Raw genomic sequence first — 144,179 nt, forward strand, 5'->3', positions numbered from 1 at the left:
ATTTTTTTTTCTAAGGCAACTAACATTCTCTCTGCTTTTGTAAGCAATATAAATTCCTTGGGATTCCCCTTGCAATCCTCACTAACCTTGAAAGTATGTAAATGATTTTTAAAAATTCAGCTTGCAAAGTTGAAAGGGCAAATACATTGATACAGTGTGTGCTCTTAAAGCATGTCTGTAGAGTTCTTCATGTCCATAGCTCCTCTCTCTTGTCAGAGCATCACTTATAACTGATGCTAATGAAGTGAAGCTAGATATTAATGGAGCACTTTTATATGAAGTCACCATAGTAGACACTGTGGGTTATAAAAAGAGATAAAAGACATATATCACCTATCCTTAAGGAATTTATGACTAACTGGAAAGACAGGTCATGTACCTATAAAACATACATAGAGATGAAGGTCAGGGGCCTGACCACCCTTTGCACCTCTGTGCTCTTCTGTACCAAAACTCCTCTGTACGTAACCATTTTGGATTTGAGATGAGGGGCCAGTGTTGTGTTCCCTAAAGCTCAGTGATATCATTGAAATCCTGGCCTCCCAAAGAAAGAGATTAAGGAGGAATTTGGTATTTTTTAATTATAAAACACATGGGTTTCAGATAGAGAAAAGACCCTTCCTTTAATGAAGCCCCCAGCGAAGAAAGGGCTGCTTTATAGAATATCTGTGGAGAAAGCATATCACAAATGCATTTAATGTACTCAGCTTCAGCTCTACACATTTGGTACCATGGGGTACCAAAACAAAACAAAAAAAAAGAGAGAGAGAGAGAGAGAAAGACAAAATCAGAGAGGGAGACAAACTCTAAGAGACTCTGAATCATAGGAAACAAACAGTGTTTCTGGAGGGTTGCTGGGGGTAAGAGGCTGGGGTAACTGGGTGATGGGCATTAAGGAGGGCACGTGATGTAATGAGCACTGGGTGTTATATAAGCCTGATGAATCATTGACCTCTACCTCTGAAACCAATAATACATTATGTTAATTAATTTAATTTAAATAAAGATTTTTAAAAATTTTAAAAATCAATGTGAAAAAAAAAACACCTTATATAGAAAAGAACCATTAAATACTCTGGGCAATTCTACCTGTCATCCCATTGGAAGAGCAAAGAGCCTGAGAGTGGAGATATGACTCAGGTGTACCAGTGACTGGGCTTCCCGGCCTCACAGCTGGACCCTCTAAGGTCCCTGCAGTGTTGTGCCCATGGCTAAAGACACCATTGATCTCTCCTGTCCGTGGCTCCTAGTTACAAACCAGGTTCTCCCTTCTGGTGCTCAACCAAAGAAACAAAGATCTGCTCCAACACTGAATGAAGAGCCGCAGTGTTGGATTTACTGAGAGCTGGCCCCCAAAGTGACCCCCTCCTGAGGGATTTTTTCTTTCTTTTTTTTTTTTAAGATTTTATTTATTTATTCATGACACACACACACACACACACACACACAGAGGCAGAGACACAGGCACAGGGAGAAGCAGGCTCCATGCAGGGAGCCTGATGTGGGACTCGATCCCGGGATCAGGCCCTGGGCTGAAGGCAGTCGCTAAACCGCTAAGCCACCCAGGGATCCCCTGAGTGATTTTTCAAAGGAAATTGTATTCATGCTATGTTTGTGTTACATGCTGATTTTTGCACCTAACTCATGTGTGACAGGCTTCCCCTATTTATCCCAAACAGTTTTCTAGTTTATACCTGATAGCCAGCTTCTTGATAGCAGAATCCATTTTCTGAGCTCTGGCTCTAGACACAGGGCTGCCTGGTAAAACTTTCTATACTTTCTATTGTGTTGGAGAGATTCTTTTTTTTTTTTTTAAGATTTTATTTATTTATTCATGAAAGACACAGAGAGAGAGAGAGGCAGAGACACAGGCAGAGGGAGAAGCAGGCTCCATGCAGGGACACTGACACGGAACTTGATCCTGGGACTCCAGGATCACGCCCTGAGCCAAAGGCAGATCCTCAACCCCTGAGCCACCCAGGCGTCCCCATGTTGGAGAGATCCTATAATGGGCACTGTCCAATATGGTAGCCACTAGCCCTACGGGACCGTGAAGCACTTGGAATGTGGCTATTGCCACTAAGGACACTCAGGAACTGAATTATAAATTTTCTTTAATTTTAATTAAATAGCCACCAATGTGCCTTGTGGCTACCATATTGGACTGTGCAGGGCTAGAACATCAGACCCTGCTGGGCTTATGTTTGGTCTAGATCCTCAGGAAATGTTTTAGGTAGAAGAATTTCCTGTTTGGACCTCAGACATATTCATCCTCAAATTCAGGAAAGTCTAGGCACTTTCTGAAGGCGTATTCATCTAAGAGCCCAAGGTGCCCCTGGGAAAAAACATACCCCAGAGGTGGAAAGAGTCCACAAGGCAGTTTGCTCTGGGAAGGCAGGCAAGCTTCCATTCGTTCTGTGATGTCACGCACACTGTCCCAGGCCCAGTTCAGCGGGGCCACACCTGAATCCTAGGACAAGGGCCTGCAATAAACACCTGCTTCCCTGAGCCCCGGTCCCTGGAGCGCTGAAGAGTAGGCAGCAGCAGCATGGGTGGCATGCAGTGGCGCGGCCGCGGGCATTAACCCCAGCCGGCAGCAGTGTTGGTGGCCTGCCTGGACCTTAGTCTTCGGTGACCTCTGCCCAGCTGTCAGCAGTACGCCGATGCCACCGATGAGCACCAGGAGCTTAACTGTCCATTTCAGAACCGCAGTGATGAGCAGAAGCCTTTATTCATTCTTAGGACCAACACTTGTATTCATGTGTTCGTCTACCCTGGAAGTGGCTGGTCTGTCAACAGTCTTGGGTTCACCTGGAGCCAACCTTGGAGGAGGACGCAGTGCTTTTTCATGGCCTCAAAAAGCCAACCTACTCCAGAGAGCGTTAGGCAGCAGGAGATTTTATTGGCCATTTTGGGGGAAGAACAGCATTTTATCACCCACCACTCGAGGAACAGAGGGATGAAAATCCCTACCAGACATTGTCTTCTCCCCAAGTCCCTCTTTGACTTCCAGCCCTCTCCAACCCACTCCTAGGCAGCTTCTGCATCTCTCCGACCCCCTCTCTGATGCAGAGCTATTTAGCCTCTCCAAAGGGGGCTTTAAAAGGCCATTTTCTCCAGAGGGGAGATTCAGGCCCAAAGAAAACTAAGAGTTCTCTGTCGTTTCATTTGCTAGTATCTTTAACAAATTGCCTCATTTCCAAAACAACTCAAGGCAGCAAAAGATTGAGGATATAAACACAGGTGGGGGGGCGGCGGAGGAGAGGAATGCAAGAACCTCCTGGTTCTTTCTATCCTCAAGGTTCAGGTTTGATGTCTCCTCTTGAATTTTCCCAACAACTTAATTTTAAAGAAGATCCCTCCTTCTCAATGTTCTCTTATCTGTTGACTTGTTTAATATCCCTCTCTCCTGCTAGCCGATCAGCATCCCCCATCAGGGCAGGGACCGTACTAATCTTGTTCACGCCTGCCTTCCAAGCATTTAGCAGGGTGCTTGTCACAATTAATAATAAATAAATGTTTGTTGGATGAATCCATGGTAGCCAAGGTGCTGTATGTTATCTATTGCTTTGCAACAAATTATCCCAAAATTTAGAGGCTTAAAACAACATTTATTGTCTCCCACAGTTCAGGTTCAGGCATTTAGGAACAGCTTCCCTGGGTGGTTCTGACTCAGGGTCTTGCATGATATTACAATTAAGCTGTCAACCAGGGCTACAGTCATCTGAAGGCTTGCCTAGGGCTCTGTGATTGAGGTGCCTTCTTTGTATTTCACAAGATCTTGGAGAAGAAGATCTCCACTCAGATCTCCTTTCTCTCCACTCAGAAATACTGTGCGAAGGACAGAAATCAATGGACTAGTACAGAAAGCCCAGAAATAGCACTTGTTACATGGTCAAATAATCTTTGACAAAGGAGGAAGGAACGTGCAATGGGGAAAATAAAAGTCTCTTCAACAAATGGTGTTGGGAAAACTGGACAGCTACATGCAGAAGAATGAAAGTGGACCACCTTCTTACACCACACACAAAAATAAACTCAAAATGGATTAAGGACTTGAATGTGAGACCTGAAACTATAAAAATGCTAGAAGAGAGCACGGACCGTAATTTCTCAGACGTTGGCTGTAGCAACTTGTTTCTAAATATGTCTCCTGTGGCAAGGGAAAAGCAAAAATGGGGACGACATCAAAGTAAAAAGCTTCTGCACAGCAAAGGAAACAATCAACAAAACTAAACGATGACTTACTGAATGGGAGAAGATATTTGCAAATGACATCGCCAATAAAGGATTAGTACCCAAAATATATAAAGAACTTGCACAACTCAACACCCAAAAAACAAATAATCCAATTTAGAAATGGGCAGAAGACATAAGCCAACATTTCTCCAAAGAAGAAATACAGATGGACACATGAAAAGATGCTGGACATCACTTATCACCAGGGAAAGGCAAATCAAAACTGCAGTGAGATCTCACCTCACGCCTGTCAGAATGGCTCAAATCAACAACACAAGAGGATATGGAGTAATGGGAATCCTCATGCACTGTTAGTGGGAACGCAAACTGGTGCAGCCGCTGTGGAAAACGGTGTAGAGGTTCCTCAAAAGTTAAAAATGGGACTATACCCTATGATCCAGTAATCATATCACTGGGTATTTAGCTCAAAAATACAAAAACACTAATTCAAAGGGATACATGCACCCCTGTGTTTATCGCTGCATTATTTACAATAAGTCAAATTATGGAAGCAACCCCAAGTGCCCATATTACACACACACACACACACACACACACACACGATGACGTTATTCATGAATGAAATCCTGCCACTTGCAACAACCTGGAAGGATCTAGAAAGTACAATGCTAAGTGAAATAAGCCAGTCGGAGAAAGGCAAATACCGTATGATTTTAATCATATGTAGAATTTAAGGAACAAAACAAAAGGGCAAAGGATGAAAGTGGGAGAGAGGCAAACCAAGCAACAGGCTCTTAACTCTAGAGAACACACTGATGGTTATCAGAAGGGAGGCGGGTGGGGGAGGGGTGAACCAGGTGAGAGGGACGAAGTGCACACTCAACATGATGAGCACCGAGTAGTGGGTGGAATTGCTGAATCACTGTATTTTACACCTGACACCGAGATAACACTGGGTAGTAACTATACTGGAATTTTTTAAGTTAATTTTAAAAAACCCGGACAGATTGGAGTTCAAGTCTTGCTGCCTGCAGCTCTGTGATCTCCCTGCACAAGTTTTGACCAGTCTGAGCCTCATTTTTTTCTCTTCTGTAATATGGGGGCTGCAAAAATCTTCTTCGAAAGATTGCTGCAAGGGGGAAGCGAAAGAAGGTCCGTAGGGCCCTTAGCACAGTGGCTGGCGTGTAATGAGAGCTCAGCCAACGGTTGCCTTAGAACTACCTCAGGATGACGACTCCTTCACCTGACACTTTATCTTCTGGTTCTCGGCTTAGCAGTTCTGAGGGCACCTGGAGAGCAGAGCTTGCTGGGCTCTCACATGGCAGAGCAGAAAAGCAAGTCCAGAGAGCTTAAGGGACTTGTCCACGTTGTGTCTTAGCTCCTCACTGCTCTTTGGGATCCTGGGCAGGGCTTTCTGTGGAGACACAGTGAGAACCAGCTGAGGAAAGGGGATGAGTGGCCCGAGACAGCCATGTCCCTGGGGCCATTCTGGGGTGAGTTGGGGCTCTGGTTACTGTCTTGGTTGATTTTTCAGGGGAGGCTTATGTGCCTGACCCACCTCCCAGTGATGATTTGAAGGGACTAATTAGTGCCTGTAAAACAGCAGTGACAGGGCATCCTTATTCCAATAAGCCACCCGAGTGCAGCCGGCAGCGACAGCCAGATGGAAAACAACCACTTAGGCCGTAAGGAGCTTGCTGGGCTGTAATTCTGGGGAGTCCTGAGAGCTTTAGTAATTACCCCATCTTGTTGCTGGTGTTGTTTGGGGGGTTTTGGTCTTGTTTTGCTTTTTGTTTGTTATGGGATTTGGGGGAGTCTTTTTTGTTTTTGTTTTAAGTTCCCTCACTGGGAAGGCCCTGCTTTGATTAGTCATCCACACTTCCCTGGCAAATTTTAAGTCGTTTGCAAATATGAGCTTATGAGCCTGTGTTTGCACCTGCCTGGTCTCAGGCTCTCTTCCAGTCACCTGAGTGTCTTCCATCTTCATTCCAAAGAGCACACACTTCTTTTATTAATCCATACTAGAGGGGGATCCCTGGGTGGCTCAGTGGTTTAGTGCCTGCCTTTGGCCCAGGGCATGATCCTGGAGTCCTGGGATCAAGTCCTGCATCAGGCTCCCTGCATGGAGCCTGCTTCTCCCTCTGCCTGTGTCTCTGCCTCTCTCTCTCTCTCTCTCTCTCTCTCTCTCTGTCTCTGTCTCTCAGGAATAAATAAATAAAATCTTAAAAAAAAATCCATACTAGAAAGCTGGCACAACCTACCCAGGGATCTAGAGGAGAAAAGGACCAGATTTTCTCTTTTCCACAAGAAGTAACTCCCTGGTTAAGCAATGAACAAAGCGCCCAACCCTTCATAGGTCCGGAGGACGGGATGTCATGCGCTGCACAGGCTTTGATGAAAAGCTCAGTATATGAAGCATCACCATGGACGTTAAACAGGACGTCGATCCGTGTTCTCACCCTATGGTCAGATAAACCTCCCCTCCTTTTTCTATCCCATGGACAACTCCCAAAGCACAATGACCCGTGTAGTTTGTCTGGAGATGTCTCCACAACCACCAACCCACCTGCTATGTCTCTTTGGGCTTATGGTGAAGCAAAGGCGGCCATGGAAACACATCATCTTGCGTTGCTTTCCCTCCTCCTTCTCTCTCTCCCTTCTCTCCCTCTCCCTCAGGTTAAAAGGGACACCCTCCCCACCCACAGCCTATGAGAGAGAAAACTCCTGCTTATGCACAAAGTTTGCTGCAAGTGAAGCCCTCTGTCTGGGCACAGGACAAAGTAACCCTTAGACAGCAGGTTCTGGGTGGCGGATTGTTTGCCCCACGAAATGCTCCGGAACTCCACTCCCCCACCTGATGCAGGCTGTGGCATTCCCACCGGCAGAGTCACACTCTACTCTGGAGGCGAGGCCTGCCTCTAGAAGTCACCTGGGAGGAATTCAGAGAAAAGATCTGGAAGGACAGGTATTGGCAAAGACTTATTTTCCCAGGATTATCCCAGCTTACAGAGTAATGAGGGTGGCCCTCCAAGAAATTGAACTGTGCTTCAAGGGTAAGGAAAACAGATACAGAAAGAGAGAAGGGCCTGGCCCGTTTCATCAGATGCCCTACAAAAGAGAAGGGCTGAGATGAAGCGCTGTCGGGTGACCTTGGGAAGCCGTGTGCAAACCCCGCAGCCGGCTGCAAGCATCGTAGACAGCTCAGATCTACAGGGATGCCTCCCTCACAAAGTCTGTTGAGAGAGAGCAGGGATAAATTTGTCATCTGGGGTACCCAAGAATGACATCGGTATCCAAAGACAGGTGCCCGGGGTCCCCTTGGCCAGGCAGGCCCACTGCCCACACCTACCCAGGCAGCGCTTCCCCGGATGCTCACTCCTGGGCCCTCTGCTTCGTGGACACCTGTTCACCTCTATGCAATGGGGAGGGCGAGAGCTCCTGAGAGGCCTTCCGCCCTGGCTCGGAAACTGGGGACAGGGACCTGAGAGGACAGGAGGCGGGGACGTGAGAAGTTTCCCTAAGTGTATCAGGGCCCCCTCATACACTGGAGCAGAGGAGCCCATGTGGGTGCGGAACAGAGCAGGGACGGGGCTCCCTGGGGGGCAGGAGGCCCAGCCATCTGTGGCACCTGCCACCTGAGTGTGTCCCTGAGGCTGGGAGCGGGGAAGGTGCCCGATTCTGCGCTTCCACGGGCCTTCCGCAGGGGTGTCCGTGGTTCCCAGAAGTAGACAGCTGAGTCCTCACAGCCAGGCCTCCAGTCTCTGGGCTTCTCCTCACCACCCACACACACACCCCCAAAAGAGGAGATTTTCACTTCTCCTTCCAGTAACTGACACAGGAGTTGTTTTTTTTGTTTTGTTTTGTTTTTGGTTTGGTTTGGTTTGGTTTGGTTTTTTGGGGTTTTTTTTAAAGATTTTATTTATTTATTCATGAGAGAGGCAGAGACACAGGCAGAGACACAGCCCGATGCAGGACTCGATCCCAGGACCCTGGGGTCACGCCCTGAGCCAAAGGCAGACGCTCAACCCCGGAGCCCCCCAGGTGCCCCGACCCAGTTCTCCTTAATGTGGGAATTGCAAGTGATAGTAGACACCACGGCCACGTGCAAGCTGGGCCTTGAGAGACAGGGTGCTAAGAAGGGCTGGCTCGGGGCTGCATAGCTTTCTCTCCCTCCCCTCCCCTCCTCCTCTCCGCAGGCCCCCCCCCCCCCCGCATCTCCTCTCACGGTAGGTAGTGGGCCGCAGTCATAACCAGTCCGTGAATCTCCACGACTCAAGACAGCAAAGGCTCATGGCCTGCTTGTTGCTACAGGTCTACCCCAGGTTGGTGGACGGCGCTGGGATCATCCCCACTCAAAGGTCCAGGCTGATGGAGCCCCAGTCATCCTGGCAGGAAACACTTAATATTTAGGCTTAGTGTTTTCATTCTAGAATCTGAATCTGCTCCCATCACGCCTCCCCTCTCCCCCGCAGTACGATTCTGTGGAAGATGATGGAACCCAGCATGGACGGGAGATGAATATTCATCACAGGGACTGAAAAGGCCAAACCATAAAGGTTCAGGAAACTTATTCTCAATAAAGTTCTCAATATTTATTCTCAATAAAACTGCCAGTTACTAGCTGTGTGACCTAGGGCAATTCGTATATATTAGGAACAGTTTCTGTGGCCTTGGGTTTGGTCATCATGGTGATTAAATTATCCTCATGTGAATACACTTTAAGATGTTGCTTTCATCATCACGTGTGGTACATTATTTTGGTTCTGAGGTCATTGATAATGAACCTGGTCATCTAGGGCTTTGGCCCAAGCAAGACTCAGGCCCATGTCCATTCACACTGTGCTACCTGTGGCCACCTTGTCCTGTGGCCCCTGCTCTCAAAAGGGCTCAGTTTGTGGGCAAAGCATTATAAAAAGAAGTCTCTTTGCCTGTCATACTTTATGAGCTTCAGGGTATGTGAACACTGAAACTTTCTTTTTTCTTGTTTGAACTGTAAAGGCAGCTTATGGGTCAAGAGGCTGTTCCAGATCAACACCAAGCCCCCGACACCCCACCCCCCATGCTGACAGTTTCCCAGGTACGCCTGAAGCACTAAAATGCCTTGGCCAATTTTTCCAAGTCTGTCAGGGGTCTCACCTGGACAGGAAAAATCAACAGGTCTTCTAAAAGCATTTGATAAAGCAGAAGAATACTTGTTAAAAATCAGACCTTTGCACTAGTAGAAGCACACATTGGAGCAGCCTTGTTGGCAGGCCATCTAGCAAAAAGCATCCAAAGTGCACCTGCCATTTGAGCCACAAATTCCACTTCCAGGACCTTACCTCGAAGGAGCAGCCTAAGATGCACCTAAAGATTGAGATGTCAGGGGATTCATTACAGCCTGTTTAGTGTAGGGCAAAATCTGGAAATGACCTAAAAGGGAGAGCACCCTCAATAAGTCAATGGGATCATGGGATGAAATCCTAGACTGTCACTACAAATGATGTCCCAAAATATTATAGAGTGAGAGGAAAAACAAGGAAAGGAAGGGAGGGAGGAAGAAGATAAAACAGTATGTAGTGTAAAATCCTATTTTTATAAAAATGTGTGAAGGACACATCTCAAGAGGTAGTGGAGGGATTGTGTGTGAATCTTATTTCTTCCTTATGCTGCTCAGTGCTTCCCAATTGTTCTGCAGGAAACAAGTGCTTTTGGTCTTTCAACAAATATTTATTGAGCGACACCTAGGTATCAGGGGCAGTGCTAGGCTCGTACTGAGAGACAAGGTTCTTCGCCACCAGAACTATTTGTACAAATTTTAAAATAATTTTTTAATCAGACCGTTCAGGGATCCCTGGGTGGCTCAGTGGTTTAATGCTTGCCTTTGGCCCAGGGCATGATCCTGGAGTCCTGGGACCGAGTCCCACGTCGGGCTCCCTGCATGGAGCCTGCTTCTCCCTCTGCCTGTGTCTCTGGCTCTCACTCTCTCTCATGAATAAATAAATAAAATCTTAAAAAAAAAATCAGACTATTCAGTACTCTGGTTCTAATGGTAGTAATCATACCAGTTAGTTGTTTTTTAGGCTGAAGTCCAGGAGGTGAGTGACATCAGAGTTCTAGTCTTCAGAGTGTTCTAGTCTTCACACCAGCTCACGGCGCTCAAAACCCATGGTTCTCCTGGCTCCTTCTTTCACACCCTAGCCCTGCCTGCCATGGCAAAATCAAGCAAAGTCTTTGGAAGGGCAGTAGGGAAAACCAAACCTGTTCTTAGAGAAGGCCATCCTTTTGATAAATATCAACAATCACCAATTTGTGTGGGAAACAGAGGAGGATACCTGGGGTAAGAAATAGAACAGTCAGAGGAAGAGCAAGGTTGGCTGTGGTTCAAGCCCCGCGGAGAGTCGAGGTGACTTTCAGAAATATTAACCTCTCTGTGTCACACTTGCCTGTGGGAAAAATGGGAACAATGATGTCTGCCCTGCCTATGTCACCACCTGTATGAAATGAGGGAAAGAACACCTGCCCTGCCTGCCTGCGTGGGGAGTGAGTTCGGTTCATTGGTTCACACCGACCCTCTGAGGAGCCAGCCTCACCCCAGGGTGGGCCTCGGCAGAGTGCGTGAAGCCTGTGGCCACGGCTGACGGGCCCAGGAGTGGACACCGGTCCCAGGCAGCGAGCGCCCATCAGACTGTCCCTCCTGCGATCATAGAGTGGGCACCGGGGGACTCAGGGTCAGTCGAGGCCGAGAGATAAAAACCTCCGTTTCTGAGCTTGGCCATCCGTGACAGAGGAGGCAGGGTTAGAGAAGAACAAGCAGCTTGCTGAGAGGCATTGCTGACAATCGGGATGGGTTTCCAGTTCTGGAACCCTGACCCGAGCTGAGGCTGGCCTAGCTCCAAATCTGCGGAAACGCCCCGATGGTTTTATCATAAATTCCCCAATTTGTCTTAAACGCACTTAGATGGTCTCTGCTTCTTGTAAGTAATGGGGTCTAACAGTGCGTCTATTAGAATCTAATAGGCTCATTTTATATGAAAGATTTGAAACCTCCTTTAGGAAGTCTGTCTGCTGACTTTAGAGAGTTAAGGTGAGATCTCAGGGTCTGTTTGTCTAATCTGAAAATTCAAACAATCCTGCTAATTCCAATCCCGCCCTTACCCCACATTCAAAAGTGTACGTTGTGGGGTGCCTGGGGGCCTCAGTAGCTTAAGCGTCCAACTTGTGGTTTCGGCTCAAGTCATGATCTCAAGGTCGTGGGACCCAGCCCTGAGGTGATTCTACACTCACCACACTCAACACGGAGTCTGCTTGAGATTCTCTCTCTCACCCTCTGCCCCTCTACCTGGCTTGTGCCCTCTCGTGCTTGCTCTCTCTCTTTCTCCAAAATAAATACATAAAATCTTTAAAAAACAAAAAAAGTATATGCTGATGCAATTCCTGGGCTTTCTGGGGGTCTGTGGCACCAAGTAACATGATCCTTGGGTTCGGCATTGGTTAAGTAGCCCTGTCTGCTGTAACACGCAACCCCCCAATTCTCAGCCAGTCAGCAAAATAAGAAGTTAATGGCTACCTCGCATCAAAGTCTGACAGTGTTGGCAGGGAAGCTCTGCTCAACCCCATTATCAGGGAACCCAAGTTCCTCGAACCACGTGACTGCAACTTCTGGGGCTCCTGCTGTACCAGCCAGCAGATAAAGAAAGAGCAAGTGAGAACACAAAGGCCAGGCCTGAAAGTGGCGTGCCTTATTTCTGCCCATATTTGGCTATTCAGAACTCAGTCACATGGCCCCACCTAACACTGAAGAAGGCTGGAAAAACACAAGCTAATACGTGCCTGTACAAAAATGGGGTTTGGTGAACACACAGCTGCCCTGGAGTCCATTTCCAAGCCCCATCTCCCCCACTTCTGTTTGTAGCTGTCTCTGGTCTGCTGTTGTTTAATCAAGAATACAAGGGTGGCCAACAATGAATGGCCTCTGGGCCATATCCAACCCATGGCTGTTTTTATAAATAAAGTTTTATTGGCACGCAGCCATGCCTAGTTGTTTTTTTTTTTTTTAACCTACTGTCTATGGCTATTTTCACACTATCATGACAGAGTTAAATAGCTTTGACACAGACCTCGTAGCCCACAAAACCTAAACTATTTGCTACCTGGACTTGTACAGAAAAAGTTGACAACTTGTACAAAATCACATCAGCTTTCCAAATTCCAAGAATGTGTTGACCTCTCTGTTGACTGAGTCTTTTCTTCTTTTTCTTTCCCCCTCGTGGGTCAGCACGGTACGCTGGGCAAACCAGAGGATGAGACAGCCTCTAGAGAAGAGTCCCAGTGTGCTGGGGAAGAGCTTGGATGCATTTTGGTCATGCTGTAACATAGATGAGGTTTTCTGTGTGTTTTAGACTTAAGGGAATTTCTTCCTGAATTTAATTCCTTTCTCTTACGCACCCTCTAAAAGAAGTCCCCATCCCACCTGGAAGGTTTATGTATATTTTCAACTAATGGAACAGGAAGTAAACAATCTGAGTATGATCAACTCAAGAACCAAAGAATGGATTATATCGGAAGAGCAAAAATTGGGAAGAGATGAGAGATGTTATGACAAGTCTCCCAGACTGCGACGCCAACTCTGCTCCTCTAGTATCTTCTTATTGCTGTTACAGAAAAAGACCAACTGCAGATTATGAGCTATTGCGTAAGTTGTGCTATCTTTGTAAATTCAGAGCCTATATTCACTTCGATCGTTTTTAGTTGAAAACGATCACGCGTTGCTCCATGTCCTTTATCACGTACAGTGTTATTAAGCTCTGCTGTATGATCGAGGCTTCCCGGATCTTTTCTTTAATAATGATTTGGGCGCTTGCAAAGAAGCTGCATTGTGCCCAGATGGCCTCTTCTAGCCCGGGGTTCCCGTGATTCACAGCAGCACCATCCCAGTCCCAAGGCTCTGCCAAGTCCTTCCACGGTGTTTCTAAGGACAGAGGTTGGATTTCAAAAAGCACCGACACCTCCCTGCCTCTCCCAGAGCTCAGAAAAGAAGTTTCCAACCTCCTGCTTTGCCGGCTTTGGCCAGAGCCCACACCCTGTTCCCCTGTTTGCAGGACGCCAGAAGCGAGCCTGGGCCCTGTGGCGGGGGCACTGTCCTCTCACCCTGGGGAGCCAGTGGTGGGGAGCCGGTGTGGGTGCTGCCCTCCCGAGCTGCGGGGAGACTCTGGGTGCGGTTGGGGCTGGAAGGTTTGAAGGCTCTCTCTCTGGCCCCACCTGAAAGAGCTGTTGTAGTCTCCAAAGCATCAAAGGAACTTTGGCTTTCTGCTTTCTGGGCCTTTTTCACTAATCTCCCACCCTTCTGTGGATCGTTGAGGCCATCTCTGTGGCCTGCAATCTGTTCCCCTCCTGCTGAAATGTCCCCTTCCTTCACCCCCTCAAGGGGCCTGCTGGGATGTAAGCTCCATGAACGCAGGGCTCTTTGTCTCTTCACAGATGGATCCCCAAACAGCCCAGGACATATTAGTTGCTCAATAAATATTTGTTGACTGAATGACTCTTAGATGATTTACCTAGAGGACACTTGGGAATGACTGTGTGTCTACCTACTAGTGCTCCTTGAGAACTGTGCCTTGTTTATTTCTTAGACAAAAGAGTTTTTATTTAAAGTTTATACACAGAGAAATGTCAGGTCTTCAATACACGTGAGATTTCAAAGATATATTCCCCATGCAACCAAAACTCCCATCAAGATTTATAATATTTCGGGATCCCTGGGTGGCGCAGTGGTTTAGCGCCTGCCTTTGGCCCAGGGCGCGATCCTGGAGACCCAGGATCGAATCCCACGTCGGGCTCCCGGTGCATGGAGCCTGCTTCTCCCTCTGCCTATGTCTCTGCCTCTCTATCTCTGTGTGTGACTATCATAAATAAATAAAAATTTTAAAAAAAAAGATTTATAATATTTCCATCACCCCCGGAGAAGAAATAATGCCCTTTATTAATCAATTTGGGGTCCTACCTCACTTTACATATTCCCCTTTAGGGTTCTCATTTCATTTTATACTTTAGAGGGACTCATGCCTGCCTTCACCTTCCAAAGTATCAGTTCAGTGAGGTTGGGGATAGCATGACCTGTTGGGCCCTCTCCAGAGCCAGGCAAGCGAATAAAGGTCGAAGCGCACTCCTGGATACGCAGACAATAAAACGTCCGTTGAAGATACACTGATGCCCATATGACCTATTTCTGAGAGCAGTGCTGGGTGCAGAAGCACAGAGAGAAGATGCTGGAGAAGCTTCTGAAGTTGAAGAAAGAACAGAACAGGGTTCACGAAGTGCCACACGATGGGACCCAGAAACCTGACAGTTTTGCCTCAGTTCAGATCTACTATTCTGATTTTTTTTAAAGATTTTATTTATTCATTCATGAGAGACACAGAGAGAGAAGCAGAGACATAGGTGGGACTCGATCCCAGGACCCCGGGATCATGCCCTGAGCCGAAGGCAGTCAACCAACCACTGAGCCACCCAGGTGTCCCCAGATCTACTATTCTTAAAGCAGAGGGACTCTCTTTCCAATCATTCAATGAAAAATTAGGAGGGTTCATCTCCACCCCAGAACCTACACCCCAGGCTTACAAGTTAGTAGCGATTTGCACCCAACCAATACTCGGCACATGATCCTTGAACAGAGTTTATTGAACACCTGTCTTATCTCATGATACAGCCTGCAAATCACTAGGGGCTAACGGACCCTGCAGGAGATGGGCTAAGATCTGGAGCCGGCCAATTACAGCAGCCTGGGGAAGAGCGTGGCTCTGGAGCCCCCCCCCCCCCCCCCCCGGCCCAGCGCAAATCCCAGGGCCACTGCTAGACCAGGGGCTCCGTGGGTGGCACGTGGCCTCTCCGGTCACCAGTGTCCTCACTTACAAAGCAGGCTGACAAGAAGAGCAAGCCTCTTGTGAGGGTTCAGGGAACAACACACACACACAGAGCTGGGCACAAGCCTTGCACACACCAAGGGGGTCGTTACTACCAAACCTCAGAGAAGGGCCAGCCTGGCAAGACCAGCCCCAGCTGCAGGAACTAGGGAAAAGCAGCCCCTGGGTTCCAGGGCAGCCTCAACAGGTGGGAGCCCCCCCAGAGGGGCCCTGGGGAGCCGGCTGGGGGGCCAGGAGAACAGCCCAAGGGGCGGGGAGGGAAAGCTCGGAATCCACGGCAGCGGGGATTGAAGACAAGGAGGGAGAAATCCTGATCGTGACGATGGAAACTGAAAACGAGTGATTTGTCCCAGAAATGGGAAGGAGTCAGCTCAGCCTCCGAACCTCCAAGCCTCAACAGGTCCTGCCCCCAGTTTTTCAAATTAGGCCACAAGCACACACCAGGCGTGGGCTTCCAACTGGACACAGCGCGGCCTTGCCCCGAAGAAACAATTAGGCCAATTAATAGAGGATTTTGAAAACACACCTGGGGGGTGGGGGGAAGAGCCCGTGGCACCTCGGCTCTGGGGGAGCTCACGCTGCCATGCCAGGTCGTGCCCTGCAAAGCAGAGCCCCAGGAGCTGGTCCCCACCCCCAGACCCCAGCAAGGCGGGGAGGTGGGGGGCGCATCAGATGCCAGGAACTTCTTTTCCTCTTCCGAGCTCCTCTCCCAGCATCGCGATGATTAATTCCCCATCTCTGCAGTCCCTATTAGAGGCACCTCCTCCAGGGAAAAAGCAGTTGACCTTTTGAAAATGTAGTCCTTTAAAGGTTTAGACCTATGCCTGTCCCCTCTGTGATGTTCTAAAAATGCTTCCCTGGGCGGCTCAGCGGTGACTCATACAGCATGGAATAGCATTTCAGGGAAATTCTTTTTCTCTGTCTCTGAAGCCAGGCTTGTGGTCTAGTGGCCACAGTCGCCTTCCCTGGCATGGCTGGTGGGACTCTGTGGGGCTTCCCTGCTGATGGTCTCAGAGCTCCAGCTGCAGAGACAGCCTGTCCGCCCCATGGCTCCTGTCCCCCTTGGGTGCTGCAGGAGAAGCGTCGGCTGTGGAGGCCTGGGATGCCCCCTCTGGGCCCTGAGACTCCTGGTTCACCCTTCCTGCCAGGGGGGCAGCTGTCCTCAATAAACAAGAGCTGTCGGAGCAGGTGGCGCCGCGTCCTCCCTGGCCTGCTCAGTCTTTGATTTAACACAGAAACAATTTGACTTGGAGAGTGAAGAAGGGATTCCTTCCCAGGGGATTTGTTCACCTGGCAGCAGGTCTGGCTAGAAATCTACCTGTTGGCACAGAGCAAAAAAGAACAGAGTGATTCTATGAAAGCTGTACAATCAAGCCGGTCAGCCCTCCCCGCGTGAAGGCCTCATGTTGGACTCAGCCCCGGGCCCCATCTGCAGGCACAAGTGGGTCTTGTGGAGTGGACACGCTTTGCTTGTGTCCCAGCACTGTCACTTCCCTGATAAGTGGTCCTGAGCAAGTCACATCAACTCTCCAGGCTTCCATTTTCTTACCTGTAGAATAGAACTAACCAAAAAAAAAAAAAAAAAAAAAAAAATTGGGCTTGGGTGAATAGTCATGACTAAATTAGATCAATCACGGGAAGTGGCCTGCAAAGCGCTTTGACATATAGTAGGCCATCGTTATTGCTCATTTCTTAACATGTTTCTCTTCCCTGTCCCTTCCCCTTTCCTGCTGGCTCTTATAAAAACATGGATAATGGGAAAACCAGTAAATAAAAGGCCTGGAGAAAGAAAGGATAATCCAGGCAGGGAGGAAGACAGACCTGGAAGGAGGAAGTCTCAGAAGGAAAGTTTAGGACATTCAGAAACAACAACAATGACAGTATTTTGTGTCCTAGGATGTTCTGTGGGGCCATCTCTCTGTTTTTCCTATCTGCTCAAATGTCATTCCCTCTTGTGTTGGTTTTCTAATGCTGTGTAACAAATTACCCCTGAACTTAGCAGCCTAAAGCAATGCACACTCCTTATCTCTCTCAGTTTCTGTGGGTTGGGAATGTGAGTGTGGCTCAGCTGGATCATCCAGCTCAAACCCTCTCACAGCTGCGATCAACCAGTAGGCCTGGGCTGCCCTCACTCAAGTCTCAGGTGGGGAAGCATCCCACTCCCAAATCCACTCAGTGGTTGCTGGCAGGGCTTCATCCTTTGTTGGCCCTTGGCCAGAGGCAACCCTCAGTTCCTTCCCACAGGAATCTTTCCACAGAGCAACTTACAACATGGAAGCTGTCTTCACCGGAGTGAGTAAGGGAAAAGGAAGGGGTGGGGGTCACAGATTTTGGTTGGGCAATGTTAGAAGGCCTATCCCATCACTTTTGCCATATTCTGTTCATTAGAAATGAGTCAGTAGGTCAGGCTTACACTCAAGGGGAGGGAATTACAGAAGGCCTGGATATAGGAGGTGGTGGGGATCATCTGGGACCATCTTAGAAGGCTTGTTACCTCACTGCCCTTCTAATAAGAGCAACCCTCCTCCTCTTCAAAGGCACATATAATTCTGGTGGGGCTGCTCTCCATAATAACTGCCATCTCCACCCCATCCCCACGTTGGAATTGCATGAGTCATAATGCAACCAGGTATGGCCAATCATCATAATGCAACCAGTTGACCACAGTGCCTGGTCCAAGAAGTATCCATGTGACCCAAGCTTGGCCAATCAGTCTTTCCCTGGGATTTATATACACTGGAAACAAGGAGACAAAAGTTCTCTCTTTCATCTAAAATCACTAGCATGAAATGATAGAGCCTGCAGTTTCCTATGGCCACAACAATTGAAGCCATGACCTTTTCAAGGAGAGACAAAAGATTTGAGGTTAAAGAGAGAGGACAAATAAACTAGGGACATTTTTTTTTTTAATTCCCTGAAGCTAGCTCCACCCCTGAAAGCTAATGTATCTCTCTTTTTCACTTGAGATAGTTGAAATTATGCTGTTTCTTGAAGCAAAAAAGAATTTTGGTTAGCTCAGCCTCAGTTTTTTCATCTGGAAAATCAAGAAGCTAAACTAAATGATCTCCATGTTTTCCCCCATATTTTGACTTCTAAAATTCAAACTTAAGAGGACTGATCTTTTACTAATAGATTGTTTAGGGATGCCTGAGTGGCCCAGTCACTGAGCATCTGCCTTCAGCTCAGGGCGTGATCCCAGGGTCCTGGGATTGGGTCCCACATCAGGCTCTCCACAGGGAGCCTGCTTCTCCCTCTGCCTGTGTCTCTGCCTCTCTTTCTGTGGGTCTCTCATGAATAAATAAATAAAATCTTAAAAAAAAAAAAAAAGAAAAGAAAGAAAGAAACAGATTGTTTAAAAGTGGAGAAGGAGCAAGAGGAGCACCCTGAGGGAAGCAAATGCATAAGAAGGAAATAGCACTTCTGTGACCATGAGAGCCATAGACCAAGTCTGCCTTCTTCATAATGTAGGCAAGGCTCCAAGTTCTAACTCAGAGCTTTATTCACGTCACCCAAAAGGACTCATACCTCTACTGATCCAGGGTAAGACCCAGACATATGCTTCTTTCGCATGCTTTTGGAGCCATGATAACACGATATAAGGGGCATGGGCCTTATTAGCTAATTTTACTGACTGCTTATTATGTAACTGGTAGTGTCTCACATCCCAGCTCCTTGATTTACTAGGTATGTAACCTTAGGTCACTGACTTGACCTTCCCTAAGCCTCTGCTTCCTCTGTAAAATGGGCATAATAACAATTTCTTTCTCGCAGGGCTGTTGTGAGCATTGCATATCAGTCAGTGCCAGTAGAGCACCGAGCACAGCATTTGGCATGGCTGTTCTTAAAACTTCTTCCTTGCCTTTTATACCCCGCTCAAATGTCAGCTCTTCCACAAACCTGCCCCAATTGCCCTCCACTTCCTCTGAACTCCCACAGCACTTTGCTCTTGCCTCCTTTTCTAACCCTATGACCCCGCATTACTCTTCCCTGCTCACATATTTACCACTCCTGGTAGACCATACCTTGGTTATCTTTGGGTTCCTGAAGGCTAGATCAATGCCAAACACACAGGGGGAGCTCAATAGATTCAAGTGGATGGACTGATAGGCACAATGAGTCTCTCAAGAAGAGGAAACAGATAGGCTGATGAATGCATGGCCACACCTTTTGGTTTCACCGCCTCATTGGGCATGGAGGATTTTTGTCAGGCGAAACTCTGATGTGTGTTTGTAAAAGTGCTTCTCAAATGAAACCACCAATTGCTCAAGTTAAAGGTAACAATTCCTTACAACTAAAAGGCCAGCCCATCAGTAACTGGTGTGGAGCCCAGTGTTAACGGGTGCGGTGCTGCTGGTTTGGAAGCTGACCAAAGAGACAGTGAATAAACACGACGGTTGCCCGGGTGCATAAACACAAAACCAGTGTCTCATCGCCTCATCCCCGAGACACTCCAGTCACCACACCGGTGACACCCATAAGTGGTTACTTGTCAGCTCCTGTCAAGCACAGCAGCAAGGCTCAACCACCCCCAAAATGCAGATATTAAGGGCAAAAACAGAGTCACAGCAATTTTTATCAGAAGCGGAACACTGTGTGTGTTTGTGTGTGAGTGTTCAGAAAAAGATATTTTTTTCTAAGGAGAGTACAGGACAACGGTCTGTGTTAAAAGAGGAAACATTTTTCAACTTTTGAGACCGTATTCTTTTCTCCAGCTAGAGGCTGGGTAGGACTAGAAGGGAAATTCTGTTGGAAGCACCCACCCAACTGTGTCCAGAGAGGCCCTCTGAAGAACAGTCAGCTATGCCACCTGGGTCTGACCATGCAGCACCCTCTTTCTCGTTAGTGCGAATCCCAGGGAAGCAGTACAAAGTGCTTTCTGAATCTATAAGGAGAGTAGAGGAGGAAAGGAGAAGCATGCCTGGCTGGGGTGGCAGAAATAATGGAATAAAAGATTTTAAAGCATTTTTTTTAAATTTCATTTATTTATTCATGAGAGACACACAGAGAGAGAGGCAGAGACACAGGCAGAGGGAGAAGCAGGCTCCATGCAGGGAGCCGACGTGGGACTCGATCCCGGGTCTCCAAGACCACGACCTGGGCCGAAGGCGGCGCTAGACCGCTGAGCCACCCGGGCTGCCCATAAAAGATTTTAAATACAATTTTTGTTTCCCTGTGTTGATTGGAATTCAACTGTAGGGCTTGCAGGACTGCAGTGGGTGGTCTCCTATCACATGACAGGAGTACAGTAAAACTCACTCACTCCCAATTCCTCTTCCCCATTGGTTTTTTTCTATTCCTTCACTCATTCATTTCTTCATACCCTGCCTGGGTCCTCTACAGGCACTGGGGAGCTACCCGTGGTTTTTAAACAGGGGAACCCCACAATCAAATATGACTTTTAGATCATGGGGAATCAGTGTCTAGAACAGCATCAGAGAGGACAAGACAGGGGCTAGTAGCCACCCACGGGAGTCGTCATTTGTGACTATGGGGGTGGGGAGGAGGACAGAGATTATTTAAAAGATCGAATCATCAGGATTCTTTGTTGGCTCCATGTGGATGGTGGGGGGGGGGAGGCGGGGGGGTAAAATCTAACTAGAAGGTTTCTGGTTTAGATGACTTTGTGAATGATGACAGTACTAAAAGCAGGTTGATGATACCGGAAGAGGCCCAGCTTGGAGAAGCAGAGATAAAAAGCTCAAGGAACTGCTTTAGTGAAAAGTGCCACAAAGTGACGTGTCCATTCACAGCATAGGGGACAGATAATGTTGTTAATGAGGGTCAGGCATCGCTCCAGTGGTCTGTCGGGGGTTGATCCCCAGCTGCCTCACTTGATGTTGCTCTGTCTTCCATCCACAGCTTGTCTGTGTCCCATGGTATGATCACTACGGTCACCAGAGGAACTCTGAGAGAGTTGGCAGCACAACAGTGGCCCAAGCCTAGAGCCGCCCTCAGACACCCTTCTCCTACTGACACGGGCCCCAGGGGGTGCCGCTTTCACATAGAGATATCTGGACACTGGACGGAAATTAACACATAATGGAAAAGTGAGTACAGGAGGGTAGATAATGGGACTGCTCTGATTTTCTCAGGTCCCCCCCCCCCCCTTAGGTCTCCACCCAAGTCTCACCTGCTAGCCTAAGAGACGAGTCCTTTCAAATTAGCCTAGTTTCCTCTCTTGCGCTGGGACCCCCTTCTTCCCAGCTCAGAGCCTCTGCTGCCCCTTGCACGCCCCCCGGAATGCCTTCCTTTTCCACACTGGACCAATCCACCAGCATCCCCGGTGGGAGGAGCAGCAGCTGCCTCTGCATCTGGTAGGCTGCTGGCCCTACAGGTGCAACTCCGTCGTTAGGCCTGCGAATCCTCCGCGTATTGCTTATTTATTCTCATCTTGTTTTAAATAAACGTTTGAGGCATTTGCAGTATAATATTTTTTTTTTTTCCAAATAAGAACAGAAGGAAGGGGAGGGGGATGCCTTGCAGGGGCTGAGGCCCTACAGAGCAAATGTAGAGGCTCCCCCTGCCGGCTGGTGTTGCTCCTGCAGCCCCCCCCCCCCCCCCCATCGCGTTGGCCCCCAGGCCTCGGCTCCCCGCGGGGCTGCACCCCGCTGCACCGGACACTCCTGTTCTCACAACCAGTGGTTGTGAGAAAATCCTGTCTAGGATTTTCGGGAAATAGCAATGTTTTACCAGCAGTTGACTTGGAGGTTATTGGGGGTGGGGGGTTGGGGGGGGTCCCTCCTCTAGGTTGAGACAGCACCAAGCTGCCCCCTACAGGTGGGAGGGAAAGGCAGGCATCCTGAAGACTGCAAACCCCCACCTCCCCCACCCCAGGAGGGAGGGGACAGGAGCAGAGGGGGGGTGCTGTGCTTACCCCAGGTCATCTTCATCTCTGGGAGCCCCCCCTCCCCCCGCCCCCGGGAGGCCTAGAGCAGCAGTTCTCAACCCCTGATTCCCAGGCTAGTCACAGCAGCAGCAGCTGGGGACTTGTTAGAAATGTAAATTCTCAGGCCCCAGCCGGGTCCCACTGAAAGGCAGCTCTGGAGAATGGGCCCAGCAGTCTCATCCAGGGGATTCTGATGAACCCTCAAGTTTGGGAACCCTGGTATGGCCACCTGCAGCAGCCCTTGCTTGATAGCTTGGCCTGCTGAGATGGGGCCCGTCCCACCTATTTGGAGGCACCTCCTGCAAACCCTTCCCTTAACAAATGAGGACACTGAGGTGCAAGGATGTGTGGCCTGCCTGAGACCACCCTCTCAAGGAATCTTCCCCCAAGCCTCTCAGATCATAGGAGAGGGAAAAGGAAGCCAATAAGCAACTATCTGGGGTTCCCCAGTCCTAACCGCTCCTGGAGGTCTGCCTTGCCCAGGCCTTGCTGGATACGTCAAGCCCTGGGCCCAGGCACAGGCCGTGTGGCACCCTGCCTTGTCCTCCTCTCCTCTGAGGTGATGTCGCGCCAGCTTTCTCCTCTCAGATCCCACTGTCCTGCCTGCCACTCACGCGGAGATGAACACAAAGGGCCCAGCTGTGAAGAAGATCACAACAGGATTTGGTTTTGTTTTTATCCATCTCCAGCAGCTAAAACTACTTGTCAATCAGAGAGAGATGGGAAGTCACTAGAAAGACAGGAAACGTTTGAGGATGGAAACGCATCCCCCTTGGCCCGGTCATATGGCACGGATGTCTTTCCAGAGAAGTGCCAGGCTCTGTTTGGCAGGCGGGCATTAGGAGGGTGCTCCGCCCTCCTCACCCCACAATATTCACAGGTGTTGATTTTCTAGAAGGCAGGTGGGGGACGGGGGGGAGAAAAGGAGAGAAGAATAGCATCTTTATTTTTTTTTAAGATTTTATTTATTTATTCATGAGAGACACAGATGGGGGGTGGGGGGCAGAAACAGACAGAGGGAGACGCAGGCTCCACACAGGGAGCCCGGTATGGGATTTGATCCCAGTACTCCAGGATCATGCCCTGGGCCAAAGGCAGGCACCAAACTGCTGAGCCATCCAGGGAGCCCCAAATAGCATCTTTATTAATATTAGTATCTTTATTAGTATCATCAGAAGTATTGGGTCACAATACTTTTAAGCCCGTCTCACACTTGCATTGGGGGCTCCACTTCTCCCCACCCCAGCCCTCTTGGGAGGTGGGCTTTGCAGAAAACTCGGTTGCATTCAGAGGGGTTTCAGCAGGTATTGGTAGCATGGCTGGACGTTAGGACGAGAATTAAAAGAAAAGGAGAGGAAGTTGCAGCTGCTGTGGTCAGGGGTGCTCAGGGTATAGAAGTCTTGCCCATCTCACACACACACACACACACACACACACACACACAGAACTGATTCTGTTTTATTTTCCGACTATCCCACTTCATTCCAAGAAAGAGGCCAATTCATCTATTTCTTAACCTCAGGAGCACTTGCTAGGTGGAAAGCTGATGTTTCTAGAAGATGAACTCGTTCCCGAGGCTCAAATGAATACTGTATCGAGGAGTCTATACTACTGAGGATACTATATTATTCTGCAAGGGGGCAGCATCTGGGGGAGGGGGTGGGGTTGGGCTGGAGGAGGTGGAAGATTCTTGGCTTCCTTGGAGGATTGGGACCCCTCTCTGTGCTCTGTTTGTGCCCCAGGAATAGAGCAGGGCTTCCAGGAGGAATGAGGCTAGATCTAGGTCTGGGGAATACCCAGGTCATGCAGAGATAGTGTCGTGGTTAAAAGAAGTCAGGTGGCCGGGGTTTGAACCCAAGCTCTGCCACTTTCTGGGTATGTGCCATGGGATAGCCACTTCCCTTTGTGTGTCTCCGTTTTCTCACCCGTAAAATGAAAAATATTTATGTATCCCACAAACATTTCTTGAACTGTAAGCCCGGTGGGTGCTGTCCTAGGGGCTTGAGAGACAGAAATAAACAAAATAAAGATCCTGCCCTCTTGGAGCTTACCAGTAGGGGAGGCAGACCGAAAACCCTATTGGTATGTAAATCCTAGAGCAGAGTGTGTCAGAAGAAAGTGCTATGGAAACAAAAATAGCCCAAGGGAAGGAGAGGGGTGGCTGTGTGTGTTTGGGGTGGGGGGTGGGGTGAGGCAGAGATGTGGGCAGTTAGCGTGGGCCTCACTGGGAAGGTCATAGTTAGGCAAAGACTTGGAGATGGGGGAGAACCATGAGTTACCTGGGGAGAGTATGTTCTAGACCAAAGAGTAGTTGCCTCATATGAAATTATTTATGTGAAGCACTACAGAGTCCCTGGTGCTTTAGCAACTTTCCAAAAACGTTAGTTGATATTTTCATCTTCCTGCCCAGGTGTGGCCCAGCGGCCAGCAGCCAGCAGCCAGCAGGGTACACTGCGGGCATGGGCCATGGGCCCCAGCGCGGTTAGCAGCACACCCCGAACCAGGCAAGCAGGAGCAGGGGTACAGAACGTGCCGGCAAGGACCCCTGGGGAAGGACCCATGGGTGGAGATGCTGGAGGCGGCGCCCAAGGGCTCTGCGGCGGGGACAGGTAGACAGGCCTGGTCGGAGGGGCTGGTGGCCCAGGTGGGGGCAAAGCCAACGGACATGTGAGTAAAGTTACATTTCCTTCTGACCTGCAGCCCATCGGCAACTACTGGAGGCTACAGGGGACAGTCTTCCGGGACACCCCAACTATCTTAAGGTTAATGCTTTGCTAGAGGGAGAAACGACCTTACTTGACAACAGCTGGGCCTCCAGGGTCCTGTGAGGCTTTACCATCTGAAAGTCCTTTTGGAAACTTCCCTTGCCTTTACCTCCCCCAACTCCAGAGCAGACAGACGGTTGCTCCTCACTGTCAGGGGGCAGCCCTTTCTGCCCACAGGGCCTGTCCCCTGCTTTAATACAGCCACTTTTTTTGCACCAAAGAAGTCTCAAGAATTCTTTCCTGGGCTCCAAACCCCAACATTTCCGACATCAGTGATGGGACAGGGTGGCACGTGGCTCTGGGGAAGCAAGTTCACCCACAGCCCAAAATGTTGGGGCTCCATAGATCTGAGGGCCTTAATTGTGTTTGAATTCTAAAGTGTTGAAATCCTGGAAAAGGCTTTAATGCTTTTCTAATGTGACCTGTTCCTTTTTATTATTATTTTAAGATTTTATTTATTTATTTGACAGAGAGAGAGAGAGAGAGAGAGAGAGAGAGTAGAAGCAGGGGGAGCAGCAGGCAGAGGGAGAGAGACTGACGTGGGGCTCGATCCCAGGACCCCAGGCTCAAGACCTGAGCCCAAGGCAGACGCTGCACACTGAGCCACCCCTGACCCATTCCTTTTTATAAGCAAAGGAACTGAAACTCAGAAACATGAAACAATTTGCACAACTTGTCAGGGCTCTTTCATTCACGGGGACAGAGACCCAACTCAAACCAAATGAATAAACGAAGGGAATGTACTGGCTGCTCTAACTGTGAGGACGGGGACTGGTCCACACGCCAGCATCTAGACAGAAATTTAGGTGTGAAATCCAAGATTTATGGCAGAGATGAAGAGTAGACTGCTGTCACACTATTCGGGGAAGACAAAGGCAGGCGGAGGCTCCCTGGACTGTACAAGACTTTTCTCAAAACGCATGTGGTCTATTTCCCAGAACAAAATAAATCAAATGTCTGCTCTGTGGGAGGCAGAGGACTGCTCGCAATCCTAAATGGCACTTTCCTCCAAAGACTTCTAAAATGGAAGTCGTAAACCAATGGGCCTTGAACCGAATGAAATCTCCAGGTGTGCTGTTCTGATTCACACAGTGGGATGTTTTTGTGGTTTTTTTTTTACAAAATCATTCACTTAAATAAATGTTGAGCACAACGTGTCAGGTACTAGTCTAGGCACTTGGCATGCAAGAGCTAACAAGACAAGGCGAACAATTCCTGCCCCCCTATATTTTGATTATAATGATAGGAAATGGGCAGAACAATCAATGTGTTTTTTGAATTATTATTTATTTAGAAGGTGATAAATAGTATGGAGGAGGGGAAAAAAACAGAGAAAGGGTTGAGAGTACAGGAGGGAGGGAGAAGGTGTTGCAATTTTAAGGAAGGTGGTCAGGAAAGGCTTTACTGAGAAGGTGAAGTTTAGACAGAAAGATCTGAAGAGAAGAAGGACCAGGTCTTGCAGGTGTCTAAGAGGAAGAGCATTCCAGAAGGACCAGCAGGTGCGGAGACCGTGAGGCAGAGGCATTCCTATGACATTTAGGAAACAGCAGGGGTGTCTGGTCTGGGTTTTGACTTCATTTTGTTTAGAATTCGTATGCGCTGCCAACATTTAAATGTTGACGGAGTTCACATTGACATCCAGATTTCCAGCTTCTCTTGAAAAAAAAAATATATATATATATTATTATTTTTTTGGTTAAGACCCAGCAATGCTGGCCCCAAAATATTTCATAAGAAAACAAGCTAGATCTATCTGAGCCCCGCTCTTCTATAATGGGAGGAGCTCCTCCAATTCAACACGGTTCCCCTCCCACTCCTAGTTCCCTGATAGCCACTTTATTCATTTTAATTGCCTGCTAGTCAAGCCCCTGCAAGCATTTAAGCCCGCGTGGTCTGCCTACTAGGCCAGGCTAGGCTATGGTCATAAGTAAACCCTGACAGCTCAGTGGCTTAATTTCACAGATTTATTTCTCATTCACACAAAATCCAGTAGGGGTGGGGTAATTCTTCTAGGCATCTGTCCTTCGTGCAGTAGCTCCAGGATCCAGATTATTTCCATTTTGTGGCCCTACCATTGCAACTCATCGGCTTCACGGTCACCACAGACAGGAGAGAGAGAGCATGGAGGAGACACACTTGCCCTTAGGTACTCCCCTTGGAAATGACACACATCACTCCTGCTCACATCGAATTGGCTAGAACTAGTCAATGGCCTTGCCAACCTGCAGAGAAGCTGAGAAGTGTTGTCTTCAGGGTCCAGGGAAGGAGAAAGAACTGGATAGAGGTAAGAAGTAGTAGTCTCTTCCCTACCTCTGTTTATAATTGTTTTTTTTTTAAAGGGGACCTGGGTGGCTCAGTTGGTTAAGCCTCGGACTTTTGATTTCGTTCAGGTGGTGGTCTCGGGGTCATGGCATCCAGAACTGCATCAGAGTCCCCGCGGGGCAGGGAGTCTGCTTGAGATTCTCTCCCACTGCCCCTCTTACTCACCCATGAGCATGCATGCACTCATGCTCCCTCTCTAAAATAAATTTAAACATCTTAAAAAAAAAAAAAAGAAAGAAAAAGAAAACTGTGCTTAAAAACTGTGCATGTAGTCCCAGCCAGAGCCACCTGGTTATATCTACACGATGTGATGTCACTGAGAATTTCCCAGAGAGCTGAGCCAGCCAGCCAGATGGCTGATTTATCTAAGCAGTCTTTGGTAAATTATACATGACACAGAGGTGAAGCGCAGGAGCTCTGGAATCAAGCAGCTTCTCTAAATTATGGCTCCATCATTTCTATTCTAACAGTGTGACTTTGGCCAAGTCTTTTAACCTCTCCAAGCCTGTGTTCTCATCTTTAACTTGCAGATTATAAGGGTGCCTGCATATATGGTTAATGTGAAGAGTAAAAGGTGTTATACATACAAGTGCTTTGAAGAATATTTACTAAGTACCCATCAAGTCTTTTTTTTTTTTAAGATTTTATTTATTTATTCATAGAGATGCAGAGAGAGAGAGAGAGAGAGAGAGAGAGAGGCAGAGACACAGGCAGAGGGAGAAGCAGGCTCCTTGCAGAGAGCCTGACATGGGACTCGATCCTGGGTCTCCAGGATCACGCCCTGGGCTGCAGGCGGCGCTAAACCTAAACCGCTGCGCCACTGGGGCTGCCCCCCATCAAGTCTTAAATAAATGTTAGCTTTATTATCCTGAGATGTTTTTAAACGTTATGCTGTGAAGTAATTCAAGATGGATATGTTGCAAAAGGAGTACAAAGAATTTCCATATACTTTTCTCAAATTCCCCAAATGTTACTATATTATCACACTTTATTATTGTCAGCCTCTCTCTACACATGTGCAACTTTTCTTCTGAAATGTTTGAGAGTAAATTACAAACATGATACCTCTTTACCTCTAAATATCTCGCTATGCATTTTCTATTTTATTTTATTTTATTATTTTATTTCTGTGCGTTTTCTAAAAGCAAGGACATTTTCTTACATAACCATAGTATAATTGCCAAAATCAAGAAATTGGCATTGAAACAATAGTATGAAGTCTACAAAACTTATTCAGATTTTGCCAATTGCCCCACTAATGTCCCTTTTCTGGTCCAGGATCAGATTCTGAACCATATACGGTGTTTAGTTGCCACATTTCTTTAATCTGTTTTAATTTGAAACAGTTCTTTCACGACCTTGACATGTTTTAAGAAACCAGGCTAGTTCTTTTGCAGAATATTCCTCAGTTTGGGTTCGTCTGATGTTTCTTCATGATTAGATCAAGGTTATGCATTTTTGTCAGAAATATTCCAAAAGCTGTTTGTAGCCTCCTCATCGCTTCATGTCAAGGGGCACATGATGCCTTTTTGTGCCATTAGTGATGGTGTTCCCTTTGATCACTTGCTTGAAGTGGCATCTGCCAGATTTCTCCATTGTACTTGAGTAATTTTACCTTCGTAGTAAGTAGTTTCTGGGGAGATACTCTGAAACTGTCTGAATGTCCTGTTTTTCATCCTACTTTTGCCCATTAATTTTAGCTTTTCTTGGGGTGCCTGGCTGGCCCAATCAGAAAGAGCATTTGACTCTTTTTTTTTTTAATTAATTTTTATTGGTGTTCAATTTACCAACATACAGAAAAACACCCAGTGCTCATCCCGTCAAGTGTCCGCCTCAGTGCCCGTCACCCATTCCCCCCCACTCCCCGCCCTCCTCCCCTTCGACCACCCCTAGTTCGTTTCCCAGAGTTAGGAGTCTTTATGTTCTGTCTCCCTTCCTGATATTTCCCACACATTTCTTCTCCCTTCCTTTATATTCCCTTTCACTATTATTTATATTCCCCAAATGAATGAGAACATACACTGTTTGTCCTTCTCCGATTGACTTACTTCACTCAGCATAATACCCTCCAGTTCCATCCACGTTGAAGCAAATGGTGGGTATTTGTCGTTTCTAATGGCTGAGGAATATTCCATCGTATACATAGACCACAGCTTCTTTATCCATTCATCTTTCGATGGACACGGAGGCTCCTTCCACAGTTTGGCTATTGTGGACATTGCTGCTAGAAACATCGGGGTGCAGGTGTCCCGACGTTTCACTGCATCTGTATCTTTGGGGTAAATCCCCAACAGTGCAATTGCCGGGTCGTAGGGCAGGTCTATTTTTAACTCTTTGAGGAACCTCCACACATTTTTCCAGAGTGGCTGCACCAGTTCACATTCCCACCAACAGTGTAAGAGGGTTCCCCTTCCTCCACATCCTCTCCAACATTTGTTGTTTCCTGCCTTGTTAATTTTCCCCATTCTCACTGGTGTGAGGTGGTATCTCATTGTGGTTTTGATTTGTATTTCCCTGATGGCAAGTGATGCAGAGCATTTTCTCATGTGCATGTTGGCCATGTCCATGTCTTCCTCTGTGAGATTTCTCTTCATGTCTTTTGCCCATTTCATGATTGGATTGTTTGTTTCTTTGGTGTTGAGTTTAATAAGTTCTTTATAGATTTTGGAAACTAGCCCTTTATCTGATATGTCATTTGCAAATATCTTCTCCCATTCTGTAGGTTGTCTTTTAGTTTTGTTGATTGTAACGTTTGCTGTGCAAAAGCTTCTTATCTTGATGAAGTCCCAATAGTTCATTTTTGCTTTTGTTTCTTTTGCCTTTGTGGATGTATCTTGCAAGAAGTTACTGTGGCCAAGTTCAAAAAGGGTGTTGCCTGTGTTGTCCTCTATGATTTTGATGGAATCTTGTCTCACATTTAGATCTCTCATCCATTTTGAGTTTATCTTTGTGTATGGTGTAAGGGAGTGGTCCAGTTTCATTCTTCTGCATGTGGATGTCCAATTTTCCCAACACCATTTATTAAAGAGACTGTCTTTCTTCCAATGGATAGTCTTTCCTGTTTTGTCGAATATTAGTTGACCATAAAGTTCAGGGTCCACTTCTGGGTTCTCTATTCTGTTCCATTGATCTATGTGTCTGTTTTTGTGCCAGTACCACACTGTCTTGATGACAACAGCTTTGTAGTACAACCTGAAATCTGGCATTGTGATGCCCCCAGCTATGGTTTTCTTTTTTAAAATTCCCCTGGCTGGGATCCCTGGGTGGCGCAGTGGTTTGGCACCTGCCTTTGGCCCAGGGCGTGATCCTGGAGACCCTGGATCGAATCCCACGTCAGGCTCCTGGTACATGGAGCCTGCTTCTCCCTCTGCCTCTCTGCCTCTCTCTGCCTCTCTCTCTCTCTCTCTCTCTCTCTCTCTGTGTGTGTGACTATCATAAATAAATAAAAAAATTTTAAAAAATTTAAAAAAAATTCCCCTGGCTATTCGGGGTCTTTTCTGATTCCACAAAAATCTTAAAATAATTTGTTCTAACTCTCTGAAGAAAGTCCATGGTATTTTGATAGGGATTGCATTAAACGTGTAAATTGCCCTGGGTAGCATTGACATTTTTACAATATTAATTCTGCCAATCCATGAGCATGGAATATTTTTCCATCTCTTTGTGTCTTCCTCAATTTCTTTCAGAAGTGTTCTATAGTTTTTAGGGTATAGATCCTTTACCTCTTTGGTTAGGTTTATTCCTAGGTATCTTATGATTTTGGGTGCAATTGTAAATGGGATTGACTCCTTAATTTCTCTTTCTTCAGTCTCATTGTTAGTGTATAGAAATGCCATTGATTTCTGGGCATTGATTTTGTATCCTGCCACGCTACCAAATTGCTGTATGAGTTCTAGCAATCTTGGGGTGGAGGCTTTTGGGTTTTCTATGTAGAGTATCATGTCATCGGCGAAGAGGGAGAGTTTGACTTCTTATTTGCCAATTTGAATGCCTTTAATGTCTTTTTGTTGTCTGATTGCTGAGGCGAGGACTTCCAGAACTATGTTGAACAGCAGTGGTGAGAGTGGACATCCCTGTCTTGTTCCTGATCTTAGGGGAAAGGCTCCCAGTGCTTCCCCATTGAGAATGATATTTGCTGTGGGCTTTTCGTAGATGGCTTTTAAGATGTCGAGGAAAGTTCCCTCTATCCCAACACTCTGAAGGGTTTTGATCAGGAATGGATGCTGTATTTTGTCAAATGCTTTCTCTGCATCTAATGAGAGGATCATATGGTTCTTGGTTTTTCTCTTGCTGATATGATGAATCACATTGATGGTTTTACGAGTGTTGAACCAGCCTTGTGTCCCGGGGATAAATCCTACTTGGTCATGGTGAATAATTTTCTTAATGTGTTGTTGGATCCTATTGGCTAGTATCTTGTTGAGAATTTTTGCATCCGTGTTCATCAGGGATATTGGTCTGTAATTCTCCTTTTTGGTGGGGTCTTTGTCTGGTTTCAGAATTAAGGTGATGCTGGCCTCATAGAACGAATTTGGAAGTACTCCATCTCTTTCTATCCTTCCAAACAGCTTTAGTAGAATAGGTATGATTTCTTCTTTAAACGTTTGATAGAATTCCCCTGGGAAGCCATCTGGCCCTGGACTCTTGTGTCTTGGGAGGTTTTTGATGACTGCTTCAATTTCCTCTCTGGTTATTGGCCTGTTCAGGTTTTCTATTTCTTCCTGCTCCAGTTTTGGTAGTTTGTGGCCTTCCAGGAATGCGTCCATTTCTTCTAGATTGCCTGATTTATTGGCGTATTGCTGTTCATAATATGTTTTTAAAATCGTTTGTATTTCCTTGGTGTTGGTAGTGATCTCTCCTTAGCATTTGACTCTTGATCTCAGGGTTGTGAGTTTGAGCCCCACGCTGGGTGTAGAGATTACTAAAAGAAATAAATAAAATTAAAAAAATTTTTTTTAGCTTTCCTTGATGAATCTGAAGCAATTATTACTGTGGTGGTGGCTAAACAGCAAATTTATTTTTTTTAAGATTTTATTTCTTTATTTATGAGAGACACAGAGGCAGAGACACAGGCAGAGGGAGAAGCAGGCTTACTGTGGGGAGCATGATGTGGGACTCAATCCCAGGACCCTGGGATCACACCCTGAGCCAAAGGCAGATGCTCAACTGCTGAGCCACCCATGTGCCCCTAAATAACAAATTTCTAATGCTGGCATTCCTTCTACATTCCTCATTAGTTATCATTACACATCAGTGCATCTTGAGCCTCTCAAAGGAATGGGCCCTCGGTGTGAGGCTAGGAGATGTGTCATTAAATTAAAGATAGTGAACAATGAAAGAATGTGGCAACATCAAGGGATTCATGGAATGAGCACAGTTGTTTTTGGTTTTTTTGGTTTTTTTTTGGCTGTGTACAGTATACTTTATTGATGGTACATGACAAGGTAGGGCTCCCCGAGCCCCTCCCCTTCCTCGGGGTCTAGGATGTAAATTGGAGGTCAGGAGATTCTCAGTGTGTTGGGGGATTAAGTTGGGGCAGGGACTCCCCAGCAGCTGAGGGCCTCTCTCTTCCTCTTGTTCTTGCTGGGGCTGGTGGTCCAGGAAGCTCTTACTCCTTGGAGGCCATGTGGACCATGAGGTCCACCACCAGGTTGCTGTAGCCAAATTCATTGTCATACCAGGAAATGAGCTTGACGAAGTGGTCATTGAGGGCAATGCCAGCCCTGGCGTCAAAGGTGGAAGAGTGGGTGTCACTGTTGAAGTCACAGGAGACAACCTGGTCCTCAGTGTAGCCCAGGAAGCCCTTGAGGGGGCCCTCCGATGCCTGCTTCACTACCTTCTTGATGTCATCATATTTGGCAGCTTTCTCCAGGCAGCAGGTCAGATCCACAACTGACACATTGGGGGTGGGGACACAGAAGGCCATGCCAGTGAGCTCCCGTTCAGCTCAGGGATGACCTTGCCCACAGCCTTGGCGGCACCAGTGGAAGCAGAGATGATGTTCTGGGCAGCCCCTTGGCAGTCATGCCACAGCTTCCCAGAGGGGCCGTCCACGGTCTTCTGGGTGGCAGTGATGGCATGGACGGTGGTCATGAGGCCCTCCACGATGCCGAAGTGGTCATGGATGACTTTGGCTAGAGGAGCCAAGCAGTTGGTGGTGCAGGAGGCATTGCTGACAATCTTGAGGGAGTTGTCATACTTCTCGTGGTTCAAGCTCATCACAAACATGGGGGCATCAGCAGAAGGAGCAGAGATGATGACCCTCTTGGCCCCGCCCTCCAAGTGAGCCCCAGCCTTCTCCATGGTGGTGAAGACCCCAGTGGACTCCACAACATACTCAGCACCAGCATCACCCCATTTGATGTTGGCAGGATCTCGCTCCTGGAAGATGGAGATAGACTTCCCATTGATGACAAGTTTCCCATTGTCAGCCTTGATTGTGCCGTGGAATTTGCCATGGGCAGAATCATACTGGAACATGTACACCATGTAGTTGAGATCAATGAAGGGGTCATTGATGGCGACAATATTCACTTTGCCAGAGTTGAAAGCAGCCCTGGTGACCAGGCGCCCAATACGGCCAAATCCGTTCACTCCGACCTTCACCATCGTGTCTCGGGGACGCGGCTGGCACCGCACCAGAAGATGCGGCTGTCTGTCGAACAGGGAGGAGCAGAGCGCAGCACAGTTGTTTCTGTAGGAACTCGCAATTTCCAACATGAATGAATGTGGCCACCATCACCACCCACAGCCTTTCTAAACTGGTGAATTAGGGTTGGGTAGCCTGGTGCGTGTCTGCACATCTTTCAAGTTATCCAAAATAAACTGTGCCTCCTAGGACCTGGCTGGCATCCTCTTGGTCACATCAAAGCAGGAGGGAGTGTTGCCAGGCTTTCAGAGAGCATGGCAATGAAAGAGAAATCAAGGATGGATGCATGCAGAGAAGAGGAATCCGCGTGAAGGGGCATTTGGGGTGTTTTGACTGTTAGGGCTCATGCAACAGAAGAGCCAGTGAGAGAGAAAGGCTAGAGCGGGGAATAGCACAGTGTTATGGAAACCATGGTAGGAATCCAAAGAAGGAGAAAGCATCCAGGGTTATCTTCTGCTCCTGAGTAGAGTCTTGGATTTGGAGTCACTTGGGGGCTTTAGATTAGAAACACTTGGGTTGAACACTTTTGATATGCCTGACTCCGTAAAATAAGGGAGAAACTCCCCATGGGCCCTGGGGTGTCTGGCCAACTCCTTTCCCTGAAACCAAAGTCACACGGCCAGTCCTCTGCCCAAGTCCACCAGGATGTACCAGACCTGCCGAAAGGGCCTGGGGGGCATCTCTGTTCCCTCTAGCCTCTACAAAAAGAACCAAGCCCAAGGTCCTGGTGTGTCTGACTCCGCTTTACCTCTGTAATAGCAGCTTGCAAAAACCGCACCTCCCCTCAGGAATCTCATTTACCTCCTTTTCCCTCTCCAAGCCCCAGCTGTCCCCCTTCCCTAAGCATTGCCCACAGTCAGGAGTATCAAGGGTTACAGCAGTCAGCAGCATGACCTCATTGGATGTGCGCTGATGCAGTGCATGGATGACTTTTGAGAGGCCAATTTTTTAAAGATTTTTAATTTATTTATTTGACAGAGAGAGAGAGAGAGCAAGCACAAGCAGGGGGAGCAGCAGCAGGAGAGAGAGAGGCAGGCTCCCTGTTGAGCAGGGAGCCCTCATGGGGCTCGATCCCAGGACCCCAGGATCATGACCTGAGCCACCCAGGCACCCCTGAAAAGCCAGTTTTAATAAAAATTGTGAGAGTTCCAGATAAATTAGCTACAGCCTACACTTTCCAGAAAGACAGGTTAGCTAGCAATGTGACAGGAAAGCATAGCTGTGGCATAGGTTTTTGCAGTCAAGACAACAGGGCATGTTTTTAAGAAGCTAGAGGAGAACAAGAACTTGAAGATGCCAGAAAGAGGGACATAATGAACAATGGGGATTAAGTGGAGAATCATTGGTGAAAAACCCCCAGGAAAGGTCAGCTCTGCGGTGAAAAATAGGATGTGGCTTCTCTGGAAATAGAAAGAATGAAGAGGAAAAAGCTAAGGATGGATGGTGATGCACGCAAAACTGAGATAGTAGAGAGAAGAGATGAGGCCTTGACCTTCTCAGTAAATTAGGCGTAGAGGGCATCTGTGGCAGTAGGGGGAGGTCAAAAGTTCTTTAAGAAGAGTGAGGAGAGTTTGGAACAGCTGCCTCCCAGAAGTCACTAGAAGTTAAGAGGAATAAAAAGGCTGCTCTGACAACAAAATGACTTATGAATCTGAAAAACAAGCATGCCCGGATAATGCATTGGGTACAGATTGATTTTCTCCAGAAAAGTCTTTACAGGTCTCTGCTGATTGTAATGCTTGTTGGACCATCTATCTGAATGTCTAAGCCTGATAAGAATCTTTGGCAGACTAACCAATGGCTGGGATAACTATTAGCATGCACTTCTCAATACTTGGAGAAATGAAATTTTCCACTCACCGTAAGCTGTTAAAATCCTAATGATCCCCCTGGAGCCTGGCCCTCTCAATTCCAACTAGCTCCTTTACAAAGGAAGGGGATCACACACACACACACACACACACACACACACACGAAGTAGCCATTCACACACACCATGAATAAAATAAATTGATCTTTGTTTCCTCATCCAGTAAGATACTCTAAGTCACTCCTTGACACATTGACTTTCTGGTAATCTCATCATTGATCCTTCCAAACACAGTAAGCTTTCTACCCACTACACAGTGACAGCAGCAGCTGGGTTTTGTTGGAAGATGCATTCATGTCAACTATGGAGAACATTCACTCCTACTCCCACTGCATCCCACACCACACAGCGGCCAATTATGAATGAAAGGCCAGGTTCTTTCCTCCTGAGCTTTTGTGGAGAGACTGAGAAAATCATTTCCTGGGGAAATGAAGGCTGAAAGCCCTGGCAGGGAAGGAGACAGTTCTCCAGAGAGGGGTAGGAGAAGGTTGGCAGGGACAAAGACATAAGGGACTGATGCCAAGAAGCAAGGTACTGAATGTTGACAGCAGCTTCTTCCAAGCCCTAAAGGGATTCTTTGTGGGCTCTAGCTTTCAGCAAAAGGCAACTTGCAGGAAGCGGTGAGGAGAGTTGCCCTCGCTTGATCCAGAGAAAAAAGACTGAGTAACGGCAGCCTAGGAAGCCCCAAATCAAACACAAGCCCCATGGCAGGTGGCCCAAAGCAGGGCCCAAGAACAGAGTGGAGGTTGGAGGAGGTTTGGGAAGCAGAGTCATACTGTAACCAAAAGGTGATCAGCAATAGAAGGAAGGAGAATAAGAGTCTCCTGTGCAGTTTTGCCTGCATTGAAAATGGAATTAAGAGTTAAAATAATAATAATAAATAAATAGGGGCACCTGGGTGGATCAGTGGTTGAGCATCTGCCTTTGGCTCAGGACATAATCCCAGGGTCCTGGGATCGAGTTCCGTATCGGGCTCCCCACAGGGAGCCTGCGTCTCCCTCTGCCTATTTCTGCCTCTCTCTCTGTGTCTCTTGTGAATAAACAAATAAAATCTTTAAATGATAATAATATTAACAAATAGCATCAAGAGACTCAAAATATACTCTACAAAATTGAGAATTTGCAGCATTTTGTTATTTAAGGGCACGTGTCAGATTGCAGTTAGATGTGTAGTTTAGCATATAGATCACATCATACTATATAGCTTAGCACATGCAGAGCAGATCACATTACTTATTACTATATTATTAGAGTTACTTTGCTCTTTGCAAAATGTGTCTTATAGAAAATGACCGTCTCCCCAAATAAGTGATGACTGAAGAAGTGGTTCTGTTGGGAGAGAAAAGTAATTATAAAGTCAAACATGTTAGAAAAGTCAGGCTTGAGGGGACCAAGTATTTACCTTTAGAAGTTATGCTAGAAAATGCTGCAAAAGTGCGTTATAAATCCACCAGTAGTTGAAAAGAGAAGAAACCAACAGGGCTATGAGGACGGGGGACACCATGGGGACATAGTTATATGCGGTAAAAGAGCACAAATAATATGAAGTTATGTGAATAGATTAGAGCTACTCTTGAAGATAAAAGAAAACACTTGAGTTGAAACACAAGCAGACAGGTGATATATTTGCTTTTTCCCACAGTTGGCTGTTCTTTAATTGTGCTGTTTATCTCCTAAGAACACTTGAGTGGTTGTGGTTGCAAAGCCAACTTTTTTTTTTTAAAGATTTTATGGACAAGCAGGCTTCCCACTGAGCAGGGATCCCAACATGAGGCTTGATCCAAGGACCCTGGGATCACGACGTGAGCTGAAGACAGATGATTAACCGACTGAGCCACCCAGACGCCCCGCAAAGCAAACTTCTGAGCCGAGATCTGAAGTCTCAATTCAAAGGGAATACATTAAGAGCGTCCCTATTGCTATAAATCCATGGTGCAGAATTTAAAACCCTGTATACATCGGTCTCAGCCTGCTTCCCAAACTAAGGCACAGAAGAGAGCCAGTCGTTACAACGTTAGGTTGAGAAAAGATGAGTTAACTCTGGGCTAACACTATGTTGGTAATTGAATGAATTCACTGGTTGCCTAAAAAGGAATGGGATGCTGGGAAAAACAAGACGTGCCCACCCGTCCAGGCATTGCCCCATCTCCTCTGCTGCCTTCTCCACTTCCTTCTTCCCTCACCTGTCGCCCCTTGTATTCTAGAAATGACCTCAGACCTGCTGTAGTTATCATCATATCCAAAACCAGACTTGCAGCCAGCCCTCTGATATGCTCCAAACTTACTACTCTCCTTTCCTTCCACTGTCTACCCTACTCTCCTGATTTAAGATATCATGGCATTATTTGTGACAGTAAAACATAGTAGAAAATGTGGAATTTGTTTGTTTTTTCTTAAAATATATAGTTGGCCAGATTATGGAGTACTATGAAGCCATAAAAAAGGAGAGAAAAGCATTATATGTACTGATGGGGGAAACATCCATCATCCATAATATACTGTTGAGTTGGGTTTTTTTTTTTTTAAGTAATTAGCCCAAAACACCATCTGGAGTCAGATGATACTATCTTTGTAAAATAAACGAAGCAAAACAAAACTACATAGATGTCTTGAGATTCTAAGGGTATGACTGAGGAACAACAGGTGATCTGCTTGGTTAAGGCCAAAGAGTCTTGCCTTGCTGGGTTGGGTTGAGTGTATACATACCGAGTGCATCTAGAGGTGAAGGTAGCGGAGAATGAAAGGCAGTTCTGGAGCAGGGAGGCTGGGAGGAGGCAGGTTTGGGAGGAGGATGAGTAGAAGAAAAGGAAAGGTGAGAGAGACCCCATAGAGAGAAGAACTGCTTTGAAGATGTCCTGCCAGCTTCTCTGCAAGTCATGTGGGAACGTGGTATGACAGCTACTTGCCAGAGCCAATTGTTCAGCTCAGAATATATTTTTTAAAGATTTCTTTATTTATTCATGAGAGACAGAGAGAGAGAGAGAGAGAGAGGCACAGACACAGGCAGAGGGAGAAGCAGGCTCCATGCAGGGAGCCTGACGTGGGACTAGATCCCAGTTCTCCAGGATCACGCCCTGGGCTGATGGTGGTGCTGAGCCACCTGGGCTGCCCAGCTCAGAATATTTTTAAAAATTCCCTGAAGAAGAAATGAAACTCCTCATTGAGTTTTAGGTTTATAAACTGTTAAAAGAACTTTTATTTATTTTTAAACCACTACAAAAGGAAGATAATGGAGCTGGTTCTTGCTGCCTCAAAGACCAGAAATCACACTGTATGGTCTTAAAGAAGAAAAACCCAGAGAAAGATGAGGGAGGAGAAGAAAAAAAATGCTTTGAATTTAATGGAATTTCATATACATATCTCCATAGGATTAAAACTAGGTAATTTCTGAACCATCATCATTTCCTATCATTGTTTTACCAGCTTCCACGACTGTAGGAACCTTTATCACAAGACTTTCTGTCCATATAGATGTAATAGGTTTATATTTGACATAGATAAAGTTCTGTAGAAAACCCATTTGACAGCAGTGGTGATTTTGTTTCCCCATAATCAATGACAACAGGGATGCCTGGGTGGCTCAGGGGTTGAGCATCTGCCTTTGGCTCAGGGTGTGATCCCGGGTCCTGGGATCAAGTCCTGCATGAGGCTCCCTGCATGGAACCTGCTTCTCCCTCTGCCTGAGTCTCTGCCTCTCTCTCTGTGTCTCTCGTGAATAAATAAATAAAATCTTTAAAAAAATGACAACAAAGAAAGCTGAACTTTGATGGATATCAGTGCACAAATTTATGCTAATCTGAGACCTTCATCATTATCCCAGTTGCCAGCTAACAAAGGCTTTTTGTTTAGTTCATTAGGTCTTCATCTCAGCTTCTTCATCAGCCAAGGGCAGGACATTTGCAACACAACATTGAATTAACAAAGTATTTTAGATCCAAGTGATTTGTTTGCTTTTGCTAGATTCCGTTGAATAAAAACTGATTCTCTTCTTTAAGAAAAAAAAAAAAGATTCATTTATATATTTTAGAGAGAGAGTGCATGTGCAGGAGCTGGGGGAAGGGCAAAGGGAGAGAGAGAGAGAGAGAGAATCTCAAGCAGACTCACCCGCTGAGCACAGAGCCCCACTTGGGGCTCAATCTCACAACCCTGAGATCATAACCTAAGCCAAAATCAAGAGTGGGCTGCTGAACTGACTGAGCCACCCAGGTGTCCCAAAACTGATTCTCTTCCAAAGGAAAAATATACTTCTGGTTTTTTGTTTCAAATTTAAATACAGTCATTGATGCTAATTAGACTTACTATGATGATCATTTCTCAATATATACAAATATTAAATCATTACATTGTACACCTGAAACTAATAGGATAATGTTATACTGTATGTCAATTATACCTCAATTAAAAAGAAATTCTGGGAAAAAATTGGTATTTGGGATTTTGATCAGGATTATGTTGAATCCGTAGGTTAAATTGGGGGGAACTGCCACCTTAACAATGTCAAGTTTTATGCTGCATGAACATTATAAATTTCCATTCACTTAGGTCTTTGCTAAACTTTCTCACAATGCTTTGTTAGCAGAATAAATGCCTTGCAGATTTTTGTCAGTTTATTCCCAAATATTTTGCCTTTAAATTCTATTGTGATGTCTTTCAAGTTCATTTTTTTCAATTGTTGTAGGCAGCATATACAAGTAGAGCTGATTTTTGTATATTAACCTTGTAACATGCAATGTTCTTATTTTTTTTTTTAATTTTTATTTATTTATGATAGTCACAGAGAGATAGAGAGAGAGGCAGAGACACAGGCAGAGGGAGAAGCAGGCTCCATGCACCGGGAGCCCAACGTGGGATTCGATCCCGGGTCTCCAGGATCGCGCCCTGGGCCAAAGGCAGGCGCCAAACCGCTGCGCCACCCAGGGATCCCCATGCAATGTTCTTAAATTCACTTTTCAGTTTTAGTAATTTTTTTCATAGATTCTAAGAGGATTTTTTTTTTTAAGTTTGTTTATTTCAGAGAGTGAATGAGAGAGCATGAGTGGTTGGAGGGGCAGAGAGAGAGGGAGAAGCAGACTCCCTAGTGAACAGGGAGTCTGACGTGGAGCTGATCCCAGGGCCCTGGGGCCATGACCTGAGCTGAAGGCAGACGCTTAACCAACTGAACCACCCAGGCACTGTTAAGAGTTTTCAATGTAAACAACCTTGTTGTCTGTAGTAAAGGGAGTCTTGAGAAATACCCCACCAGATAGATAGTGGTTGCTCTACATGGCTGAAAAGTTTAGAATTCGCATAACTGAAGATCTAGATTGCTAATCTGTGATGAAGCTGGCAAGAGTGAACTTCAATAACATTTCTCCAGGTTGGGTGCTAAAAAAGATGGATAACCTGGATTCTCTCAGCAGAAGCAGATTAGTGCTCCAGTATTCAGGGTGGACCCATTTCTGTAGAAGGTAACAGAGACTTAACACTGTTGCATCCTAAACATATGCATTCATTCATCCAATACACATTTGAGTATCATATGTGCATAATACTGATGGAAGGATAAAAGCACCATGATAAGCTCATAAAAGCTCCCAGGGGCTGGGAACCACCAACACCATTTCCTTAGTGCATGTTACTTAACATATTCTCTTTTGTACCTGAGTACAACCCAAGATTCAGCCCTGTTTCATCCCAGTCCAGGAACTGCTTTGAGAACCACAGGGAAGGGTCTTGGGACCCATGGAACACTGATCTACTTGAACCCGTGCTCAGGAGTTCTCAGGAGTCTATCTCCAACTCCATGCAGCTGATACAGTAGGAAGAGATCAGTTCTGTCTCCCAGTCGGTAGGGACACAACACTCGTGGAATAACCACATCAGTGATAGCTAACATTTGCTGGTACTTATCATGTTCCAAGCCCTGTGTTCAGTACCATATGTACAGCATCACATTTAGACCTCCTATAGGTTCATGAGGCAGAAACTATTAACAGTTGTTTTATTGAAATTTAAAATGTACAGAGAAAGGGCACAAAACATGTAAAATCTTTGCATGTACCTGATACTAGGCTGTAAACTCCTAAGGGACAAGGAGTATCTTGTTCATGTTTGTCTTCGCAACACCTAGGACGGAGCCTTAACATACTACTTGTTACATGGTTAAATAATAAGCTCATAGCCAAAAGTAAATAAACGGTCCCTCTGTCATTTATTTATTTATTTATTTATTTATTTATTTATTTATTCATGAGAGACACACAGAGAGAGAGAGAGAGGCAGAGACATAGGCAGAGGGAGAAGCAGGCTCCATGCAGGGAGCCCGATGGAAGAATCGATCCCAGGACCTGGGATCACAACCTGAGCCGAAGGCAGACACTGAACCACTGAGCTACCTAGGCGTCCCAGTCCCTCGTCTTGTTATCAAATTTTGGTGCACATCACTGTCACCTGTGGAACTGCAAAAGCCATAGGTGCCAATGTTCCAAGCCTGGGGATCTGACACAGTGGGAGAACCCTGATTCGGTAGCTGGATTTTTGGCCATATAAATATTTTCATTAACCTTTAGCCCTGGGCCGTTCTCAAACAAGAACACGTTTGCTACGGCTTCACTAAATCATATGGCTAGAAGTTTCACGATATGTATCTGTCATCTCTTCTAAGATGACTTTTTTACACAACTTTTCATCTCAAATGCTTAAAGTACTCTGGGGAATTTCGCTAAAAGGATTTTTAAACCCACACTTCCCACATTTTTACATCAAAAAAAGAATAAAAGTAATCATTGGAATAACAATGAAAATGTCTCCGGCAGTGCATAAAAAGGAAATAGGTACTAGGTTAAGAAGGAATCCATTAATATTATGGATATCAGTAGTATCCAAAGAATTTACAGTGGTATTTTATAAGAGCGATACTCTAAAATTTGCTCCATTTTTCTTGTCAAGAGAACCTTATCGATGTTCTATTATGACAAGAATGTAACTGGTAAAAAAAAAATTAGAAATGATAACTGTTTATGTCCAGAGAGGTTATAAACATACTAAATTTCATACCATCAATTTCATCCATTTCAATTACTCATTCAGCCAACAAATGTTAGATAAACACCATACTAGGCACTAGAGATACAGAGATGAAGAACTCAGTTCTTTCTCCTTAGGATAGAAGTTTCAGGGCGCCTGGGTGGCTCAGATGGTTAAGCATCTGCCTTCAGCTCAGGCCATGATCTCAGGGTCCTGGGATGGAGCTCCACATCCAGCTCCTCCCTCATCAAGGAATCTGCTTCTCCCTTTCCCTCTGCCTCTCCCCTCTGCTCCTGATCTCTCTCTCTCTCTCTCTCTCTCTCTCTCTCTCGTTTCTCTGTCTCTGTCTCTCTCTGTCTCTTTGTCTCAAATGAATAAATAAAAATTAAAAAAAATAAAGTTATAAGTTTAGTGAGGGAGACAGTTTAGGAAATTGGAAACGACAATCGATATGATAAGAGCAATATTATAGATACACACAAGGCACAACAGAGGCTTAGAAGAGAAGAAACAAATTTGAGGGGGGCAGGGAGTGCAGAGAAGATGTCAGTGAAGGTTTCTAGGAGGAGAAATTGCTGAGGAGGAATGATTCTTTGAATTTTATCTTAAGAAATGCATAGGAGCAACATAGTTGAAAGGAGTATCTGTCAGGGTTCTTAGTCACCAGCAACAGAATTGACATAGACTGATTAAGTGGAAATTTATTAAAACATTAGGTAGCTCACAGAATCTCCTGTATGACTCAAGAACGAAGCTCAGAGTCTGAACAGCCAGGAACCTCTCCCCAAATCATGCCAGAGATCTGGTCCAGTGAGGATGCTGCGGAAACTGGTATACCCAGGGCCACTAGCCCTGGACATGAAACACCAGCCGGCCCCTGCCGCCTCAGAAGCTGTCTCGCCAACCCGGCTACCATCACCATCAGAAAAAGTTCTCCATGGCTCTTGCTTCTATTTGTTAATTAGCTCCCAATTCAAAGTCTGGGGACGGGCATCTGTTCGGGAAAGCCTAGGTCACACGCTCCACCTAGCAGCAAAGGAAGTTGAGAAAGGAAGCATCTGCCCGCATTCATTGCCAATCGCCAAGTAACAAACCACCACAGGACTTGGTGCCTTAAAACAGCAGTGACCATCATTGTAACTGAAGATTCTGTGGGATGACTGACTGGGCTCAGCTGGTCAGAGCTTCTGCTCTAAGTGGTGTCTTACTGGGTCTAAAAATTATCTGAAGGGTCATCTGCCTGGAATGTCCAAGATGGGTCACGTCCATGGCTGGCTGTTGGCTGAGAGCTTAGAGTAGGTCACTTCTTCTATCCTCGTGTAGATTGGGTTCCCACAGCATGCAGCACTCGGGGGTTGTCGTACCTTTTACGTGCTGTCTCTCTTCTGGGACAAGCATACAAAGCAGCAAAGTCAGAAGCTCCAGATCTCTTAACGCTCAGTTCGAAAAGTTACGCAGCACCACTTCCACCCATTCTGTTGGTCAGATTAAGCCACAGGCTAGCGCACACTCAAGAAGAGCAATAAATGCCATCTCAAAATTGCAGAAGTGGCAAAAATCTGCAGCTGTCCTTAATTCCCCACATTGGCCCTTTCAGCCTTTATACTGGGAAGAAGGGGTTGCCTCCCATGTAGACTCATAAATTGGTGATTTTCCCAAACATAGGAAAGAGGTTCGGATTCTGAGCTCTTCAAAGAAAAAGAGAAAAAGGGGGGGGGGAGACAATTGCCCACTGTAAGAAGCAGGAAGAAGGGCATTTCAAGTAGAAGGAACAGTATTGAAAAGTCACAGAGGGCTGCCGCTGATACTACCACTTAAATAGTGCACTACTCTTGATAATATAATTCCCGCTGTTCTCTTGCTAACACTGCATTAGAACTGCTCCTTGTTGAACAGAGCTGTAATTCTACTGTATTTGTGCATATTAGAGGATTTAAACTAATTACAATTGATTTGGAAGTTGCAGTCCTTGCTTGTTTTCTCCTTTCTACAAATTTAAAACCCTTTACAAGAGCACTGTTTACAAGGTCTGCTCCAGAATCAGAAATGTGTATTTGACAATGATTGCCTGGGGAATGCAGTAATTTGAAAATAAATGTAAGGGAAACCCAGACTTCATCTGTATGCTTGGATATTTTTTTAATAGCCTTTTCTTTTACTTTGTATTATGAAATACTCTAAATAGCAGAAAAGTAAAAAAAAAAAAAAAAGCCTAATAAACACTAAGACATCCACCACCTGGATTCGGTTTAATAATTTCTAGCATTTTGCCATATTTGCTTTATCTCTAGGTATTTGGGGTATTTTTCTGAACCATTTTATTTTTTAGATTTATTTAGAAAGATTTATTTATTTGGGAAAGACAGAGCAAGCAGGGGGAACTGCAGAGGGAGAAGGAGAAGCCGACTCTCTGCTGAGTGCAGAGCCCGACGTGGGGCTCAGTGTCGGGATCTTGAGATCATGACCCAAGCCAAAATCAAGAGTCCGACGCTTAACCAACTGAGCAACCCAGGTGTCCCTTTCTGAACCATTTTATTTTCTTTTATTTTTTTAAAGATTTATTTATTTATGAGAGATGCAGAGAGAGAGAGAGGCAGAGACACAGGCAGTGGGAGAAGCAGGCTCCATGCAGGGAGCCCGACACAGGACCCAATCCCGGGACCCCAGGATCACTCCCTGGGCCAAAGGCAGGCGCTAAATCGCCGAGCCACCCAGGGATCCCCTCTGAACCATTTTAAAATAGATTATACACATCATTATATGTCAGGCATCTCCAGAAAGTAAGGACATCCTCATACAGATCCATAATTTCATTACCAGATCTTAAAAATTCACAATAATTCCTCAAGAACATTAAATGCCAATACACAGTCAGATTTCCTCAACTATCTCCAAAAATGTCGTTTGTTAACTGGTTCATTCAAATAACAATTCTGTCAAGAACCACAAATTGCACTAGGTTGTTATTTCTTTTACATTTCTTTTAACCTAGACTATCCCTTTTCAAGAGAACATGTTATTTGTAGAATAATCCATGTACTGGATTGGTACAATTGTTTCTTAGTAGTCCTGTTTAACTCGTTGCTCCAGTATTTCCTATAAACTGGAAGGTAGTTTTAAAGGCTTAATGAGATTCAGATTAGATATATTTGGCAGATGCTGTGTACTTCTGTGATCTGTGTATTTCACACTGCATCACACTGGGGGCTCATTGTGTCCAATTGCCTTTGTCTTTCACTTTGGGGAGGGACACACAAAAATAATGCACGCAGGTTGGGTGAGACAAAACAGTCTAAGACAGGATTCCAGCAGGACTAAAGGTGTGGATAGAAGTGACAGTGAGCCCCTTGGGGGTTGCTGTCTGCTTCTGAGCCCTTAGCTTTGGGCTGACTCAATTACCTGAGAGGAGAGACACTCATCTTGATGGTATTAATGAGGGGAGGCAAAGATCCCGGCTGGAGTCTGAGAATAGAAGAAGAGTAAGGTCCCGGCATAGCCCCTGCTCAGGTCTCTCTTGCCTTGTTCTGGAAGATGTCTGGTCTGATTTCCTATTAGGAAAAGCACCACAGCAACATTTTACTTACAGGAGTCTACAGACCTATAAGAATTTAGGGTCTGGCATACTTAATATGGAACCGGAGGCCAGAGCCTCTGAATTATTGTCTCTGTCAGCTGTAACATGCCAGTGGAGACCCAAAATGCTAGTAGGAAGCTCTGAGAAAACCATTGGGGCGTTTTGGCTCCTGGAGTGATTTTTTAAGTTTGGGGGAGCAGTAGCAGTAGCAGACAGTTGGGGGACCTACAGGCTCTACAGGGACTGTGTGAGAATCAGGAGAGATAATATACTCAAAAGCGTTTTTGAACAGTTGAACAAATCTTAGATATTAGCATTAGCATAATACATCAGGAACTCTCTCTAGGATGCTGTTTGCAATTTGTCATTTTAAATTAACTGGCTCAGGAAAAGCTGTTTTTTAACTTGAAAAAATGAATACAGAACATGTCAGAGAATTATATAACACACACCCTGTACCCTCCACCTAGAATTAAATATAAATGGCTTGAACAAAGCATCAAGTTGTATGTCTTAAGTAAATACAACTTTTACTTGTCAGTTGTATCTCAGCAAAGCTAGAAAAAGAAGAAAAAATGTAAATGGCTTGCCACATTTACTTCAGATTTTTTTTTTTTTTTAAGATATAAGACATTGCAATTACAGGTAAAAATCCACTTTGGTGCTTTCTGACCCATCCATACTGGCCTCTAATGACTTTTGTGTATCTTATTCCGGTCCATATTTTTGTACTTTATTATACAAAATTTATATCCATTAAGTACTGGTTTATTTTTAAAACTCACATACACTATAAAATTCATATCACATTTTACCCATTCTGAAACCTCATTCACTTTTGTTTTTATAATCATTGATACCTACAGGTCTAGTTTATTTAAGTGCTGAAAAGTAATCCATCTATGAATATATTATAATTTATTTGTCCACTAAAAAGTATTACTTAGCCAGAAAGCATTTACTGGGTTATAAAATGAGATCCTAGGAAAACGTGTAGATGAAAAGAACCTTGGAAGTCATCTGGTGCAGGGTTTCTGAAGCTGTGGTTCATAGACCCTCTTCCATGAATGAGCTCTAGGAGGTCTAAGAAATTTGAATGTCTGTGGGATGAGCATTTTCTGCAGAAAGGGTCAAAGCTTTGACCATATACTCAAAGAGATACATGCGCTAGTTACTTGTCCTAAAGGAGTTGAGGACCTGTGATCTAGTTTCACTCTCTCATTTGACATAGAAGAAGACTGAAGTCCAGAGAGGTTAAGTAATTTATACAAAATCATAGTGACAATAGATCCTGTTCATGAACCCAGGTCTATGTTATTCTTTTTCCAGAATATCACATTGCTAGGGCTTTATGCTTGTTGATTTCTTATGTAAATGAGTTAACTTCCTTTCAACTTTTAGTCTATAAAGTATAATTCTATCTTTTTTTCTTTTAATGATTATCCACTGCTGGTAAGGAAGTGGTAAAATTGGTACATTCCTATATTACTGGTAGTATTGTAAACTGGCATAGTCTTTTGGAAAATAATATGAGATGATAAAGTGCCAATAAAACATTAATATCTTTTTGGCTCATTTTTATATTGAGAAAAAAGTCCTACAATTGGACAAAGCCACATGGACAAAACGTTCATCAGAGTATTACTTGCAATGGTGGAAAATATCTACTAATAGGATAACGGATAAATCACAGTATGTCCACTCCATTGAATACCATGGAGATCATTAAGTCTTACAAAATGTTAAGCAATAGAGGGAAATGCTTACAACAAAATATTAAGTGGAAAGTTAGCTTTATTTAGTTATGATTACAACTTTGTAAACAATCTACACAAAACACTAGAAGTACATACAACACGTGATAAACGGTCATTTACTTTTTCTTTTCTTTCTTTTTTTAAAGATTTATTTATTTATTCACGATAGTACTTTTTCTTTTCTTGATGCAAATTCTTGGGTAATGAAGTTCTGGTCATAATTTTTAGAAAGTAAACAAAAATAATACCATCATTAGATCCAAATGCAGTGATTTTTTTCCCCCAAATGCTTATGTTTCCTACAGACTCATCGTCTTAAAAACATTGAGAAACAAAGGCTGTCCTTTTGTACTACACTTTAGTAGGCTTTGGAATGCTGCTCCGACCCCTGTGTAAGATTACCCATTACCAGCTGGTTGATTGCACTCACAAGTCATCTGACCAAATAGCTACCCAATCGCCTTATTCAGAGTTGGACACTGATTTCTAAATTGTTGTCCTCAAGTGGATAGAATTGGCTCCTACATTTATCTCATTAAAAAAAAAAAAAATCACTTTGGAATCGTATGTTATGTGTGGATCAGGGACCTACTTTTTCCAAAATCAGGGTTTTCTTTTTTAACGTTCTGATGTCTGAGTCCACTATTTCAATGCAAACATTTTCCTGGTGTAGGGTCTGCTTTAAGGATTTTACATGTTCTTCTCATTCCGAGATCTCTGTGCAGCAGAGCTCTCAAATTAGGACGAGCACGTGTTCATCTAAAATTAATTCATTCCCAGTCTCCACAACGAACACACAAATACTTTTCCTTCTTTCCTTCTCGGTCAATAATCATTTATGGTGACATAGACGTGCATTATTTTATTTATTTATTTTTTTCCCCAAGCCTGCACGTGAGCTACACCAGCAGGGGGCGAAATACAATAGGAATTTGACAAGCCATACAGATTCTTTTTTTTTTTTTTTTTCTTTAGTGACTGAGCAATAACCAAAAATCCAGTAGGACCCACAAAGCAGTCGGTGCTCCCACTGAAAGTGATGCAGTCTCCGTATTTCTTACAGCGATTTGAGTTGTAAAAAGACCAATGTAGCGCTCCAAGTTAATTTGTCTAGAACATTGCAGAGGCGGGATCAAACCGTGATGAACTGCTTTTGTCCTTATCTTTCCCCTGATTTGTATAATTCCTCCACTCAAGGGGGAGGGAGGCGGGGGGTGGACACTTCTCTGTGGCTGAGGGGGTGTTTTCCATCCTTGCTTCTTTGCGCAGCTCTGGAGCTTGGCTGTCTTGGGACTATTTTAAATTATTCAAATTGCCGGTGCGGGTTTGCCCAAAAGTGAGGAAAATGAGCGCCCGGCAAGCAAGCGGGGCTCCGGATTTGCAGGCTGGGTGCCCCGGTCGCCTGGTCCTGGACGATGAACAATGATCCTTGAAGCCTTGGAGTCTCCTTTTTTTTTTTTTTTTTTTTTTGCAGTGGTCAGTGTTCGAACAGATACTTGTGATAAAAACGAGGGGGAAAGGTCACAAAAACGCCAATGATCAGCTGCTGGAGGCTGACAGCAGCAAAAAAAAAATCCATGATGAACCAGGGGAGCGCACACGTCGACCTGACACCTTCGGCTTCCTTGGAGGGTCTCCCTCCGTTAGCAAAATTCCCGATTTAAAAAAAAAAAAAAATTTTTTTTTGGGGGGGGGGGAACATATTAGCTACTGGTCTCAAAAGCCCATGTGTCCGTCTTCGGCGGGGGCGCTCCCTCTGCTCTATAACAATCTCTTTGTTAAGGTAGCAAAACCAGCAGCTTCCTCTTCTGCGAGTTTAAATTAAAAATGAGGAACATTGGACTGAATTTAAAAAAAAAAAAAAAAAGTCGATTTACGGGGCGGGGGGAGGGGAAGGGCAAGCTGATCAGGGCTCTCCGTGGTGGAGCAGTCACGGTGCAGGAGTTCACAAAATCTTGGCAACTGTTGTTTGCAGAGCGGGACACTTGGCTCGGTCCTGCCCGCGCGCCGCCGCCGCCCGGCTCGGGAGCACCCGGCTGGGGAGCCCCCGGCCCCGCGCGCAGCTCCCGCGGCAGGCGGGCTGCGCAAAGACGTCTGTCCCCGCAACGCCTCGCGAGGAAGTAGAGGAGAAGGGCAGCCTGCCCACACCCAAAATGGCGGCAGGCACGCCACGCGACCGCGCCTGCGCAGGGGTAAGCGTTCTGTGACACTAATTCCCCCTGGAGTGTCCTCCCCCGCCCCCCCCAGCAGCCCCCGCCCCCCTGCACCCACCAGCGCCCGGCCCCGACCTAGCCACCTGCGCCCGGAAGTGACGTGTCGGCGGCAGCGGTTCCCCCGCTGCATGATGGGAGAGTGTGTGGAGTGGGCGGGGGGTCTCGGCGGAGGAGGAGGTGGAGGCGGCGGCGGCGGCGGCGGAAGAGGGCGGAGGGTAATGGGATGGGGGTCCCGCGGCAGCGCTGAAACTCCGGGTGGGCGTCCATGGCGCTGCTTCGCTGACGGGGCTGGGAGCAGCCTGCCTTCCGCTCTCTCCAGCTCCGCGTCGGACTAGCCGGTCCTTCCCCGGGGAGCCAGTTACTCCCCGGGCCCCTGAGCCATGCCCATCGCGGCCGCCCCGAGCGAGCCAGGTAAGCGCCGCCGCTCCGCGTCCCCGGCCGCGCGGGGGCCCCAGGGGGCGGGCGCCGGGCCCGGCCCACCGGCGGGACCGTCGCCCGGGCCGGGAGGACCTGCCTGCCGCGGAGCCTGGGACTGCGGGGCCGGGGACGGTGCCGGCTCTGCGGGCCTGCGGGCTCCGGACTGGGGCTCTGCCCTCTTCCGCGGCGGGTGCGGGGACGCCCGCGGCGGCCGCGAAGCGCTCAGGCTCGCTCCCCGCCATCCCGGGCACCGGCCGGGGCAGCGTGAGCCCTTCCCGCATCCGCGGCCGCCGCCGGCTCGCCCTGCCCCTCCGCTTCCACCTGCCCGCAGCTCCGGCCGGCCGCTCCCTCCCTCCCTCCCTCCCTCCCCGGCGCTGGAGAGAAGTTTGGGGCTCTGCTCCAGCTTCCTCTTTTTTTTTTCTTTTTTTTTCCCTCCCCCTTCCTCGTGACAGGTGTAAACACTGCCTGCTTCTCCCAGGCCCGAGGCCGGCTGCGACCGGAGCGTGGCTGCTTCCGAGGGTCTCTGAAGCAAGCGGGTTTTGAGACCTCCCAACAGGCAGAGCTCATGCATCCCTTCCCGAAAGGGACCTTTTCTGCCCCTTTCTTGCACTTCTCAAGAAATATTCCGTGTCTGCTCCCCAGATTGCGTTCGCAAAGTTGGACCATTATTCTTCACGCGCCCAGTCTGGCAGGTGCAATGTCTTGCTCGGGCAGAGGACAGGAGTAGAGGGTGAACGGTCCGAGGGTCTTTTCTCCCATTAAGGAAGTACCGAGTGGCTAGTTTTGTTGTTGTTGTTGTTTTGTTTTGTTTTGTTTTGTTTTTCTCCTAGAGGTTAATGCAAGTTTTCGCTCGGTTTCCCACCGAGCCTTCTCTTTGGGGGCCGAGGAAGGGACTAACTCACACTTGTAAGTGTTTCATTGGGGGCATCAGAAGGGGGACAAGTGAGACAAAAGCAGTGGTCCCGGTTCCAAAGTTCTCACTTTAGGGGAAGAAAAGTAAAACTTTGCTTTTGAGCTTCTATCTTCCCTCTTCCCTGGCTTTCACGGAGGGCTTTCTCCTCCTCCCAACTGGGGTTTTGTTTTTGTTTTTGTTTTTCTTTTGAGGGTGGGAGAGGGACCCAGTTTGACCCCTGGTGTTACATTTAATTGTTATTCTCAGGGAGCCTTTGAGACATTGGAATGTCTGCCAGACTCCAGGGGAAACAAATGTTTCAACACTATTCCGTTGATCTAATTTGCAGTTTATCTACATTTGATATGCTTTGCCGGCCTAAATGTTGACTTTCGTAGTAGTCATTCTTAACTCTTTGCAGAAGTATCTGTGTCTGTACAGAGTACCTAGGGCAGCCTTGTACCCTTGTACCTGCAAGATATTGCAGATGGATTTAAAGATCTCGTATAAAAATATTCAGCCCAGTAAATGACACCTAGTAAATTCTCATTAGATCGAATTCCTTTATGTATCAGTTAGATATATTAATTGACCTTCAAAGCATAGGTATATTTTAAAACCTTTAAAAAGCTCTTGTAAGAAATTCACTAGAATTCCCATAATATGTAGGGCATCTGTTTTTCTGTTTTCTGGTTTTTGACCTAGAGACTATTATGAAAACAATTCTGTATCCGATGTCTCCCTTATTGGATACTGAGCCCATAATTGCATTGATAAATTTTGCAGAATCCAGTTGTCTTTATCAAAATTTTGTGATCTAGATGAATCCTCTTATGAAACATCATTTAAAATTGTAATTTGTTTTACTTGCAGTTAGTTAAAAGTTACTCCAGAAAACAAGTGAAATTTGAGTACCAAATTTTCATTTTTGTGTGAGATCCAAAGTGCTTCCCTTAACAGTCTAAAAAAAGTCTTTGAATAGCTTCTCATTGAGGAATTACCCCTTCTCTCCTAACCCTACTTCCCAAAACTCATAAAAGGAGGCCATTAAGTATTTAGGTATTTTTAAACTGTCATAAATTATTTAAATCGAATGTTTATATTGTAATTAACCTACAATTCCAAAGTTAAAAAATAAGTACTTTATTCTCTCTTAGCACTTTCAGTTCCTCTTTAACTAGGCTAGTGAACCTTTCCAGCCTGACTTAGTAAGTATTTATAATTTTTACACAATTTGCAAAATGTCTGGCATTATATGGGATATATATATATATGTATGTGTATATATCTCTCTATATGTGTATCTCAATTCAATAATTGGTCTTTTCTCAGAGTGTGTGTTTGTAATACAATCACAGGTCCTTTTGCAACTTTATGATAATTGCTAGCACTAATATACACTACTTACTATGAGTGTGAGATACTTATCTAAGCGATTTATATAGAGTATATTAACTCATTTAATCCTCATAACAACCCTATAAACTCGTAGGTGGTATTATCCCCATTTTTCAGTGAAGAAACTGAGGTACAGATGTTAAGCAACTTGCCCAAGGTGAAACAGCTGGTAACAGAACCAGAATATAGTATAGTTTTGCTTATCGTATTTATGTAGTTTTAATACAGTTTTTAAAACATGCAAAACTATACAATATATTTTCTGGGAATCTTGGAATAGGTAGCAAAAGTATAAAAACATTCATGGGAATGATAAATACCAAATGAGAATAAAAGTTACCGTTGAAGAACTGAAGAAGAATAAAGGATCTAGGAAGGGCCTTTGTTTTTGAACCATAGCTTTGCTGTTTTAAAAATAAATCTGTAGCAGATTTAGTAAAAGGGTACTTGATCATTCATTAATTTTTTTTTTCTAAACTTGTGTGCTTGAAATCATAATAAAAGATCGGGTTTATCATTTTAAAAATAAAGTATCACTTGTCTTTCAGCATTGTAGATTTTAAAAGAGGACAGGGAAGTAGCTAAGTGTTATTTTGTATTGACTTCCTTTTAAAATATATGAAGTTCCTCTGCAGTAACCTCCCTTGCCTGCCTGGGCTCTCCTCTTACTCCTGCCAACCATCTCCAAAGCCCTGTATCACACTCTTAGTTTCTATTTCTGGCCTTAACCTGGGGATAAGGCTCATAGGTCTGGATTAGACCTATTCCCTAGGAAAAGGAAGAAGTCAGAAAATGTACACTGGGGAGGAAGCAGAGAGGTGGGGAGTCTGTGTTCATTAGTTTGGGGGAAATGAAAGAAGAAGGCAAGTAGATTTAACACCCCCTCCTTTCTTCCTCAATCACCACCATCCCTGTTTCAAATACTAACTTAAGTAAACCTTGCAGAGATAAATTGCTAGTAAATTAAAGGTTGTCTGTATGCTCAAAGCTTAATTTATAAGCACTGTTTTGGTGAATAGTTCTCAGAGGAAAATATAGTAGTGAATTAGAATAAATTCACTGTAGGTTCTATTTATGTAAATACTTACAATATGCTGTAAGCCATTTCAACTAAATCTCTAACACCGTGGTAGTCTCTACCTTTGCTTCTTACTGCAATACGCGAGGCTTTATTCTAGATGCTGGGGATACTGAAATGAACAAAAAAGAAAAAAAAATAGCCCTCATTGAGCTTTTCTTGCATTTGTATGTGTGTATGGGGAAAAGAAAAAATAAAATATAGAGATGGCATATGATGTGAAGTGTCACAGAGAACAGTCCATTTGGAGGGATACAGGAGTACAGACTTTTTGTCTGAGACAGGAGTGGGAGGTGGTGGTTGTTGGGGTTTGCTGTTGTATGTTGGATGGAGTCAGAGAAAGCTTAAGACCTGAAGTTGGTGAGGAGAATATGGGCGAGAGCGGTAGGAGCAGAAGTATGCCTGGAATATGCAAAGCATTGCAAGGGGAAGAGTAGTATATGTGATCACAGAGTTAGAGGGTGAGAGGGCAGTGTGCAGGGCTTTGTAGAAATTCTAATGACTTTGGCTTTTTACTGTGTGAAATGGGAGGCCATTGCAGGACTTTTGAGTAGAGATGTGACATAATCTATGTTTTAAAAGGATCCGGCTGGGGAAGAAAAAAAGGATCTGGCTGGCTGCTGTACGAAAAATAGACTATAGGAGTGCAGGAGTGGAAGCAGGAAGATTCCATTAGGAGGTGGTTACAGCGATATGGACAGTTTCTTGAATTGGAACCTCTAGTAATTTCCCCATTGCTAAATTCAGAAAATTTCCCTTCTGAAAATTCAAGGCCCTCATAGCCTACTTTTTGAGCATACTGCCTACTTCCTTCATATATCCCGCATTCTAACCAAACTCTATTAATGTGACTTACTGTTCTTTGACACTTGCCCCATACTTTATTTTTAGTGTCTGCTGTTACTTGTAACAGTTAAAAGCCTTTTCATTTCAAATTCTATCTCCATGAAGCTTTTTCTCATTTTTGCCATTCTTCCTCTTTCCAATCAAGTAAGGTCTTTTTCTTAGAATCCTTATAACTGCATTTTACTTCATTTGATGTGTATATTCTGGTTTGTGTTAATTACTTTTATTTTTCTTTTATGTGTTGTTCCCCTTAAATAATTGTAGTTTACTTTAAGATTGTGACTCCTTTTACTCATTTCTGCCTCTTATAGAACCTAGCACAGTTTTGTATGTAATGCTCAGAAATAGTGGGGATATATACTTTAATGCTCAGAAATAGTGGGTATATATACTTTAATTTTTAAAAGTAGTCTTTTATTACAGGAGCATTGTAGAAAATTGGCAAGCAAAAAAAATTAAAAAAAAAAAAAAACAAGAGGAAAAGAAAATCACATTCCTGCTGCTCAGAAATCCCCCCGTTAACAGTTTTGTAGATTGTTTTGTGTTAGTCAACTAATCTCCTCTTACCATTTTAGAAAATTTTCATCTAAACTAATATTCAGGGCTATATTCAAATTCTTCCCCAGGTAACCCAGAAATATCCCTTTATAGCTGATTTGCCCAAATCAGCATCCACTGCACGTTGTATTTTATTTTTCTGGTTATTAAAATTATGAGAGGATAATGTGTTTTTTAGAGAATATTTGGAAAATGTGGAAAAGTGTAAAGAAAACTGGTATGTCCCTTGATGGCAGGGACCCATCTGTTTTAATGCCTAGCAGAGAGTAGCACTTAATAAATACATGTTAAAAGGAATAATATGTGTTAAAAGGAATATTAGTCATCACACTACAAAGAGATAACTAAACATTTTGGATTGCATTCCATTTTTTTCCCCCTGTGGGTATATGAGTGTCATATACACATGTACGTATGAATCATGTTGTATCTTGGTCAACAAGTTTGTGATCTTTGACTTTGTTTTTGGTTCTTTCTGTAGGACTGAGTCTTAGATGCGGCGTTACTAAGAGAAAGGGAAAACCAGTTGCTTTCCAAGCGGTTGTAATAAAATCACTTACCTACAAGGAGTGTTTGAGAGTACCTGTCTTCCTTTAATCTCCTCAGGTGATGAGTAAAAAAGCAGTTTTTAAACTGGTTACCTGAATTTTTATTTTGGATTTAGGCTTTTCAGCAGTATGGAATATTTGCATAATTTAAATATTTTTGAAAAGTTTAAATACGAGATGTGTTCTTATTTGTTATGCAGTTAAAATTGCTTAATGCTGTGTTGTTTTAAAAATAACTGATTATGTTAGTAAGCTATTTAAGTACAGGAAATACAGTATTATTTTCTGGAACTATATTGTGCAGTACAATAACTTCTAGCACATGTGGAACTTTTAACAAAGCTAGTCCAAAGTAGATGTGTTCTGCATGTAAAAAACACACTGACACTAATGTTAAGATACATGTTTTAGGTTGGTTACATGTTAAAATAATATTTTAGATGCTTTGGGTTAAGCAAAATATAATTTCATCTGCTTTTTAAATTGATTGTTAAAAAAGTTAAAATTGTATATGTGGCTCATAGTGTATTTCAGTTGGACTGTCGTGCTCTGGAGCCTGACACTGACTTGTTTTTACGTATGGAAAAGAAATGTAAGATTAACTTCACTATTCTGAAAAGCAGTAAGTTTTTAAAAGCCAACTTCTTACATTTTGATATGTCAATATATTTTTCATAGGATATAGTTTGCAGTCATCTTTCAAATTATAAGTGTTTGATTATAGACTATAACTTACTGCAGGTCTTATGCTGTCAAAGAAATATATACAGGAAGACTTGGGGAAGGGTTTTAGGAATTTACCTGAGAAATTGATCCCTCATCTAAGAATTGAAGAACATGTAGGAATGTTTTAGGCATTGGGACTGCAGGTACAAAGGCCCTGTGGCACAAAAGAATGCATGCTTTCAGTAAATGAAAGAGGGCCTAGTTTAGAGTATTGGAAACAATAGAGGAAGGGAAGAGGAGGTGACTGAAGAGGTGGTAATGGCTCATATAGACTTTATTAAAGATTTTTTTTAAAAAATCTTTAGGGCAGCCCCAGTGGCACAGCAGTTTAGCACCGCCTGCAGCCTAGGGTGTGATCCTGGAGACCTGGGATCAAGTCCCACGCCGGGCTCCCTGCATGGAGCCTGCTTCTCCCTCTGCCTGTGTCTCTGCCTCTCTCTCTCTCTCTCTTTCTCTCTCTGAATAAATAAATAAGTAAATCTTAAAAAAAAAAAATCTTTATCACAAGCAGGGAATCAGTGTGATCAGATTGACTTTTTAGAAGATTACTTAGGTTGTGCATGATTGCATACCAGTCAGGAAGAGGCTGTTTAAGTGATAATGGCAGCTTAGACTGGAACAAGTCACAGAAGGTGAAAGGAAGTACAGATATTCTAGAATTGAGGGATTTATGAGATACAAATCATTCTTTAGAAGATAGGGGAAGGTGAGGAGCTTTGTCAAGGGTGGTTCTTATGTTTCTGATTTAGTAACTAGGTGGGTGGAGGGGCCATTCCCTGAGTTAGAGCACCCTGGAAAAGGACTAGATTTGAGGAAGAAAAGCTTTGAGTTTTCTTCCTGTTAAGCTTGGTTTGAGTTGAAGAATTCAAGTGCAGAGAACTAATAGAGAGTTGGCCTGGCAGGTCTGGAGCTCTGGTTTGAGAGCAGGGTTGTAGGAATAAATCTGGGAGGCCCAGAACATGGTAATTAAAGCCTTAGGTGGATGAGATTGTTTAGGGGGGACGTTGAATAAGAAGAGAGCCTGCATGAAACCTGGAAGAACCTACACTACTAATTTGGATATGTTTCATACTTAACAAGAAAATGTGAATTTGTTTTGAGACCTACTTGTAAAGTGAAAGTAAAGAGTAATTAAATTAGATCAAGTAAGTTAAATATTTCTGTTTGAAGTGTGTAATCGAGCAAATAATCTAACACAATGCTTATTTGATTATTTGGAAACATACCTTTTTCCTGCATCAGAAAACAAACTGGGCTTCCCTTCTGAACACGCTGAAAACAATTATGAATAACTATCGGTTCTTTTTGTTAACATTACCAGAACTAAGGAAAAATTATATAATTCTCTCCATAAATACTGTAATTGTCTCCATAAATTTTGAAACTCACTTTTAATTTTTTTTAACAAAACAACTTAAAAAAATTATTGGATAATTCTGCATTATGATAAAATGTATATACCTCCAACCAAAAATCATTATTTTAATTTAGGGGGACTAGTAATGCCCGCTGTCACCATTACTAGTAGATTTGATATTGGAGACATGAGCCAGCACAGTCAATAAGGAAAAAGACATAAGAATTGGAAAGGAAATGGTCAGACTATTCCAGTTTGCTTATGATGTGATGGTATACTTTACAAGTAATAGGAGCTTTCAATTTTATAAGTAGCACTTAGCAGTTAGAAAATAGAAGAGGAGACCCCATTTTACATGAGCAGAAAAAAAAAAACCTAACAAGTTTAACAACAAATGTAAAAATCCTACATTGCTAACATTGAATTTTTCTGTTGCATAAAATAACAATTTTGTGTTTAGATAATAGAGGATATCATTCCTAGTTCACATCTTATTCTTTAAATGTTAATTTTAAATGATATTTTCCAAAGCAAGACTTCTAGGAGTAGGATCTTTAATATTTGCATATTTCTTAATGAGACCAAAGAAATAAAATGAATACTGTTTCTGCCTCACGCACCCTCCCAGGTGGATATTTTTTTGTTGTTGTTTTCTTCTTAGTCATTGCTTATGTTTTATAGTATTTTCTATTTTGCTATAGTTAATCATCTCTCATCTCAATTGTTCATTATTTGGATGCAGAAATGTTGACCTGGAGTATTTTCAGGTAAAACACTTCTGCTATAGTGACACTCAGAATCTGAAGCATTGATTTATTTTCTTAAGACTTTTTTTTTAGTAGCTATTTATAAAATTAATGAACCTACATTAAGAAATAAATTAACTCTTTTTGCACCAAATATTTTTTTTAAGATTTTATTTATTTATTCATGAGAGGCACAGAGAGAGAGAGGGACAGAGACACAGACCAAGGAGAAGCAGGCTCCATCCAGGAAGCCCGACGAGTGGGACTCGATCCCGGGACTCCAGGATCACGCCCTGGGCTGAAGGCAGGTGCCAAACCGCTGAGCCACCCAGGGATCCCCTGAATATTTTTAATAGTATCTTTGCTTCTTAAAAAAAAAAAAAAATCATACCAAGAGTTTGACATAACATATTTTATGTTTAATGTATAACATTCATATTTTCTCTTCCCAAAACCCAAACTGGAATGTTTGAATATTCATTACTTTTTTAAAAAAAAAATATTCATTACTTTTTACCTATAGTTAAGTCCTCATTACTTCATCCTCCTTTTGTATTTCAGACTTATCCCTCTATATCATAACGAGCTAGCAGATGATAGCTTTCTGTCTCATTAGGTTTCAGAAGTTTACTTGCAACACAGTGCAAGCGTCACACCTAAATAGTACAGATTTTAATCAGATTATCAGTGACCTTGGTTTCTGGAAGTAGAGAAGAGTTTCTTTTGTTGCTGTTCACATTCATTTCTTAATATTCAATAGTAAGTGGAACCGATTAAATTTTTAAACATGGTTTTATTTTTAACAAGAATTCTATTAACATTTAAATTATGTACATAATTGTATCTGTTTCCAGGATCATTGCAGTAATTCAAATTTGATCCTTTGAGGAAATTTTCCAAGTTTTATTTTTAAGAAAAGTATCAAAAATTTTGTTGTGAACTCTTTAAAAAAAATTTTTTTAAGATTTTATTTATTTATTTGACAGAGAGCAAGCACAGGCAGGGGGAGTGGCAGGGAGAGGGAGAAGCAGGCTTCCCACTGAGCAGGGAATTCAACGTGGGCCCTATCCTAGGACTCTGGGATCATGACCTGAGCCAAAGGCAGGTGTTTAACCAACTGAGCCAACCGGGCACCCCTTTCTTTTATAAATCTTGAGTGTGAAATTTCTTTGTGATATTCTCAGGTAAATTTTAGAAATGTTTGTACAATCAAATCATTGTAAGTAAAGGAAAACGTTTTATAAGAAAAATGACAATTTCATTGATTTGTCTCCATCAATGTGTTCAGCAGTGAAGTTTGCAGGCATTTATGTCAACCCCAAAGTTATAAAGTCCAGTAACATTCTTATCTTCTGGAAACTTAACTCAGTGTTTCTCCAGCTTTACTGACAATCAGCATCATCTTTGAAACTTTAAAAAAAAAAAAAAGTACAGATCTTTAGGTCCACCTGTTCTATTAAAAAGGAAAAACTTAATACAAAGCTAAGATTGAGTAACATTGGTTTATAGGCTACTAGAGGAGAAAAACATGGAAACAAATTTGATTTACTTTGTCAAATGTAATAAAAGAGGTAGATATAAAGAAGGATTAATTGATTTAGAAAGGCAAACTAACATAATGAAAAGAACAGTGGTTGTAATGTTAAGGCCCTCCTTTCTGTACTTACTCTTTGTGAGACCTCGAGCAGATTATTTGACCTCTCTGAGCATGTTTTTTTTCCTCTACAAAAATAGATGGTTGAGATTAAGTTGGATCATGTATGAATAGTACCTAGCATAGTACCTATGACTTAATAACTTGATAAGTATTGGTGGATCTCACTTCACAGAAAACTTCATGCCTGAATAGGGTTTGAAAGTGTAGTAAGTGGGTTCTCTGAATAGGTAACAATAGGAAGTTAGAAAAAATGATGTATGACAACCTAGAGGTAACAGAGCCAGTGGAGGAACCAGGGGTTAGTTTTGTCTGATTGGTGCAAAGAGAGAGTATCTTAGCCATGTTGGATAAGATAGGTGTTTCAAATAGACTGTAGTAATCCCAGCCAGAAATAATGAGGCCCTGACATAAGCTATTGGTTGTGGGATGTTAAAATAAATACAGTAAGAAATATAAAAGACCTCATTTATGGTTGATTTAATTTGTGGGATGGGGGTGGGATGGGAGCAGAGGGAAAACAGGGCTAACCCTCAGATTTCTGGGCTTCGAATTTAGAATGTTATATAGTGGGGCACCTGGGTGGCTCAGTGTTTGAGTGTCCATCTTTTGTTCGCGTCTTGGTCCTGGAGTCTGCCTCTCTGTGTCTCTCTCCTGAATAAATAAAACAGGAAGGAAGGAAGGGAGGGAGGGAGGGAGGGAGGGAGGGAGGGAGGGAGGGAGGGAGGGAGGGAGGGAGAAAGAAAAGAAAAAAAGAAAAGAAAAAGAAAGAAAGAGAAAGAAAGAAGAAAAGAAAAGAGAAGAGTGTTGTATAAGAACAAGTGGTTTCTGTTCTTTTTTTGGGGGGGGGGGTCCAGTTTCTGTTGTTTTGAGTAGAGGTTGATTGACTTCAGTTTTGGAATTGGAACATATGAAATATCTTTAGGACATCCAAGTGGTGATATTCAGAAAGGCATTTAGGTAGACAGATCTGGAGGTTGGGGAGCCTGTAAGTAGATAGTGGTTTTAGCATTCTGAACATATAAAAAGAAAAGGTGGTTGAGAACCCTCCGGGATAAGAATATGAGGAGACTAAGGCCTGAGGAACACTGAAATTTAAGAGGCAAGCAGAAGAAGCAGATTCATTGAAGGAGGAGGAAAGGCTATGATAAGAGGAGAATCAAGAGAGACTGCCTTTCAGAAAATGCTTTCTTTTATTTTAACTTAAAAATGTGTTTTAGGGGCACCTGTGTGGCTCAGTCAGTTAAGCATCTGCCTTCACCTCAGGTCATGATCTTGGGGTCCTGGTATCCAGCACCTTGTTGAGCTCCCTGCTCAGCAGGGAGTCTGTTTCTCCCTCTCCCTATGCTGCTCCTCCTGTTCATGTTCTCTCTCGCTCGATCTCAAGTAAAAAAATCTTTATTAAAAGTGTTTTAGACACATTTCCCAATTAATATTGTAGCTTTATCTTTTTTTTAGTGGCCATAGTTTTTATTTACCCTATTCCTTATTTTCTTTTAATAATTTATTTATTTATTTATTTACTTACTTACTTGACAGAGAGAGAGCACACAAAGATAGGGAGTGGCAGGCAGAGGGAGGAGAAGCAGACTTCCTGCCTAGCAGGGAGCCCTATGCCAGGCTGGATCCTGGGGCCTTAGGATCATGACCTGAGCCAAAGACAGTCATTTAATTGACTGAGCGCCCCTACCCTATTTCTTATTGATAAATATTTCAGTTATTTTCAGTTAACTTTTTAAACAAACAATGCAGGAATTAACATTTATGTGGAATGATCTTTGGATGCTTGTATGATTGTTTCTATAGGATACATTCTTGTGGATGAAATTGTTTAGTCCAAAAACTGTGCATTAAAATTTTTTGTATATTGCAGAATTACTTGGAGTATGAACCAACATGTAGTCCCACCAATAGTATCTTTAATTTTATCCTTAAAGTGGCTTGCTTTGTAGATTGAGGGTAGTATGAATTTGAAAAAATAATAGTATTTGTTATTACTTTATGTAAAATTCTGTGAAGAGAAAAAGAACACTTTCACTTTATCAAATTACTTGGCTCATTCAAATAATGTAATTTAAGAATGCATTTTGTCCTTGTAAGCACCAGATCAAGGAGGAGTTCTTTGTTTTGAAAGAAGCTCTGTTCCCTCCTCTTATATGCTGGAAGCAGTAATTGGATTTAGAGGAAGTGGATCAGAAGGAAAGGGAGTGATAGTATTATTGTGAGGGAGATTAAACCTTGAACAAAATTGATGCATGCAAACAATTCTTGTTGTGGTAGACATGCATTACTAATACAAATTCTGTGTTAAGATTTTGTACAGAGATATTTTGAGATTTTTTTTTCTTGTCGTAGCAAACTTTAAGCAATGACTACAAGACTGTAAAATGATTCCTATAAAAGTGATCATAGGAGAATTGATGTCTTAGAAAATACCCAGAATAGAAACACTGCAGGAGTTTTAAGTCGCCTTAAATTGTGCCACTTACGTACTTTAAAGGTGAAAAACTATGGACAAATTTCAAATTTTTTAATTGACATTATTCATAACATCTATATAGAAGGACCTGCATTTCCCTAACCTCAGTGATACTAATAGTATTTAGGGGAAATTGACTTTTAGTTTTGTTCATTTTCTTTAAATTCTTCAGTGTCCTTTTTGTCTTTTTTTTTATTATTATTATTTTTTACTTTGGGTTATGACCTATTTCTGGTTTATAAAATTTAGGTTTATAAAATCAATTTAGGGGATCCATGGGGATCCCTGGGTGGCGCAGCGGTTTAGCGCCTGCCTTTGGCCCAGGGCGCGATCCTGGAGACCCGGGATCGAGTCCCACGTCGGGCTCCCGGCGCATGGAGCCTGCTTCTCCCTCTGCCTATGTCTCTGCCTCTCTCTCTCTCTCTGTGACTATCATAAATAAAAAACAAAAAAAAAAAAATTAAAAAAAAATAAATAAAATCAATTTAGGGGATCCTGACCAACTTTTAAGGAAAAGTGAAATAGAACTAAAAATATCAAGAGTACCCAGAGAGTAAGGGTAAGTACTAGTTGGTGAAATTCTGTTTGCCCTTTACCCTTTCTACCTCTCAGGGGAAAGTAAAACTTTAAACCAAGGAACAACACAATTGAAAGGTCAACCACCTAGAATTTGTTTGCTATGGGAATTCCTTCCATAATTTCCATGAAGGTTATCAGTACTGTGGGACCTACTTGTGGCATTACCTGGGTATATCACAACATACATTCTTGAGCACTGTTTTGGAATGTGTTTACGTTTGATTTTTCACATATACAAAGCTTTTGTTTTATAATCACCCCAAGAATGTCCTTATATGTTATTATTTGTGGATGATGTATGATTATCTTTAAGCCTGGTTCATTATCTGGTTTCCTTCTCCCATGTTTCTAGGTTATCTTTTTCTCAATTGATGGGTGGTCAGAGAAGAAATTAACAGATAGCACTTAGCAAAGATAATTTGTGAGGTAAATCTGCTGTTGCATAGGACATATTTAAAGGCCAAATTTGTGAGTTATAGATTATGTAGGACACTGCCTGCATCCCTTTTTCATTAGCTCAGGTGATTGAATTCTAACTGCATTTGGTTGCAGTTTTAGAACCTTTAGTAGATGTTTTTTTCTCTAAAAGGTGAGTTCTCCTGGTGGGATTTATAATATCTGGAGTAGCAGTGTCAGGAAGGGTAGCTGCCAAAGGCCTGAACAATTTGAGTTACAGACTAGAGTGGGGTCTTTCGTTTTGAAAGTCCATAAAGTAGGTCTTGTGGTTTTGGTTTTTATTTTTTTCATAATACCATGGGATCTTGAGGTTTAACTCATCAGTCTTGACCAGAATTTAAATCTAAAGCTTTACAGCTAGAAATTTCTTTCAAAACATGTCAGCTATTCATGCTGGCTGATTGCAAATCTGTGGGAAATTTTACATGGAGTATTAAAGTTTCTGGGAACAGAGAACAAGAGGAGGGGAAATTAGTTGGGCCATCCAGAGTCATATCACGCTCTGGAGACACCAGCTGACACCTCCACTTATGGTGAGAAACTGCCTCAAATCAAAGCAGAAAGTCATACTGGCTGGTCTGTTAAACACATACATGAACAAAAATTTGTCCTTTAGCTGTTTGTTTTTTTCCCCCTAGTTTGCATATAAGCACTACCCTGCTCAACATATTCTTTTTTTCAGTCAGGTGCAGCACAAATGATTGGATTTGCTTTCTTTTGCCCATGTTACATCTCAGACCAGCCTCCCAGATCATATTTACTTACCTTGACTGAACTTCGATGTTTTCTAACTTACTTGGTGGAGCACCAGAACGAGGGTTATAGAAATCTAGTGGGAGGTGGAGAAGGAGACAGTTCACGAATGGTCAGTGGGGTAATGCCCCAGCAAGAACAGTAATAGGGTATTCAGTTCCTACCGTGCATCAGGCCCTGAGCTGCAGTGGTCAACAGCAGAGGCCTGTTCCTGCACAGCATTTCCAGTCTTTTGAGCTCAAGTAAAGTATCTCTTGCAAGTGTAGTTTCAGTGGAGTGGTAGGATGGAAGCCAGATTGTTCTGGGTTGAGGAGTGAGTGGGAGGCTAGGAAGTAGAGATAGCCAATAGACAGAGCCCTTTGAAGAAGCTTGGTGGTGAGGAGGAGGAGAGCTAGAAGGGCACAGAAGGGAGGAGTTTGTTTTGTTTTGCTCTGATTTGTTTAAGGTTGGGAGACTCTGGAACATTTACAGGCTGGTGAGAAAGCATCAGTAGTAATGGAGAAATTCAAAGGGTCCCCTGAGCAAGCAATTGAGAAAGAGAACAGAAAGTCCAGAGGTTATCTGTAGACAATATGGTAGATATAAGCAAGATTTTAGTGAAAGGACTTGAAACTGAAGTAGTTCTGCTTTTAGATTCTGTTTTTGTCGTAAAGTTTCAGGGATGTTAAGGAGGAAATTAGAGTGGCTAATTTATTCTGTAACTGTGTAATAAGAGCAGAGAGTACTAGGGAAAAAAACTGTTTCCCAGGGCTAATGCATCCATTCTCACCACTGCTTCTGTTTTGTTGTCTTTGTTAGCAACAGTTATCCAATATCATTTATCCAATTTCAAGTTGAAGTACCTTTTGGGGAATAAAAGCTAGTAATCTCTCAAATATGGTCAGTTGATATGATGAATTAAAGATAAAACAATTTCAAAAGTTTTTGTTTATCTTGTTTAATTTTTACTGTGCAGCTAGAAAAACACAAAATGCCTTATGGATTTACATAAAAGAAAAGCTCTTTCTTAGGAATTTTTGAAAACTACCTTCTGTAAAATGATAACTTTTATTGCTACTTAGCAACATCCATTGAAGAGTGTGAGTTGCTGCTCACATTGTCATTTAGGTTATAGGTATGATATTTGTACTTTTGTGAATCATCGTTATTGACATCAAAATCAGGAAGATAGAAAATTTGGTTGTCACTTTTTGTCAATCTGGCCTTTTGAGGGTGATCAACTTAGTTATAAAGATATTTTGCTGTTTGTTTCTTTACATTTTTACCATTGTATACATTAATACTAAAAAGAAGACATTCACCTCTTGGCATTTTTGTTGGTTATTAGCTTGTAAGCATTTTTTCCTCTTTCAAACTATTGTGAAAGTTTCAGAAACCTTTTTCTTAACTCAGAAACCTTTAAGGGATGATTCTTGTAATTCTTGTATTTGCTCTCAATTATTTCTGCAGTAAGACATTTTTCAAGTATTCTATTAGCTTGTGACTGATTCACCACTTAGTAGTTACACTACCATGAGGGATTATTTAACCTCTGTAAGCGTTTATCTGTAAAATGAAGATAATCCCTACCGCATAGCATAGTATGAGGAGTAAATGAGATAATTCACAAATGCTTTTCATATAGTATCAGCACATAGTAAGTGTTGAATAAATGTTAACTTGATATTGGTGTAAGCAGAAGAAAGTGCTTGGACTCTACTGTTTGTTCAACAAATATTTTAAATAATACTGCATGTTATGCAGTTGATGACATGTTGACATATTGATATAGCTGATGTCTATAATGTCTTGCGTTTTTGTTCTTGAGTCAGCAAGTTCAGATCATATCTCTTAAAAATATTCATCTTTAGAATTATGTAAGTTTGATTAAAGAGCCTTAAAGTTTGCAGCCTATGTTGAAGGGAATCTTAGAAACAAATCACAACAACATAACGCTTCTCAATTTTTTACTAAAAAGCATCTATTTTTAGGGGCTTTCCTTGTTTTGTTAGCCACCATAGAGCTAATACAATATGCTGAGGAGAAATCACTCAAAAAGAGAAAATGAAAATTATCATTTTTATAGATTTTCAATTTTAGAAGCATGAGGCTGTGGTCTCAGTCCTTCAACCTTGGGCATTGTTTCATATTTTCCAGGGGTGGGTTAGAGAAATTGGCAATAAAATCAATATCTTGTATCTTTAGTGCAGCTAGGAATATTTTTCTTAAGTGACTTATTCTTTCAGTGACCTTTTAAAGTATATGCAGAGTCATGTGAATGTTTTTGGCAACTAAGCAAACATTGGCTTAGATTTTTGTTAAGGGTAGATTATGGTTTGAACCACAAACTTGGTGAAAGTTAAAATGTAATGATAGTTGATAACTTGCTGAGGTACAGAATGTGCCAGGTATTGAAGGTCTGTTATTTGTAATCCTCACAACAGCATTGAAAGGGAGGAACTGCTAGCCCCTTTTTATAGATAGGACACCGAAGCTCAAGGAGGGCAAACTCACATAATTAGTAAATGAGGAAACTGGAATCTGAACCTAGGATCTCTTTGACTCCAAATCCAAGATCTTTCTCCTGTACCAATGCTGCCTTTTGAGACAAACGCATATTACCTTAAATCCCAGAATTAGGAAAAGTATAAATAAGCAAAACTTTTTTTTTGATAAATGGTATGCTTATTATTACGATCCCATATGCATTCACTTTAATGTAGTTGTTGTTAAATGTGTTGATTTTCTGAGAAACACGTTTTGTTTTTTATTGTTACATACACAGAACAAATGTATGAGTCTTAGTACATTGTTCATATATGTAAAATATATATGTACCTGTGTAACTAGTATTCTCATCAAGAGATAATAACATTATTAGCACCCTGGGGCTCTTTTATGCCCCCTTCCAGTCAGTACTGTACCTGCTATAGGTACCCCTGTTCTGAATTATCCCCGTAGATTTGTTTTGCCTATTTTGAACTTCCCAGAAATGGAATCGCAATATGTATTTTGTGTGTATATCTGGCTTCTTTCACACATCATGTCTGTGATAGTCATCCATGTTGTTGCCTGTAATAATAATTCATAGTGTACTCCATTGTATGTGTATACCATGGTTCGTTTTAACCAGTCTGCTTATGGACACTTGGGTTATTTTTAATGAAGAATAAAGTTATCATGGGGGCGCCTGGGTGGCTCAGTCAGTTGGGCATCTGCCTTCATCTCAGGTCCTGGGATTGAGCCCTGCACTGGACTCTCTGCTCTGCTTCTGCAGAGTCTGCTTCTCCCTCTCCCTCTGCCTCTGCCTGCTGCTTCCCCTGCCTGTGCACGCATGCATACTCACTCTTTCTCTCTCTGTCAAATAGTCTTTAAAAAAATAAAGTTATTATGAACAGTCTTGTACATGCCTTTCAATGCACATATGTACTCACTTCTGTGGAGTATAGACCTGGTACAGGTTTAGTAAGTACTGCCAAACAGTTTTCCAAATAGGTATACCAGTTTCCAGTTTACACTCCAGCCATTAAAATAAGAGAATACTAGTTGTTCCATATTGTTGCCATTGGTAGCTGTGGTTAATATTGTTTTGTTCTAATTTTATCTGTTCTGGTGGGTGTATAATAGTGTCTTCTTGGGACTTTAATGTGCATTTTTTCCCTGACGACTTTTCAGATAGTTATTGGCTATTTGTGTAATCTCTTTTGTGATTTACCTGTTCAAAATATTTTGGTCATTTTTCTGTTGAGTTGTCTCACCTTGATTTGTAGGAATTCTTTATATATACTGGATATGAGTTCTTTTACAGTTATATGTAGCACAGATTTCTTCTCCCAGTCAGTGGCTTGCCTCTTCACTCTCTTAATGTTGTTCTTTAGGTAACAGGAATTTTAAATCTTTTTTTTTTTTTTTTTTTTTTTTAATTTATGATAGTCACACAGAGAGAGAGAGAGGCAGAGACATAGGCAGAGGGAGAAGCAGGCTCCATGCACCAGGAGCCCGACGTGGGATTCGATCCCAGGTCTCCAGGATCGCGCCCTGGGCTAAAGGCAGGCACCAAACCGCTGCGCCACCCAGGGATCCCTGGGAATTTTAAATCTTAATGAAGTCCAATTTACCATTTTCTCTTTTATGATTTCTGCCTTCTGTGTCTTATTTAAAACACCTTGCCTTCCCTAAGGTCTTGAAAATAATCTCTTAAGTTATCTTCTAGAAGGTTGATTATTTTTACCTTTCACATTTAGGCCTACAATCTGTCTGGAGCTGATTTTTTTATAAGGTACTAGGTAGAATCAAAGATTGAGTCCACCTGTATAGACATTCACTTAATCTAGCACCATTTGTTGAAAAAAAAGGCTTGTCCTTTCCCCCTCCACACTGCAGTGGCATCTTTGTTATCACATGACATGTAGCTTTAAACAAGTCTTTATATCTGGTAATTTAAGTGCTTCAGCTTTGTTCCTTTAGGGAAACTATTTTTAAATTGCCAGATAGTCTTAGATGATAGTGAGCCCCATTCCTCCTTTCATTCCTCTGCGTTCCCAACCCTTCCTTTCCACTTGACCCCAGAGCTTTCAACCTATAGACCTACCAACTCTTCTTTTCCATGACCATTTCAGACTTGAGGCTAGAAATCCTTAAGCAGGTACAACTTCTTTTCTTTTGAGAGATTAGTATTGAATTACTTTCATCCATTGTATGCCTTGTTACCCTGGCTGCTAATCTGGCACAGGACTCAGGGTTCCACAGCTGATTGCTACTAGGCTTCTGGATTCTTCCCCTGGTTCCTCTCTAGTGGACTCCTATAAAAGAATTACCAAACCCAAGATCCTTTGATTTTCATAGTCTGTAGCCCGGAAGGTCTTCTTTGGCTTACATTTTTATTTTACTATTTTTCACTTATATTGCCCCCTAGTCTCTGTTCTAAGGGTGTGATTTCCCATGGACAGACTCTGAAGTGCAGGTAGTCTGCCAAATTCTCTATCTGCATGCTCTAACTTTAGGATACCCCATTTATTACCCATGAAAGCCCCTGTCTACTTTTTGTGTATAATATGGTTTGAATCTTTTCTAGATACCCTCATTACTTGTTTACTCCACTTTAAGAGGTCTTGGAATAAGCAGTCATAAAACTGGGAAGTTGAACACACCCTTTTACACACGCACATGTGTGCATGTACTTGTTTTGATTATAAAGAAATTAGACAACTGATTAGAACTCCTTGTGGTATGGAGTAAGAGTCCATTAAGACAGCTGAAGAGACATTAAAGTTACTGTGTGCCAGGCACAGTATTAAAGTAGCTCATCTATCTCTTATTCCGGTTAAGTAGGAATAGCTATTTAAAGTCCATATTTTCTGTGTTAAAAAAAAAAAGAAGTATATTTGTCTTAAGTCAAACTTAGTATGCTAATTCATCAAATACTTCAATTAACAAATAATACTTCAACTAACAAATTTTACTGAGTTGCCCTGGACACTGAAGAATTTTCTGAAAAGTTCCAAGCCTCCTCCACACTGGCTGGTTGGCATTCTTGACTGAAACTTGAGAGTGGCATTCTCTTAAATTGTTGAAGGATGAATTGGACCAAAGCCAAGACCTGCGGGAAGGGAATCTGTAGCCCAAGTTCTTCCCATCAGTATGTGACACAGTTTAGAGAAATAAGGAAATGTTCATAGTCAGGGAGGCTGACAGAGCCTATTGTATCTAGGAGGAGAAAGAGAATACTTTGTCAAGATGTGGCAGGAAGGACTATTTTTAGTATTGTTGGTGTGATTACAAAGTTGCTGATTCAGAAATACAAAAACCTGTACATAAATGTTGTTAGCATCTTTAATATGTATACTATTTAAATACACTATTGGTGCATATATTAAGGTTATGTTTATGTAAAGTTTAGGTACTACTTAAAATAATAAAGTATAAGAAATAACCCATATGTCATTCAGTTGATGAGTGAGAGAACAAACTGGTATATCTGTACTATAGAATACTAGTTAGCCATAAAAATAATTGACCTATTGATACATGCATAACCAGGATGGACCTTAAGGGCATTATATTTAGTGAAAAAAGTTAACTTCAAGAAGTTGCATACTGTATAATTTCATTTACATAACACTTTTGAAATGACAGAACTATGCAGACAGAAAATAGATCAGTGGTTGGCCAGGGATAGGATGGGGGAGAAGGAGCAATTCTGTATCTTGATAATTGTAGTTACAAAGATTTGTACATGGGATCAAATTAAACAGAACTACACACAAAAGCTTTTTTTTTTTTTTTAAAGGTGAAGACTGAATAAGGACTGCAGTCTAGGTAATAGTAATGTTTCAACATGGTCAGTTTCCAGGTTTGCTATTGTCCTAGAGCTATATAAGATTCACCATTAGGGGGAGCTAGATGAAGGCTGTACATATGGTGTCTGTTATTTTTGCAACTTTATGCTAATCTATTACTGTTTCAAAACAAAGAGTCAAAAAAAATAAGGTATATTGTACACCTGTGTTCAACAACGTTATTCACAACAGCCAAAAGGTAGAAGTAACCCAACTGTCTACCAACAGATGATAGTATATACATACAATGGAATAATATTCAGCCTTGAAAAGGATGAAATTCTGACACATGCTACACAAAATATATGAACCTTGAGGACATTATGCTAAGTGAAATAAGCCAGTCACCAAAGGATATCTATTGTGTAATTCCACTTATATGAGGTGCCTAGAGTGGTCCAATTCGTGGAGAAAAAACAATGCTGGTTGCAGGATCTGGGAGGTGGGAGAATGGGGAGTTATGGGGAGTTATTGTTTAATGAGTACAGAAAACAGGTACCTGGGCGGCTTAGTTGGTTTAGTGTCTGATCTTGGTTTTGACTCAGGTCATGATCTCATGGTTGTGGGATCAAGCCACATGTCGGGCTCCATGCTCAATGCAAAGTCTGCTTCAGGTTCTTTCTCCCTTTTGTTCTCTCTCTCTCTCTCTGTCTCATCAATCAATCAGTCTTTTAAAAACATGAGTACAGAAAATATTTTAATATTTTGGAAGACAAAGATTTCTAAAGATGGATGGTGGTGATGGTTGTACAACAATGTGAATGTACTCAATGCCACTGAACTGTACACTAAAAAATGGTTAGAATAGTACATTTTTAAATTTTTTAAATAGGAATTTTTATGTATACTTTGCCAAAAAATTTGAAAAGAAGATACTTTATAAGTAACATGTATTTATTATACAACGTGCATATTTAAATGCAAACATAAATCTCCTTGAATACTTATAATTATTTAATTTTCATTTTGAGATGATCATAAACATAGAAAAGTTGCAAGTTCAGTACAAATAAGTGTTTTTCCAGAATAACTTGAGACTGTTACCAACCTGATGTCTCATCTCTCCCAAGTATTTTAGTGTGCATTTCCGACAACCAAAGACACTCTCTTACGTGACCACAATACTACCCTCAAAATCAAGAAATTAGCATCAACACGTTGCTCCTTGGACTCTATTCAGATTTCACAGTCGTCCCAATAATGACCTGTACAGAAAGGGAAGCCAGTTGAAAATCATGTGTTAAATTTACTTGTCATGTCTCTAGTCATCTTCAATTTGGAAGAGTTATTAAGTCTTTCCTTAATTTTCATGACATTGATACTTTTGAAGATTACAGGCCAGTTGTTTTGTAGACTGTGTCTCAATTTGAATTTGTCTGAAGTTTCCTCATGAATAAATTCAGGTTGTGTCTTTTGGGCAGGAATATTCCAGGAGTGATCCTGTGTTCTTGTTACATCTTGTCAGGTGATACATGATTTCAGTATTCCCATTACTAATCATGTTCACTTTGATCATTTGATGAAGTGTCAGCCTTCACCACTGTAAAGTTACACTTTGTTCCTTTGTAATTGAGTATGTTGTGGGGAGATATTTTGAAACTGCAGTATCTTACATGTTTGTATCTGAGGACTGATAGTTGATTCTTTTATTCGGTGGATTATAATTCAATATTATCTTTATTTTGATGCTCAAATTGTCACCGATTTTACCACTAGGAATCCCTTCAAGCTGGCTTTTGTGTCCTTTTGACATGTTGGTATCATTATGAATGCTTTTAAATTTAAAAACGAGTAATCATGATATTAATGGCTACATGGCATCCTATTGGGAGGACAAAGCGTAATTTGTTTAAATAATCCCTTTGGAACATTTTTGTTTTACTTTTAAGAAAAAAAAAAAACAAAAAACAGGGATGCCTAGGTGGCAGTGGTTGAGCATCTGCCTTCGGCTCAGGGTGTGATTCCAGGGTCCTGGGATCGAGTCCTGCATTGGGCTCCCTGCTCAACAGGGAGTCTGCTTCTCCCTCTGCGTGTGTCTCTGCCTCTCTCTCTGTCTCTCATGAATAAATAAATAAAATCTTTAAAACACACACACACACACACAGTTTGTATAATATAGCCAGATTGCCTTCTGGAAGCCTTCTAACAATTTACACATCCACAGCAGTATGTGTGTGCAAATGTCCTTTTCTCCACACTCTCATTAACAATCAGTATTTTTAAATAATAGGAACTTCATAATCACAGGGAAACTTTTAGAGGCCAAATTACCTTGTATAAGCATTGTAAGGGGTTATCAGGACTCTGGACAAAGGAGGAAAGTAGGGTTTATATGTATCTTTTACTATTTTTTTCCTTTTCTCTTTAAATCAGCAGAAAAGGTATCTCAGAAGTAAAGCCATTATTTTCTTATTTATGATGCTGGTTTTGTAAGGAAGACAGTTTAAAAATAGATATATTACAATGGAGTCTTTTTCTTTTCTTGTGATTTATTCAATTTCTTTCAAATAACTCTCAGTGACTGACCAGTCATTGACCTCAAAGATCCTTTTCAAAATTCTGAAGTCATTCTCTACTAACCAGCTGTATGACCTTTGGGAAAGTTGCTTATCAGTAGGCTTCATTTTCCTCATATCTAATTAAGTTAAGTGGTTTCTAAGGTATCTTCTCCCTAAAGCTGGAAGATCTTACGAAATTTTGTTCTGAGAGTTAGAAGAAAGTGGTTGTTTTGTTTTGTTGAGCTTACAAAACTGGTTGAATTTTGTAGTAAAATATTTTCCTCGTGTATCTAATTTTACAAATGTGAATTGCAGGAAATATTCATTGCGCTTCAGTTCATTGGAACTATCAATTTATGGTCTGGTTTTGTTCTAAGACTTCTGTTGTTTATTTTCCTTTGCTTCTAATGTAAATCTGTCTTGTGGCCCTTTTGACTATTTAGTACAAAGAAACAGGATAGCCCAGACACAGATTCCATTTAAGAGTTAAGTGTATATAGGAAGCAGATATCATAGACTAATGGGTATGGAAAGGATTACTCAGTAAATGGGATTATGACAATTGCTTGGCCATTTAAAAGAAAAAATTGCTTAGACCTTTGCATCATATATCAAAATAAATTATTAAAAAAAACTAAATGCAAAGAAAACCACCTGAGGTAGAAAAAAATAAGATTGTATATTTATTAAATCTCAAGTTTATATGAAAGCAAAATAAGGAAAATTACTAATGGAAAGTTGATTTGACCTCTTACAAATTAACTTTAGAAAATAGTTTGGCAGTTTCTTATAAAGTTAAACTTAGGTGTAACTGAACATTTGTACCCCGGGGAATTTATCTTAGAGAAATAAAACCTCATGGTCAGATAACAATCTGTATACAAATATTGATAGCAGCTATATTTGTAATTATTTGTAATTAGAAACAATCCAAATGCCCTACATTGAGTGAACAGAGAAACTGTGAGCCCTTTTATAACAGAGTACTCCTTGGCAACAAAAAAGAAAACTCTTGACATGTAACAACATGGATGGATCTCAAGGGCATTAAGTCTAGTGAAGAAAAACCAACTTCAAAGAATTACGTATTATATAATTCTATTTACATAATACTTGTGAAGTAGCAAAATTATAATAATGGATAATAGATCAGTGGCTGGCAGGAGTTAGGGCTTAGAGGAGGGTGTGAATATTGAAAGGTAACAACAGAGTTTCTTTATATTGATGCATATTACTGAACTATTTTTGTAGGCAGTGCTTATCTCAATTATAGTCTTGGTTATTTGAATCTAATCTGCACATGTGATAAAATTTCATAGAATTACACACAAAACTGATGAAATCTAAATAAGGTCTGTAGCGGAGTTAATAGTGTTGTACGGATGTCAGTTTTCTGGATTGGTTATGTACTATCGTTATTTACCATATTATCGTTGTGGGAAACTGGATGGAATATACATGAGAACTCTCTACTGTTTTTGCAACTTCAAGTCAGAAATGGTTTCAATATTGAAAATTATTTTAAAAAATTAAATAAACTGGGGTACATCCAGACAACGGAATATTATTCAGTGCTAGAAAGAAATGAGCTATCAACCATGAAAAGACATGGAGGAAGCTTGGATACATGTTACTAAGTGAAAGAACCAATCATATAGTATGTACAGGCTACATACTATGTGACAGACTATATGATTCCAATTTTTTGATATCCCCAAAAAAGGCAAAACTATGGAGACAGTAAAAAGATCAGTGGTTGCCAGGGGCCGGGGAGAGAGAAGAATATAATGGATGGAACAGAAGGTTTTTAGGGCATTGAAATTACTCTGTGTGATAATGTAATGGTGGATACATATGATGCATTTGCCCTTACCCATAGAATGTATAACGCCAAAAAATAAAATAAAATAAAAAATTAAAAAAAAAAAAAAAAAAAAAAAAGAATGTACAACGCCAAGAGCAAACCCTAACATAAACAATGGACTTTGGGTGATAATGATGTGTGTCAGTGTAGGTTCATCAGTTGTAACAAATACACCACTCTGGTGTAGGATGTCCATAATAGAGGAGGCTGTGCATGAATAGGGGTAGGGAAGATACAGGAATTCACTGTACCTTCTGCTCAATTTTTAGTGAACCTAAAACTGCTCTAAAAAGTCTATTTTAAAAAATGGGTCAGAAATAAACATTGAACAGCAAGGTGAGGAATATATTTGTAGCAATTATTAGAGATAAAATTTATTTTCATGTCTTATTTATAAAGAACTCATACAAATCCATAAGACAGACCCTGAATCCTCTGTGGACTGGAAAGAGAACTCAAGAGAACAAGCAAGTGCCCCAAGAGAGAATTTTGTAGATACACTTATGTGTTTACTCAAAAATTTTTGGAAACCTCAAATTCAGTAATGTAATACCACTGCTCTTGGAAACATGCACTGGAAGAGAGATTTTTTTTTTTTTTTGCCATTATAACTGTGTAATCTCACCTAAGAGAAAAATAATTTAAAGGATACAAACAGAGCACTGTAATTTGCATTGTTTTGAAATAGCTTTGAGACAATTTTGAAAGACCTTACTGTATGTAATCTGTTCCCTCCAAAAAAAAAAAAAAAATCTGTTTTTTTTTTTCCAGGTGTAAATTAATCATTTGAAAGCAATTGAACAATGGAGCCAGACATCATTCGAATGTACTCTTCATCCCCACCACCACTAGACAATGGAGCCGAGGATGACGATGATGATGAATTTGGGGAATTTGGTGGGTTTTCAGAAGTGAGCCCTTCTGGTGTAGGGTTTGTTGATTTTGATACACCAGATTATACTCGTCCCAAGGAAGAGTTTGTACCTTCAAACCATTTTATGCCAATTCATGATTTCTCAGAAAATGTAGATAGCCTTACTAGCTTTAAGTCCATTAAAAATGGTAATGATAAAGACATCAGAGCTGAACTTTCTCCTCCTGTGAAAGGACAGTCTGATGTTTTACTTTCTACCACCAGCAAAGAAATAATTTCATCTAAAACTTTAGATACTTCCATTGATGGCATAGAAAGTCCAGAAGATTTAAATACTATAGTGAAGCAGAGACAGAATGTTGGAACGCCTGAAAGTTTCTCTCCAGGAGATTTTAGAACTGATATGAACATTGTTCATCAAAACAAGCAGTTAGAGAGCTGCAATGGTGAAAAGCCTCCTTGTCTGGAGATTCTGACAAATGGGTTTGCAGTACTGGAAACTGTAAATCCTCAGGGAACAGATGATCTGGACATTGTAGCTGATTCAAAAGGAAGAAAGCCTCTTAGCACTCATAGTACTGAGTATAACTTAGACTGTGTACCTAGTCCTGCTGAGGAATTTGCAGATTTTGCCACATTTTCCAAAAAGGAAAGGATACAACTAGAAGAAATAGGATGTGAAATTTTGAATGGTAAAGAAGCATTAACCATTCAGGAAAACAATAAAATTAATAGAGTCAGTGAACTTAATTCTGTAAAAGCAGTGTCTTTGGGTAGAAGTTTTGACGAAAAAGGAGACATTGATGGAGAGGATCAGGTTTGTGTCTCAGAAATAAACAGAATGAGTACCAGAGATTTCAGTACTGAAAAACAACGCCTTCCAACATTGCAACAGGATGAATTTTTAAAATCAAGTGTTCAGTCAAAGCCTTGGAGTTTGGCAGACTCAGCTGATAATTCAGAAGCCAGCATAAGAGAAGACGAGTATAAAACTGAGGAAAAACTTGATTTATTTACTTCAAAGTGTGCTGACCTGTGTATGGATTCTATTAAAACTTCTGATGCCGATGATGAAGTTGGTTCTTCCAAAGAAGAAAGTAAAAAGTTTACTTATTCCCAAAGCCCCAGCATTGATCCCACAGAAGAAAGTGTTCTGGATGATTCTATAAGTGTAAAAAATGGTGACAGTAGTAATGATTTTGTGACTTGCAATGATACTAATGAGGATGAGTTTGGGGACTTTGGCACAGCCAGTGGCGCAACTCCACCTTTCGTTTCTGGTACTCAAGATTCAATGAGCGATATCACTTTTGAAGAGTCCTCAGAGCACTTTCCACATTTTAGTGAACCAGGTGATGACTTTGGAGAATTTGGGGATACAAATGCTGTTTCTTGCCAAGATGAAATTATATTTACTGAATCCGACCTAAAACAGACTTCTGATAGTTTATCAGAGGAATGTAAATTGAGAGGAAAGTCTACTGGAACAGGCACTGATCCTATTTCAAAACTGGAAATTGGGCAAGAAGGTGAATTTGGAGATTTTGATTCTGTGCCAAATATTCAAGATGACTGCAGTGCTTTTCAAGACTCTGATGATTTTGCAGACTTCAGTTCAGCTGGGCCTAGCCAGGTTGTAGATTGGAATGCTTTTGAGGATGGACAAAAAGATAGTTGTTCTTGGGCTGCTTTTGGAGACCAGGCTACTGAATCGCACCATCGAAAGGAAGCTTGGCAGTCACATAGGACAGATGAAAAGATTGATACTCCAGGAACCCCCAAAATGCACAGTGTCCCTTCAGCAGCTTCCAAAGGAGCAGTTGCTGGTGGCCATTTACAGGAAACAGCCACTTCAGTTCAGGTATTTATTGATTTACTCTATTTTGTATGACATATAAATTGCTGTAGAGGCTTTTCAGAAAGTATTTTTAGGTTGGGTGGGTACCTATTGAAGGAGTCTCATAATGCTTGATTTGTAGATTATATTTTTCACAACCCTTTGGTAAACTTTCGATAGACAATCCTATAGTAAGTAATGCTTGGTAAGTAAGGTTTTTCTTTATCTCAGTGAATTTAGTACTTACAGAAATCCATCAGCTTGTTTTTTGATTAACATAAATACCACTTATGTAAAAAATTCATTCATTAGCTAATTATTCCAATGAATCCTTCAGTTTTTACCTTTACAGTCATTTAAGAAGAAGATTAAAGCAAGATGTAGAAGTTTTTTTTTAAGTTTCAGAAATAATGTCTCTTAATTTTGCCCACCAAGAGACCTAGGAAATTAGAATCAAGTTTGCATTTTTTGAAGATTGATTGATTTATTTGAGAGAATGAGAGAGAGAGAGAGAGAGAGAACCGACGTGCACCAGCTGGGGAGGAGCAGGGGAAGAGGGAGAGAGGGAAAGAATCCTCAACAGACTCCCTGCAGAGCCTGACCAAAGAGGGGCTCTGCTGACTCAGCTACCCAGGTGCCCCTAAAGTACAGTTTTGAGTGCAGGACAGAACAAGCAGAATTTTAAACCTCAGCCTGTGCTGAGGCTGTAGGGAATTGAAGGACAGAAAGAGAATTTGAGCAAAGCAGATTTGGATTTCATAATTTGACAATGACTAAAGACCTGGGATGAGAGTTTGAGAAGGATCAAGGGTTAGACCTAGAACAAGAAACAGTCATAGGTTGACTTACTGTGGCTGTATTTATTTGCTTATAGTTTCTTACAAACGTACATTTTTGTTCACACACTTTGGGGAGTAGGTATGTCAGGGAGAATATTTTTATCCTCCAGCACCTGTACTTTATCCTTTTCTGTTCCAGACTCTGAATTTCAGAGACGATTCACCAAGATTTATTCTTACCTAAAGTAGCCCCTAGAGATACATTTTGATATCCAGGCTGTTCCACAGTCATGAATTGTACCCTGTGCTAAACCTAACGTTTTCTCAACCCCAGAGGTGTTAAAAAGAGCACTCCCTAGAACATCACTGCTTTGCATTGACAATTGATAGAAGGAACACTTGTCTCACCAGCTTTTTTTAAAGATCCTGAGAACAAAATCAGAGTCTGCAAATTCTTCCAGTTATCTTTTGCTAAGCAAACCATTTTCAGTCGGAAGTATTTTCAACGTCTGGATGTTAATTGAAATGGTTATACATCGTTGCTTTGATACATGAAGATATTATTATGATATTATCAGGTGGTGTATACAGCTAATCACTTTTCATTTGACTTTGAGTGTCTGAACAGCTTAATTTGCTAATTCAGTTATTATATGGTTTGGCTAATGTGTATTATTCCTGTTGATTAATTAATTATTGAAGTAGAAGCTTTCAGTTTTAAACAAGGAGTAAACTAATTATATAATGCAAAGCCAAGACTGTTGATGGTTGATTTTGACCTAATCCTTTCCCTGTTTAGTTTCATCTTACTGTAAGGTGACACTGGTATTGAATGATCTTTAATTTATAGCCCTAGAACTTGTAACATCATGAGATAATAAATTTTTAAAAGTATGACCACTTGAAAAAGGACTTTTTTGCATTACACAAGTTGATTAAAGTTATTTATAATTTGATAACTGGATATAAGAGGTAATAAAGTATATAAGCTTTGTATAACCTTACAAATCTGAGTTCAAATCTTGACTCAGCCTCTTATAAGCTTTATGATTTTGTAAGTTACTTCTGAGCTCAGGTGTTTGTAAAAAAAAAAAAGAGAGAGAGAGAGAGATAATATCCATTTCAAGGGACTTTTGTGAAGACAAAATGACAGGAAATTTTAAAGTGAATGAAAAAATCCACTGAAAAATAAGAATTTTGTAGTATGATTCTATTTTGTAAAGATAGAGCAAAAATTGTGTGGATGTGGCAAGATACATTAAGACTTCCCAAGATTTGTTTGGCTCAGTCCTCAGACTTTTATTTTTGCTGAATAGATTTGGAAAATGAGCAGAACTTAGAGATGGATTTTGGAAAGGAGAAATTGTTAGAAGGGGCTGGAAGATAAGTTTAGAAGGAAGTTGAGGTAGGGAAATGGGTAAGCCCCTACTCGGTAAATGACGAGTTGGAAGTGATATTCGTTCTTATTCTGCTGTTGTGAAGGAGGCTTGTGGCCTGCAGTTTCTTCCTTTTCCCAAACATGCTGGAAAAATACATTAATCTAAGTCCCCTAGGAGAGGATTAGATTTACTAGTATTTTTCCTAAAATGTTTCATCTGCTTGCTACAGTGTTGGGGACAGAACAGAAATCCTCATTTTTTTTTTTTTTAAGATTTATTTATTGTAGAGAGCATGCACAAGCATGGTGAGGGGCAGAGGCAGGGTGGAGAGAGAGGGAGAGAGAGAAGTAGACCCCCCATTGAGTACAGAGCCCGACACAGAGCTCGATCTGAGGACCCTGAGATCAAGACCTGAGCTGAAATCAAGAGTTGGACACTTAACCAACTGAGCCACCGAGGCGCCCCTAATGACAGTGAACATTAAGTTTTTAATGGTAGAATTTAGAATGATTTTTTTCCTTTTAAATTTTACCTGAATATAACAATTCTGTCCTGAACAGAGTATCTTCAAGTCCTTTTGTCCAAATTCGGCTTTGGCAGAATGTTGTGAGTCTTTCAGAATTCATAGCTTAGTTAATTCATTTAACAAACATGGGAAACAATTCTGTTTCAAGAAATGAGTGCAGTTGTCATTTCAGATTTCTATTTCTCACTATAACGTTGTCTGGGTCTCTGTTTTTTAGTACTTTCTTTTTTTCTGGCTACCAAAAGGATATCTTAATATTTTAATAAAATATGTCTTCCTTGGATCAAGAGACAGTTTTATTGCAGCTTTATTGTAATAACTTATTACTTAGTGAGAAGTCAACCAAAAAGAAATCTTCCAAACTTGTAAAATGTTCTTAAACTACTTCTTAAATGTGGGTCTAGCAAGCCTCAGAGAGTTCAAGCCTTGATATAAAACCATACATGACCATGTACTAAGAAATCTTCCCTTTCAGTGAATATTTTTTTCTGAGAACACAGAGATCAATATATTTCATTTTCTTGTTAACATTCTCATAAATTGTAGAGGAAAACAAGTAGTGGTATCTCTGTTGAACAAATTGGAAAAGAGGTCCAAGCTGTTCTTCGGTTTTTAGGCTAAGATTCAAAACAAAAAGATGATAAAAAAAAAAATCCTCCTTAATTTCGAAGCAGTCCTCTTTTCCAAAAGACCATTATGTATGTAGTTTTAACTGATTTCTTTCTTCCTTCCTTTCCTTTCTTCCTTCCTTTCTTTCTTTTCTTTCCTTCTTTCCTCCCTCCTGCTCTCCCTCCCTTCCTTCTACCTGTTAATATTCCAGAAAGGAAATCTGATTGAAATAACTAAGATTACTTGTCCGTACATGTATGGTAAAGGAAGTTAATATTGTAGGTACTACATTTAACTCTGAGCTTCTGTAAAATTTTTAAAATATTGCTGTGGATGTTATTTGAGAATGTAGGTAATTGGTAAGTAATCTCTTTATATTACTCGACTATAGAAAAGGAACCAAGAGTAGTTTTTTTCTTATTAGCAATCTACTTGATAATGCTACTGAGAGGTGCTACTAGATGAAGATTTTTTTTTTTTTGAGAGCCTTAAAAATTAAGAGTATCACAAAAAGAAAAAGGAAGAGAATTATTAATACTTTGGCTTATTTTACTTTTAAATTAAATTTTTGGTTCACCAGAAAGTCAGTCAGCATTCTCAAACTGACTCTTAACTCCACATTTTTACCTTTGTTTATTTTATCATCTGCCTAAGATACGTGCAAGGTTTCCCTTCTGTGGATGAACAGCTGAACTTATTACTGAAAAAAGAAGTAAGCAACCAAATAAAGAAATTAAGTGGTCAAAAGATACAAACTTCCAGTTATAAAATAAACGAGGGGATGTAATGTATAGCATGGTGCTATAGTTAATAACACTATATTATATAACTGAAAATCTCTAAGAAAATAGATCTTAAAAGTTCTCTTGACAAGAAAAGAAAAATTTGTAACTACGTGTGGTGATGGCTGTTAAATAGGTGTATTGTGATCATTTTGCAGTATATACATATCAAATCGTTACATTGTACACCTAAAACTAATATATGTCAATTATATCTCAATTTTTAAAAAGAAAGAAATTGAGATTTTGGCCTTAGAGCTCTTTGCTTATTTGAAGTATCTGGATAGCAATTTCTTTTGTTATTTTTCCCCTCAGGAAATTAGAAATTCTGGTCTCTAGTTTTTCTCTAGAAAAATACTTCACTAGATTTACCCACAACTTACACAGAAGGGGCAAACCATCTTTTTAGAACATGGTGAATATTACAGTTGGTCACTCTTGATAAAGTATACAATTGTAGATTGTATTTGATATCTTACTAAATATTTAATGGTGGCAAGGCATAAGGTAACCTATTAAATGGAAGGTTAAATTACCCAGTGGATTTTGTGTTTCTTCTAAACTTCCACTTAAGAGCAAAATCTAATGCTATCAGTGTTAAAATTATTAACATTAATCAACTTTTGTTCTGAAGGAAAAAAACTAACTAGATACATGTTGAAGGAACTTTAGGAATTGCCGTAAATACAAGCTACTTTAAAGGAGATCTGAATTGAGTGGCATAAGAACCAGAGTCTTGAATCCTAGGTGCTAGTCTTACGCACCCCTTTGGAAAACTTAATGAGATTTTCAATATACTTTTTATACTCCAGTATAATTATTTATAAAGTAGAGGTGTATATTAGGGTTCTCCAGAGAAACAGAACCAGAGAGACTTATTAAAAGGGATGGCTCAAGTCTTTTGGACGTAAAGAAGTCCCAAATACAGTCCTAAAGCTGTCTTCAGTTGATCAGATGAGGACCACCCATATTAGAGAAGACAATCAGCTTTACCCAGTCTGCCAGTTCAAATGATAATCTCATCCAGAAACACTTCCACACACATACATCTAGAATAATGTTTGACCAGTCATCTGGGCAGGGGCACTTCATGTCCTAGTCAAGTTGACACATAAAATTAACCACCAGAAGAGGGAGTGCTGTTTGTCCCTGTACAGCTTTCAGGGTTTCGAGAGATTTGCAACCTGTTTGTGACTGGGACCTACCAACTGGGAAGCCCTGCACTCAATAATATGACTTGTTTACATCAGTGGGTAAAATGAAATGATTGCTTGTATACCTCCTACTCTAAACATCGAGATATGAGAGAACTGAGAATGAGTGTAAGTGAATGCATACTTGATGCTTTGCCCCCACTGATGAATTTAACCATTAGGTAGTAGATCATTTGTGCTTTCCCAGAAATCACATCCGGTTTGAAAAAGTAGTAACTGTTATTATAGAGACATTCAAGGTAATAAAGGACCCTGATAGGAGAACAAATTTATGACAAATGAGAAAATTGGGAAAGATAAAAAAGCCAGTGTACCCTTGAGAGTAACATAGCTAGGGCCACATGTGACTTTAATGTGACTTACCTCTAAAAGATATTTAAAATTCTATTTTGTGACTTGGTATAAAGATGAGGATGTTAATACTTATTTTTAAAACATTTTCATAGGGACGGCTGGGTGACTCAGCGGTTGAGCATCTGCTCAGGGCATGATCCCAGGTCTGGGGATCGAGTCTTGCATAGGGCTCCCTGTGGGGAGCCTGCTTCTCCCTCTGCCTGTGTCTGCCTCTCTCTCTCTGTCTCTCATGAATAAATAATAAATAAATAAATAACATCATTAAAAACCATTTTCATAAATCCCTAAAGTTATGTGGGCCTTGGGCCCTGGAAATAGTATAGTGCTTAAAAGCAACACTCTAGAGTCATACTACTAGACTGAGGTCCAGGTTTCAGCACTAACTTGTATTAGTCACTTCCCTGAACCTTAGATTTAGAGAGTAATAGTACTTATTAAAATCTCTTATTCTGAAGGTAAAATGAAAGTGTGCATGTAAAGGTGCTTACCACATTGTCTCGCACCATAATAAGTGCTCAACAAATGTTAGTTACTGGATCCTCTCAGAAATGAACTTTTTGGAAAATGGTCTTTAAAGGTGCAAAGAAATAGTGTTGCCAACTGAAGTTTATGGTGAATGGCAGAAAGTAATAGTGAGCAAATAAGAATTTGAGTGAGAATGCCTCTATTTCTGGCTGTATACTCATCTGTCAAACTATTTTGAGAAGAAAGCTACTGCTTTGGGCTAGTTTCCATTCTCAGAATAGTTTTGGCAGATTAGGAACTCTTCTGAATACTAGTGCCCTCCTTCTTTGTCCTAGCACTGGACGTGAATAGGGAAAATAAAATGGACTCTGGCATCTGCCTTGAATGGTATTTGACTTTCAACACTAGATGTATCAGCTCCCAGTTCTTACAATGTGTACTGGCCAGATGTGCTGCTGTTTGCCGTAGGCTGAGAATTTGATGCACGTGTGAACTGAAGAACAAGACTGAGTTTACATAACTGATATTCAGCTAAACCAGTCACTAGTTCTCTAAGTCCAAATTCAAGAGAGAACTAATGACTGCTTTTCCTCTATGACTTTGGAGTTAAAGGCATTTAAAAGTCAAGTAATTAATGTGAATATTATTTCATTTAGTTTGCTATTCAGTTACGGTTGTAACCGTAAATAGCTAACTATTTAGTATGCTAAGTGTGTGGGCACTTGGCAACTTCTCATTAATTTACAGTGCAGCACTCTTTAGTAAAATGTACATTTTGCTTTGTTGAAAACTATGAATTGTAGTGTTAGATAAAATCATTGCTTTCTTAGGTATAGTCATCACCTCAGCAGTTAACAGTTGAATCTCTTATCTCATGGCTACAAATGTTTGAAAGACCACCAAAAGTGGGTAAAAGAATGATTTTGTGAAAATAGTAGGCTTTGGAGTTCAGACTTGGGATCAAATCCTTGCTGTGCACTGGACCAGCATGAGACTGTGGTTAATTAGTCTCCCTGAGCTTTAGTTTGATTTGTTATACTAGAAACAATAGTATTTATCTTTGGGGTTTTTTATTTTAAAAAGATTCATAAGGTAGTATATATATAATATCAAGCATAGTACCTAGTACATAAGGGATTCAATTATGTTTGTTACAGTTATATAAATATATTCAACAATGGTTAGATGGCTTATAATAAGATATACTTTCATAAGTGGAACAAATATGCCCCCTGCAGTCTTAAATAAAAGTGAAGTGCTTTTTTCTTTCTTTCTTTCTTTTTCTTAATCTAGTGCACACTGATTTAGCTAACATTTCTGTATCAACTATGTACAGGAACCTAAGTACTGGAGATTCAAAATGAGACATAGTCCCTGCCCTCAAAACTCCTATAATTTTTAGAAATTGAACCTAGAACTGCTTTGATGACCGCATAATACAGTGTTTAAGAACACAGACTCTGGAGCTATACTTCCTAGGTTAGGATTCAGCATGTAATATTCATCTGATTGGGAGCAAGTTAACCTCTTAGTGCTCCATTTTTCTCATCTAAAAAAGAGATGATAATATAGACTGTTACTTCCCTCCTGTGGTTTGTCTGTGTTCTTCTATGAGCTAATATTTGTAAAGCATTTAGAATTATGCCTGGCATGTGGTGAGCACTGTGTAAGCATTAAATAAAAAATATAATGCACCATATCAGGCTTTTTGCAGTTTCTATGTTTCAGAGAACATCTTTTGATCTTTTACTGAATTTAGGCTCTCACTTTCCTGAACTGATTCGGGTTATACTTACATGGTTTGCTTTACATGTTCTGCCTTATCTGCCTAGGGAAACTCATGTAGCCAGTCTAACTTTACCATTAATTCCAAATATTAAATACAGTCTTTTAGAACTTTGCATCTAATGCAAGTCCACATATACTGTAACATGTTAATAAACATTATTATTTAATTCGCATCTTTTTCTGAATCAGCTATAAGGAGTTTAAAAATGGGTAGTGTTCCTATTTAATCAAAACCAGGAGTGGGGAAAAAAAAAAAAAAACAGGAGTAGATTGCCTCTTATGGCTAGATATAGCCTATATATAAATAAGAATTCTTATAAGCAGGGTAATATTAAGTTCCGTTTCATTCATACACAGAATAAGTCCAAGTTTAAATAATATTTCACTTTGTTAAACCTAGTATTGATGTAATATTAATTTTATTACTGATTTGGTTTTAAATTGTTGTATGTATTAAACTGTGGCTGATAGTGTTGAGGGAAAAATTATATATATTATACAACAGTTAAAATTATTTAATAATTAAAACAACTTTTACCAGTAGCATGGTTTTGATATATAACTTATATGTCATGCTTAAATTTTTTGCTCAGAATAACAGTAATTTTTTTTTTTAATTTAGCGTGTGATTACTATCTGTTTTAGAAAATCTGTTTCTTGAGATCCCTGGGTGGCGCAGCGTTTTGGCGCCTGCCTTTGGCCCAGGGCACGATCCTGGAGACCCGAGATCGAGTCCCACGTCGGGCTCCCGGTGCATGGAGCCTGCTTTTCCCTCTGCCTGTGTCTCTGCCTCTGTGTGTGTGTGTGTGTGTGTGTGTGTGGCTATCATAAATAAATAAAAATTTAAAAAAAAATCTGTTTCTTGAAAGAAACCTATCTGCTTGGTCACAAGAAAAACTGTTCTTATAGTGGGTTAATTTTTCTTCTGAGCATTATGTTATGTTCTCATACCTGTTCTGTTTACCAAGTTATTTGGACTATATTCCATCATATTTTTTGAAATTGTAATTTTATTGCACTTCTTGGGAAGTAAAGCACTCTTTAAACCCAATGCTGTTTACACACTTTGTATTTTATTTTATTTATTTATTTTACACTTTGTATTTTATATGTGATCACAATTTAAGTCATGAATGCCAAAATGTCAACCAAAATGTTTACCAATCTACAAAGAGGGGTGCCTGGGTGGCCAGTTAAGCGTCCAACTCTTGATTTCAGCTCAGGTTATGATCTCAGGGTCGTGAGGGTGAGCCCCATTTCAGGCTCCAGACTGGGCCTGAAGCGAGCTTATGATTCTGCCTCTCCCTCTGCCCTACCCCCCCTTTTTTCTAAAAAAAAACAAAAATTTTTAATAAAAAATAAAATCCACAAGGAGTAGCATGAAGAGGTTCTGTTTATACAAGTGGCTCTTAATGATAGACATTTTTAAATTGGTTCTTATTTTCCAATTCAAGAGGATCTTCAGGGGTGCAAAAATTTGGATTATTTCATTTCTTCTTATACTGTGGTAGAAATCGATAGATTGAAACAAGTATTTTCATAATGATTTAGAATGTTAAATAGTGGGGATCCCTGGGTGGCTCAGCGGTTTAGCACCTGCCTTCAGCCCAGGACGTGATCAAGTCCCACATCGGGCTCCCTGCATGGAGTCTGCTTCTCCCTCTGCCTGTGTCTTTACCTCTCTGTGTGTGTCTCATGAATGAATAAATAAATAAATAATCTTTAAAAAAAAAAAAAAAAGAATGTTAAATAGTGGTAGAGAAACATCTCTAGTGAGATTTGAACCTAGATTTGACATTTATTTTATTCCTTGGTAGGCCACTGTGTTTCTATGTACCACCTGTATAATAACAATAGTAGTGAAAAAAGTTACCACTTCCTCGGCACACACTGGGTACCAAGTATTTAATCCTGTGGTTGGTCACCCACCCTGTGAGATTGCCCCTGATATTTTCAGTTTATAAATCCAGAAACTGAGTCTCACCCCTGGGTCCACAGTCCTCTGTTGAAGTATTATATTACATCATACGTTTACTTCCTGGAATTAACTAGTAGCAAATGAAATTTGGCATGTATAACCATGAACAACATATTAGTAAGAAATTCTTTGTAGAAGATTCCCTTTTACCATCAGACTAGTTGTATGGGTAGCTGGAAATTATACTTTTAAAGCAAAATGTCAGGAAATTTATTTTTCATCACAATCTTTGTTAATTCTGTTAGCTGCTTTCTTGTTGAATTAAGAGTTCCTCCTTATGGTGGGTGGTCCTGTTCAGTTAGTAGGTTCTGATTATTTAAATCTTTGTTATTTATTGCTCTACCTCAGGGGTCAGCAAACTGGCCTATGAAACAAATCTATCCTGCTGGCTGTTTTAGTAAATAAAATGTCATTGGAACACACGACACATATGTTTATAGATGGTGCAAAGCCGAAAATATTTACTGTCTAGCCCTGTATAGAAAAAATTTGCTGACCCCTGGTTTACTTCATTAAAGAAAATATATGAAGCAATTGAGTGTAATATCTAACCACAAAGATAAATGGAACTTTCTTTTAAATTTTCCATGTAAAAAAAAAAATAAAAAAAAAATAAATTTTCCATGTAACTTACATTCTCCATGAGAAAAAGTTAGGTAATAAGTAAAGACTTGAGGTAAATGTGATATTCTGTTTGTTCATGTACATTCCACTGATTTGAGAATTTGCTTACTGGTATACCTAAGACCTGGTAGTTAGGTGTAATATTGCCCAAATAACTGGATGTGTTTTGGGGTCATTTCTTTCTTCCTTTGATAAATATTTTTTCTTTCCCATTAGAAGGATAACAAAGAGGATACAAGAGAGATTCAGTTTTAATTTACAGAGAAGTAAAATTTGGTCATATGTGAGTTTTTGTTTACCTTCCCTGCCCAGAAGGAGCCAGCGCTCATCATGTTTCCAATTAGATGGTTATCTGATCCCTTTAAAAGTAATGTCTGTCCATTCCCTCTGTTGAAGCAAGTAAGTATGGGTCCCCTTGACACACTCAAGTTTCACAAGCCTTGGGATCTTGAGTCTACTCTTTACTGTAGGTTTCATAATTGATACTGAGAACCTTTTCCCATATCACACACATGAATATAATGAAGGTGTTAGAGTAACTTTTCTAGAGATAACAGAAGAGCACCCTGAGACTAATTATTCAGTGTTAAGTTTTTGCTCTGATACTGCTTCCAAAAGAGAGGTTTTAGTTTGGAAAACATGTTTGTGAAGATTTTTCCTTTTGTTTTGCATTTTCCTGTTTGCTGAGTATACTAAACAACAGAAATCAAGCGTTAACTTGTTTTTGTTACTTGGCAGGAAATACTACCATGATGTGGCATTTCCTTGTACACTTGGTATCATTTCAGTAGTACACTTCCAACAGTCTTTAACTTCACAGTGTATATTCCTATTTGGTATTTAAGTAATAAATTGGAAAAAAAATAGTAAATTGAGCTAAATTGAAAATACTTCACATGTATCTGACATACAGTAAGGAAAGTAGGAATAAATGTTATTGTAGGCTGTACATGTAGAATAACCTAGTAGTACCCCCCAAAAATGTCAGTCAGTCTAAATTCAACAGGTTTTAATTAATGAAAATACTCCAAAATGCCAACATTCTCAGTGAAAGTACTCCAAGGAATATCCAGTCTTTGCGTGGAGGAAAGGCAGTGTTCTATTAAAAAATACATATATACACACCATATGTAGAAGCGTAGAAAAAAAATGGAATTTTTAAAAGATAACACAGATCATAAAAATGATAAGTGAGCTATTGAATTTCTTAGTAAAAATTGAGACATTGTTTCATACTTTGGTTCTTTTAGCAGCAGAGATATTTCGAAAAGGCTTTTAAAGTTCAAATGTTTATATTCAAGAAAAAGGTTTTGTCAACTATGACTGCATAATATTTTTCATAAACATCCAGTTTAAGTATTCTTAAATCTGGAGTACATGGGTGATCATAGGGAGCATCTCAGTGATGTAAATAATATGAATGCTGCCTGTTTGTTTTTCTGAATGTTTCTCTTTGGTTTTTGGGGGGTTTTGTTTGTTTGTTTTGCTTTGGGTAGATTATTCACACTTTGAGAATGATTTCTCACTGTACAATTGAATAATAATTTTTTCTTTGTGAATTCTGTAATAGATTAAATAAGGTAATGTTTGTGAAGTACCAGATATGTTGCTTGGCATATAACTACATTTGTCACCACTGTATCACCATGATTACTTAATGTGATCATTTAGAACAATTGTTTTATGAGTAGTTATGCCCCTGTGTTTTCCTGTACCCTGACTGGTAGTTAACCTCCCTCTCTCTTATAGTGGTCAACAGGGTGCAGAGTTAAGAGGCGCGCACGCGCGTGTCTGTATTGATGATAAAACTGACGTTAAAATTAGAGAAATGAAAATAAACTTTTGGGGGGTGTTTTGATGCAGACAGCTTTATTAAACCGCCTGGAGCGAATTTTCGAAGCATGTTTTCCTTCAATACTTATCCCTGATACTGAAGAGGAAGTTACTTCCCTGAAGCACTTGCTGGAAACAAGCACCTTCCCATTAAAAACAAGAGAGGCCTTAGCTGAAAGTGGGTAAGTAGTAGACAGTTTTTAGATAGCATGCATATTTGTTAGTTTCAAATATTTCAACTTACAAAGTTCTCTTAAAGCATCAAGGTTCTAAAATGTTCTTGTAACATTGTGTTGAAGTTTAAAAATCATATTGTCCTACAAAAAACTCTCTGCTCCATTTTTGAACACTTTTTAAAATATTTCTAAATGGATATTCTCATCATTTTATATATTATCTTTTGACTTCTAGTATGATAGATGAGAATTTAGACTTTACATCTGCTATCCTCCATCATCTCTATATACTTATATTTTTTGTTGAGTTGATATTTGGTATTTGCATTATTGTATCATGTAAATAGTGCTCACTGTCCATTATTAGAGCTTCTTCACTAAGTCTTTTCCTACCCTTCAACAGCCTATTAGTACAGTTTTACTTAGGATCAAACCATTCCATTTTTTTTCCTGAGTCTTCTATGAGAGGACTCAGTCCTCCTGAGTCCTATTCTAATCTGGAATGGATTCAATCTAGGCTTCTTGTCTACATGTTGTCTTGGTAGTTACCTTCACGTAGAGCCCATTTTGGTGAAGCACATCCTCTAATGCCTCCTGAGAAATAAGTGGGTACATGGGTGGTAAAATTTTATTTTATTCTATTCTCCCATTAAATGTATAATTTAGGATTGTTTGTTGTTGGTATTCTGAAAATTCACAATGAAGTGTCTTGATAGAAATCTTTTTGTTCATTGGACTAAGTACTAGGTGTACGATGTTTCAGTATCGGGCAGTTCTCTTGTATTGACAATTACCTGCCCTCCATTGTCTTTCTGGATCTCCCATTAATTATTAGATGTTAGATGGTCTAGGTTGTTTTTCTCATTTCAAAGTTACTCTTATTCCTGTACTCTCTTGCATTTCATTACTATCCATGTCTGGACACATTCTCTCCCTCTTTACAAGTCTCTCCATCCCTCTTTGTGACTTCAGTGCTTGCAGTGCAGGGTTTTAAGTACCTCTTAATTTCTTTAAAGATAGAGATTATGATTTGCTTCTTGGTTTTTGGGGGATGATTTCTGAGAAGAAAAGGGGACAAAGGTTTATGCTTTACCATCTTAAAACCTTTTAGATGTGTTATTTTAAAATATGCTAGTTGTCCAAATAGACCCAGGAATCTCCCCAAGAGATTCATTTTGGGGATATAGCAACTCTACAACAAAACATACCATAAAATACAGGAAAATATTTTTTGCCTTACTAACAATAAGACCTAAACAGTAAAAACAACTTATTTAAACTGTAGAATTGTGGTCAATTAAATAATGATGCATTCTGTCTAACTGAACATTACACAGCCATTGAAAAGGTTTACATGTAGATGAAGAAATGCTCAAAATCTGAAGAAAAAAAATTTCTATATGCTATAATTGCAGCTGCGTTATTGGGCCAAGACTTAAAGAGAAAGCACAAATATTAAATGACTGTAGTAATATGGTAGAAGGATGAGTGATTTCTTTTCTCCTTTTAAATATTTTTGTTTTACAATTAAAAAAAACAGACTAAATTTTGGTTGGTTATTGGCAAATTGTTTCAAATGAGTTTAACTTAGCTATTTTAATAACTAAGTGGTAGTTGATTTTATTCAGATTTGTAATAATTGTATACTCATGTTAAATGCAAGATTTATTGGAATATATAACATTTCACCATCACATTAAAACTAGAATTTGTGGTGAAAGCTATTGCATAACCTGTTGTTGGTGGCTTCATCATCAGGGAACTGCTGGATGTGTGGACCGAGCTACAGGACATCCATGATGCACATGGCTTGAGATATCAGTGGGGCGGCTCCCATAGCAACAAGAAGCTTTTGTGCTCCTTGGGAATAGACACCCGAAACATTGTGAGTTTTGTTAGTACCTTGGAAAATCCTTTAGTGGATCTATATAAGTGTTTTTAAATTCTGTTACACTTCTGATCAAGCTATGATAAGCTAGTTCCTCAGAAAAATAATTATTGTCTTAAAAGCTAATTTATTTTGAATATGACAACTTTTTTTTCTTAATGTTTATTAGTTTTTTTTTTTTTCTTTTTAAGATTTTATTTATTTCATGAGAGAGAGAAAGGCAGAGACACAGGCAGAGGGAGAAGCAGGCTCCCAGAAGGGAGCCTGATGTGGGATTTGATCCCAGGACTCCAGGATCACGCCCTGAGGTGAAGGCAGACGCTCAACCACTGAGCCACCCAGGAGTCCCTGAATATGCCAACTTTTAAACATAAATCTGTCTAAATTTTTCTCTAGTCAATATATCTTATTTTAAGAAAAAGTGGTTTTAGTGTTTTTTGTTAACTATAAAAAGAAAAGATTGGACTAAGATATCAAAAACAGAAGCCCATATGAGCAGTTTAATAATTTGTTCTATTTATGTTTCACAGTGTATATAATAAAGCATTGCAAGCATATTTTGTTAACTGTTTCATTGTATAACATGTCATTTTCTAAATAAATGTTCTTTTTCTGTAACACATGTATGTAGCTCTTCACGGGTAATAAGAAGCAGCCTGTTATAGTGCCCATGTATGCAGCAGGATTGGTAAGTACAAAAATGTCTGTGTGCAAACTTATTATTGCTGCATTCTGTAAAATTTATCTTATGTGGCATGACACGGAAAGTGTTTTTTAGGGGGCATTTAGTGTGGAAACATTAAATGAATAACTGTTAATTTCCTTTTAGATCTCATAAATCCTTTCAAGTCTTGATTTAAGGACATTTTTCTATATTGTATTAATTAAAAACACTGTTTTGTTTTGAATTGAAGATTTAGTAACATAGTGCTCCTAATTCTAAAATGTACCTTTGGAGGTCTTGTTCTTTCTGCCTTTTTTTTCTCTTTTCTAAATTTGCTTTTAAAAAGTGGAAGCTAAAGTATCTGAAGGCTGAGATATCATGTATTTTAATCCACTTCTGATCAATTTTAAATGATATAGTAGTGAATCTGTGGATGTATATAAAAGCTTGGGAATACCAAATGCTAGTAATTGAAAATGAGCCACAATCCATAATTGGCCCTCAGTTTTTCCATTAATTTTTAAAAATATGTTCAATTTTGTTTTTTCAGATATGCCAGGTAGCCCAGGATAACTGAGGAATTTTCTTTCTGTACCTTATCAAGACTCAGTCACACTTTAAAGTTTGATGTGTTTGTGTTTTTTGGTGTGTCTTTAAGTTATTGGTGGACATTAAACTAAATCTATTAAACTAAATCTATTCAACTAAAAATATTTTTAAATTCTTACACCAATAACTACAAAATAAGGTAAAACACAATATTTAAGAAAAAATAACTTGGATCCCTGGGTGGCGCAGCGGTTTGGCGCCTGCCTTTGGCCCAGGGCGCGATCCTGGAGACCCGGGATCGAATCCCACATCAGGCTCTCGGTACATGGAGCCTGCTTCTCCCTCTGCCTGTGTCTCTGCCTCTCTCTCTCTCTCTGTGACTATCATAAATAAAAAAGAAAAAATAACTTGATATGGAATTTAAATTATACAACCCTTTATGTGCATGGGAAAGTGAATTTGCGGTGAAACTTGACCTTCTTTAATCTTACAGACATTTTCATGAATAAACTTTAATTACTGGTAATGAATTGGAATGTTTTACTTTGTTTCATTTTTGTAGTTTTGTTTGTTTTATGGAATTAGGCAAAAAGTTTTCTGTGCTTCAGCTTTTAATCCGTTTCTTCTCATTTATAAGTGTAAATAGAATTTATCTTATATTTTCAAAACACCTTGATTATCCCTATGCTTTTTTCTGTTGTGATAAAAATAATGGAGAACATTCTTTAACTTTTGGTTATTTGTAATTCTTTTTTCCTCAAGAAGTAGCATTTTAAAGATTGTTGGTGTTAACTGTCACATTCTGAGTAGAAAGTATGAATTTAATTTGTAGGAGTTTTCATTCGGCACATTGGGAGTAGTAACCTACTTAATCCTTATGTGTAAGCCCAGCATATTAGCCAGTTCTTTAAATTTTGTGAGAAGTTAGAGACCAGTGTTTTTGCTTTATTTTCCTACCTTAATTACTATCTTTCTTGGTAATAATTGTACCCTTTTTATAAGCTTTTAATACCAAAGTTGATTTAGTGAATATATATCTCTCCTTTTCCATCTTTATGATGCTTTTACATTTAGAAATTTATTCTTTTTCATATCTGGTCTCCAATTTTAATTATACCTGAATTCTTCCCATGGTGCTTCAACCAATGAGATGTTTAGTATCATTTGGTCTCATTTGGAGGAATAGGAGCTGAAATGATCGTTTAAGTCACTGGTTCTCAGACCTTAATATGCATCAGAAATGTTTGGAAGACATGTTAAAACACAGAATGCTGGGCACCACCTCCAGAGATTCTTACTCAGTAAGGGTGAGGCTGCACATCTGACAAGTTACCAAGTGGTGCAAAAACTACTTGGGAACCACTTCGAGAACCACTGATTTGTGGGATAGTTCACTTTGGAAAAGTTGGCTAAAGCTGGGAATTGTTTGCTGCGTGCACTGTCGCTTTAGGTAAGAGTGCACTAGAAACCCTGTATAATGTATAAGCTGTTGAGTTAGACCATGAATTTATTTTCAGTCAAGTTGCTGGCATAAAGCCTTTCACAAATAGCATTGTTAAGAATTGAATCTATAAATTGCTTTAGTTAGCATATGCCCTCTTTTATAAGAAGGGGGATTGTCTTGAAAACTTGTTTTTAGAAATGTATAGTTACCTTACTGTCTTAGCTGCTTTGATATTTTTCCCCCAGTAAAGGAAGATTTTGTGTGGTCTGTTTGATAAATACATAAGAGTTTATCAAGTATTATTTTAAAATGTGTTAAAGCTTGGTTTTTTTTTTTTTCAGGCCATTAACTGATGTTTACCCATTATTATTAGTGTTTGGTAGAGTATTGATACACATTGCTGATTTTTTTTTTCCTTCTTTATTTCTCCCTCCACCCTGAATGCATTCCTTTCTTACTCAAAAAGTGTGTTACATTTGTAACACATCTAGTGGAACATGTAAGATGTTTTCCCCTCTGAAATAGCTGTGTCTCTGCTTTGTTAGCCCAAAGATCTAAGTATTAAGGTTCCCACCCTTTAGTGGAGATAGGATCAAATACTAAATTTACATTGAAGCAGGTAGACATCATCATCATGGATGGCATGTTTTAGAATGCTCACTTCTCCAATCACCACCGTGGTGTAATGGGTACAAAGGGTGCCCTTTCCTGCAGTTTCAGTGTCTGAAATATCTTAATATTGTTGGATTCTTAGGGCCTATTCTGTGTACTTGCCTCTTCCCTGCCCCTGCCATCCCAAATTGCTTATGCCTTTGTGTAGCAGTGATAACTAGGCACTTTAAAACCAATTGAATCTAAAATACAAGGTCTTGCTTCAAAAAGTTTGGATTCCAAAGGTACTATTGTAAAACATTTTCCATTATAGTGTTAGAAGATTGTCTCCAAACAAAATATAAGCATAGTTGCTTTGTCTTTAGTGCTTTCCAAATGACTTGTTTTTTTTTTTACTTTCTGCTAGATTGACATTCTCATAAAGTTGATTTCTCCCCCCTCTTCCACTAATAGCTAATATGCCTTTTTCAGGGTATGTTAGAACCCACCAAGGAACCATTGAAACCACTATCTGCTGCAGAAAAAATTGCTTCCATTGGTCAGACAAACACCATGTCACCAGAAATGAACACATGTACATCTGACCAATTCCAGGTAAAAATATCTGTATGTGTATTGATACACTTATGCATGTATACACACATATGTCCAGACACAGTGTTTCCCATAATATGTAACTTTTAGTTTAAAATATTTTAAAAATTGGTTTAATGATGGACATGATTTTGATTACTTATTAATATCCCTTGGAATACAATAAACAAACGATCTTTAATTTTCAAACAAAGGCACAATTTGAGAACTGGCTGGTTATGGGTAAGTCCTTTAAACCTATCTAGGCCCCAATTTCTTTACCTATAAAATGAAGACTTTGAAGCAGGCATGTCTAAAAATCCTTTACAGCTTGAACATTGTATGATCATAATTACTGACACACCAATCTGGTAAGTACTGATTTTCAGAATAATTGGGAAACACTGCATTTACACAAACCCTTCAAATTTGCTAATGTGTGTTTTTCCTGAAGCCTACACATTTTATAAAGTAATAAAATTAGGTGTGTTTATTACATCAAAAACTGTTGTTTTGAGAGTTTGAATAAAAGTGTTACTTAAGTTGAAAATAATGTGGCCTTTACCAAACATTATTTGGATTAAGAAAAAAGAAAACTGTCTTACCTTTCTTATCCTCCACCTCCTTGGCACTGTTAAGCACAAATTTTTTTCAGTCTAATATGTTTATTATCAAAGCTGCTCCCCTCGCTTTTTTATCTGGAAAAAAAATGTGCTTACTCTTCCCACATCAAATTAGAAACTGACTCAGTGCTGGTTAAGCATTCTTTTTCAAAGATTAATATTTTTAAGTGAACATTACCATTTGTAAAACATCTGCTTTGTCATTTCTTACCTTCAATATCATCTTTAGTTATATCTAACACACAAATATGGACAGCCTTTCCCAAAATGTGTGTTCCATTGAATGCTAATCCCCAGAGATGTTCCATTAAAGAAGGGTTCCGAGGGAAGTAAGTTTGGAAATTTTTTCATATCATACCCTGTAACCACCCTCGGAGATTCTCAACACACATTAAGCACTCTGGAGAATCCTGCAGTTAATAACCCTATTTAATTTTATTTCTTAAATTTAGTTGGCCACAGGATTCTTCTCTGCAGAGACCGGGGAAAAGGGCCATAACACCTGTAGAACTAGTATTTTGGAGAATATACTTTAGAAAATAATGATATAAAGCAAAGTCCTACCCTTTCACGTGTGTTTCAAGGAACATCTGACATTACTGCTGTGTACCACTGTGGTTCATACTTGAGCATAACTTAAGCATCCCTTTGAAGCCAGTTCATTACTAGCACTGAAATAGTGGGCAAGGAAGCCTGAAGCATAAAATGCCTGGCCTTGTTGATGGTTGGGCAACAGGCAGGGTGGTTTGGCAAATTTGTCTCCATAGGTAGAATCTGTCCTTAGTTATTCTCCGTTAATTGCCCTTGTATTATTGTTCTCTGGCTCTCCGCTTCCCTCCCAGGCCTCCCCTACATAAGCAGATTCCAAAATTACTTCTCCCACAGCACATTCTCACTTCTGCCTTATGCAGCATTTTTATTCCAACAGTGCTAGATGTTAGGAAAGTAATTTGAACTGCCTGGTTCAAACTACCTGGTATGTTTACTGAAAATGAAGCCATTCTTTATTTGAGGCCACTTGTTGCTAGTCTTGCTTGCTGCCACCACCTCCTCCTCCTCTCCTCCGTCCAAGCACTTCTCTGTGTTACAGCCCCATAAGCTATTGCTTATTTTGTCAGTTAGCTGTCACCTGTCATTTTTGCCCCTAGTTGGTTTAATTGACTTCTTATATTTCATTCTAGTCACACTTCATATCTATCGTCTTCCTTACAGAATTTAATTGTAAATGACTAAAAGTCTAGATGATCTAATAAAAAAAAGTGTGTCAATTTAATGGAACTTTTAATGGAAATTAATGTGTATTAATTAAACGGAGGTTAGTCATAGCTCCATGATACGTGTTTAGCTGCTGCTGTCTCTTTACACATATACACCCCTCTATATTTATGGTCAAAGGACTACTGTCCCCGTATTGATAGACAAGTATAGATATTTTCAGCAGCATTGAAGCATAACTAACTTTTTTGCTAGAAGATGGAACTTAGTCTCTTGCTAATTATATTTTAAAAACTTTGTAATAACATCTGTTTAGTACACACACCTCTCTTTTAAAAAAATACACAAAGTACTGAATTAACAAGTTTCATTCTGTACTTTTTTTGTGGTAGTTTGTGATCCTCATTAGCTTTCCCTTTTAGACTTTTTTGGGAACCAAAATAATATTTCCCAGTGGGAGTTGTTGTTCAGACTTCTTTCTGAATCAGCTTGAGCCTCTCTAGGTCTTCATTCTAACATACACACAATTACACTGGATATTTCATTATACATGTTGGGATTTTGTGCTGAGGTACCTCATCTTCTTCACCAGACTGTATGATCTTTGCTTGGCTCTATACCACAGAATCAAGTTAAAATATTTTAAAAACATCTAAAATGCATTGTAAGATTCTCTTTCTATAAAATGATGTTTCTTACCACTATTCTTTGGCAGGCTTGTATATATTTTGTTACTTTCTATTTTAGCCATGCAGTAATACACTACATCTTCCCATTAGTCATAATACCCCAAGGAAACAGCCATAGCCTTCAGTGCTGGCAGTTCAGCAAAATATGTCAGGAAGGATCTCTTTAATACCTAATTATTTAGTTATTTATTTATTTTTGGTCAATCATACACCAAATCTTGCCTTTATGTTTTTATAGCGCCATCACTAACAGTGACTTTCAAACTTCACATTATTGTTTAATTCTCATTATGATACCTGCTTTCTCTTCTGTCTGTCCTGTTTCAATTTTGGTATCCATTGAATTTTTACTGGTTTTTTTTGTTTTTTTTTCCAATTAGTTTGTACTCATTACTCTTGTAACCATTGCATCTCTTGTTTAGGAGCTGGATGACTTACTAACAACTGTTCCTGGTGTTTTTTCCAGGATACTTTTACCTGAAAAGATAGCTTTATGGTCAAAAAAGCAGTAGTGATACTTTTGTTGTTTTGTTTTTAAATCTTCATTCACTGAATTTCATGGTCACATCATTCACGGTGCTGCTACTGATTCCCCTCTTAGTAAGATCAGTATGTCAACCACATCTTATCCACTGCTGAGTAGAGTCAGCTCTCTGACCAGCAGTTATTTATCTAGCTAGTCACTACATAGCAAATATCCTCTTAGGCCATTTGATGTGGCTGTTCCATTTGTGAATCAAAATTTTAAAGTTAGAAGAAAGGAAAAATGATTATATGGCATTGTTCTCTCTTTTTACATTAAGAGAACATATTTGGAAAGGCTAAATGATGTATGCCTCTGATCTGTAGCCTCCATTGGTTTGGGGGTGTGGGGTGCGTTCTGCTCTTTTCTTTTTTTAATAGGCATTCTTTGTCTTTCACACAAGTCATTCACAAATGACATGATCATCTACATAGAAAATCCCAGTGAATTTACCAGAAAACCATGGTAATGCCAATAGGTGAATTTGGCAAGATTTTGGGATATCAGATCACTATATAAAAATAAGCTGTATTTTTATATATCCTAAAAACAAGTGATTGGAAATTGAAATAAAAAACATGTTACTTGCCAAAGCAACAAAACCATGAAATATTTAGGGATAAGTGTAAATGTACTTAATTTTTCTTCTTTCATATTTTACTTCAAGTTTTTATTTAGATGCCAGTTAGTTAACTGATAGTGTTTTTGCTCTTTTTATTATGACCTTTTCTTCCTTAGTGCTTTTAGTTGCTGCAGTAATCACTTTTACTACATTGCTTAAGGTTGTTTTAGTGCATCATTCAGTGCTTTCTCTTTAAGTAGCCCTCCTCACCAGTGCCATTAGTTAGCTTATAATTGCTAACGTCTCCTGTTTTACTTCTGTCTTATTTCCACTAAATATTGACTCGTGTTTTAGTACCTCATTATTATAATATTGGCTATGTTTTCAAAATGCCACATACCTGTATGAGAATCTAAAATACCAGCAAATCATTGAAATATTTCTAAGCAACCAGCTAATTGACATCGTTTAGATAAAACATGTTAATGAAAGAGCTTTGCTTTCTTTAACCAGAAATTTTGTTAGTGCATTAACCTGGTTGTTGTCCATCCTGGGTGTTGTCTAACCAGGTTTCTTTCACTGGTCTCTGAGTAGAATAATAGAAGTTGAATCTGTTGGGATACTTAGAGCTTTTCATTTGTTTGTTTTTGAGATCAGCTAACAAAGATCTTTTCTAAATGTTTATTAATCATGCAGATAAGTTATAAATCAGATTTTCGCCAGCATTATTTTTTATTTTATTTGGAATAATTATAGGTTCACAGGAAGTTGCAGAGATAGTACAGAGGAGATGCTTTGTACCTTTCACCAGTTTCTCCCCCTAATTACATCTTTCTTAATTATAGCCCAATATCAAAACCAGAGATATGACTTGATTATAATATGTGTGTATAGCTCTATGTCATTTTGTCATGTGGGTAGATTCGTAAAACCACCACCACAATCAAGATACATGAACTCTTCCATCACCATAAAGAACTCTCTTAATAGACTTCCCCACCCCCAGCTATCCCCAACCCTCTGGCAACCACTAATGTGAGGATTTTGCTTTGTTTATACCTCCCTCCTCAACCTCCAGTCCTGACCTGATATAGGGAAGACTAAATGCGTATAGTAACATGCCTGTCATTTGTATCCCAATTATCAAGACAATTGTATTATAATATCATGGGATTAGACTTTCAAAAATAACCACTTCATGCTCCTTTCCTGTAGGGAACAAGCAATTATCTATACACCAATATAATATTAATGTTTTAATAGTACCTACCTTACAATAAAGCATAGTGGTAAGCAATAACCAAAAAAAAAGCAACGTGTTGGTATTAAGAGTCTATCAGAACACAGGTTGTTTCAGTAAATGTTGTCAACACCATCCCCAAAATAAAAAAAGAAAATCAGGATTTTCTTGTTAAGATTTTTTTCTTGTTAAGATTTTTTCTTGTTAAGATTGTTCTTAAAATAAGGCAGTGATCATTTTTTAAATGTTTTGTATTACCTTCCATCTTACATGTATCATTTGCTCAATTTATCTTTATGTGTTTGGCAGTCAACAAAATTTAAAAACCCAAAATAGTCAAATGGAACTCTGATTATGCTTTTAAGTATGTTGAAAATTAAATTCTGATGCTGACTATAAGTAATTTCTAAACTGGAGAAGTTGATTTTAAAAATTCTCTTAATTTTAAATGTAGTTTCTGTCCCGTAATTTTCTTTATAATTTGGGGAATTGTAAAGAACCGGAGACCTTAGACTTTAAACCTTCTTATTTTATATGCAAAGAGACTAACTAAATTAAGCCAGATATGGTCATATAACTAGTTATTTAGTAGTTACTTAGTCTTGAAAAATGCCGATCTCCTTATTTTCATATAGTACCTTCTCTATTGCATTAGACCATCCTCTGAGAAATTTTAAGTGTCTAGTCATTTAATATAAAGTAGATCACTTGTTAGTGAAAAAAGTTAGTGATTTTTTAAAATATCTGTATTATAATCTAGCCAATAGTTTAGATCATAACTTGAGAATAGATTGAAATCTTGACATAGAATCAGTCCATAAAAATCTGTTTGAAAATGTAAAGTGAATTCCTTTTCTCAGAGTTTTTTTAAATTACCAATAAGCTGTACTTTGTCAATTTTTCAGTTTCAGTTTGTGTTCATATTTTTAAGTAACCTTCTGAAATTGTAAATTATCCCAATTTTGTCTTTAGGTACTTTATTGCCTAATGATCTTGCTATAATAGTTTTTGTTTTTTGGGGTTTTTTTGTTTTTGGTTTTTGGTTTTTGGTTTTTTAAGGATTCTTTATGTTGCTATAGCCTGTACTGATTAATTTTGATTTTTTGGTTTTCAACTCTAGGAGTCTCTACCACCCGTCCAGTTTGACTGGAGTAGCAGTGGCCTTACTAACCCTTTAGATGGTACGTCTCTCCGTAGAGCCTCTAGCACCAGAGCTAGAGTTAAGAAAGCTACAAAGTTCAGACAAACTTCTCTCTGCTGATTTCCTTTTTTGTTTGAACATAACTTCTTATCTTTGGAAATTCAGGCTTTCTTTCTGAATAGTAATTGCTCAAAAAAAAAAAAACAGCTGTTACTATTATTAAACAGTATTAAGTACATAAGTAGGTAGCAGTAGCTAGGTAAAATTTTAATTTCTTTATCTTAAGTCAAAAACAAGCTTCTTTATTTTTTACAAGTATCTAAGTAGTTGAAATGATATTTTAGGTAGAACCAGTTTACTTGAAATTTGTTCCTGTAGTTTTAATTTATGGAATTTTCTTGGATGCAAAGTCTTGTGGCTAGAGGCTGCTTAAAAAAAGCACAAAGCACAATTATATAACCAAAAACAGTGTGCAAATAGATCATATTTATTGACTCAAAAGTAGTTTTCAGATTTAATAATATTTTATAGAGCACTTATGCAAATGGAAAATGAATGATTTTCATGATTCTTTTCTAAAACTTATCTCAAAATACTAGTAGGTAGTTCTAGAAATAATTGGTTTCTCTCATGGCTTCAGGAGAAAATCCTGGAAAAGGAATAACTTATCCTAGTAATGTGGGTCTTTAAAATAAATGACACAAAATGCTCGTTTTCCAGTGTGCTGACACCACAGATTTTGATTGGACCCTAAGATACAATTATCCTTATTCCTTATACTTCATAAGTTATTTGAGCCATTGTCTAAAACACCCGTCATTCCATCAGCTTTGCCTTAGACTGGGGGTCCTAGATCTGGAAAGCATCCAATTGAATAACAGTGCTGAAGGAAAGCCTGGATGCACCTTTTGCTGTTGTCTGGTGTCTTGAATATTCAGTCAAATCATCATGCTTTTTATTAACAAACAACTTCTTTAAAACTGTATACTATTTCTGATTACTGTTTCAGAGTTAAAGGGGAACAGTACAGCTTGAGGTTGCACATCAGGGTAGGGCAGTAATGATAGTCCTTATTAATGTTATTTTAATTTAAACCAAGTTAATGTATTGGTGCGTGTCCTGAAACTGACAACTTTGTCACTTTTTAAAAATCATTAATTTGAAACCAACATTACTAACATGGAAGATTGATTTGGGCATGTACAGTGATTTACTGTTGGGTTGAGATTAAAGTATTGTTTCCCTTTAACGGGTACACTTTCCCCTTGGTCTTTCTGGTATGGCTTTGAGTTTTGATTGAAAGAACTGAACTCCTAACTAAAACCTTACTAAGTGTTAAATTATTTACTTTGTACATGAGAAAATGTACATTGAATTATTAAATTGTTACTTTAGAAATGTCCTTAGTAATGAAAAACTAATACTGTACACATTGTTTTAATGTTGATTTTAAAATATGTAATGACTACTAATTATAACCTGCATGTTCAAGTGTGTGTCTTACCCCTTTTTACACATAACCCCTCCTCCCTTGGCTTACCTTCTGTGTGGCTGCCTACCAACACGGTCACTGAATTTCAAGCTAGTGGAGGTTCCACTCTTCTGAACCTTGATTTCTTTGGGCCCGTGGATGACAGTAGCTCTAGCAGCAGCACCACAATCCCAGGTCAGCAGAGTGTTAAAACCACAATTCTAGTTTAATTACTAAAAGCATGACCACATCACTTGACTTTCCTATAAACAAGGAAACAAGTAGTTGTATTCTCTATAATATCTTTCTAATACTTTTCTTTTATCTATTGTTATTTTCTAGTATCTGACTATAACAAATGACTTCTGTAAAACATGTTTTAAAGAAAGCTTTCTCAGTGTACTATTCAGAGCTGAAAGTAGTTTCTAGGAATAAAGTAGCCCTAATATCTTTAGCCAGTTAAAGGCAAGGTTTGTTTGTGGGTTTTTTTTCTTTTTCCTGTAAGTGGAAAATGTGATATTTTATATGCTTATTTTTAAAAGCATATTCTATAAAGTCATTTAAAAAAATACGGGTTTAGAAATATAAGGATATTTTAGTATACAAAGATGACTTTACATTGTAGTGCCTGTGATAATAGAACCTCTACAAATTCTAGCAGTTAGTTGTTTATTAATGCTAAATGTATAATTAGGTTCCAAAATGTTAGAGTCTAGCACTGAGTTATATATAGGTCCCACATAGAACTTATGTAGCCCTTAAATAGAAAGTATTCTGTTAGTTTTTCATGAAGAAAAAAAAAACTGTTACAGAAGTCATAGTAGGAAATAATTGCTATGAGAAATTAAAAACTAGAAATTAAAACTTAATGGAGTGCCTGTTAAATTAATGTTCAGCCCTGCGAAGTTCAGTTTATTGACCAAAGGACTAATGTACTTTGTCATTTTTTAACTGAATAAAAGATTAAAATATAATGGCATTTTTATGTTTACATTTTATTCAATATGATTTTAATGAGTCCCTGTCATCCCACCTTGTGATCTGGTAATCATGCCCATTGATCACCGGACAGCTGTTGGGGTGCTATATAGATGCTGATGCCCAGAATGCGTAGCAAGGGTCTGTGCCCTCTAGCAGCCAGTTACACAGCCAGCCTGATTCCTGAGAATTGCTGGTTTTGTTCTATTCTACTTTATATCCTGTCACCCACTTCAGGAGCCATGGTGGGAAATGGGGAAAACCGTAAAAGTCAGATAAGGGTGGGCCTGGAACCCTGAACATCTTTCTCCAGAATATGGTTATTGAAATCTGATCCTGCTATGAGGAAGTTCCAAGGCCATTTGATAGAATGACTGGATTTCTCAAATCTAAGCCCTTGGTTATCATTTTCATTATTTCCAAGATTTTGCAAGCAGATAAAAAACCAATCTGTCTGGTTTTGACTTCAAAATGATATTTTACTATTTACTCAAATTACTTCTAAAATACATTTGAGCTATGGAATGACCGGGGTGAGCCTAATTAGCTGTTTTTAATACTTAATTGGGGGAAAAAAAGACAACAAAAACTTGTGTATCAGTTTCCTTATTACCATATTCCCAAGAATGAATTACCAAACTCCCATTTTTAATTTGCTCTCAGATTTGTTTTGTCATGAACTGTACTATAATTTACATGAGGTCACTATTTTTGGACACCTAAAACCTGGTTTAAATTTAATTTTTGGTTACATTTCAAACTCCGTTAAGAACACAAATAAGTATACAGAAATTACGTGATAACCAGGCTCAAAATACACACAGAAGAGCAAGTGGTTTCAGAGGCTTAGAGCTGTAATGGAAGTGAAATTAGCATGCTCAAATGCAGTCCTCATTATTTTGGAACCTCTTAAATATTTTTGGTCCATATTTTCTTTAGTATGCTCTAGCCACTATATAAACTTGATTACTATAAATTTGCTTGGCTTCTTTTTATTGCTATTGGGTTTTGTTAAAACTTACCATCAAGCTACAGGTATCAACACTTTTCTCAGTATTCCATTTCACCACTTGCTTGCACTTTTTCTGACTTGTTTCTGGGAAAGTCATTTTGTCTTAGCTTGCGGTTATTTAATTATTTTGTGTGTGAGACTTAGGAGGTTGGCATAGAACTTGGTTGGCTAGCTTTAGTTATGTAACTAAACTATGCCTCATTAAGGTTCTGAAAAAAAAAAAACAAGCAAACTCTTCCATTAAAAAAATTACCCTCCAATAATTAGTGTAGAGCAAGTTATCTTGTTTTTGAAAAATATAAAATAGTCACGGTATCATGTACCTTCCTTTATTTTTTTTTTAATTTTATTTTTTATTTCTTTGGTGATGGTGGTTGTTTTGTTTTGGGCTAGGGAGTTTGGGTTTTTTGTTGTCTTTTTTTTTTTATCTCCCACTTTATTCTTTGACAGCCAAGTGGCCAGTATTTTTCAAACTCAACCAAATTTTTACTACCACTTTTCTGTTACCAGTCAGAATACAGTTGTTTATTCTGCATTATATATTAGACATCAGCTTAAATTTTGTGGTTACTTGAAATCTAACCTTTCATAAAGTGGAGGAAGGAGGTACTTTTGGTTCATTTCGTTCCTTATAGGCATCTACCATTTTTTAGATTTTAATTGAAACCTATATACTTACAGAGATACAAATAAAGGACCTCATTAAGTATATTTTGAAATTGTACCTTAATGAAATATTAAGAACTTGGGAGAGTCAACATTTTCTATAGCCTTCCTCCCTTGTTGGACATGATAACTGTGGAAGCTGCTTTTGCTTGTTTGATTTCTGTAAACATCTGAGATCTGTGTTTACATCTGCTAGTTATCTGCAAAGTTGGTTAATAGAAGGCAGTTCCTGACTTTCTTAGCCTTAAAATATCTTAAAAAGAAGCTTGTTAATAACATTAATATTTACATTTATATATAATTTTCTCCTATCTTCAGAGAAATAATAAGTAAGGATTGATGAAAGTATAAGACATTGTTCCTTATAGACTGCTTTTCTGCTATATTCTGAAACTACTAAACTTTTTATCTCAAGTAATTTGCTGGTACCATAGAGAGTAGAGGATTGATTGATTTTTTTAATCTGAGTCTCTATTAACTAAAGTTGAGCTTGAGTCAAAAATGTTTAATTGTTCATTTCAGTGTTTTTGTAGTCATTATTATTTAATATAAATCTATATCCAAGGGAAATATAAAAATATATATTTATATTTAGTGAAGTCCAATCAAAGCTAACAAATCAGCTTCATTTTGAATTCCTTAAAACCAGACTGGATATGAGACCATAGAAATATAAGTAATCCTTGAGACAATTTTCATTTTGTCTAAAATTAGTGCTCTTATTAGTTTTTCTGGGAATATTTTACCCTCCCTACTTCGGACCTGAAGAAAGAACATGTGGTATATAATTTATCTTTAGCACTAATTTGATGCTTTGAGTAATAGTTCGTGTCCTCAGGGCGTCAGAATATATTTAACCAAGTCATTTACCATATTTGAGACTTTAGCTTCTGAATCTTTTGATGTGGAAAAAAGTGTAATGGAGGTAAAATGGTTACAAACGTGTAGAGGGAGAGAAAACTTCAAAAATGAGGCTTATCAGTCCATTTAAACATTGAAGTATCATATAACAAACAAATCATGTGTGCTCTTTATGCAACATTGATAACTTTCATATTGCTAACTAATCCAAAATTGAGTTTTCTATAGCAGATAGAAATTTTAGAAGTATTTGCATATCTACTACATAAGTGTTAGATGAATTAAGGCTGCATTTATACCAAAGTGAGATCCTAAAAGTATTTTCCTACTTTATAAAAATTCTGAAATGTGAAATCTATAATTTAAAAAACAAATGCAATACTACAGCAGTCTAAAGACCTATTGTGCTCATAAAAGACTCAGATGTTTACAGAATGAGTGCCTTTTGCATCTTGGATCATGGCTGATTGAGTAACGCACTGCAACTTGCCCTCACTGACTGTCGTTTTATACTATAAGGTGTGGATCCAGAGTTGTATGAGTTAACAACTTCTAAGCTGGAAATCTCCACCTCAAGCCTAAAAGTGACGGATGCATTTGCAAGACTCATGTCCACAGTAGAGAAGACAAGCACATCTACCAGGTAAACAGCTAGTGTTCATTACACCTTGCTTTGAATTCTGTGTTAAACAAAACAGCTCTGATGGGAAAGCAAGTAAGTTGACAGTATTTCAATATATTGTATTAAAATTCACTTCGTATTTATAAAAATCAATAAATGATGCCTCATTCCAGAAAACAGTTATCAAATTATGTTTAATTGTGAACTCTATTAGAATAGAGCTATTTCATGAAAGGCCGGGAAGGGTTGACAGATGTGGTTTTCTTTTTACCCCACCCCTGTAAACTTTGTGGAGAAGAATTCTGATTAAGTATTGAGATCATAAGCCATTGTAGAAACAGCCCCTCTCCCTTCATAACCACTGAGCTGATCATCTGTGGGAACCCACTTTCACACTCCCAGAGTCACTTAAGCTAATCTTGCTACTCCTTACCTAAGATGGAGTAGGCAATGGCTAGTATTTTATTTTCTGCATTATTGCTGATGTGCAGCACCTCTGACTTGGGATGTGAAGCCTTGCTTTGCCAAGCTTTCTGGGAGGCCTTTTAGGGGCATGACTTTTATAGAAAAGCAGTGTTGGAACCACACAGAAAGAATGTCACTTGGGCCCCTGTGCTCAGGATTCAGGAAACCTTTAGTTTTACATAATTTAGCACTGGAACAGTAAGCCATGCTTACTGCTTTGACACGTTAGCCATAAGAATAGGCCAGTTCCTAATAAGAGGTAGTCATTGTGAACCAGGAAATCACTACTGCAATAGCAAATACTGGTTGATAGGGGTACCATCTTTGTTGATCCAAATCCATTATTCGTCAGCATTTTCAAGTGGAAATATTTACCTGCTAGTTGCTCGCTTTGGCAAAAGTATTATAGGCCTTACTCCTAAATAAATCCATTCTGCCACCAGGTCAGATTCAGATTTATCTTTTGAATCAGTTCTTCTGTAGAAAAACATCCATTTAAAAAGCCCTTTTTTCTGGGGATCCCTGGGTGGCGCAGCGGTTTGGCGCCTGCCTTTGGCCCAGGGCGCGATCCTGGAGACCCGGGATCGAATCCCACGTCAGGCTCCCGGTGCATGGAGCCTGCTTCTCCCTCTGCCTGTGTCTCTGCCTCCCTCTCTCTCTCTCTCTGTGTGACTATCATTAAAAAAAAAAAAAAAAAATTAAAAAGCCCTTTTTTCTTATGAATAATTAAATGCTTACCGGTCTTAAAACTTTGATTTGAATTATCACATTGCCTTTCAAACTGTATTCTTAAATATCCATTCATTAAACAGATATGTATTATTATTTATAATTATGAAAAGGCATTTTTACTTATTTCATAATTACGAATCTCCTTAACTTTTCCCTAGAATAATTTATGGCATGCACACACCACAGATTGTCATTCTCCTTGCTCCTGTTTCTTTGTGGTAACGCCTCCTGGCACTAGGAAAGCTTCCTATTCAGTGAACCTATTTGCAAATGAATCCTCCGTGGATTATTTTTGCTTATTTCCTAACTTTTTCTGTCTCCAAATCATATTTTCAAATCGAAAATCTTCTCATACAAATTTCTCATCCATTTTTTCTATAAATGCATCAATAGTCAAAGCTACTGCACATTTGACTTTTTTAAAAAGTACTGATACTTTTATTGTTTGAGCTTTCCCCTGCCATTTTTAGGGCAACCTTTTCTAAAGACGGTTGTACCATTTTGTTACTTTTTTACCTCTGCTGTCTGACTGAATGAATTGTGGTAGTTTCCAGTCCCATGATGAGAATTAGTCTTTGTGCCATTAGGAGGAGCTCTACACCACATTGTCAGCTTGCTTGCTCTCCTAATTGTTGTTTTACTCATTCTTGAAACATCCCCTGTACACCAGGCAACCTGAACAACTCCTATCACTTTAGGAAATTATCTTCATCATTTCCCTTACTCTGTACTGTTACAGAGTGTACTAGAATCATTGTGTGTATCCTAAGGTTAGTGTTGTAACAGCGTTGAATTGCTCTCTAGTATCTGTCCAGCTTTGCGTTTAAAACACAACCAATTAGGGGCACCTGGGTGGCTCAGTGGTTGAGCATCTACCTTTGGCTCAGGGTATGATCCTGGGGTCCTGGGATTGAGTCCCACATCGGACTCCCCACGGGGAGCCTGCTTCTCCCTCTGCCTGTGTCTCTGCCTCTCTCTCTGTGTCTCTCATGAATAAATAAAATCTTTTTTTAAAAAAAAGCCATTTTAAAAAAATAAAACACAACAAATTGAAAAGAAAATGAGTTGCCAACTCTGTATTTTGTTTTGAGGAATTATTTGAAAATGGTAAGAAATGCAGATATTCACAAGTCTTAAAGTTAGAAGGTAATACTGTAAAATGTCTCCATGAATGATTCTCAGTTGTACAGGGAAGAAAAAGGTGGATGGAATGCATCACTTCAGGAGATTTTGGTGTCTTTGTTACTTTTACATTTTGTTCTGTTTTTCTTTTTGTTTTTGAATAAAACTACAGAAAGCAAAGCTCAGCAAACTTGACTGTTGACAACACACAGAAGGTAGGGTGACTGTAGGGCACACCACAAGGTTAGGAAGCTGCGCTGTAGGCAGAGGAAGGTGGCGTGTAACAAAAGGACATACTCTTTTCTAAGTGCCTTTGATGCATATGCAAGAAGTACATGTGCTCATCTCCTTCCAGACACAAGCTGTTACAAGTGACTTCTTAAAAGAGATGCAAGTTCTTAGTTTTAAAATAACTTAGTTTTAAAATAACCTGGGTGGCTCACTCAGTTGGGTGTCTGCCTTCGACTGCAGTCATGATCCTGGAGTCCCGGGATCAAGTCTCGGCGGGCTCCCTGCTCCAAGGGGAGTCTGCTTCTCCCTCTGCCCCTCCCCCTGCTCCTTCCCTTTCTCATGCACTCCCTCTCTCAAATAAATAAATAAGATCTTTTAAAAAATAAAATAGTTCCTTCTTCTTGCTTTACCTTTTCTAATATAGAGAAAAATTACCTCCTGATCCTAATCAGTGGGACCACCCAGTTAGTAGTGGCAAACCTCCAAGTCAGGTTTATTCAAGCCGAACGACTCATCGCCAAAAGTGATACGTACATCTTTCTTTTTTTGAGCTTTTAGTTGAGATATATTCCACATACCATGAAATCTACCCTTCTCAAGTATACAGTTCATTGGCTTTTAGTATGTTGACAACATTGCACAACCATGACCACTATGTAATTCTAGAACACTTATATCACCCCAGAGAGAAACTCCATACTCATTAGCAGTTACTCCCTCTCTGTCACTTTTCCCAGCCTCTGACATCCACTAATCTGCCTTCTGTCTCCAGTAATTTGCCTATTCTTGTTATTTCGTATAAGTGGAATCATACAGTATTTGACCTTTTATTCCTGGCTTCTTTCTCTTAGTGTGTTTTCAGTTTCAAGTTTGGCCATGCTATTGAGTGTATCAGTATTTTCCATTCCTTTTTATGACTACATTATATTCCTTTGTGTGATTACACCACATTTTGCTTACCCATTAATTGGTTGATGGATATTTGGGCTGTTTTTACTTTCTGATTATTCTGACTAATGCTGTGAACATTCATGTACAGGTTCTTGTGTAGACAAATGTTTTTCATTTTCTTGGGAGTGAAACACTGGGTCATACAATATCGATATGTTTAACTTTTTGAGGAGCTGCTGAACTGTTTTCCAAAGTAGTGCCACCATTTTACATTCTTCCAATAATATGTAAGGATACAAGTTTTTCCACATTCTCTCCAAGGCTTGTTATTGTCTGACTTTTGGTTACAGCCATCCCGGAAACCGTTGTCTACATCAAGGTCAGGAAGATTTACACCTAGGTTTTTTCCTGAGAGTTTTATAGCTTCAGCTTTTACATTTAGGTCTTTGGTCCATTTTGATTTAATATTTGAATGTGGTGTGAGATAGGGGTCCAACTTCATTCTTCTGCATGTGGATATCCCACATTGTTTGGTGAAAAGACTCTTTTTTTTCCCCATCGATGGTCTTGGCACCCTTGTTAAAAATCAGTTTTCCATAAATAATGGGTTTGTTTCTGGACTCTGAGTTGTATTCTACTGACAAAAAGGATAAATCTTAGCTAATGAGAATGTAAATCAAAATTAGGTCACTGCTTTTGGATTTGAGAAAAGTTCATGATACAACTTTTTATTTTTAAATTCTCCTCAATTTTCTTCTTATCGTCCAAGAAAACTAGATCACATCAGTGCACAGTGACTACAGATAAATACACAAACTATCAACTCTGTAAACTTTTTTTTCAATTTCCTGTTGCCTCTAAATAGCACTTCTAAAGTAAGGCCATTAGTAGAACATCTAGAGTAATCTTTACTAACCATTTCTTGGGTATAAGCTTCTACCTTGCTCTCCTTTCCCACACCCCAACTGCATTCCACAAATGAGAAAGTCCATTTAGGTCCAATTTTATTTGTTGCTGTGTTTTGTTTTGTTCTGTTAAGATTTTGTTTATTTGAGAGAGAGCAAGCACATACAACTGGGCTGGAGAGGGACAAGCAGACTCTCCTCTGAGCAGGGGGCCCAACACAGGGCTCCATCCCAGGACCCCAGGATCATAACCTGAGTGGAAGTCAGACAGTTAACCAACTGCACCACCCAGGCACCCCTGTTTGTTACTGTTTTTAATAACTTTTATCATAATAGGAGCGATAAGATATAGAAACTTAGAAAATACAAAAAATTAAAACTCAGTTTCACATTCTTACCACTCAGATCTGTATAACTCCTTTCAGATCATTTGCTATGCAGATATATCCATATGTGTGGTTTTTAGCCAAAAATGAGGTTTTATAGTCCATACCGAAATGAACTTACCTTTGCAGTCTGTAATCTCCATCTGTGAACTTCAGTGCATTTTTATTCCATCTAATACCAAAGCTATATTCAGATGTCCCCTCAATACCAGTTCTCAAAGCAGGGAACTGTTGTACCTGGCTGTTTCAGCCTCTAAGCCTCCTTTAACCTGGCTTATCTACCTCCCACCCTTTTGTTTGTGTTCAGTTTTAACAGTAGCTTATTAAAAAGATGTCCAGGTGTCCTGCAGAACGTCCCAACCTCTGGATTTATCTGTTGGCTTTCTTCAAGTAGTATTTAATATGTTTCTCTATTCCCCCTATTTCCTGTAAGCTAGAAACTATATCCACAAATTAGATGAATTCGAATGAAAGGTTTTGGCTGGAATACAGCACAGGTGTTGTACCGCATCAGAAGTTGCATAGTGACCTGGTGACTCCTCAGTAGTGATGCGAAGATTGACCGTTGGTGAGAGTCTTGATCTCTTTCCATTATACAGACACTTCCAGTCTTTCACTTTGAGACTAAAAATGAACTCTCTGGTTTTTCTTCATCAAACATCCACCTAATAATTTTGCCACCATTTAAATGCAATTAAAATTGTAGATTTTAAGCAGAAAATACTGGATTGCTCTCCCATTCTTCTGAGAAACCTTAGAACTGAGTATTGGTTGATCTGATGGTTTCAATGTGCCTGAAGCCCACCCCTCATTGAAGAACTTCGGTCTTAAAATTGTGATGTTTGATTTTTCCATCATTCTATTAAATCTTTTTATTTCAGCCTGAATTTAAAAGTGATAACAGAAAAGCCTAGATATGAAATAAAAGCCTGTTATCTATCTTTCCCTTCTCGTTTCATCTCCTGACTCCCTGTTCCCCATTCCAACGACAAAGAATTCAGGTGGAAGAAATAACTTGTGTCACACCTAATATAGGACCAACTATTTTACCATAAAAGAGAATTGGGCTTTTTAGAATCAACAATTTTAAACAGAATTTGGTCTAAAATTAATATCTCCATGACTACAACTATTCTTTCAATATATTTAACATCCTGGAAAAAATCAAGGTTGGCTTACAGTCATGTGCTCAACTTGAGCCACATTTGAGGCTCACTTGACATTTCCGCAGCTCACCATCTGGGAAGCCCTGGGTAAAAGGGGTTCTTCCTGAAGTGCTCACCTCTAATATCAGGGGCCAGCGAGTAAAATCTACTTCGTCTACAGAAGCCCAAGGATTTCGAGCTTTCCCCTCTCCCTGAGCACTTCCTGCCTAAGTCCATTCTTAGCACCTGCGACCGCTCCCGTGCTGCTCCTTTCAGACCTGCTGTCGGTGTCCCAGCAGGGCTGAGACTGGGCCTTTCTGAGCCAAGGGCTTCCTCTTCTGGAATTCCCCAGGAGGGGATGAAGAACGCCTGAGGTTAAAATGATTTACAAGGCCTTGTGCCAGACATACTTATGTTGAAGTAATTTTGGTAGTTTAGTGGGGTTCAGGGGGAAATCCAGTTGGGTGAAGTTTTATTAGGGCTCCAGCATGATATGTCTGCTTAGCAACATTTTTAAAGTGTGCCCGGGTAGATGCTTCTAGCCTTAAGCAGATCTGTGAGCTGTACCTAGGTGCATGCGAGTGTATGTGTGCACACGCCCAGCTGTAACGCATATACACAAATGGGGATGCATCTTCGGAAGAGTGGTACGTGGCGCAAGAAGCACACACAGTTCCTTACAGGGTCAGGAACTGGCAGAGAAGTCCCCACAGGCCGCTGTCTTACAGCAGAGTCCCGTCAACACACTTCTCTTTTTCATTTGTCCTTAGGAAACCGAAAAGAGAAGAGCACCTGAGTGAAGAAGCCATCAAGGTGATTGCTAGCCTTCCTGACTTAACGTTCATGCATGCCAAGGTGTTGATGTTCCCAGCCACGTTAACACCTTCCACAAGGTCCCAGGAGAAAGCGGATGGATAACTGATGTGGATTGGACAATTTCAGTTGCTTTTCCTTCCCTCCAGTCCTTCCTTACCTACCATCAAAAGCATACCTGCTCTAATTAAAAAAAAAAAAAAAAAAAAAGTTCAGCTGATTTGTTGGTAAGCCGCACTAGAAAGGTATACATAGTAATGTATATTTATTTACATACTGAAGTCCTAAATTTATATTAGAAAAAAAATGTAAATAATCGGGGGTGAACATTTTTGAAGATTTATTCTTTTTGTGTTGCTGGGGTGTATACATTTATGTCTTTGTGAAATACACTGGTGGTGTCCTTCTTACAAAACTTTTGAAATAAAAAAAAGAAAATTAAAAACTCAAATCTCCACTGTCTGTGAAATCCCCTTCAGTCTTTTCAGATTGCATTGAATGTTCTATTAATTTTTCATATCATATGTTGAATTACTTTTGCTATCATAAATAAGCTCCAAAGTCCCTGTTTAGCTTTTTTTTTTTTTTTTCCAATTTTATGTGTGGTGGGTTTGTTTCAGATCTGGCTTTTTGTTAACATTTTTGCACTCTTTTTTAATCTTTTCAATCTGGCATATTGCTGTTTGACCTTTGCAAGGTACTTTATCGATTGCTCTTTTGTTATAGGGTATGTGGATCATTGTCAGAACTTGATTGGAGGGGTTTAAAGAGATTGTGTCTGTTTTAAATCAGTTTGGTTTGGAGAAGGACCAAATTATATGAATGTCTTACAATGAAATTTACTTGTTAATGATTTTTTGTTTTATCGTACCACTATTTTTTGAGGATTTTGCACAGTGTAAAATGACATAATCATAGATTGCTATGGTTTAGGCTGTATATACAGAAAAAACTATGGGTTTTAAATGTTTGGGGAAATTCCTATGGAAAAAAGAAAGACACGTAGAAGAACCTCTGACAAGGTTAATGTGCATGCCCAAGGTCTTTTGAGATTTCAGTGTGTAAATTTCCTTTTAGCTTACACAAAAATAAAATAATTTAAAAGAAATTGAGCCTGGTGTCTTTATACTTTGGTATCTGAGGAAAATAGGAGTTTGGATGCAAAGATTTATTCCATTTTAATATATTTCAATCCAGAGGAAATCATTTAGCAGGGCTTCCACTTTTTTGAAAGCAGAAGGAATTAGGATCTGGCCCCATGGGAAATGGGTCAGTACTAGAGGGGAGTCGTTTTTATGTAAAACATGAGATTATAAAAGAAATTCCCATGATTCACTATAAATGTATCTTCATCAGAATTGGCAAGATTAAATAAGGGTTTACAGGGAATTTCTGTCTTTTCCAGAAAATACATGCATGATATCAAGGTGAGCAGGAAATTTCTACAAGGTAATCTTTAAATATTGTTATTAGCCGGTTGCCCAGGTGGCTCAGTGGTTGAGCGTCTGCCTTCGGCTCAGGCCATGATCCCAGGGTCCTGGGGTCGAGTCCCGCATCAGCTCCCTGCTCGGCGGGGAGCCTGCTTCTCCCTCTCCTCCCTGCTTGTGTCTCTCTCACTTTCTCTCTTGCTCACTCTCAAGATCTTTAAAAATATATAAATATTGTTACTAGCTGTTGTGTCAGCTGAGTCACATGACCTATTTCATCAGAGAGTGGCAGCCCGCCCGACAGCGGCCCTCAGCCTGTGGGGAGGCTCTGGTGGAAGCCTCGGCCCCTCCCTTGCCGACCGTCGTGTGCTGCCGGGTTCACCCGGGCTGCGGGACCGCCGGTGCAAGCACGGCCTGGAGATGGCGCCTCTCCATCCTCCACCCGCCATCTCCCCAACTTTTTTGGGGGGTTTGGGGGGTTCTCTCCGAATGGTCCCAAGTCCTCAGTGTCCGGTGACCCTTCCGAGTGGAAGGATAGAAACACTCCTCAGCAGAACTTCCCCAGTTGCAGTAACTAGAGCCCAAAGGGCTGCTTCTGCCCTGAGACCAAACCATAATGGCAGCACCTCCCAGCCGTGGATTAGCTGCGTTCCTGTGAGGAAGGTCGTCAACCGCTCTGAGCCTTACAAGTGGGCACGGTACTACCCTCCTGTGGGGCTGCTGTGTTCTAATAACTGTAGAACGCTTGGCACGTGAGGAAAGAGCCAACGTAGCCAGAACCTAGAGGCAGCGAAACCTGTGATGCTCCCCACACCCCCATCCCAGTAGATTCAAGAGGCCGTCGGAGGAGGAGGAAGGGTCATGGCAAGTAACAAGGGATGGCGTTGGGATTTAGAAGTGGTCCAGGGAGTCCTCGTCCTCGAAGCGGCCCTGCCTCAGCCACACCCACAATGGACATGTCTTCTTAGAACCACATTCTAAAAAAATAAATACAAATAAATGAACAAATAAAAATTACAAAATAAATCTGACAAGCCAGATTCCCTGCTTGTCTGTCCTATGGGCCTTCGATGTTTTCGTCACAACAGGCACGTCAGCCTCGCATTCTCACAGGCTAAGGGCCGGACTCGCCTTGACCGGAAGTGCCCCCGCCAAGCCAGGGCTCGGCTGCGCCGAAGGCCGGGCAGTGCGGGGAGAGCCTGCAGCGTCTCTCGGGGTCTCGGCCCAGGGACAGCCCGTGGCTGCAAACAGCAGCTGACCACTGGTCTTTCTCGTCAACCGGGCAGGCCCTGCAGAGCCGGGGAGAAGAAACCAAAGAGCAGAGACCCTGAAAGCCGGCCACGCACAGTGGACACCGGTGTAGCCGTCGGCTTTGTGTCCTCGACGCCTTCAAGCCAGCTCCCCTCATCCCCCAGACTCGCATCTCCCCTTGCTGGTCAAACCCCAGCAGCCATACCTAGGTCCCCATTTAATCCAGACTGGGAAACATGGGAGAAATGTCCCTAAATTGAGTCATGTGTCACTACTATTTTTGTGAGTCATGCTTTTATATAGAAGCTTGTTCTTCCCCCTACATGATTATCATGTTCTCTATTTAGAACCTGCCACTTCGTTCCCTCGCGTTTCTTGAATCCGTTAGGATTAGGTTTGGCTGTGAGTAACAAAAACCCAAAATACTGCATTCCGTGTAATCAGATTCATACTTCTGTCATACTTCGGAGCTGCTCCGAGATCGGAATGTGGCCTACAGTTGGAGGGGCACCCATCTCACCGGCAGGGGTCTTTCTGTTAGTGACACACCAGCTCATGCTGTCTACGGTCAAGGCCCAGGGTTGATGAGACCTGGTAATGGCGGCTTAAACCATTGAGGTTCGTTTGTCTTGCAGGCTAGGGCTGGCGACGGGGCTCCGTGAGATCACCAGTGACTGACGCTCTTGACTATCTCGTTGTTCCGCCACCACCCACACATGGTGTCTACCTCATGGTCCAAGGTGGCTGCAGATGGTTCGGCCACTAGCCCTATGTTCCAGCCATCAGTGAGGGAAGAGCGAAGAAGAGAGCATTCTCCCTCTCTGTAAGAGCACTTTCCATAAGGTCTACAAAATAACTCTACTACCTTGTGGCCAGAACGTGGTGGCAGCGCCGTATCTGGCTACAAAAGAGACTGGGGGGACCCGTGTTCTGGGCAGCCTCTAAATGGGAGTCTGGTAGGAAGAAGGAGAGAACAGACCCTAGGACAACTGCAGAGCTGGGCCTCATTTTGCAGTGCATGCAGTGTGTCACTGAGTTACAGTAATACCTAGAGAAGTGGATTCCAGGGTCACTGTCTCAGGACGGGATCTGTTGACTTCCTGGTGTTCTAAGAGGGGAAGGAATCGGGGTACCTGGGTGGCTCAGCGGTTGAGCATCTGCCTTCGGCTCAGGACGTGATCCCGGGGTCCTGGGATTGAGTCCCACATCAGGCTACCCATGGGGAGCCTGCTTCTCTCTCTGCCTGTGTCTCTGCCTTTCTGTGTGTCTTATATGAGTTTAAAAAAAAAAAAAAGATTTAAGAGGGGGACAGAATCTATAGTGAGCAGCAACACAAGTTTACTGGGACCTGGGAGGAACAGATGCTAGGACACAATCCTGAATGGTAGAGGGGAGCACCTGGGGAGGTAGAAGGGACACGGGATGGGGCTGGGGGTCGTGTGTTCTAAAGAGAGTTCTCCACTAACCAGCTGTAGCGTGTGGAACAAATCCCTTTTCCGAGTCTCAGGTAGTTCAGAGTCTATGGAATTGAAAACTAAGGTAGGAAAAAACCTCAGAAAACCACAGAATTCTCGGGCTGGGAGATGAACGAGACCGATGCCCAGAAACCAGCCCCAGGGGCCCTGCAGTGGGGGAGGGGAGGGCTGGCCCCTGCAGTGACTCATCGGGCCTCTATGTCGGGGGACGGGGGTGTTGCAGATTGCAAATTTCAAAAAGCCAAGGATGATTCAATTCTCCAAGCTGAGGAAATGGGAAGTCTACACAGGAAATCGACTTGCCCAACATTACGCATCTATAACCAGAGGCAGGACCTGAAAACAGTTTTCCTGACTCCCGGTCTTTTCATCTGCAGCCTCCCGCATCTCCCCGCCTTGGAGGGGTGGCTAGGCCAGCCTGTGCCTGAGCCACGTTCCTAGGGACCTCAAGGGAGCTCCGAGTCCCAGAAGTCCCAGAAGACAGGGGGGGGGGGGGGGCGGCGCGCACCACCAAGCTTGCTCTGATGGCTGGCAGGACTGGTAGGACTTCTCAGTGGAGACCCAGGGTCCCCACAGCCTCCAGCAGTGCTGTTCCTGACAGTAAGCCTGACCCCCGGAGTCTTATATGTCAGTTATCTGTTGTTTCAGCTTATCCTTCCGGCCCGGACTCTAGCTCAGAGAAGCATTTCTTTCTTTTTTTTTTTTTAAGATTTTATTTATTTATTCATGAGAGACACAGAGAGAGAGAGGCAGAGACACAGGCAGAGGGAGAAGCAGACTCCCTACGGGGAGCCCGATGTGGGACCTGATCCCAGGATCTGGGATCACGACCTGAGCCAAAGGCAGATGCTCCACCCCGAGCCCCTACCCCCACCCCCGGCGCCCCAGGAAGAGCATTTCTCAGATGACTTCACATACGACCCGTGACCGTGTGACCGTGTGACCGTGGAGCGGCACCTGCGATTTCACCCTGTGCCCCCGGGGCCCCGCTGCGGGATGCGCTCACCTGCCGGCCCCTCCCGGGAGCCCTTCCTGCGCCCCCACGGGGCCCCCCTCACCCCCGCGGCAGCTCCCCAACCCCCAGGGCTCAGCCCACCTGAGGGCCCGACCTGGCGGCGCTCCCGTTCTGTCCCCCGCCTCCCCGAGCCCCGAGAGGCACCCCAGCTATCCTCACCCCAGTTTCCTGGTGAGGCAACCGAGGCCTAGAACGTGGAACGGCCCAGGGTCACTCAGCCAGAGGAGGAGAGTCTAGAACCCAAGCCGTCGGGTCCGAAGCCTGAACGCTTCCCCAGAGCGCCAGCGGCCGGGCCGCGGAGGGCTGACGGCACCTCTGGGCGCTTCGGGGCGGCCCTTGGCTCTCCTCAGGCTGCGAGGCCCAAGGGCACTTAGGGACAGTGTCTGCCCCTGTTGGCCCTGGGCCCCCCCTCGGCGCCGCCACCTGGGCAAACCCTCACCTCGTCCGCTTCCTAAACCAGTTCATGCAGCAGCCCCTCGGTGAGATGCAGGGGGATCCTTCCAGAATCTGTGCTTTGCCGTCGCCTGCAAATTCCCCAAGCCCCGCAAGCCCCGCAAGCCCCATGTGATTTTCCCCACAACATATCCCGTCCTGTGGCTCGGGGACTCGGCCTCCAAGCTCTGGAGCAGCCGAGGCACCGTGCCCGCCCCAGGGGCCTCCATTTGGCCGAAACCATCTGTCTGGGTCTGGTTTTGCCTCAGCCCCTGCCCTGCAAGCAGCAAGTAGAGGCCGGACCAGTGGGGATCGGGGCCACTCCGGGCCGACCCTGTGGTCTACACCGCCAGTGGCCCCTGGCTGAAAGTGCATAGCTCGCCAGGAGACCCCCAAACCTAGAATCACCCCCCTTCCCGGGGATGCCCCCCAGGTGGTTGTCTGGGAATCGGGGGGGGGGGGGGGAAATCAGCAAGGACTCCTCTCCGAGCAAGGCCCCACGTGACCCCCGGGTTGGTCCTCAGACAAGCTGGGTACCCCCAAGGGAAGGCACGCTGACAGCCACTCCCCCGTGACCACGAGGACCCTGAAGGCACCGCTGGGCCATGATGACAGCGGCCACCCGCTTTACCCCCCACCCCCCGGGTCCCATCAGCGCCCCAGGCCCCGACGGTGGGATCCACACCCCGCTCGCCTTCCGCTAGATTTAACCCCCCCACTCCCCCTGCTGCAGTGCCTGGGGCGGGTGGGGGGAGCAGGGCGCCCCGGACCGTCCCAGCCCTCGGGCTCCGCTCCTCCGAAGCTGCAGTTTGACGGGCTTAACGGTTTGTTTCACTTTATATCTGCGGAGTCCTGGGAGCCGGACCTGGGACCCGGTGGGAGCCGCTGATTCATGGGCTCAAGACGGCGGCACCGACCAGCCTTCGGCCTCCTGCCTCCGTGGGAAGACGCCGCGCCCCGCCAGGCCTAGGAGAGGCCAGAACTCGGCGGGCAGCCCCTCGGGCTCGTGGCCTCGATCCGGGCCCGATCCCAGCCAGACCCCTGCTCGGATCCCAGTCCCGATCCTGCCGGGATCCCGGCCCTGATCCCAGCCCTGATTCCGGCCTCAATCCCGACTCGATCCCTGCCCCAATCCCACCCAGATCCCAGCCCCGATCCTGCCCCAGATCTCGGCCTGGATCCCAGTCGTGATCCCACCCGGATCCCGGCTCAATCCCGGCCCAATCCCGCCAGGATCCTGGCTCTGATCCCACCCAGATCCCAGCCCAATCCCAGCCCGATCCCGGCTCCGATCCCAACCCCTGGAATCACCCCCGCCCGGGGCACCGCGTGGCCTGGGCTCCGACCGGCGAAGGGGAGGCGGCGTTTCCCTTCGGCTACTATCTTGTACTCCCTCCTAATTTACAATCTGTTTGCTGTTTCAGATGTTTGGAAAGAAAACGCCTGAGTCAGCAGCTCTGGAAAGCTTCATTTGCAGTGAAATCTGGACTCTTCTTTCCCATCCCAGATTTTGTTTTGTTTTGTTTTGTGGCTGGAACCTCACATCTGTGAGGCAGGCGGGACCTCACGGGCCGGGTCACCAAACACCTATTGAAAGGATGCATTCAAGGGTGGCAAATCTGGGCAGAGCCCACGGGTGACAACTGGTATTTACCTAATGTCGGCCTCAGCCGAGCGGACGGAGAGGAGCAGGATGACAGCCAGTGGTGGGTCCCGGCTCCGGTGGAGGGGGACCCCCGCAGGAACAGCGGCCCCAAGGGCAGACCAGAGAGCAGAGAACAGAGGCAGTTTTCCCAGCTGAGGGGGCGTCACCCGGGGGGTAGTGTCTCCACCGCCCACCTCTGCGGAGAGGGTCCTCCTGGCCACTTGCACAGCAGGTGACACTGGTCCATCTGGCCATCCAGGGCGGCGGCGAAGGGGTGCGCGCTTGGGAGCGGCGACAAACGGACCTGGAGCCGCAGCTTTCCCGGCTAGCTGTCCCCAGCTGTCACCAGCCCCCGCTACCGGGATCCTGAGGTGGCCTGAACATCCCTCCCGGGGCAGCAGCAGCAAGGAGGCAGCAGGCTTCGAGGCCTGGCACTGCGGCTCCCTGACGGCGACACCAGACCCAGCCTGTAAGGTGCGGGTGGGAGTCAGGGGGCAGAAGACCAAAGCAGGCTTCTTAGGAGAATTCAGGACACACGTCCTGTCAAACACTGAGCAGGACACGTGGTGACACTAAGCGCTCAATAAATGCTGGGCGCTCGGATTATTAGGACGCCGCGTTCCCCTGGACGCCCGCAGCATGTCCTGCCTGCCCTGGGAGCCTCTGGACCTCAGGCCTAAGTTAGGGTGCAGCCCCCCAGTCCAAGAAGTAATTAGGGAGCAGCAGGCCGGCCGTTCACCGCCTTTCCACCTGAACGGTGAGGCCCAGACCTGCTGAGGCCCGTGAGCAGGCCCCGGGTCGCTGTGGGGGCCCTGGGCCGCAGAGGGGTGCCCGGACCCTCTAGAGGGAACACACAGGGCGTCTCCATAAAACGTGACCTGTGCAAGTCCTGTCTGGTGGTGGGCTTTTTTTTTTTTTCTTTTGAGAGAGAGAGAGAGAGAGAGAGAGAGAGAAAGAGCATAAGCAATGAGGAAGAGGGAGAGGGAGAAGCAGACTCCCTGCTGAGGAGGGCGCCTGACTCCGGGCTCGAACCCAGGGCCCTGCGATCCTGACCAGAGCAGAGGGCAGATGCCTGACGCGCCGAGCCCCCCAGGCGCCCCTCAGGGTGGCCTTGCGACAGTAGCTGGGAGGTAGACGTTAGGGGAGGAGAGCTCAGTCCCGCAGAGGCTGCCGCTCACTCCTCACCTTCCATGAAGCACGTGAACGCCCTGCGCTGGCGCGGGGCCCTCCTGGACACGCAGGGGGTGCAGGGGCTCGGGCGTGTGGAGCTCGGGGGCCCAGAGGGCGCGAGTCCTGGCCCTCGGGGCACCTCATTCTCCCTCCTTGAGCCGTCCTAGACCTTAGGGAGCTTAGATTTTATTTACTTATTTACTTTGCTGAACAATTTCTGAATAAAGGGTGGCTATCCTCCCATGCCCCCCCCAACACGCCAGCGTCACGTCAAAACACAGGGGTCTTCTCACTAACCCCAGTGCTAGTGGCACCCCCGCGAAAATGAACGATAATATCTGAACGTCACTTGAAAACCAGTCTCCTTGGACTCCCCGAGGCGTCCCTAAAAAGTCAGAGCTTGCCTGTTCAAACCGGGCTCCACTCGAGGAGGGCGCGCCCCACTTGACCACGTGTCCCTTTCAATCTAGAACAGTTCTCTCGACCTTTTATTTTTTATGACGTTGCTGTTGTTGTTGTTTGTAAGAGACCAGGCCAATTGTGTGGCAGAATGTCCCAGATTCTGGATGTGCCTGTTTCCTCCCGGTGCCGCGTAGCTTGTTTGTTTTCCATCCCCTGTATTTCCTCCAACGGTGTCTGAGTCCCTTCAGGCTGCTTAAAAGAAAGTACCATAGACAAGGGCGGTTTGTAACATCAGGAATTTATTTCTCACGGTTCTGAAGGCTGGAAGTCAAAGGTCAAGGCAGCAGCTTGGCCAGGTTCCGGCGAGAACCCGAGTCCTGGTCCTTTCACCACATCCTCACACGGCAGAAGGGGTGAGGGAGCCCTCTGGGGCATCTTCGAGGGCCACGAGTCCCCTCCCAAAGGCCTTGATCACCTCCTAAAGGCCCCACCTCCAAATACCTTCACACTGGGGCTTAGGATTTCAAATAGCAATTTTTTAAAAAGATTTTATTTATTTATTTATGAGAGACACACAGAGAGAGGCAAAGACAGGGTAGAGGCCCCACGGAAGGTTCCCGCAGAAGGCCGGGGACATGAGACAGCTGGCCATCCGGGATCCCCCAGCTGTGGGAAGTGGCCGCGTGGGTCCTCTGTCATGTTGGGCTACAGCAACCCAAGCAGCACTGGCCACCTGGTGGGCGGCCTTCCCTCCTCCCGGGACCTCCCCAGGCCTCTGCCTGGCTCAGAGCTCCGAGAAGCCTTTCCTGAGCGCTAGCTCCGAGCGCACGCGCCACACTCGGGGCTGGGCTTTTCTTCTCAGTGCACATTCCCCTCCCACATATATTTACTGTTTATGTGGTTTATCTGTCTCTCCCGCCAACACTCTAAACGTCATTAGGACAGGGAGCTTTGGGGCAGCCCAGGGGGCTCAGCGGTTTAGCGCCGCCTTCAGCCCAGGGCGTGACCCTGGAGCCCCGGGATCGAGTCCCACCTCCGGCTCCCTGCATGGAGCCTGCTTCTCCCTCTGCCTGTGTCTCTGCCTCTCTCTCTCTCTGTGTCTCTCATGAATAAATAAATAAATCTTTAAAATAATAATAATAATAATAATAAAGACAGGGAGCTTTGCTGCTTTGTGCGCTGCTCTATCTCCAGTGCCTAGAACAGCTTGTCATGGGTAAGGAAGGCAGCTAATAAATCTTGAATGAATGAATGAATGAATGGGCCCCACAGCAGACAGCCCCATTCCAAGCCTACAATTGACCTTAACAGATACTGTTTGAGGTTATCATCTTCCTAGAAACAGGTACGAAAGGACACTTGACATGAAGTAGATTAAAAAAAAAAAAATCACACCAGTGGTGAGCAATAAACTCTCCCCTGCAAGTTGTCTGACCTCCCCAGCCCCGGGCCCCCCTCCCTGCTGCCAGAGTTTGGGCAACTCCCGAATGGCTCAACTCGGGCTCAGTCCAGGGCCTGTTGGTCATAAATACCATTTCGTCCCACTCAGCTCACTTACGGCGTTTGGCATGGAGGCTGATTCCCTCTCTCTGACTTTTTTAATCCGAAGTTGAGTCTTCTTCTCTCTGGCCTTCTTGTTTGCCCTCGACCGCTGAAGGGTGCCCCTTTTCACTCCCAGCGCAGTCGAGGCCTGGCGCAGGCCCGAGTGAGCCCGGGGCCTGGGAGAGGGAGTGGGGGGCGGGGAGCCCCGAGCCGAGGGCCTCCCACCCATGAGCCAAGCAAGGGGGCAGCCTTTGATCTGCTGCAGTAACACCAACAGCCAGCCCCGGGGGGGGGGGGGGGGGGGGGGGGGCTAGCGAGGGGCTCTGGGGCCCGCCATCCCCGACCCCCGCAAGGCACCGTGCACTGGGGAGAGGCCGGGGCGCCTGTTCCCAGCAGCCTGGTGACAGCGCCCCACCCCCTCCCGCAAGCCTCCCCTGGGGAAGAAAAACACAAGACGGCATCTGGCAGCTTTCTGGAAGGCGACCCAAGCCTCGTGTCAAGCTCCAGGGCAGGCCCCCTCCCTCCAGGAGCGCGAGGCGACTGGGGAGACGCGGCCCAAGGGAGGGGCGGGGCGGGGCACGCGGGGTCACTTCCCGCGGGTCTCCGGCAGGTGCCCGCGCCCCCCCCCCAGCCCCGGAGTCCCCCACGGTAGCTCCTCCCAGCAGCCCTGGGCACAGGCGCCCCGCTTGTCGCCTCACCCTGCGCCCGAAGCTCCTGCAACGTGCAACCTGCGCAGACTGGCCTGCGGGTTGCGGTCCGGGCGCCCCGCTCCCCCTCGGGCTCCCCCCCCCCAGGAGCTACGAGGGCGATCTCCCGGGCTCCCGGCGCCCTTGCAGCCCCCCTTGCAGCCCGCCGCCTGCCGTGCGGGCTGGGAGCCAAAAGAAAGAGGAATTTTAAGGGGCAAGAGGTCCCCCTGGGGCAGGGCGGCCGGGGGTGGGGGAGGGGGGCTGCGCACGGGGCCTGGGGCAGTGGGAGGGGCGGCTGCCTAACCCTAACCCAACCCTAACCCTAACCCGACAGCTCCGGCCGCCCGGGGGAGCCCCCCACCCCGTCGAGGTTAGCACCCCTCGCTCCCTCTCCTGCAGGGTCTGGGAGAAGCGCCTTCCGTGGGGAGACCCAGGGATGAGCAAGGCCGCGGCCCCACCTCAACCCGCCCCGCCTGCTGTGCCACCCGGGCCTACTCACAGTTCGCAGGGAGGCCTGGGTGAGGCCGTCGGGCCTCTGCAGCCCTTCCCGAATGTTCTGTGTGGTCTGCTACGCATTCCCTTGCTCTAGACGTTTGGAGAAGAGCCCCAGACACCGGGAGTCGGCGAGCTGGGGGCTGCCTGCAGGGTCCCGCTGCTTTCAAGACCCGATCACTTCCCTGCCCCTCCTGCTAGTGTTTGACCTTTATCTGGATTCTCTGAGGCAAAAATACCTACAATATAGCACACATATGGGCAGCCCGGGGCGGGGGGGGGGGGGGGCGCAGCGGTTTAGCGCCGCCTTCAGCGGAGGGTGTGATGCTGGAGGCCTGGATCGAGGCCCGCGTCCGGCTCCCTGCGTGGAGCCTGCTTCTCCCTCGGCCTGTGTCTCTGCCTCTCTCTCTCTCTCCCTCTGTGTCTCATGAATAAATAAAATCTTAAAAAAAAAAATAGTACACATATTTATACATTCTACACAGACGAATATCTTTCAGCCACGCGCGAGGGCATTTTTGCCACTTGCCACCAGACTGTGTTCTATACTTCCCTGCACCATCTGGACATTTTGTAGGAGCTTCCCTTCTTGCAGAAGGGGGGGCGGGGTGGGCTGGGGAGGACACAAAGGCCTCTGGGTTAATGTGCTGGAAGCCGCTGCCAAGCTTATAAATTAAGAACTATTGTCTTTTTTTTTTTTTAAAGATTTCATTTATTTATTCATGAGAGACCGGGCCGGGGGGGGGGGGGGGGTGTGCAGAGACACAGGCAGAGGGAGAAGCAGGCTCCATGCAGGGAGCCCGACGTGGGACTCCATCCCGGGTCTCCAGGATCACGCCCTGGGCTGAAGGCGGCGCTAAACCACTGAGCCACCCGGGCTGCCCCAAGAACTACTGTCTTTAAACTCGTTCGGCAAACCTACAGAAAAATGGATTTAAGTTGAAAATAATGTCATTTCCACACAACCTGGGGAGCACGTGCAAAGCCCCAAAGCTAAAAGCTACTACTGCACACTGCTCAGGAGCTCGCCGCCCCGTGGGCGGATATCCCAAGAGTTTTAGTGAAAACCAACATAACACCAACTTGTTTGACCAAGCTTTTAGGATAAATGAGCTATTAGATTCTTAAAGCAGGACTAGAACATGAATGAGCTCTAGACCCCAGTTCAGTTATAAACCAACAAATTAGGCATGGTTTTGCTTAACAGTTTTAGCTTTAATGTAAATATATATTATTACTTAGAACATTAGCATCTGAACTACATAATGACTTTATCATTTTACTTTAATTAAAACCAGAATTAAACCCCATGCGGCTCCCCGGCCACGCGGAGGCCAGCGCACAGGGGCGGGGCTTGTTGCTCAGGGGCGGGGCCAGCGGCGCGGGGCGGGGCCTGCGGGGGCGGGGGCGGGGCCGCGGCGCGGGGGCGGGCTTCAGCCTCGGGGAGGTACAGCTGGGAGCTGTCTCCTGTCCAGCTGGATTTTCCAGTCAAGTCTGCACGTTCCTTCCTGTTCCTTCCCTCATCCTCCGGCAAACACGTGACTTGAGCCGGGCGCCCAGAGAGTGAGGGGATTCCCACAGAGAAGGGTGCCTTGGAGGCCAGGGCGCCGGCCTCCCGCCTCACCCTCCTTACCCACCCACCCCGCCCTGCGCAGCTCCCTGCAGGCCCCGGCCCCGCCCCCGCCCGGGACAGCCACAGCCCCGGGAGCGGGAAGGGCCTCGCAGACCGTACCGCTGTGCCCCAGCCGCTCTCCGCACCAGGCACGGGATGGGGGGCGCCCGGGGGCGGGGGATCCGGTGCCCCTGAGCCTCGGGCTCGTCCTGGGCGCCAGGAGGCGGCCCCGCGCGCCCGCCACACGGTCAGCGGCGAATCCTCGGTCCCGCCACGTCGGGCCCCGGTCCCTGTGCCGGCCCCAGGCCCCTGCGCCCCCCCCCCCCCGCCTCGCCCCTGCACATACCCCCCTTCCCTGCCAGGCCGCCCTGAGCCGCCCCTCCCGGGATGGGAGACGCGCAGGCTTTCGGGCCTCCGGACCCCCTCCACCCCCGGACCTCCCCCCCACCGCCCGGACCTCCCCCCAACCGCCCGGACCTCCCCCCAACCGGACCTCGCCCCCACCGCCCGGACCTCCCCCCAACCGGACCTCCCCCCCACCGCCCAGACCTCCCCCCCACCTCCTGGACCCCCCCCAACCAGACCCCCCTCCACGGCCCGGACCTCCCTCCCACCGCCCAGACCTCCCCCCCACCTCCTGGACCCCCCCCAACCGGACCCCCCTCCACGGCCCGGACCTCCCTCCCACCGCCCAGACCTCCCCCCCACCTCCTGGACCCCCCCAACCGGACCCCCCTCCACGGCCCGGACCTCCCTCCCACTGCCCAGACCTCCCCCCCACCTCCTGGACCCCCCCAACCGGACCCCCCTCCACCGCCCGGACCTCCCCCCCACCTCCTGGACCCCCCCCAACCGGACCCCCCTCCACGGCCCGGACCTCCCTCCCACTGCCCAGACCTCCCCCCCACCTCCTGGACCCCCCCAACCGGACCCCCCTCCACGGCCCGGACCTCCCTCCCACTGCCCAGACCTCCCCCCCACCTCCTGGACCCCCCCAACCGGACCCCCCTCCACCGCCCGGACCTCCCCCCCACCTCCTGGACCCCCCCCAACCGGACCCCCCTCCACCGCCCGGACCTCCCCCCCACCTCCTGGACCCCCCCCAACCGGACCCCCCTCCACGGCCCGGACCTCCCTCCCACTGCCCAGACCTCCCCCCCACCTCCTGGACCCCCCCAACCGGACCCCCCTCCACCGCCCGGACCTCCCCCCCACCTCCTGGACCCCCCCAACCGGACCCCCCTCCACCGCCCGGACCTCCCCCCCACCTCCTGGACCCCCCCCAACCGGACCCCCCTCCACCGCCCGGACCTCCCCCCCACCTCCTGGACCCCCCCAACCGGACCCCCCTCCACGGCCCGGACCTCCCCCCCACCTCCTGGACCCCCCCAACCGGACCCCCCTCCACGGCCCGGACCTCCCTCCCACCGCCCAGACCTCCCTCCCACCTCCTGGACCCCCCCAACCGGACCCCCCTCCACCGCCCGGACCTCCCCCCTCCGCCCCCCCCCCCCCCCCCGCACTGGAGTGCCCCCCCCCAGCCCCCCGCGCTCCGCAGGCCCCAGGGCACAGTCACGTCCGCGGGAGTTAGAGCAGCGCGTCCACCGGGCGCGGCCTCGGGAGGACCCGATCCTGCCTTCGTTCCCTGTTAGCCGTGGGCCAGCCCTTCACCTCGGCCTCCGGGACCGCGGACAGGCGAGCCCGGCATCCCCCATACACATGGTCTTTCCTGGGTGACGGCCACGAGGGACTCGGAAATGGACCCCAGTTTCCTCAAAGACTTGATGCACTTAGCGCCTCCGCAGCCTAACCCCGGGCTGGGGCCGGTGGGGCTGGAACAGGTAAGCCGGGCCTCGGGGCGAGTCCTGGGTGCTCCGCGCCTCCTGCGGGGACCCGGGGCCCTGCTTCCTGGAGGTCCTTTATAGGCTCAGCGACAATCCACCCAGAACGTTCTGGGTCGCTTCGGAGACACGGATCTGAAAGCTCGCTGCACTAACCTAGAGCAAGAGATGGTCACAGTTCATCCTTTTCCCCAGAGCCATCTTCAATACCTTTATATAAGGTTTTCTTTTCTTTTTTTTCAATATAATGTTTTCAATAACATTGTAAACACGCCTAAGTCTGTAATGTGTCCCAATCCCCCAGGCCCAGGTCTTACCCTAGTGACAGAGAAGGGGAGCCTGGTAGCCATGATTTGGTGGGAATGCCCCCCACCCCAGACGTTTCACAGCCAGCGCCCTTCGGGCCACACTGCCCTTAACCCAAGCAATAACTCTGAGGATGGGATCTGGATCATAGGGGGGGAGATTCGGGCATGGGGTGGCCACGTTCCTCCCGTCCCCTCTCCCAGGTGACCCTCCCACCTGCCTCTGAGCATTTGAATGTTCACAGGGGTTAAGGAGTGAGAGGAGCGCCTGGAGAATTGGGCCCCTGGCTGGTCAGCGGGTGCCCCTGGGTAGGTGAGACCAGAGAAGGCCGGAGAGAGCAGGGCTTTGTTCAGAGCCAACTGAGATATGTCAAGAGCCTGCAAATATCCTCTTTGTCCCAACAAGTCCACTGCAGGTATTTCTCTTATGGAAATAATCAGAGAAACCGTAAATGAGCCACAACGATATGGGAGCAGTTGAAACAGGAGGGGCGCTGTCACGTGAAACCACGGTCTTCAGCCATCAAAAATCCCTTTTCCAAATAATTTCTAATGATCTGGGAGTTTCTCATGATATAAGGTTGAAAAGCAGCATAAAAATAGTATTGTAGGGGCGCCTGGCTGGCTTAGCAGGTGAAGTGCATGACTCTTAATCTCAGGGTTGTGGGTTCAAGCCCCATGTTGGATGTAGAGATTACTTGGAAAGACAATCTTTTTTTAAAAAATGGTGTTGCATGTTGTTGCACTTTATCCAGAAATACATCTTATTTATCTAAAAAATACATATTATTGTAATATAGATAATAGATATAAATAAAACAAAGGACTAGAAGGAAATTCACCATTTCACCAAGGTTTTCTGTGGGTGGTGGGATCACGAGTGATAGGTGTTTTCTGCTTCGCTGTTTCCCATCTGTGTTTCTAGAATGAGCACTTTTTTACTTTAGCATTCGAAAAAAATAGTTTAAGAACCTACAATGTTCTCAGCATTGTACCAGACTCAAAGATGAATAAGATAACAAAAGCCTATTTTCTGTCCCGGAGGAACTGAGGTCCAAGGAGACAAGAGGTACCCCCAAAAAATACCAACCCAAGGCAGGGTAGGATACATCCTGAAGAGGCGAGCAGCATGCAGTGGGAGCACCGGAATATAAGCTCCTTGGGGCCAGGCCTGGGGGAAAGTGGCGACAGGCCGGGGCACAGGGCAGGGTGGCCTGAGAGTTCAGCTGTGCTCCCAGTGCCCTGCGACTGTGGGCAACCTGGGCAGAAGGAGCCTAACTTTCCTCATCTGTAAAATGGGGTAACAAGAATGTTCCCGTGAACAGTTAAGGTGATGGAGATGAAGCATGGTGCCTGGCACCCGGGAAGCTCAATAAAAATGAGATTTATGGTAAAAATTTGAGTCAAGTCTGGGTGAGAAAGCCCAAGGGCTGTGGGGAAAGGTGGGGGAGTGGGGGATGGGGGGGGATGAGGCAGGGGGCTAAGTGCAGGCAGCGGGGTGCAGCTTCCAGGGTAGGAGAGGCTCAATGCAGGAAGGGGGGGTTCGGGGTGCCTTCTCCGACCCAGAGCAAAGGAGTAAGTGGGGGACACAGGGATGAAAGAGAGGGTGCGGACCGAGCTGGACTGGGAGACTTCGGCTCCGGGGAGGGCAGGGAAAGGGCGTGGAGGGGTGCACGGGGTGGGGGTGCTCACAAGCCACAGGGTGCCAGCGGCCTGGGCCTGGACGTACTGCCCCCGGGTGACAGGTGATGAAGCGGAGGCTTGGGGGCTTTCCGGGGAACCTCCTGCGTGCTCCCCGAGACCCCTTACCCCTCCTGTCCCCCAGGTGGGGCCTGCACGGGCTGGAGAAGGGGGGCTGCGGGGCAGATCTCGGGGTTCGCAGAATTCGAGTACGGTTGCTTGGACAACGTCCTAAACCCCTTGAGAGGCCCAGACATGGGGGAGGCGACCCCCCCACCGCGGGACCCCTCCGGGCGGGCTGGCGCCAGGGCCCAGATCCCTGGACCACCTGGCTCCCTGGGCCTGCGCTCCTCTGTCGCGCTGACAACTGGAAAGAGATGCAGTGCCTCAGAGGAGGCTTCCCTCCCAAACCTTAGGGACCCGGAGGGGCAAGATTGCTGTGCATCTGAGGGGGGACAATGGAGAAGCAAACGTGTCCCATAGAAAGCCAACTTTAACACCCCCCCACCCCCACCCGCACCCCCACTCCCGCTTAGAGCCCAGGCTGTCTTCAGGGAAAGCCTTATTGCCTGAGCGAGCATTTTTAATTTTTTCCAATCCACCTGGCAGAGAGCCTGACCACAGCATCTGCCTCACCCTTTCTCCTGAAACCCTGGCCTCCTTGATGGGATTTATAGAATTTAGGGGAGGAGGGGGGCGGGGGCTGTGTTGTTTCCCAGTTCTGCCGCCCATTTTTCACAAGAGAAAACTGGGTGTCAAAGAGAGGAGAATAGATTCTGCAATAAAAGCATTTGGAGCCAGGAGGGGGAAATCTAATTTATAACAAGGGTTCTCAACCGTAGCTGCAAATTAGAAGCACGAGGACACTTTAAAACATACCGATAACCGGGCTCCGTCAAATATTTGCTCTGGGATGAGGCCTCTCCCTGTCTCTCTCCCTCCCTTTCTTCCTTCCACCCTCCCTCTCTTCCTTTCTTTAAAAAGTCAGCCAGGTGAGTCTCATCTGCCAGGGGCGAGAACTGCCCACATTAGGTGAAACAACTGTGTGAGAAAGAAGAGGATTCGATAGAAAAATGGACCCAGGAGGTGAAGGGGTAACTCGGAGAAGAAATAAAAATGGCTAATGGGCACATGAAAAACAGTTGACCCCAATTAATAATTAAAGAAATGCTAAATAAAACAATAATGAGATAGCATTTCATGTATCAAATTGTCAACCTTTCTTTTTTCTTAAATGAAAGAATATTCCTAGGAATCGCAACAGTAGTGCCTTGTGAGTGTGAGTGTGAGTGGTGGGGGGGCTCCGGCATCGTTTATGAGGATAGAGGGCTACAGTCTTCCCTGGGGGCACCTGGTGGCAGGCCTGCGCTTTTAACCCATCAGTGTCACCTCAAGATTCTAGATCAGGATGTCCTGAGATTGTAACTGGAGTTGTTAATCATTGCAAGAAGAAAAAAAAAAAAGGAAATTCCTAAATATTTCACATTAGGAAATTAGCTCGATGAATTACAGTGTAACCATAGAACAGAATGCCACCCAGCCACGGAATATGATATAGTAGATGAATAAATATGTCCCTGCTTGGGGAAAATGTTCGGATAAATTATTGAGTGCAAAAAAGTTTCCAAATAATAATGGTAACCGTTTTTTGTTTTGTTAGAAAAATAAAGAGTATGGAAAAGTGTGTGTGTGTGTGTAGGCGTCTGCACTTAGGAACTTACAAAAACGTATGTAAGGTTTTAATAGTCATCACCTCTAAGACAAAAGTGAGGGTTTTACATTTTTATTTTTGCTTCTTTGTATTTTCCAGCTTTGCCTTACAAAAGGACATACTTGTTTTGGTCAAAAGGAAAAAAAAATCTTTTTAATTGTAAAACCTACATTGCAGAGCAAAATTGCTAATCTGTTTTCTTCTGGGAGGGGCAGTCAATATCTTGGAGCAATGAAATCTCCAGATAATCCCCTCCGCTCTTCGTCCTCTAGCGTCTCATCTTTGACCAAGAAGCCAAAATAGAGCCTCAATTTGGATCTCTCCTCTCCTTCCAGGCCTTTCCCACACTGTCGAGCTGTGGGAACTGGCTAGGAGTTGGCGCTGGGGGAAGAAGAGGATCCAGAGGTCTGAGAAATCCCATCAGCGTGGAGAAGAACCCAGGCTTTGAAGTCCTGGATCTGCCTCTATTTAGCTCTATGTGACCTTGGGTCAAGCCCTTACCTTCTCCAAGCCTCAGTTGTGCGCAGCCATAAGGTGGGAATAATAATAGTGCTGAGCTCATTGGTGATTGCTCACAAGGCTTTCCTGAGATGAGGCAACATAAAGCGTTTAGCATGTCGTGTGGCACAAAGCACTCGACAAATGGCACTTCTGATCATTTCTGATTTGGGATGCCAGACTCTTCCCTGCCCGGGAGGTGGGGGAGTCACACCAGGAGCCTCTGACCGTCCTGACATTCACCGAGGCCCTTCTGACCATCTTGGGAAGGAAACGAGAGAGAAGCCAAACCGCTGACCCACAGACTCCAGAAGGGCCTTCTAGACTCTCTGCTAGACTTATCACCTAGGTGGGGGCTCTTACCTGCAGCCCCTTCCCCACATGCCCTGTCCCTCCTTCCTGTAAATGTCTGTGGACTCTGGTTCTGCATCTTGACCTTTTCTCCACGGTACCTCTGTTCATCGCAGTCTACTTGGGGATGCCTCAGAGCCACCCAAGGCCTGTGAGTTCCTGTTGCCACTGTTCACTACCCCCGCCCTTGCAACCTGGGACTAGGGGATGAAAATAAACTCACCCGCCCATCCTATCAGCCCCATGACCATCTCCATGCTGGCCATGCTGAGCCCCTTACTACCAACCCAAAGGCAGTTCCCACTGGGGTGACCCAGCTCCTCATCGCAGAGTGAGGTTCAGAGGTCCCAGCCGGTGCAGCAGCTGGGACCTGTCACCCAGGCTCAGGGAGCTTCTTTGACAGCAGTGCAGGTGCCTTCTGACAAAATTGGGAACAGAGTGGCTTTGTGGTCTCCTAGAAGGCTCCATCTGGGAGATAGAGAAGCTGTGCCCACTCCCTGACCCAGAGGAGGCCAGAGTCCCTGGAGGCAGCAACTGGCCCACCTGTTCTCTACCCCCCTCCAGAGCAGGGCTGCCCGGGACCAGGGCCTTGGAAGCAGTGTTGCGAGGACTGAGCCTTTACAGCAGCACCCTGAGCACCTGTGACATCCTCTTCCCTGAAGACCAGGAACAATTGGGGTTGCCAGTACAAAGGACCTGGAGGGCCAGTCTGACCTCACCTCTCCTGAATGAATGAGGGGATGGATAAATGAATGATTTGGCTCTATTTTTTTTTTTTTTGGTTATTTCTTGAGTTAATTAACATAGGATAAAATGTTCATGGAAAGAAGATGTAGTACACACATGCACACACACACACACGGAGGAATATGACTCAGCCACCAAAAAGCATGAGGCATTGCCATTTACAACATGCATGGACCTGGAGGGGATTATGTTCAGGGAAGTAAGTCGGACAGAGAAAGACAAATACCATATGTGGAATCTAAACCCTATAAATACAGAGAACAAACTGATGGTTGCCAGAGGGAAGCGGGTTGGGGGACGGGCAAGCTGGGGGAAGGGGCGTGGGAGACACAGGCTTCCAGTAATGAAACAAGTCATGGGAACAAAAGGGACAGCATAAGGAACATAGTCAGTGATACTGTACCGCACTGTGCGGTGACAGATGTGAGCAGGGCGCGACACAGAGAGAGGTTGAGGCACGGCGTCGTACACCTGAAACTGATACACCATTGTGCCAACTGTAGTCAAGTAAAAGCTGTTTTTAAAAACTCTGTAAGGGTGCCAACCTGTAGACGATAGCTAAAGATGGGCGCCCGAGGGGCCCACCCTTGACCGCAGCTCAGGTCGCGATCTCAGGGCAGTGGGGTCGAGCCCCCAATCGGGCTCCTCGCTCAGCAGGGAGTCCGCTTGAGATTTTCTCTCTCCCTCTCCCTCTGCCCCTCCCCCTGCTCATGCTTCTCTTTCTCAAATAAGTAAAATCTTAAAGAAAAAAAAAAAGGTAAATAAACCCAGAAGCTTAACTGAGCACACAAGTGTCAGTAGGGAGTCACATTTTGCATCTGCTGCTTTGGCTTAGCAGCTAAACCCGAACGGGGCCTGCAGGGCACTAATAGTTCCACCAAGTCCTGACCAGGTGAATGAATGATTTGACCAGACATCTCAGATAAGGCAGGACCAGGGGAGGAAGCTCCGGGTGTGCCTCCGCACCACAGAGAGTTAAAGCCACTTACACTTCTCCGAGTGACCTGAGAAGGGGTGAGCATTTGGAGTCAGGCGCCCCCAGATGGGAGACTCAATTAAAAACGCAAAATTAGCGGAGCAGGAGGGCCAAGGGCAGACTGGGGGGCTTCCGTTCACACCGTTCACACCGCAGGCTGCGCTCCCCGCTGGGGTAACTAGACCAGAGCATCTGCTGAGTAGGACAATCCAGGGACACCTGCCCGGGCTCTAGGTCTTCCCCCACAGAGTCGCAGACGCTCTAAGAGCCACCTCTTCTCCACATACGCACTGTGACCCTGTCCTGGGCTATCCTGGGTGTTGGGCCTGAGCCACAGTTAGGGTTTGTGTGGACCGGATTCCCTGGAGGATGAGCTCCTGGCTGGGACCAGGTGCCCAAGAACTTCTGGGGAGAACCCAACCCGGCCTCCAGGGCCTCCAGCCTTACTGCTCTGTTGTTGACTCAGGTGGGGGGTGGGGTGGGCGTTGAGGCTCTCCCCATCTGGACTTGCCCCGGGGGGCTCCGGCCTTCTGCCCAGCCCCTGGGTCCCGTCTCCCACCCTTGGACTCCCCTAAACAATGGGCTGCTCCAGCCTGAAAGAGGCAGTACCAGGGGGCAGTGCCCAGGCCCGGTCCAGCTGAACCTTGGCACCAGGCAGCATCTGGAGTGCAAGGCAGGCCCACGAAGCTGGTGTTTTCCTCTCGGGGAGTGGCCCCTTTCTGTGACTCAGACCCTGGGAATCTGGGAGCCTCACTAGCCTAGGCTCTCGCTGGCTCCCAGGAGCCCCCACCAGGCTGAGAGTGAATGCACTTGGGTTTCTTAGCTCCCCTGGCCCCCTCCCACTCCCCTCAGTGGGTTCCTTTTGTTGTCACTAAATCCCCTCCAATCTCCCTTTCCAAAAGCCGGCAGATCCAAGTGGAATTCAACACCCAAACACTCACACAAAAGCTAGGATTAATAGCTGGCTTTGTCTGGGCACAGATGTGCAGCAGCTTGGAAGGGGGGTGGCTTTCCTGCCACTTGAGTCAACCCGGCTCCACACTGGGGGAGGGAGGGGGAAGGAAGGAGGCACCGGGAGGGTGGGGGGACCCATGCCCCACCCCTCTGAGCTGGTGTGTTCTTGGGGGTCTGGCCCCACCAAGGAGGAGACAAAGGTCCCCCCTCGCTGGGAGGTGCTGGGAGGCCCCTCGGTCTCTCCTCCTTCCCCTCCTAGCAAGTCACACTCCCGGCGGCAGCGAGCAGGCGCTCAGTCTCTGGACTCAGTCCCTGCTCTTCTGGAGCCTGAGCCCCGAAACAGGCCCCGGCAATCCTCAAAGAAACCCTGTGAGCCCAGAGATAACAGGTCGCTGCCTGGAAGGCAGGCAGGGAGGGCTCCAGGGGGCGGCGGGGCTGACGCTGAGCTCCAGAGGCCCAGGGCAGGGTCTGCGGGGGCTCCAGGGGAAGAAGGACTTCAGAAGGGTCTGGCAATGAGGAACCTCCGAAAGTTATAGGCCCGGAGGAACACGGTGGGGTGTGAGGAGGACAGGCTGGTAGGCAGGTGATAGCCGCTGGGGCAGAGCCGGTTCTCACCCAGTGCCCTCTGCCTCCAGTAGGAAACCTTTTTAGAACAATCCATGCTACTGTTCAACCACAAGATCCGGGAGATTCTGAATTTGGTCCTCAACACTTATGGGAAAGATATCATATTTCCCTATTGTTCTATGTCAGGTAAACCAGGCTCCATTCCCAGCAGGATCATCGCTGGTTGGAAATATGACATCAGTCAAGTTTTGGAGTGGCTGGAGGCTTCCCCCTCCCCAGAATGGTGCAAATATCTAGGGTCCCCGGCCTGGCCTCTGAAGAATTTATCAGCCAAGATAAGGTCCCTACTGTCAGGAGGTTTATATGCTATAGGAAATAAATGAGTAGCAAACAAGGAAACAAATGAATGAGATGATGTCACACGGCAATAGATGTTATGAAGAAAATAAAACAGAGCGGTGTCCCTGCCTGAGGATGGTGTAGGATGGATGCTCAGGGATGGCCACTGTCTGAAGAGGTGGCATTTGAGCTGAATCTTGGAGGATGAGAAACGTGGGATATATTAGGTAGAAGCTCATGTCATCATGGATATTTAACTTTTTGGGGGGCGGGTCTACAAAAATACTAATTTCATAGGGTTCAATGAAATATAAAGACAGAGAGGAAAGGAACAGCAAATGCAAAGGTCCTGAGGCAAAACCAAGCTGGAAGTGGTGGTCCAACCTCAGAATGGTTAGTGGAGTTGCGTGGTGCCAAGCAAGGAAAAACACTTAGGAAAAATGAGGTTGGAGGGGAAGACTGGTCAGGGAAGGAGTCGGGAATTTAAGTTCAGCGGTAAGCTGTTGGAGGGCCAGGATGTAGCCTGATTCTTATTTGGAATGTTGAGATATCAAACGTTTTTAGAAGTCGAAATTAAAAACTTAACACCGGTTATATTAACACTTTTTATACTTAGGTATAAATCTCACAAAATCTATGGGCAAAATAGATATAGATAGGGAAGGAATATGAAATGCTGACGAAGGAAATCAAAGATCTAAATAAATGTTCATCGCAGTCTACTTGGGGATGCTCAGAGCCACCCGAGGCCTGTGAGCTCCTGCTGCCACTGTTCACCACCCCCGCCCTTGCAACCTGGGACTAGGGGATGAAAATAAACTCCATGTTCATGGAGAGAGAAGACTCAGTATTGTTCAGACGCCTAGTCTTCCAAACTCGACCTACAGATTCAATACAATCCCAATCAGAATTCCAACTGATTCTAAAGTTTGTATGGGAAGGCCAAACCCCAGAACAGCCAACACAATATCGAAGGAGAAAACAAAGTTTAAGGCCTGACCGCCTGACCTCATGACTTACAATAAAGTCACGATGATCAAGACTGCACGGTATGGAAAGAAGAAACACAGATGAGTGGAAGAGAACAGAGGAACCCGGAAACAGACCCACACAAATATAGCGTCTAATCTTTGATAGAAGAGCAAAGGCAATTCAATGTAGAAATGATCGTCATTTCAACAAAACGTGCTAAAAAACTGAGTATTCACAACACACCAAATGAATCTAAACACAGACCTTGTACTCTTCATGGAAATCAACCCAGAACACGTCATAGACTTAAATGTAAAATGCTGAGCTACTTGAAACTTCTACAAGATAACATTAGAAAAAATCTAGGTGACCTTGGGTTTGGCATTTATTTTTTATTTATTTATTTTTTCTTAAAGATTTATTTATTTAGCCATGGAGACACACAGAGAGAGAGAGGCAGAGACATAGGCAGAGGGAGAAGCGGGCTCTCCACAGGATCCCAGATCCCAGGATCACGACCTGAGCCAAAGGCGACACCCAACCGCTGAGCCATTCAGGCATCCCTGGCATTTATTTTTTAGATAAAATGCCAGACGTGTGATCCACGAAAGAACAAATTGAAAAGTTGGACTTCATTGAGATTTAGCATTTCTGCTCTGCAAAAGACACTCCTAAGACAATGAAAGGAAATCATGGAGTGGGAGAAAGTCTTAGCAAAACACATATCTGATCGTGAACTGGGATCCCAAATATACAATGAATTTTTCAACAATAAGGAAAGAAACAACCCAATTAAAAAGGGGCAAAAGATCTGAATAGACACTGTATCAGCTGATGGATAAGCATGTGAAAAGATCATCAACATCGTATATCGTTACCACAAATTAAAACAACGAGCATCGCTACACCTATTAGAAAGGCTAAGGTCAAAAAAATAAATAAAATAAAATAAAATAAAATAAAATAAAATAAAATTAAATTAAATTAAATTAAATTAAATTAAATTAAATTAAATTAAATTAAATTAAATTAAATTTAAAAAGGAAAGGCTAAGGTCCAAAACACTGACAACACCAAATGCTGACAAGGATGTGGAGCAACAGGGACTCTCACTCATTGCTGGTGGAGTGGCCACTTGGGAAGACAGATTTGGCAGTGTCTTACGAAGAATACCCCTGGGGCGCCTGGGTGGCTCAGTCGGTGAGGTGTCTGACTTTGGCTCTGATCATGACCTCAGGGTCCTGGAATCAAGCCCTGCGCCTCTGGGCTCCCCACTCAGCAGGGAGTCTGCTTCTCCCCCTCCCTCTGCCTTCCCTCCCCACCTCACCCTCTGCTCCCTCCCTCTTTCTCTCAAATAAATAAATATTTGTAAAAAGTACTCTTACCATACGATCCAGCAATCGTGCATACAGCTATTTATCCAAGGGAATCAAAATCTTACGTCCACACAAACACCTGCACACGAATGTTTAGAGCGGCTTTATGCATAACTGCCAAAACTTGCAAGCAGCCTTCGATAGGTAAATGGATAACCAAATAGTGGTGCGTCCAGACAGTGGAATATTATCCAACAGTAAAAAGAAGCGAGCGATCCAGCCATGAAAGGACACGGAGAACCTGAAATGTGTGTTGCTAAGCAAAAGAATCCAGTCTGAGAAGACGGCATAGGATAGCATCCTAATTACACGGCGTTCTGGAACAGGCAACACGACGGAGACAGGAAAAGGATTAGGAGGGGACAGCGGGTCCGGGGGAGAGAGGAGGGAATGAACAGGTGGAGCACGGGAGATTTTAGGGTGGAGGAACCATTCCATGTGACACTGGAATTGAGGATATGACATCATGCATTTGTCAAAATCCATAGAACCGTCCAGCCCAGGAAGTGAACCGTCCAGCCCTACTCTAAAAGATAATATTAATGCGTTGAGATTGGCTCATCAGTTGTAACGAAGGTTAACATTCGAATACAAAATCATATAATGGGGGAAGCGAAAGAGGGGTAGGGAGGGGGATAGATGGGAACTCTGTACTTTTTTCCTGAGGGGGCGGGGGGCCGAGGGAGAGAGAGAAGCTCAAGCAGGCGTCCCTACAGGGCGAGCAGAAGGCTGCCCTGAAACCCGAGGGAGGTGGCAGTGACGGTGCCAACCTTACTGGGCTGTCGTGGTGTGATGAGCTACCTCTCGGACGACACTTCGCCAGGGAAGGCCCGAGAAGAGACTGACCACACCGGTTGGTCGCTGCCCCCCATGCCTGTCCTCCTGCCGGGGTCAGGGTGTGGCTCGCAGCAGGGCAGGTGCCACCCACGTCGCTCAGGCCTGGAGCCAGGGCGCCCGGCGGGAGCTAGTCCATCCTTCCACCAGCAAGTCATTCCTGAGAGTCGGTCCCCACGGCCAGGGCCACCCAGATGCCAGCCCCCATGGGCTCCGCGATGCAGTGGGGGGGACGCTGGTATCAGGAAGGGAAGGTGCCCCCGCCGGGCCCGGGTGCGTGTGAGGCAGGTGCGCGGCCCCCTCGCGGACCCGCTGGGTTAGAAGCCACCCTTGTGCGGGATCCCGGGGGTTTCGGGCACACATTGTGGGGGCATGGTAATGACTTCTATTTCCAAAGGAGCATTCTGCTGCTCTGTGGAAGACAGATGACCCCCATGGGGGTGGGGGCGGGGACACCAGCCGGTGGCTGCGGGACCCCCCTGGAGAAGGGCGACAGCGCCAGAGCCTGCATCCATCGGCTGGGAGGCCGCGCACAAGGTGAGCGGGCTGAGGGGGCAGGACCGACTCCAAGGACTCGCCTCATCCGCCAGGTGAGCGGTGTCACGTCTACTGCACCTGCACCGGGGACTCGGCAAAGGCTACTTGAACAAATGGGCCAGGAGGGCCCAGACCTGAGGTGCCCCTGACAAGCCCCGGGGGTCAGCCTTGCTGGGTGGGAGCCCTCCTGGCCTCCGAAGTTTCTCTCCTGCCCGTCCCGTTCTTCCTTGCAGCCCAGCTGAGGAGGTTGGCAGGCCGGGGATGCAAACTGCTAGGGTTTGGGGACCGGAACCTACGCCTGACCCCTATTTTCCTGGGCCCGCCCCCAGGCTACAGACGGGGTCCAAGCATCGCAGGGTAGCTTCTCCACGATGGCCCAAGTGCTGCCTGGGTCCCCTGGACGGAGGGGGCTGTGCACCCCGCCGGGTGCGGAACAGAGTCCCACAGGCACACACAGCACCCCTGCCCCGAGACCCCAGGTACCAGCTATACTGCCTTGGATAACTCGCCTGACTTTTCTGGGCCTCAGTTTCCCTATGGATTAGTGACAGGGTGGCCAGAGAGGCCCAGCCCAGTGTCCACAGAACGAAGCGCCTTGAAGGAGGTCTTTGGCCCGCGCTCATCTCCCTGAGGACCCAAGCCCTCAGCCCGACCCCTCGGCCCTCCCTCGGGGCCAGCTGCCCCCGCCCTCACCGTGCGCTCTCGGCCACTGAGAACAATGACTCACACTCATCCGATGTCCATTCCCTGCGAGTGCCACCGGGCCCTGTCCTCTGCCGGGCAGAGAGCTGCCCGCAGAGCCCCCTCAGCCAGGCTGACGCCCCCAGCGGCTGGGCCCCCCCCCCCCCCAAGGGTGCTCAGGCCCACAGGCCAGCGACACTCAGTCCCGTCAGAGCTGCTCAAGCCACCCTGGGACGCAGAGCGAGTCCTGCGTCCTGCCACGGACCCCGCAGTCAGTGGCCTCACGTCGGGGGCTGAGGACTCAGGGGCAGCACCCAGGCCTCGAGGGCAGGGACTCCCCATCCATTGCCACCGGGTCACTTGGGCTGTGCCCAGTCCCCGGATCCCAGGGCAGAGACTCCGGGAGCGCAGCCCACGTTCAGGCCCTGATGTAGGAGCCAGAGGGGCTGAGAGTCAAAGACCTGGAGAGATGGAGAGACAGAGAGACAGAGAGACAGAGAGACCCGGAGAGGCGCAGGGCAGCCCCGGGCCGGTGGCCACAGAAGCTCAGCGCCGCCCAGGCTGAGGGGGGCGCTTTGGTTTCGGGGCGTCCTGGGGTGTGCTCAGCACTAGGCCGACTCTGCGAGCGCCTGACTTTCAGCTGAGCGTCTGGGGGGCCCGCCTGGCTGGGGAAGGCCGAGGGCTCAGCTGAGCTGCGTCTGGCCCCCGCAGCCCTGGGGGGGAGCACCCCGGATGCGAACTCCCAAGGCCTTCAGCCCCCGCTCAGAGCCCCGGCGCTCCTGGGGCTCCCGGAACCACGGTCCTGGCTTCTGCGGGCGCTGAAGGCAGGACCCCAGGGCTGCAGGCAGCCTCCCCCGCGCTCACCCCACACGCACCCCGCGCCCGCTGCCTGGGCACCTCGGTCTCCCCAGGGGTGCCCCACCGCCCCCACCACCGCCCCCTTCGGAAGAGGCGTGAGAAATCCAGTGACTGAGCCACAGCCCTGAGCTGCACCTGTGCGCAGGTGTCGGTCCGACGCCCCCCCCCCCCCCCGCCCTCGGGCCCCCTCCAGAGCGCTGGGCACCGGGCGCTGTGCTGGGGCACCTGGCAGGCAGGTGAGTGACCCCCACCGCCTGCCTAGCACCTTCGGCCCCCAGGACAGTGGCACAGGCTGGGAGCCGGTCGCAGCGGGAAGACGGTGAAGCCAGCGGCTGGGGAGGGGCGTCTGTGCTGGGTGCCCCGGGAGGTGCGGTGAGGAGACGGGTCCCCAGCTCCCCCTCCTCCCAGCCTCGGGCCTGTGCTCCCTCAGCGCCCCGGCTGGTGCCTGCTTCACGGAGGCCCTGTGGCAGCAGCGGCTGCTTGTGGCCCAGGCAGCTGGCCTGGGGGGCTCCCCAGCTCCGGGGACCCCCGGCCCACGTACCCCCGGCCATCCCAGAAGCCCCAAAGGCTGGCCCTGGTGCTCCTGGGACAGTGGGAGCCTCCCCGCCAGCGTTTGTGGCAAATCCCGGAGGCCCCGAGGCACTGGTGGAGCCCCCGGGATTCTAAGTGTCCGGGCGTCCGCGTCTGTCCCCCTCCATTGCCACCAAGCCCCAGAGTCTCCGAGGGGGCAGGGGCTGGCCCGGGGTCACGGAGGGCCAGGGCGACAGAGCCTGGTGGGAGTCCGGCCCTGCGGGGGGCCCTAACTTGGGGGTCACCACGGGCCTCCCTGGGTGGGGGGATGCACAGCCAGGGAAGGAGCGGTGGGTGAGGGGACAGGTGACAGGTGACAGGGCTAAAGCACAGAGTGAGGCGAGGTCTCCTGGCCCCCACCTGCTCGGCCTCCGACCTTGGCCTTTCCCCACCTCCCGACGCCAGCAGGAGGGCCACAGGAGGGGCTGCCGAAGGGGTCAGGACAAGGGGCACAATCCCGGCGGTGCCACCTGCCCGCTGCATGAGCCTGGAGAAGCTCGGCACCCCCTGAGCCCGGGCTCCCCCTCGGGGCGCTGAGGCGCCCAGCAGGCCTCCCCGCGGCCTCCCGCCGAGTGCTGCCCGGTCCCCTTCCAGGAGGAGCCCGCGGCAGCGGGGGGCGGGGGGGGGGGCGGTGATGATGAAAGCACAGAGGAAAGAGGCAGCAGGCCCTGGGCGCCGGCAAGC

The 144,179-nt window shown here is 43.7% G+C and overlaps 1 protein-coding gene, 1 long non-coding RNA gene and 1 pseudogene across 4 annotated transcripts; 1 reads left to right on the plus strand and 2 right to left on the minus strand.

Moving 5' to 3' along the window:
• Positions 1–32,555: 32,555 nt before the first annotated feature.
• Positions 32,556–33,726, minus strand: LOC112915358 (glyceraldehyde-3-phosphate dehydrogenase-like; annotated as a pseudogene).
• A 16,497-nt stretch (positions 33,727–50,223) lies between these two features.
• Positions 50,224–115,657, plus strand: AFTPH (aftiphilin). 3 transcript variants are annotated; one of them, XM_072743092.1, is made up of 10 exons: positions 50,224–50,553; positions 76,080–78,043; positions 90,381–90,532; positions 92,285–92,411; positions 93,046–93,102; positions 96,155–96,277; positions 102,229–102,289; positions 103,832–103,915; positions 107,757–107,880; positions 114,507–115,657. In XM_072743092.1, the coding sequence occupies exons 2-10, from the start codon at positions 76,112–76,114 to the stop codon at positions 114,652–114,654; spliced, it is 2,808 nt and encodes a 935-aa protein (XP_072599193.1). In that variant the 5' UTR covers positions 50,224–50,553; positions 76,080–76,111; the 3' UTR covers positions 114,655–115,657. The 3 variants fall into 3 exon arrangements, 2 of the variants coding, with proteins under 2 accessions (XP_072599193.1, XP_072599194.1); XM_072743093.1 differs by lacking the exon at positions 103,832–103,915; XR_011998048.1 differs by lacking the exons at positions 102,229–102,289; positions 103,832–103,915 and having other exon boundaries at positions 50,240–50,553.
• Positions 59,991–64,924, minus strand: LOC140596021 (uncharacterized). Its single transcript, XR_011998049.1, has 3 exons — positions 64,794–64,924; positions 64,642–64,705; positions 59,991–60,118 (listed from the first exon to the last, which is right to left on the minus strand). It is a non-coding gene; the product is annotated as an uncharacterized lncRNA (long non-coding RNA).
• Positions 115,658–144,179: the final 28,522 nt, after the last annotated feature.

Source organism: Vulpes vulpes, chromosome 16, assembly GCF_048418805.1.
Source record: "Vulpes vulpes isolate BD-2025 chromosome 16, VulVul3, whole genome shotgun sequence".
Taxonomy (NCBI): Eukaryota; Metazoa; Chordata; class Mammalia; order Carnivora; family Canidae; genus Vulpes; species Vulpes vulpes.

Coding starts and splice junctions, on each gene's coding strand:
- AFTPH (XM_072743092.1), top strand. CDS start 76,112: ATGGAGCCAGACATCATTCGAATGTACTCTTCATCCCCACCACCACTA. Junction 92,412..93,045: donor GAATAGACACCCGAAACATT/GTGAGTTTTGTT, acceptor ACATGTATGTAG/CTCTTCACGGGTAATAAGAA. Junction 107,881..114,506: donor AAGACAAGCACATCTACCAG/GTAAACAGCTAG, acceptor ATTTGTCCTTAG/GAAACCGAAAAGAGAAGAGC.